The sequence below is a fragment of the Ostrea edulis genome, chromosome 3 (assembly GCF_947568905.1).
Source record: "Ostrea edulis chromosome 3, xbOstEdul1.1, whole genome shotgun sequence".
In the NCBI taxonomy this organism is placed as follows: domain Eukaryota; kingdom Metazoa; phylum Mollusca; class Bivalvia; order Ostreida; family Ostreidae; genus Ostrea; species Ostrea edulis.
In genome coordinates, this window is record NC_079166.1 from 300,442 (window position 1) to 444,620 (window position 144,179).

Sequence of the window (144,179 nt, forward strand, 5' to 3'; positions counted from 1 at the left end):
ACCTATGACTTTTCAACACTATACACAACCATTGCTCACGATAAATTAAAGACTAGACTTTTTGACATCATAGACAGTTGCTTCTTCAACAAAAATGGAAAACGGAAATATTCATATCTAGTGATCAGTCATTCAAAAACTTACTTTGTTAAACACCATTTTAATTCCACGCACAAGTACTCTGAAGTTGAAATAAAAAATATGCTAGAGTTCCTCATTGACAATATCTTCGTGGTCTTTGGTGATCAGGTCTTCCAACAGTCTGTTGGAATTCCCATGGGCACGAATTGTGCTCCTTTGTTAGCTGACCTGTTTTTATATTCATATGAAGCAGAATTTATTCAAAAACTTCTACGTGAGAAGAAAAAATCTCTCGCTGTGACCTTCAATTCGACTTTTAGATATATCGATGACGTTTTGTCTATTAACAATGATAGCTTTCATTCATATGTCGATTTGATATATCCCTATGAGCTGGAAATAAAGGACACCACAGAGTCGTCCACTTCTGTTTCATACTTAGATATTTTATTGAAAGTAGACATTAACGGCAAACTAACAACTCAACTGTATGACAAACGGGATGATTCCAGCTTCTCCATCGTCAACTTCCCACATTTATGTAGCAATATTCCATTATCACCTGCATATGGTGTTTATATCTCTCAACTTATTCGATATGCAAGAGCTTGTTCTGGGTATAATCAGTTTTTAAATCGAGGTAAGCTACTGACAAACAAGTTGATGGTACAGGGATTTCAACAGTCTCGATTGAAGTCAGCATTTCGCAAATTCTGTGGTCGTTATAACGATCTAGTTCGTCAATACAACCTCGCATTGGGTCAAATGCTGTCTGACGTGTTTCATACCGATTGTTAAGCCGTTCTTGGCACACTGATTTTGACTGCGGATAACTCCGTTTACCTGATCAGGATATGGGGCTCACGGCGGGTGTGACCGGTCAACAGGGGATGCTTACTCCTCCTAGGCACCTGATCTCACCTCTGGTGTGTTCAGGGGTCCGTGTTTGCCCAACTATCTATTTTGTATTGCTTGTAGGAGTTATGAGATTGATCACTGTTCGTTATCTTCACCTTGCATATATATATATATATATATGTATATATATATATTGTATATATCCACCAGGCTGCCAACGCCAGACCTTCGCTACAAATTCATGTAGCTTGTTACACCCTAAATCGTCGCCCCATGCGATTTGGGACAATATTGCACTATCATTAGTACTATAGTACACCCCAAATCGTCGCCCATCCTAAATCGTCGCCCGCCAATATTTCATTGACGTTTTTAGGATAGATTACACAGAAGATATTTCATTGTACCCCCTCTTATATGTGGGAGGGTGGTTTCACTTGGTTTCTTTATTTTGTCTGTCCGCACTCATATCTCTGGTGTTTGTCGACATATTGGGCTGAATTTTTTATGTAGACTACAAGTGACCCTCTGACATGCCTCCCCAAAAATGATATTTCTGGAATGAGAGTTTAAAGCGCCGCGAGTTGTGTACAATTTTCAGCAACTCTGCAATATATCTCGTGTTTGTGAACTGATATGATGGTTACATGTATTCCTGGCATGTGCTTCCCGTAAAATGAAATCTCTTGATCGCGAACTCAAAGCGCCAAGAGCTGTCAAAGCTATGGCATGTCAAACGTTGCAATATTTGATCTTTTCCATTTGTATTGTATAATTTTCCATTTGTATTTTATATTTTTCATTTGCATTGTATAATTTCCATTTGTATTGTATAATTTTCCATTTGTATTTCATATTTTCCATTTGTACTGTATAATTTTCCATTTGTATTGCATATTTTCCATTTGTATTATATATTTTTTTTGTTTGCATGGTATAATTTCCATTTGCATTACAAAATCTTTCATTTGCATTGCATACGAGGGATTGTTTATTTTGAATTGTTACGAAGGATTTCATTAGTTTAGGTCCCACTTATATTTAGCCGTCACCAGCTGCAGGTACCACAAATAGACTTACTATGCTACATGTACGCGCACAGTGGCGTAGCAGTGGGGGTTCTTTAACGTGCCAACGCCTGTCCCAACACGGAATGTCTGCTTTTAAGGTCACTTTATCCGAAAGATCTGTGATTCTCACTTTTAGATAGCAATGCGTATGGAAAAGTATTGACTGGTTTGATGCAGCCATGACACGAGTAGAACACGAACATGCCACCTCACGGTTACGAACCAAAGGGTATATCACTGAGCTACCGCGATCAGCTCCATATAAGGACTAGTTGAACATACATGTAGCTAGCAATGAGCAATCTTGCGCCGGGAGATTCCACCCCCCTTCCCTTCACAAATATGATATTTTATATATAGATGTCGAAAAAAGCATGCACGTACGTTTTATTTTGTCAGCACGCACTTGTTCCAAGGGACTTCCAGGGGCAGATCCAGGAATTGTGGTTACGGGGGCGCCACTTTATGAGGCAGGGGGTCTGGGGGCCGCCTTGAGGCGGCCCAAGTGGGTCCAGGGCGAAACTCTGGTAGGGGTCCAGAGGGCGAAGCCAAGGCTTGAAATATTTCATTTTTAATAAAGTGAAATTAGTAAAATGACGCAAATTTTAAGGGTTTCTGGAAAAATTAAGTTCTCTCAATAAAGTAATTCAAGAAATCAAAAGATTTTGTCATTTATTTCTCCGGGAATGGAAGAAATTATTGCTTCTTTTATCTTTTAATATATTTTTTTAAACAAGATACCAAGATTTACCTTAAATTTGAAAATTTGGGGGGAGGGGTCGCCGGCTGCGCCCCTCTTAAATCCGCCACTGACTTCGCCCTCCCCCTGCAACCCCCTCCACCAAGGCTTTGCACTGGACTCACTAGGAATCTTAACTCCAGCCATCCAGCAGTTTACTGCATCCTTTCGTTCAAAATTATCTAGATCAGCCCGTGGTTAAATAGGAGACTAGTTTGAATATGCTGATCACATTAGACGCATAAAAGCGATCAATTAATTGCGGGTGGGGGTGGGGGTGGGGTTACGCCATTACACTTAGCAAATATGGTACATTCCTGAGAAACATGGCTCCTGAACTTTACCTCTTCAACATCTCGCGCATTACCAAATTCGATAAACGATAACTTAAGATTAATCCATTGAATAGTTGTAACAAACCAAACTCGATGTTAACAATTGGTGGGGACCCAAGGGCCGAATTAAGTCCCCCGAATCTACTGAATTCTGCCAAAATAAAAATGTGCATGGTTTTCTGAACAGTTCTATTTTTTTTAAATTATCAGGGGGGCGGGGGGATTCGCCATTACTAGAGTTAGCTACGTATTTTCAAAAATAACTAGTCCTGCATGGACCTGATCGCGGTAGTTCAGTATTATATCGCTTGGTTTGTGGGCGAGAGGTCGTGAGTTCGAGAACCGTTACTGTCATTGCCGCATCAAACCTAAGACATAAACAAAGACAGTGATTGCTCCTTTGCCAAACACTCGGCATTTAAAAGTGAGAATCACGGGTCTTTCCGTAATGACCTTAAAACAGATATTCCGTATCGCTGCACAGGCGTTAGCACAATAAAGAACCGTCATTGCTACGACCCTGTGTGCTAAGCACGTCTACAGATGTTATGCTGTTTGGAAAACAGCTAGCATAACCAAGTACACAACAACATTTGGCTTAGTCCTTTATTGTAAGCTGTGGGTATGTGTGTGTGTAGTCGTGTGGTAAAGTGCTGAAACAAGTACAAATAACACATAAATATGACATGAAAGAAAATAGCATATATATATATAACAAACATAGATACCTGCAAACATGATGCATACATATATAATCAACACAAGAAAAATACTTGTAATGATATGACATGACAACATACCAAAAAATATGCACCCAGTCTGAAAACTGTAACCTGACAGAAATTAACGTGTCGGGTCTAAATAGGATAATAAACCAAACTAGAAATGTAGAATTTACAATTTAACTTAAGAGTTATGTATTAAAGTTAATCAAATAATAAAGTTATACAAAAATAGAGTAAACCATGTTTTGATTTATAAAATGGATAACACGAGAAAACATGGCGACTTACAACATTGTACAATCTAGATTATAAATGCTTGGGTGCATGAAATATAGCTTATAAACATGGCATAACTTAAATACCACATAGATAGAATATCCAATATATTATGTAAATACATAATAATACTTACAATTTGAGGGGACAGGGATGGAAACATGAGAAAGTCTACTGGCGTGTGTAGCATGCGATGGGGCACCACGCGCTGTAAACATGACTTAAAAATGAAGAGTTCCGCAAAGGAGAGAGAACTCTGAATTATCAAAATGAAAATAACAAGGGCAAAGAAAGATAACTCTAGGTTCCATCACACTCCCCGCCTGGCATCTATAAGATGCCACTCAATACCACAACGTTGGATACAAATAATAAAAACTGATAAATAATACATGTAGGCTCTCACTTGGTATATTAAGCATATAAGTATCAGAAAAATGCACATCATAGTCCATAAGTCACTGTTCCCTGTCAATCAACAACACAAGTTCATGAATGGGTCTGATGTAGAATGTTGGTTTGTCAGCTTGAATTGTTCGCACAACAACCTTTCTCACCATTCCGTCATCACTCGGAAATACACGATCGATAATACCCATTGGCCAGTTGATTCGGTTTTCAGCAGAATCTTTTAATAGTACCACATCGTTTACTTTAATGTTTCTTGTTCTCCATTTCCACTTGCGTCTGCTCTGTAGAATAGCAAGATACTGTTTACGCCACTGATTCCAAAAAATGTCTGCTAGTACTTGTACGCGTTTCCACTGTGCTCGAAAAACATCTTGTTGACTAAGTGAATCGGACACAACTGGAAGGAAATGAACGTTTCCAGTGAGAATCATAGATGGAGTAAGAATCATCGGTTCATCTGGATCTGAAGATATTGGTGCGATAGGACGAGAGTTTATGATGGCACAAACTTCACATAAGAACGTTGCTAGGGTCTCATGTGTTAGAGGTTTTCCACAGGATTCTAAGAGCATCGAGTTGAGGATTTTCCTTGTCATTCCAATAACTCGCTCCCAGACTCAACCCATATGGGAGGAATGTGGTACATTGAAAATCCAGGTGATGCAAGATTTGTCTAGGAACTGTTGAATTGGTCCTTCTTCCACTTTAATGGTGTTCACCTTCATCTCCTCAGCAGCTCCAATGAAATTGGTGCCGCAGTCAGATCGTATTATTTTCACAGGACCACGAAGTGACAGAAATCTACGCAGCGCATTTATAAATGAAGAGCTCGACATCTCTTCAATAACTTCAATGTGAGCTGCTCTAGATGTAAGACATGTAAACATCAGTCCCCATCGTTTGCTGTTTGCTGCTCCTCCTCTAGTTCTGCGAGTAGAAACTTCCCACGAGCCAAATACATCTACTCCAACCGATGTGAAAGGTGGGCCTGGTGTTATCCTGTCCTCTGGGACATCTGCCATCATCTGTGTTTCAAGGTTGCGACGAAGTTTTCGACAAGTTACGCAGTTATGTATAATGGATGATATCATACGTTTGCCTCCAAGGATCCAAAATCCAGCTGTGCGAAGTGCACCTTCTGTGAATAACCTCCCTTGATGCTTTACTCGCTCATGAAAATGAGGTATCAAAAGGATAGAGATGTGGTTGCGCTTTGGAAGAATAATTGGATTAATTTCCTTTGAAGAGAGATTTCCAGCAGCTTTGTTTATTCTTCCACCAACACGCAAAAGTTGGTTTTCATCCAAGAATGGCGAAAGTGTTGCGATACAACTGTCCTTGGCCAAAGGTCGTCCTGCCTTTAAACTGTTAATTTCCTTGTAGAAATTTTCTTGTTGAGTCTGTTTCAAGACAAATATCTCTGCTTCACGTATTTCATCACAATGGGTAGGTAGCATAGGATTCTTGTCATGGCGAGCTTTAAACTTGTGACAAAATTGGTTGAGATAGGCAATACCCATGATGAGTTTTCTCCAATCACCGAAATGATAAAATTTCTTGGTGATGAGGTTAGATGTCGTAATAGTAACATCAGTTTGTACACAGATGACAGGTCTATCAGTTGGTCGAATTTCTCGATCATTATCTGGTTCTACTATTGGAAACTGTGTAGAAGAATCTATCAGATTAACCACCTAATAAACGGAAGAAAAGGAAAGCTTCAACAGAAACGGGGCAAACCCTTGTTGCAAAAACAACAAAATTTACGAACCCCCCACACTTCCCAACCAAAGAACAGAGAGAATTCGGTGTCTTAACATACGATTAATTTAAATGAAAATAATTGAATAACAACAGACTACTTGCAGATGTAGAATAACGCTTCAATTTCGATGTGTTTCGTTCCGTTCTGCTAAATACTAATATCTACACGGATATTAGTATTTAGCGGAACGGAATCAGATGTTAGCTACTATTTCAACTTCATAATAACCTCACAAATTTCTAGTCCCTTTTAATGGGAGTTTTATTTACTACTATGATTTATTCAGAAAATTGTACACTGGCCCCGATTTCTTATTTAAATTAACAACTCCTCTTACTTTCAGATTAATCAACTAATAAACGGAGAGCTTTAACAGAAACAGGGGAAAACAATGTTGAAATAATTTGGAAAATTTAAGAAAAGCGTCCCCCAAAGAAGAGAGAGAATTCGGTGTCTAAAGATACGATGAAAATAAATGAGAATAATTGAATAACAACAGACTACTTGCAGGTGTAGAATAACGCTTCAAATTCGATGTTTCATTCCGTTCTGCTAAATACTAATATCCACACGGATATTGGTTTTAGCGGAACGGAACCAGATAATGCTTGCTGGCAAATTTCCAGTCCTGTTTTCGTGAGGTTTTTATTCGCCACTATCATTTTTGCAGAAAATTGTACATTGATCCCGGGTTTTTATGGCGTCGAGCTTTGCTCGAACGGCATCTAGTCAGCGTGTACGACTGAATCAGCTGAAAAGTTTACGCGACCGAAGGTGTTAGACTATCGATGCTTCCGCGGAAAAATCCCGCGCTTTTTGTAATGGCGTATGAATATCTGTACTGTTTAATGATTTACGACATTTTAAAGTTGTTAATGAGAAACAAATGAAAATTATCACATTGATTTACTTTAACATATAAAAACTTTCACAAAAAATAAAAACAAATCAAATAAAAATTCCAATTTCAATGCGAACTACATTTGCAAAGTCACGTGATGTCTGAAATGATAGCGTTTCTAGACGAAAGATATCGTGGGTTTTGTTTGTAAACATTGCGTACTGTTGGCGAAATTTAAACTGAGAAATAGTGTATCGCGGATTATTTATGGTCATTATATTTTAGGGTAGGTAATGTTTATTTGACTGTAGCATTCTCAGTAGGGTATTAACGCATCTGTAGGTTTGCAAATCATTGGTCAACTCGGTATATAAACAGTGGCACGTGTTAATGTTATTGTAAACAAACTAAGCGCGGAAGCATTCATTATTATAAGGCTTTCAAGTAAAAGTTACTGAATTAACAATTTTTTTTTTAAATCTGACTAGATTTTCATCTCTTGAGATGCTAGCAGTGATACTACAAATGGTCCATAGTTGTTTACATTGTTGCACATATTTCTTATTAAAATTTTGGTTTAAAACTTATTTCTTGTTTTTATTATGTTATCAACAAGTACATGTAATGCTGCCCTTTACAACTATTAAAAGGAGAGTTCTCACAACAGTTGACTTTTTCACTAAATATCTTAATGCACAAATTTTCAGTTCTTTGTGAATTACATCTGTGACAAGGATTGTAGAGTACTCCCTTGGCTAGCAAAGATGTGTGAATAATTGAGAGCAATGGTTGATCACAAAAATCGTCATTATTTAATAACATTAGATATTGTAAATAATCCTTTGAAAAATATTCTGAAGAAATGAATGGAATTGTAAAAAATATATCTGTAATTGAATTTTTTTGTGAAAAGAGCTACTGTACAGATGTATTAGAAGCATTATTCCTGTATGAAGGATAAATATTCTTGGTATTGCTTGAATTCAAAGCTGTATGTGTGTTTTTAATACATGTACAGCTAATCTTCGTTATCGGGAATATGTAAATAGAGTTGCCAGTCCAAACCACTTCTTTTTTGTGTGTGTGTTATCCTTGTTATCGCAAATCCTTGGATATCTCAAATTTAATTTCAGTCCTGTTGAATTTGCAATAACAAGGTGTGACTGTAGTCAATGACATCAAAATATTCACAAGGTAGAAGACTCTCCATTGAGATTTATATAAAGCTATATCTACTTTGTGTACATACAATAAGGGATGAAGCATTGATAAACTGGACAGTACATAGTTTCATTATAATCTTTGCTTTCTTAGCACGACGCCATTGTGGCCCTTCAAGCCTTTGATTTTCCCATTGACAACTCCAAGTACTTTCAGAGTGATCAACTAATAACCGACGAAAAAGAACGCTTCAACAGAAACGGAAAAGCAATGTGACATTAATTTAGAAGAGAGTAACCCAATCGGAACTCCTCGAATGTCTCGCGCACTCGACATAGATCTCGGATGTAATACGATGCCATCCATGAGCGAATTTGATGCATTGCTGTGACGTCACAATTGACAATGCATCAAATTCGCTCATGGATGCCATCGTAATTACATCCGAGATCTATGTCGAGTGCGCGAGACATTCGAGGAGTTCCGATTGGTGAGTAACCATAATAATATCAAAGAAACACAAGTATTCAAAATCTTACCTAACGCATGGATTTTTGTCTTTCAATTTGCGAGCAAATTTCATAGATATCGTGAGGCAGGGAATGATATAATTACCAAAGGTAAGAAAAATTCTATGATATATTATATGTGGAGAAATCTTGAGAGATTACTTGCATGTGTAGAACAACACTTCAATTTCGATGTGTTTCGTTCCGTTCCATTAAATACTAATATCCACACGGATATTGGTATTTTGCGGAACGGAACGAAACCAGCGCAGAAAATGTGCATTTTATATCAGTAATAAAGCCATATCAAAAATTAAACATAGTTTATACAGTAACTACAGATATTAACACTCACATGATTGGATACAATTGTATATAAAATCTACATGTATAATCTTAAAGCCCGGTATTTTATTTTACAACTTTCTACTTTTCATAGGCCCACATGAGTATACACAATTATGTATGTAACTAGAAATTTTAAGTCCGGTATTTCATTTTAAAACCCTCTACTTTTTAGAGTCGATTTCCCCTTAAGGTACCCCACAATCGGTTTCATTCCGTTCCGTAAAATACCAATAGCCTGGTTTGAATCCAGGTCTGGTCCATTGCATTTTCTCCCTTTGTGTTACACTAACGTATGTACTATACGAGAGTCTCGTTTTTCTGTGACAAAGACTTTGTATTTGAAGTTCCATTGCTGTAACTCACAACGTAATCGATATTTAGGATTAGAAACCACCTTCGGTTGTTATTGTTTGACTTTGTAACCAGAATCAAAATAGAAAACAGCCTTATGTCGGTGACGTTTTTACCTTGAAGGTTCGTAGCTATAGTTTAAATAGTTTATAGTGTGAAATCATCATTGTTCGTGGGGGGATTGATGTTCGTGAATTTCGCAAGTCACTCTTACCCACGAATTTACGTGTCCTCGAACATTCTTTAAACCAAACAGAGTTATCTCTCTTAGTGATATCGTATCGCTTACCCACGAAATTACGTCCCCAGGAACCAGCAAAATTTTGCTTACCCACGAACATTGGCCCCCACGAATTAAACTGATTTGATAGTATTCGAGATTTCATCAAAGGAGCATTTTTTGTGACCTTAGATCATAAAAATACCAACATTAATTAAGTCATAGATACTCTTAATTTGAGACTTACTTGCTAATTTCAAATAGCATCCATTGTTTGAACTTTCCATTATATATGTGTGTAATAAAGACGCTGTAGCTGCTAAAGACAAAGATAAATCGCTTTTATCTTCAGTTTTCACAGACAGCTCAATATTAAAACAAATATTCTCCTTTCAATATTGTTTTTAACAGGAAGAGAGAAACTGCTGTAACGTATTTACATTAACTTCCGGGATCGTACCTGGTCAATTCCAGGGTTTGGGGTATTCAACAATAGCTAATTTAAACTAATTGATATGATTTTAGTGGACTGCCAAAATATACAAATATGTCCTAACCTTATCTAGGTAAATTATAATCAAACAGAGAATCACTATATCAATCAGAGGCAAGCAACGATAACTGGTAGTGCTAACTTAACAAAATGCAGATCTAGAGCCCAGTCGCCCTCGGATTACCCCATATACTGTAGGACGCCTTATTCAGGACGGACAGTATATGTGGTAGCCCTTCAACCACTACACTCACTGTAGGATGCCTTATTCAGGACGGACAATGAGTATAGCGGCCTGGACGACGGTCTGTTCAGCCAATGCGGACGACACCAAAAACGAACTATGGCTAGCCTCTTTACTGGAGGTCAACCTATTCGTGGCAGGCCAGACTTCTCATGGCCTTCCAAATTCACTCTCTAACTGTAAGAACAGGCGAGGAATTGTTTACTATGAATACTTTATTAGTACACATAATTTCGTCCTCTCAACTTGGCTGGGTCTTCTATCTGAATGACACAGACGACTGCGGAGTCTCGGTATTTATACACAAATTAGATCACGTGATGGAAAGTGACTAATTGAGAACTCCGCATGGTCGTACCTCAAATATCCGGAATCATTACACTGCGATGGACCAAACTAAGACTCGAACCTGGGCGCCCTTAACCTCCACTCAGGTGATCTACCAACTGAGCTATGTGGTCACTGGCGATCGAACCCATCTGATCACTACTCTTCCCTCCTTGAATATCTTCACACCTTGGAGACATTAACCCAGGATCTTATCTTCGACAGGCATTTTCACCTGTCAATTCCATGAACTGATCTATATGAATTATGAAGCGCCAGATTAACACGAATGCAAACATTCGAACATATCATTTATTATTTGAAGATATAAATTCAATTATTGCATGCAATAATTCGATTGATGCGGGCATCAAATCAATATATACTCTCATCCATTGAATTAATGCGCGCATCAATTGAATTATTGCGCGGAATAATTGTTTTTTGTTTTATTTGTATCATGCTTAACGTCTCCCTGGAGAATTTTTCACTCATATGGAGACGCCACCAAGACTGATGAAGGGCTTCAAATTAAGGCCTATGCTCGGCGCTTACGACCATTGAGCAGTGAGGGTTCTTTAGCGTGCCACACCTCCTGTGACACGGGACATCCGTTTTTAAGCACAGGCAATTGCATCGCTTGGGGGTCGAATACTATATAAAGAGCACAGGCAATTGCATCGCTTGGGGGTCTAATTTACTAAAGAGTACTCTTTATATAGTAAATTCGACCCCCAAGCGATGTAATTGCCTGTGTTTTTAAGGTAATCTCCGAGGACCCGTGACATACACACCTGACGCCGAGCGTTTGGCGATGGAACTGTCACTACCTGTTTAAACGACTGAAATCTGTCGCGGCCAGGATTCGAACCCCGGCCTTCCGCATGCAAGGCGAACGCTCTAACCTCTAGAGCACCGCGGCGGTTCTCGCGGAATCAAGATTTAAGTGCGAAATAGATACAAAAGTAACGGTTGCCAATCCAGTCAATAATACTACCAGTGAGAGTGGGTGAGTGCAAACATTAAGCTTTTTAAAGCCTTGACTGTAATTGTAGCTGCCGGATTCATAGCGGAAAGTAGTTGTTACGTCGCTAATAAAGTAAGTGCATAATAATCTGATACGGAATAACCGTTTCCGTAAAAATTAAATTAAACATTAATTATTATCATTCTGATGAATAATGGCAACAGTACATGTATATTTTAAGTCATCTGAGTTTACTTAGGCGACATATTGCAATTGGTTGTCGTCAGTCGTCGTGGGTCAACATTGAACATTTTTAACTTCTTCATGATTGATTAAATATTGTTTAACGTCCCTCTCGAGAATATTTCACTCATATGGAGACGTCACCACTGCCGGTGAAGGGCTGCAAAAGTTAGGCCTATGCTCGGCGCTTATGGCCATTGAAAAGGGAGGGATCTTTATCGAGCCACACCTGCTGTGACACGGGACCTCGGTTTTTGCGGTCTCATCCGAAGGACCGCCCCATTTAGTCGCCTCTTCCGACAAGCAAGGGGGTACTGAAGACCTATTCCAACCCGGGTCCCCACAAGCCAACTTCTTCTTGATAACTACCGGTCCAATTCTATTCAAATTTGATATGAAACATCTTTGGGACAAGGGGGACATAAATTGTAAATTTCAGGGGCGGGGCAAAAACTGTCCAAAAATTGAGAAATTTTCAAAAATCTTCTCAAGAACCGCACACGTGTAAGAAAAACTAAATGCATAGTTATGTAGAACAGGAAGGCCTCTACAAAAAATTGTAAATTTCATGATCCACGGGGTAGGGGTGCTGACCCCAGGGCGGGGCAAAACTTGGTATATAGTGTTTATGTGTAACGTACTTGAATAACATCTTCTTTAGTGCTATTTATACTGGTTTGAAACTAAATAGATATTTAGAAAGATCGGGTACTCCTTTAATACCCGAATTGTAAATTTGATGATCCCAGGGGTAGGGATTTGGTATCAGCGTGGGTCCAACATGGTCAGTTAGTAAATGTGTGAACAATATACATTTTTAACTTCTTGATAATTATCATTCCGATTCTTTTCAGGATTCCTGCACACATGGGACCTTAGGGGCGGGGCAAAAACTGACCAAAATTGACATTGACTAATTTTCAAAAATCTTCTCTAGAACCACACATGTTGAAGAAAAACTAAATGCATAATGATGTAGAGCAGGAAGGCCTCTACCAAAATCCCCAGGGTAGGGTAGTGATTTTTTAAGGTCCATTTTGGGTCCGAATTTCGCCCTTTCCCCTCCTAAAAATTGCCATTTTTTCCCCAATTAGCTTGCATTTTTCCTCAATAGGCCTAATAAAACTATAAAAAGGAAAATGTATATGAAAAAATAAACATTCGATGTGAATTATATACATAAGACTTAACAAAGAGTTAAGGGAATGATTATTTGGATAGAATAGTTGAAAATTTCAGAAGGTTAAAGTAAATTAGATGTGTAAAATAAAGAAAATATAGATCTAAAGTTTGGTATAATTTTAAAACCTATTTACGATAAAATTGATTTTTCCCAATTTGACTGAAATGTCGACAATTTTCCCCAATTTCGAAAGTCACAGGACCCTTGTAAAAATGTAGAAAAATCACTGGGTACGGGTTCTTACTCCAGCGGGGCCAAACTTTCTGTATATTGTCTATGTGTAAAACACTTAAATAACATCTTCTTTAGTGTTATTGATACTAAATTGAAACTAAATGGATATTTAGAAAGAGCAGGTAGTCGTTTACCAAAATTGTAAATTTGATGATCCCCAGAGTAGGGGTCTGACCCCAGGGTGGGGCCAAACTTAGTATATAGTTTTGATGTGTAAGTTTGCTGATGCTGTATAAAATCTAAATGCATACTTAGGAATAGCAGAAAAGGATGTACAAAAAATGGTGAATTTTACAACCCAGGGTTTTGACTTTAGGATGGGTCCAAATTAGTCATATCTTTTCATGTTTTAATGTTAATACACCTATCATATTATGTAAAGCCTTTCATCAGTGTATGCACTTTTACAGGCAGTCAAGTTTTCAGAACACATCTTGTTTCATACTGTTGCTGAACAGTAGAATTTAGCTTAGCTATTCGGAACAGGAATTTATTTCTAGATTTCATAGCCCTTGGGAGTAGTGATACTTTTTCACTAGTACTCAGGTGACCCATAAGGACTGTGGGCCTCTTGTACTTTCAGGCTAGAAAAAAAAATCATAATGAAATTGGGCAAATGAACAAGGCAGTATTGGTATAGTTTCTCAGTGGTAGAGGCTACGTCAGACGCGCATATAACGGGGGCGTAGTGGACCGACAACCCTTGGCTACATGCACAGGGGCTAAACCCGTTTTGGGCCCGAACTCTGTGATATCATAAATATAGAAAGGGGTCTAATTCAGATAAAAAAATAACCACTCGCTTTAAATGCCTAAAAAATCTTAAACTAGGTACGCTATGCGTAATTTGTCGTTTTTCTTGCATAGATTAATGTTTTAAGTACTTGCATGACAAATTACAAGTCACAGGTTCTTATCACAATAAAGTTATACGTCATCGTTCTCTCGATTTCACTTGTTTATTTTTACTAGGACAATTACCTGTCCAGGTCACGGAGTCGTTTCTCGCCGATGACAGCAGCGAAATTCAGACTAGTGTGGAAGATTTCGGACCTGTGGCTACATGTAGCAAAGATGCTGGTTCCAGAAAACTTATACCATGTTAGCAATACTGGTATTTAAGCATCCCTATATGGATTCAAGTTCGGTTATAAGTCATGATCACTTGGGGCTAGGATGGGGTCATGACATAAGATGAACATTTTTTTCACGGGAATATGGAGGGTAGAAAAATCTTCTTTTTTTTTTTAATTTTCTGATGAATAGCAACAGGTGACTCGAGTGAGCGTTGCTGCCCGTGAGAATATTCATTAATACTCATCGATGGACATGGGTACAGGTGACTCTCGATGGCTCGAACTTCGATCTCTCGAAGTTCTTGATCTCTCGAAGTGAAATCATGGTCCCAATTTTTTTCTCTATATAACAAAGCAAATTTACTATCGATCTCTCGAACGTTCGATCTCTCGAAGTGAAGTTGGGTCCTGTAAAACACATTTCATAGTTTTTGACTCTCGATCTCTCGAAGTGGTGGTAGCGTATACCCACCGTTACCCAAGCGTGTAATAATTTCCGCTTGGGCCTTACCTGGATTTTGTTGAATGCTAGAGGTGTAATTCGGTGTTTACATAGTTGAAACATCGCCGGTGCTTCTTTGTGGAGGTGACACACTTGAGTATATAATTGGCTAATTGGTCAGTTTACACCTTGCACTGGGGTTTTGAGTCGTGATGATTAAAATTATATATAATCCGACTATGATGAAATCCAGAATTTGTTTTGACGTGACAACGAAAAAGTAAGTTTTATACATTATTTAGAGATCTAGAGACTTTTAAATCTCTCGAGTTTGTTCTTTGTGTAAAGCTACTCTAAAACATCGTTTTACTCATTCGTTAGAATTTTTGTTTTGGGTAAAACGACATCACATTGTGCTCTATTTGGTTTGCGATAGTAAAGCGTCATCTGAACGTGGTTTTCTATGCCCATCTAAGCATGATTAAAGAACAAATAAATAAATAAACTTTGAAATGTTTTTATTAATGCAAAGTACGTTTTTTTATTTTTATATCAAAGTACCTGACGAATATGAAGGAAAACATGTCAAAACGATATCATATGATCTTGTTAGTAAGTATTTCTGGATACTGTAAAATCTGAACCATACCGGCGGACCTTCAGTTTCCCAATTTCGATCTCTCGATCTCTCGAAGTTTTATCAAGGTCCCTTGAACTTCGAGTTATCGAGAGTCACCTGTATTTATTTTGAGTTGATGTATCCCGGTGTGTTTATAGATCTAGCATTAATGCGGAAAGAGAAAACAGCTGGGAACGGGGAACCCAATATGTCGAGGAGAGATGAGTTTTGAAAGCGATGCACTTGTCGTGGTACAGGGAAACACCATGTAACTAAGATCGTTTCATCACATCAAATCCTGGTGAAGTTTCCTGATTTGATCGGGAAGTGAGCATTGGTTATTTTTTGCAATAGTGATGGTGTAGAAATGAAGGTATTTTATTCCTTTTGTATTCTGGTATTGGTGATCTATTGTACACATCTCTCAGATATTCGCGCACAGAATTCCACGTGCGGCGTGTAAGTATCCTGTATCTCACCTATTTACTTAAATCATATTTTTGTTTTCATTGTAAATAGTTAACACATATGTACTTAATACTGTTTCATAAAATTTCCGTTTATTGAAATTACACGCTTATGTGTATTAAAAATTTCTATGAAGTCAAACTAAGATGTATTATCTAATTTGAATTTAATTGTGTGATAGAAACCATAAGCGTTGACATGTGGACAATATTATCTGACTGGTGTTTATACGTTTTGTAGACCCCCGGAATGTTGTCAGGGTTATAAATGGGACAACAATAGTGCACAGTGCAGTCGTAAGTGTTTAAACGTTTTGTAGACCCCCGGGATGTTGTCAGGGTTATAAATGGGACAACAATAGTGCACAGTGCAGTCATAAGTTCAAGAGTATCTGTGATTAAATTATTTAATGTACAGATGCACACAATCAAGATGATAAATCCAATCATTGAATAAACCTATTTAGAAAATATATAAGACGTAAGAGGAAGACATCTGCAGTTAACCTGGTTATAACGGATTAATTTAGATGTAATTAATTAATAGAATTGATGATTCTAAATGATATATGGTATTTGATGACTGTTCTGTACCTTTAGCTTGTGACTATCCTCAATTTGGAACCACGTGCGGATCTACCTGTCAGTGCCCACGAAAGAATTGCCATCATAAATATGGATGTCAAAACAACGGTAAAATCAATAGAAACAAAACGATGCAATTCAAGATAACTCAATTCTGTTGTAATACAATAAGTAAGGTTTCGTCCGATACAAAAGGATTTTTGCGAAGTTTTGGTGTAATGTGCCCATTGAACAGTACTCTGATAGTAGAGTAGCGGATCAAAGGGGGTGGCGGTGGTTGCACACTCCCTTTGGTTGAACATTTGCAAAAAAAAAATGTTACCATTACCGTTTTTGGGGTGTAGCAGTTAGAGCTATATGGACCATGGATATCGGCCTGGATAGCTCAGTGATTAGAGCACCTGACTAGTATTGCAGGGGTCCTCGATAGCTCAGTGATTAGAACACCTGTCTAGTATTGCAGGGGTCCTGGATACCTCAGTGATTAGAGCACCTGACTACCGGTAGTATTGCAGGGGTCCTGGATAGCTCAGTGATTAGAGCACCTGACTAGTAATGCAGGGGTCCTGGATAGCTCAGTGATTAGAGCACCTGACTAGTAATGCAGGGGTCCTGGATAGCTCAGTGATTAGAGCACCTGACTAGTATTGCAGGGGTCCTGGATAGCTCAGTTATTAGATCACCTGACTAATATTGCAGGGATCCTGAATAGCTCAGTAATTAGAGCACCTGACTAGTATTGCAGGGTCCTGGATAGCTCAGTGATTAGAGCACCTGACTAGTATTGCAGGGGTCCTGGATAGTTCAGTGATTAGAGCACCTGGCTAGTATTGCAGGGGTCCTGAATAGCTCAGTGATTAGAGCACCTGACTAGTAATACAGGGGTCCTGGATAGCTCAGTGAATCCGTTGATCAGTTTTTCCTATATACATACAAGTATGGTTTCTCTGTTGTGTGGTTAATTGTATATAAGCATGGTGACTCCGTTGAGCGGTTGAGCGGTGTTTACAATATAAACATGGTGACTCCGTTGAGCATTGTGGTATAAATAATAAATTTTTTGTTTCAGGATGTCCAGTAGGTTTTTATGGCACTTACTGTGAACGTCACTGTCGATATCCGAATTACGGAAGAGAATGCCAGCTGGGATGTTCATGTGACAAAGAACGGTGTAATCACGTGACGGGATGTACAGGTACAATTTAGAAATAATTAATGTTTCTCATTGACCTTTAAAGTACAATTGCTAATCTGCTGACATATTCCATGATGTTCGTTATCAACTTGTTTATATTAACGAAGAAAAAAATTGATGTCTAAATGTAATTTACCTTTAAACTTCATAGTTGTTTATACAGTGTATATACATGTAATTACTCAAATATTATATCAATTATCTGATTTAAAACCTTTAAATTCTTGGGAGTCAACATTTTGTGAATTGGCGGGATTTGACGGTTTGATTAATATATATTTTCGTGGATTGTGGAGATTTTACAGTTTCATTCGGAGGCAATTTTCGTTAATTGTGGAGATTTTACTGTTTCATGTGGATGTGTTTTGAAGGGTATGGTATCTATTGTGCATTTCGTTGTGGATTGAAAGTCTGATGATTCCATAATATTTGTACTAGTAAATGTCAGGATCGGGACGATGGAAGTAGATTTTAGTTTTAGATTGGTCTCCTTCGGTTTGACCACTATTGGGGCTGAGGACGGACTTGTTAAGGGAGGGTAGGGGTTACATCTCTGTTAACAGGGAGTCGAGACGTCTTATAATCACGTATAAACCGGGGGCAATAATCGGTTTGATATACGTGCAAATAGATGAAATCCATGACAACTCCATGGAATACCTGCAATAATCATTGACTGAGAACATGTGTACTTTCGTGGTACTTGATAAATCTAAGAAATAAGTTTCATTTTGAAAATACCAGGGTAAAATAAAATAAAAAAGATATGAGCTGCAATGCTCATGCCAGCATATATCACGAAGCACGTGAGGACATCACAGAGCACGTGAGGACATCATGAAATATATGCTGACGTGAAGGGTCGTATAGTTGATATTCTCTACGTATTTACAAAAAAACTCATGAAATTTCCCTGTTTTACATTTACGTTCTACTTGTATTTCTATCGAAATTCTCAGTCGTTATAACAGACGTATTTAACAAGATTTATACGCGCATTGTTCACAAAGCAACATATTCACAAGGAAATGGCCATACTTCAATTTTGTAAATATATCAAGGGCAAAAACATTGGAAATGTCATTATCATGTGACTACGGACACTGTCATTAATACTCACTTTGTCTTGTTTTGCTACAGATGATATCAGCGCCGCTGAGAACAGCACCGCTGTGTCCGAGCCATTCTCCCACAATAGAAGTATGCAAAATGAGACCGAAATGAACATTCTATATATTTCATCTGACGTCACACAAGGAGGTAAAGATACCTTTACTAGAGATAAAGACTCGTACTTTGAATTGAAACTTTCGGAACACGAACTGTTGCTATCTAATGCACTTTTGCTATCTGATTCATCAATAAAACACACAGGGTATGTGAAGATAATGTGTAGAGGATATTTATTTTATTTGATATCTTAAAGCATGGACACGATTTAAGGTGAAGATTTTCGAATTTGTTTTTCCATTTTTATTGTTTACAATTCTTAACAAGAGTATTTTTAATGGTCAGCCAAATTTGAATATCATTTGTTGAGTTATACATGAGATACAGCACTCAAAATTCTTTATGTAAACAAGGCTCGTACATACGAAATAAAACACACGCATCCTCAAATGAGATTTGCCAAACACTAGAAGCTATTTAATTGTGCTAAGACTGAAAAAGCTACTTCAAACTACACTTTTACGACTTTATTTAACATATGTAAACAAAAATATGGCACAAGACTTGTTTACATAACAAAGACTTGTGACCTTTGTATCTCCCATGTACCTTGACAACTGACATCCAAATTTTTGCTGATCATCAGTAATACCTTAGTAATCTGAAAAAAGAAAATTAAAAGCCCTGCTAGACTAAAACTCACGATCTACAGATCAGCAGTCGACACGTTAACCCAGCTATGCAATATACAAGTATTGTTGATATCTATATTTTATTCATGTTTCCTGAAGAAGTCAGAAGTGTTCTTCCTCCTAATGGACACGTACAAATAAATAAAACTTCTCCGTTTGCAAATATTTCTGTACAAAATGTTAAATTGTGGCGTCGGTGGCCTAGTGGTTAGGCCGTCAGACTCTCGACCGAAAGGTCGTGGGTTTGAGTCCTGGCCACGGCAGGGCTGACGTTGTGTCCTTGGGAAAGGCACTTTACATGAATTTCCTCACTCCACCCAAGTGTAAAAGGGGTACCTGGCTATAGACAGTGAAATACATTGTTAGAATGTTAGTGCTTTAGCGCTTGTAATGGCAGCTTGCTCTGTATGCTTCCTAGGAGGCTGAGAAAGTTCTAGATTGATATATGGTCTGCCGGGGTAATAATGTACATTGATTATTGTAAAACGCTTTGAGCAGCATACGCTGGAAAAGGCGCTATATAAAACCAATCATAATTATTATTATTAATATATTCCACCTCACCTGATATTTTATCCCTTTGGACTCGAATTAAAGTACATCACAGAGTCCTCCACATCTGCTTCGTACTTATATATTTTATTGAAAATAAATATTAACGGCAAACTAATAATTCAACTTTATACCAAACGGGATGATTTCAGCTTCTCAATAGTCAACTCCCCATATATATGTAGCGATATTCCATTATCACCTGTATATGGTGTTTATATCTCTCAACTGATTGGAGACGCAAGAGCTTGTTCTGCGTATGATCAGGTTTTGAATCGAGACAACCTACTGAAGACACGTTGATGTTACAGGGGTTTCAACAGTATCATTTAAAGTCGCCAATTTGCAAATTAGATAGTCGTTATAATGATTTAGTTTGACAATACAACCTATCATTGGATCTATTGCTGTCTGACACGTTTCATACGAAATTTTAGGCCGTTCTTGGCACACTGATTTTGACTACGGATTATTCCGTTTATATGATCAAGATATAGGGCTCACGGCGTGTGTGACCGTTCGAGAGGGGATGCTTCTTCCTCCTAGCCACCTGGTTCCACCTCTGGTAATTACAGGGGTACGTGTTTGTCCAACTTTTGATTTTGTATCGCCTATAGGAATTATGAGATTGATCACTGTTCGTCATGTTTACCGTTCATTCGCAAAACACGACAAATAGCAACATTAAATCAAGTTGATTAAAATATCAGTGTTTACTCGATATTTGAGTTTCTGGTTGAGGGACATTTTATAATCGCTGGAACTCTTTCTATGCACTAATTAAAAATATTCCTCTTAGTGCATCATGTTGGTTAAATAAGTATCAATAAATACTCTACAGTAAACAAATTTTCACAATTGACCCGATTTTGTTAAAAGAAACCTATCAATATGTAAAATTGGAAGTCTTCAAAAGGAGGTGGAAAACAAGTGTCTTTAACACACAGAAATTCAATTCAACTGGTAGAGAGAGTACACATATAAAAGTATGAATATATAAGTGTATAATAGTATCTCTCTGAACACTTGGTCTATATATGAATGAAGGGAAGTTTAGGCCGTTCTTGGCTCTCTGATTTTGACTACTGATTATTGCGTTTACCTGATAAAGATATAGGGCTCACGGCCTGTGTGACCGATCGATCGATACGCAAGAGCTTGTTCTGCATATGGTCAGTTCAAATCGAGACAAGCTACTGACAAACAGGTTGATGGTGCAGGGGTTCCAACAGTTTCGTTTAAAGTGAGCATTTCGCAAATTCTATAGTCGTTATAACGATCTTGTCTGCGAACACAATCTGTCTTCGAGTCAAATGCTGTCTGACGTGTTTAATATCGATTGTTTGGCCGTTCTTGACCCACTGATTTTGACTACAGATAACTCTATTTACCTGATCAAGATATAGGGCTCAAGGCGAATGTGACCTGTCAACAGGGGATATCTACTCCTGCTAGGGCACTTGATCCCACCTCTAGTATATTCAGGGGTCCGTGTTTGCCCAACTCTCTATTTTGTATTGCTTATAGGAGTTATGAGATTGATCACTGTTACCTATCTTCACCTTTCATGTTTATCATAGTGAATATTGCATCATCTCTATGCAATGACAACGAGCAATAGTAACACAAAATTTGTTCGTGCAGTATGAGAGACACTTGATTTCACCTCTGGTGTGTCCAGGGGTCCGTGTTTGTCTGATTTTACCTCTGGTATGTCCAGGTGTCCGTGTTTGCCCAACTCTTAATTTTGTACTCTCTACCTGTCTGTGATCTTAGTTTTGTAGTGTTCTATAAGAGTGTTTTATATCGACAGGAAGGATGCAGCCACTCATGTCAATGTGGGAAGAAATGAACATGAGACACAAAGTGATGCTCATTTCCATAGCTTTCATCGGAGTAATCCTCTTGATCATTTTAGGTGTTTATATCAAACTGATCGTCAGTAAGCATGCCAGTGTGCGCTATTATCAATTTAAGATTCGTCGTTCTCAAAAAGTGAAAACTTCAAATGAAACATCGTTCCTGTGACATCCTTTTCATAGACAATTTTGGAAAATGTAAATGGAGTGGAAACTAGGCATGTGACTGTGGTTATTATGTCAGTACTATGTCATTCTGTTTGTACTACGTAATTCTGTTAGTGCTATGTAATTCTGTTAGGAGTATGTCACTGTTAGTACTATGTAATTTTATTAGTACTATATAATTCTGTTAGTACTATGTCATTTTGTTAGTACTATGTCACTGTTAGTAGTATGTAATTCTGTTAGGACTATGTCACTGTTAGTACTATGTAATTCTATTAGGACTATGTCACTGTTAGTACTATGCAATTCTGTTAGGACTATGTAATTTTGTTAGTGCTTTGCAATTCTGTTAGGACTATGTCACTGTTAGTACTATGTCACTGTTAGTACTCTGTAATTATGTTAGGACTATGCCACTCTTAGTACTATGTAATTTTGTTAGTGCTATGTACTTTTGTTAGGAGCATGTCACTGTTAGTACTATGTAATTTTGTTAGTACTATGTAATTCTTTTAGTATTATGTAATTCTGTTAGTACAATGTAATTCTGTTAGGATTATGCCACTGTTGGTACTATGTAATTCTGTTAGTACAATGTCACTGTTAGTACTATGTAATTCCGTTAGGACTATGTAATTCTGTCAGTACTATATAATCATGTTAATACTATATAATTCTGTTAATACTATATAATTCTGTTAGTACTATGTAATTCTGGTAGTACTATATAATCATGTTAATACTATATAATTCTGTTAATACTATATAATTCTGTTAGTACTATATAATTATGTTAGAACTATGTAATTCTGTTATTATTATCTTTTATAAGCTTAATGAGACTTTGTAAGTCCGTTTAGGCTATTTAAGCTTGCTATCTAAGACTATACGTAAATGTTCATTGAATAAATCATTTCATAAGAAACGTTTGATTTTAGAATGATATACGGTGTACGTTTTATGCATGAAATTAAAACAATCAGCTAGTGTTTACTTACAATATTATTCGTGTGGGGTTTACATTCTGTGAATGGTGTATTGTATATAACTAAAAGTATCGAGACCGAGGAATTAGTATAGAGGAATGCTAAAATGTACTAAGAGTCAAAACTTATCAAAATCCAGCATGCATTATTGATAATATAGGAAGTGATGCCTTCCTTGAGAACATAGGAACTGAGTTCTTTACTGAGAGCATAGGAACTGATTCCTTTATTAATAAAAAAGGAACTGTTTCATCTATTGAAAACATAGGAAGCGAGTCCTTTATTGAGATCATGGAACTGAGTCCTTTATTGATATTTATAGTCCGAAATATTTGACGTTTTCCTGGCTTTTTTATGATTTTGATATTTACCGTGCCAGGAAAACTTCAGAACCGGCGTCATTACGTAAACTGGAAATTTTGCCGCTCCAGCTGGAGGCAGCATTCTCGGACCGATTTTGAACACTTGCGAGCTGAATTCAATGTTAAACTCGCAACTTATCAATAAAACGATGCTTCTTGCACTTTCTAATATCAATTCTATGGTTTCTTTCATCACATATACAGTCTCTTGAAAATATTTTAACAAGCTGTCGTGCTTTGATTTGAATCATTTAAAACTTATACGGTACCAATTTTGATGCACCAGATGCGCATTTCGACAAATAATGTCTCTTCAGTGATGCTCAACCGAAATGTTTGAAATCCGAAATAACAATGAAGTTTTAGAGCTATTTTAGGGAAAAACAGAGTGCCAAAAAAGTGGAGTCAAATTCGTCTAAGGATAAAAGATATGCGTGAGGGAGATAATGCTTAATTTTGAAATAAATTTCTAAGTTTTAGAACAACAATTAAATATGCATCCGTATTTTCAAGCTAGTAACGAAGTACTTAGCTACTGGGCTGTAAATACCCTCAGGGACTAACAGTCCACCAGGAGAGGCCTCGACCCAGGGGTCATAATGTAAAACTTATACGGTACCAATTTGGATGCACCATATGTGCATTTCGACAAATAATGACTCTTCAGTGATGCTCAACCGAAATGTTTGAAATCCGAAATACCAATGAAGTTTTAGTGCTATTTTAGGGAAAAACAGAGTGCCAAAAAAGTGGAGTCAAATTCGTCTAAGGATAAAAGCTATGCGTGAGGAAGATAATCCTTAATTTTGAAATGAGTTTCTAAATTTCATAACAGCAATTAAATATAAATCCGTATTTTCAAGCTAGTAACGAAGTACTTAGCTACTGGGCTGTAAATACCCTCGGGGACTAACAGTCCACCAGCAGGGGCCTCGATTCAGGGGTCATAATGCAAAACTTATACGATACCAATTTGGGTGCACCATATGTGCATTTCGACAAACAATGTCTCTTCAGTGATCGTTTGCTCAAAATACAGCGATAATTCGCTTAACTACAATTGTGTGCATCTGTTATCGAATTTTGGAGTGATATTTTCTTTTAATGAATATTAGTAAGTACAAGCAGAATCGTTTTATTGACAACATAGGAACTGAGTCTTTTATTGAGAACATGGAACTGATTTCTTTATTGAGAACATAGGAAGTGAGTCATTTATTTAGAATATAGGAATTGAATTCTTTATTAACAACATAGGAAGTGAGTTCTTTATTAACAACATAGGAAGTGAGTTCTTTATTAACAACATAGGAAGTGAGTCCTTATTAAAAACATAGAAAGTGAGTCCTTTATTGACAACATAGGAACTGATTCTTTTATTGAGAACACAGGAATTGGGTCCTTTACTGAGAACATAAGAACGGATTCCTTCAATAAAAACATGGTAAGTAATTCCTTAGTCTCTTTTAAAGCAATACTGACGGCAAAAAATTGAAAAATAAGAGAAAATATAACATATTTTTGATTGAATACATATATCTTCATCAAATCAAAGGAAATCTGAAGCAATAAACCCGTCAAATCAGCAGAAAATATCGATTCATGAATCATTGTCATCCTATCAGTAATTCATGCTCTTAATCTCCGATGTTCATTGACCTCGAAGGTCACCAGTTCGAAAAAAAAACAACGAAAGAGAGGCATCGAGCACATGTCAGATTTGTAAACAATTCAACATGCCAATTTCATAGAGAATTCACCATCAAAATTTGATTTGAGTGGCACATTTGTGTAATCTTTACTTTTTTACAGTTATAGTACTTCTTGTCATTCATGAAACGATGTAATATTTCAAAACAAACGACACGTGTAATTACTCACGTCAGTTTCCGTCGTTCTCAGAAACCCGGTTATGTTCGGCAATCATCGGTCCCATGTCCGTGTAGATGACACAATGACGGTTTATAGAAACGCTCATTATAGGTATGCTATCAAACAATATTCCTTTCTTTATTTTGCTGAATTTTTCTTCAGATGTTGGAGATTGCATTAGTTATACCGATGGGTGTTATTTGGTGCATAATTGGATAGTTGAAAAAACAAACAACCGTTAGTTATAGCTTGTATTGCTTTAAAGTTAGCATTTTGCAAATGCTATGGTTAAAATGATCTAGTTTGTCAATGCAATCTGTCACTGGGTCAAGTGCTGTATAACGTGAAATTACTGATGATATACCGTGTTAAAAGAAAACCCTAGCTATACCATCAAGGTATCTATTGTGTGTTCAGAATCGTGAGATTTCTTGTTAATATCCCAGTTAGGGTTAGACTGTCGGAAATTGTGTCTACAGCAAATCTTTCATCAATCAACCGCATATCATAGTCGTTATACCCTTATTCAAAAAAGAAATTGCACCTCTAAAAGCACACCAGTGCATGAACTGCGACAGTTTGCGCCAGCATTTGCTCTTCATAAAAGTATGCCGGCGTGAAGCTTCCAAGTTCATATCTTTTTCAAGAATGATTTTTTTAAAAATACAGTGTATTTGAATTCTGCTTTCATCTATGTCGGATACCAAGCCATCACTATGTATGTTCTATAATCATTAATATTACAAGGAAAATCGTCAAAGATTACGAAGAACTGATGAGCAGATATCAATATTATCAATCTAAAATGACAAAGGTTTTCAAATAAAGCATTCAGTAAATAATCTTGCTCTGATCTAATGGTTAAGTTACAATTTATTACAAAATGTGTATAATACTGCAAATATCAATGTGTTGTATTATTCACCAAAGAGTAAATACAGACTGTGGACAAAAGTATTCGTACGGGCGATGACGGCCATTTTGTTTATCGAAAACGTTTGACGGTAAACAAACATGTTTTTGGAGTGTCTGAACAGGACAAATAACTTGTAAATGCAAAAATATTGTAAATAAACAATTTGTTTCTATCAATAATCAATAAAAATAAATAAAAGAATTTTAAGTACTTTAATACTTTCGTGATATACCCTCGGGCCCTTTGAACTTGGCGCACTCGTTGTCGAAGCGTGCATGGAGATTTTGTATAATTTACTGTAAATGAAGTCCAGATTTCCAGAATTTTGTGATACAGTTCATCACCAGAATTTAATTTACAAATGCGATATTGAAGTTTTCTTTTAATTACCACCCAAATGTTTTCTACGGGGCATAAATCAGGTGATTGTGTGAGCCTCTTCAGTGCTTGAATTTGTCAGTTTTGTAATTGGTTGAAAGACAAGATCAATGAACAGGTGTATGGTCATCCATAAACATATAATTGTCATCTTGAAGGAGTTTTGCTATTCAGGCCACAAGTTATCTACGTATTTTTCAGTCATTCATGTTGCTATATGCCATGACACGTAATGCATCCCTAAATATTTTACCAGTTTCGGGGGGAAATACAGTCCGACAGTCAAAGATTTAAATCACTTCTTCTCCATATATATACTCGACAGTATTTTCCAAAGACAATCTGGCACTTATCAGAAGAAATTACCATTTCCATTCATTTTCCACGGTCTAGTTTATTTTACCCGCACCCCATTGCACACATTTTACACGATTGACAACTCGGACCGCATTTCCTGATACAAACACATATTTAGGATCCATTTCTGTCGTATACATCGCCAAATAATTTTCTTTGAAATATTTGCATTGCTATTTTAATTATATTTTTTGTAACGTCCGAAAGTGGTCTTTTTTCTATCCAACTATGTCTATCTAACAAGTCTCCGTTCTGCACGTGCACTCACTAATTTCTTTCGTCCACTTCTTTGTTGATTTTCTGTTGTACCTCGCTCTCGAAACTTATTCCAAGCTCTATACCCATTTGATATAGGAATTCTTAAGAATTTACCAACTTCCCCGGAACTTTTACAGCCCTGAACTAATGCTACGATGTTTTCTTAGCAGCCTATACCGAGTTCCGATGTTCACATGGTGGTATAATTTTATAGCGGTCGGTTATTTTAATGACTCGAGAAAATAAATATCATAAAGTAATCGAAATATCCACAGAAGTGCATATGGATGACGAAATAAACTTTTATGTCCGTTACGAAACATCAGAAATTTAATCCAACTCACATGTTGATACTTAGGCATTCTCTTGCAACATTCTGAATAATAAACTTCTAACGAAGCAAATATTTTTGTATCGGAAATGAGTCGTCTTAAAGAATCACTAATTTGTGTACAAGAGTTGCAAAAATGACGCATAATTTTCGTAACGTTTTTTTTTCAAAAGTTCCAAGAATTTCTAGTTCCGATATATCGTATTGGTTCGGTTTTGTAATCGATGTTTCTCTTCGTATTAGTGCATGTTGTACACAGAAAAAAATTGCATTTATGACAACACACAACTCATAAGATTACTGATAATAAATCTTTCACCAATGCCAAATAATAAGCATATAATTAAATTTCTTAATGTAATACGAACATAAATGCATGCAAGATGAAGATAACAAACAGTGATCAATCTCATAACATGTAACATTTATTCATTTGAGATTTTATGGATAAAACCATTTAAGATACTGACAAAAATATTTTTACAGTGTCTAAATAGATTTTGAAACAATGATGATGTGTCTCAGAAAATATAGGGAGGTTCGAGACCAACCCCCCCCCCCAATACAAGTATTTCAATTATTGTATGGTACCCGTATCTCAATGATACTACAGGAGACAACACGCGAAGCTATTGTATAGAGAGAAGTGATGCATCTCAATGACACACCACTGCTACATACACAATTCTTTTTAGAAATAGCAATGGCCCGTACACTTTACCTACAGTTTTATATTCATCTGTTCAATAATAACTTCGCGGGCCACCGTGGCCGAGTGGCTAGAGCATCGCGCTCAATATAGCACGGCCTATCACCTCTGTTGGCGCGGGTTCGTGAGAAAGTTTCCCAGTTTACTTTCGGAAGGTCGGTGGTCTCTTCCCTGGTACATTGTATCTGGGTTCTCTCTTCCACCAATAAAAACAGGACGCCAACAGATAACTGAAACATTGTTGAGTGTGGCGAAAAACAGCTAAATGTTTAGTCAATCAATTAACAATAACTTCACTCCTCAGGGATATCACAGTGACACAGAATATGGTGTCTTAACGAGATGAATCTTGCAAATTCTATTTCAGTATTATATGGATTCAAATTCAACCTTCTGAGTGAACATTCTTTTGAATGGCCATCATTCAGAAAACTTTGTATACTTATCATGTGTTCTTGTTTATATTAAATTATAATGGTGTCTAAGATACAGTATTCTGTTTATTCCTGATTAAGCAAGAACATTGTGTGTGAATTAAATGTACGAAATTCAGGAATACGTATGCTAAAAACTAGTCTTAGAATTATTTTTGGTAGTGATTAACATTCATACTACTAGAAAACTATCTGGGAATAATAAATTTGATTACATTTTAATAATAAAGTGTTTAAAATGATTTAATCTTTCCGTAACACTGCAAAATTTCTGTTTGAAAACATTAATTTGAATGTGATATACACATCATTGATAAATTCACCATGTGTGGTCCCAGGACTGAAACCAAATGCACCTTTGTGTGAAATTAACGGAATAGTTCCTATTTTCTTAATTTAATAACTCACATTCCGAAATGAATATTAGAAAGTTTAAAGTTTTAGGTATTTACTATATTCATACTCAATTCTGAGGAGCATGCATAATTTTGTTTAAAGTAATTCCACCCTCCTGTGATGTCATCCGATTTTGCAAAGTCAATGATTTATCTAGATTTATGTATGATGGTAACATACATTTTGTTGGAGTCTTTTCCGATAGTTATTGTAAAAAATCTTGTTAAAAATAAACTATTTTAAAGTCTAAGTTATAGATGAATAATCAATGATACGTTTCAAAATATTGAATCCAAGGGCAATAACTCTGTTTCTATTGATTTCTTTATCAAGTCTATAATGAGATAGATTTCCTTTATTTTTTACAGACATTTTATATATTTTTGTGAAGATACAGTTTCATGAAATTGTTATGAATGCTACTATATTGTCATAACCAGTTTGTATGAAATTTTGATAACGCTGTTTGAGGAAAATTGCAATTGTCTTATGGTGATATATGATTCTGTTTATGTTCATCTCACATCTTAAAAAGTGTGATGACCTATGTATTTTATTTGATAATTTGTTAGTTTTAACTCTAATGAATGGAAATAAATACATTTTTCAAACTTGTATCAGATAAAACTGTGAGTATGGAGTTACCTTAAATCAATGTTTACATTGATATCGAGTAAAAATATTTTGTGAAGAACATTATTTGCAGTACGAAAGATGCCCCTTTAGTACAGAAAGTGTAGGTGGCAGTGAAAGTCCAGATGACAACATCCACTGATCTATGCAAGAGTATTTTGATAGCCCCAGTGGAACCTAACACATATTTACAGCGGGAACAGCTCTAATTTATTTGAAAGATTATTCAAGAACAATTCTAGGTCATTTTAAGATCGTGCAATTTGAGTGAGAAGTTGGTGAATAGTGACTCTGAACTATTTACCATCAGTGTTGGTATTTTTAATTGATTTACATTAGACTTTACTTAGGAATCTATATACGTAAAATCAAAAGACCCTGATTAGTCATATTCAGGTAGTTCAAATAAAAGATTAAATATATCAATTCACAACAGCTGAACAACAATAAAGTCAAGGTGATTCGGGTAAACAATGTGACCCATGGCTCCTTGTTTATTTTTTGTGTTAATTAGGATTTTCGTAATTTCTTAGAGTGAATAAACAAGCCTAGAGTAAGGTATTTTCCCAAACATTTCTACTTCAACAGAAATTCTTGATAGAAGCAGCATTATGGTAGACCAATTATGCATATTGTACTTTTGTTTCAAAATGGGATATCAAGAGTAGTACTGAAGTATAATTTGAATGTGAAGCGTGAAAAATATAAGGGTGTGGTTTTTGGTTTCCGAATCTATCATATTTTTGATCCATGACCCTAATTCTTTTAAACTGTGGGATTGGGATCCAAATGCTCTTGGTTTATAGAATAGTATGTAAATTAGACATATCTAATGTTTGGTTGCAGATTGAGTTAGGAATTGTCTGTTATAAGATTTGAATGGAATTGTACAATGTAAAAAGAGGTGAAACATGTATTCATATCTTATGTTATGTCCGGTCAACAGGGATGTTTATTCCTCCTACACACCTCTGGTGTGTTCATAGATCCGTGGTTGTTCTACTCTAAAAAAACTTCATTTAAGGAAGTTAACTCCTGGGCTTTTGAGTACAAGTGCGCAGGATGCTACAACTAAGTATTTGCAGGTTCAATACTGATCCCATTGGTGCAGATATATTACACATCTATTGCTGAACCCTATCCAGTTGAAAATGTTTGTGTCAATTCAAATTTTGAAAGGGTTTGACAGGGACTATATTTCGTGGCGAAAGGATTCACTAATCAAAAAGTACTAATTCGGCATGATATTACAGTTTCTGTTTCATCCAATGCATCGTCTAATTTTATACCCCTATACGTGTATTTCAGTTTTATAATTTATGATACAGGTAGTTGAGACTTGGAACTAGTTCAAATGTTGTAATTTATTAACTTGGTTGATATATTTTTCCAAACAGAACACCGTTTCTTTAAAAAGTTTTAATTTACTCGAAATTTTGTATAAAAATTCAGTATTTTCGCGAATAATTCAAAAATTTGCTATCCAACCCTCACCTTTTAAAGTTGTATTTTATATATTGCTTATAGGAGTTATGAGATTGATCACTGTTCGTTATCTTCACCTTGCATATTGGAAGACCAGACCTTGAAAATGATGTTAAATTTTAGAAATTGACATTACTCCTAATATGTCCTTTTCAACTCTTAATGTTGATATCATGAAGTTTTTCGTATATCAAGTGCAAAAATGTCATTATTTATTTACTTTACTAGTGTGGTAGTACAAATCTATTCTTATTTATTTCTTATGTATTTATTCATATTTCGTTTGATTAAATTTTTGAAAACTTTAGTAAATTTCAGATTGAGTAGGATTTCTACTGCGCATCGGATTGAGTTGTTTTTCTTATGCGCATTGGATTGAGTTGATATTTTTGTAACGCTAAATTTCATTCGTCATTAATACCAGTTTTCCATAATAATCAAACAGTACAAGCATCACCTGGCCATGATGTCTCACCAAATTCAATGGCAATTGTTGTCTGTTGTCACTCCCCAACAACTTCCGTTTTGACAACAAGTTCAGTTTCAGGAAGTGAATGGTTCCTATGGAAACCATGCACTTCATTTTTCACTCATTTATCCTTCAAAATAAAGGCCAGAATTCCTATTTTTGCACTTTTTAGATAGGTCTCATTATTATTTATGCCGTTTGGAATCACACAATGTCTTAAGATAATAAATACAACACAATGTCTTCCGATTAACACAATCAGTATATCATTTCTTAAAGTTTAGGTAATTTGGCACTGTAATAAAAAAGGTGGTTGAAATGGCCCTTTTGATGCTCAAATTTTTTTTTTATCTTTCCACACTGATATTGAAATGTTGTGTTATGATAAAAGAAAGAAGATATCATGCGATATGTTATTGTCTGAAAACTTTTATGGGTAAATGAATATTTTTTGAACAGTTATTATTTGAAAATCAAAGTACTGAAAGTACCGGAAAGCACCAAGCTGACTTCATAAATTCTGTCTGTAATGTTAATGAGCAGGAAGAACTTGTTATTCTTTTTCACACAACTAATTAATGCATTTTCTATAAGGAAATAATGGATATGGATGGTAAACAATGTCCCGAAACTTTTCATCATGTTGAAATAAAAGTTATATGATGTTGTTAAACACAATGGTAACTATAATAATTTTGGTCCCACCCAGAAACAAAACCGTGTTCTTTGATCATCAAATTTACAATTTTGGTAAAACATATCTGCTCCTTTCAAATATAGATCTATTCAATCATAATTTAGTACCAATAGCACCAAAGATGAAATGTTTTACACATAAGCACTATATACACAGTTTAACCCCACCTGGAGTTAAAACCTCTGTCCTAAAAATCATGAATTTTACAATCTTGGTAAAGGCCTTTCTGCTTTAAATAAATATGCAATGATTTTTTCTTACAGATGAGATGTTGTAGAGAAGCCTGGGATATTTTTGGAAATTGGTCAAGATTTGGTGGTACATGTACTTGAGAATTTGAAAACAATTGTAATAGTACTTTTAGTGTTCAATTGTTATCACAACAGACGCTGATCAATTCCAGTAGAAATGAATGGAAACTTTCAAGCCTATCATCATTCACAACAACTAATATCTAATAAATAACTTACTACTGTACTCTAGTTTTATAGTGTATGAACATTTTTAGAATACAGCTAAAATGAAAGAAGTCAATGGTTTGATACATACTTGTATGTCAAACAAGAAAGAAAGGAACAAACAAATAACTGGAAAAAATACACATAACCACATATATATACCAATTGATAAGTGCCACAGATATTCATGTCAAAATACATCGACATAATAATGAAGGTCTATGAAACACTGCACCCCTTTCATCGTCTTTCTAGAAATCATTTAGATGCAAGGTGAAGATAACGAACAGTGATCAATCTCATAACTCCTACAAGCAATACAATATAGATAGTTGTGCAAACACGGACTTCTGGACACACCAGAGGTGGGATCAGATGCCTAGGAGGAGTAAGCATCCCCTGTTGACCGGTCACACCCGCCGTGAGCCCCATATCCTAATCAGGTAAACGGAGTTATCCGCAGTCAAAATCAGTGTGCCAAGAACGGCTTAACAATCGGTATGAAACACGTCAGACAGCATTTGACCCAATGCGAGGTTGTATTGACGAACTAGATCGTTATAACGACCATAAAATGTTGTGATATATGGTTTTCTTTTCTTCTTTATTCCTTTTGTTGTTGTTGTTGTTGTTCCAAGTGCATTATAATTCGCAATAAAATGTTTACCTAGGCGAATCATGACTATTGGGTAGAGAAAACTCGAACGTTTTCATATAATGATATAGGTGCAATAAGGTCAAACTTGCATGAAGTAATGAAAAGTGAAGGTAACGAAGTGATTAATCTCATATTTCCTATAAGCAATAAAAAAGAGAGAGTTGGGCAAACATGGACCAGCCTCCCCCGTATGCTGATCAGGAAGTAACCCATGGTCAAATTCAGTATGTAAAGAAAGGTGTAATACTTGGTATGAAAGGCGTTAGACAACATTCAGTCGAATGACCGTTTCTATTTTCAACTTAAATTACTATAACCACCATAGAGGTTCTGAAATTCTTACTTTAAGGATGGAGTCTTGTCAACTTCATTGTAATTAAAAAGTTTTCATTTTTTCACAGAATGTGCATGAAGACACACTTAATTCAAAAAGATGAAGAAAACATGGGATCATCAGCCTTAATTTTGCGTCAAAGTGAGCGGAAGTTCACTTTCTAAAAATAGCACTTTTTCCGGTTAAAATTGCAAAATTGAACCATACCTTACACAAGTGTTCATAGAAAAAATTCTTGATGTTGATTTTCAAATATTTTAGTATGAATATACAGTATTGTATAGCAATTGTATATTTTAGGGAATTTTTTTATTAATATATACCCAAAACTTGTTCCTATTCTAATTCGAATTTCCTCTGTCTAATTTTAAAATTTTACTTTTTTGAGCCAAAACAATAAAAGTTCTTATGAAAATTATACAATGACCATATATTTACAAATTCCTATAATTTTGCCTAAAGATAGGCAATTCCTTATAGTTTATTCCTCAAGGAAAAAAATTGCAGGTCATCACCCATTTAAGAAAGTAATTTTAATTAAAATAATGAGATTTATTTCAAATTCATTTAAAGCGACTACATTTACAATATTAAAACTTATTAGTGTTACAAGCAAATTATCAGTCATAATTTGATATGATGCTTTGAAAAATATGATTTTTTCTAAGCAACAATCACAAGCTAGCTGCTTTCGTGGACTAGAATTTTCAAGCAGTCTAATCCGAATTTTCTCCATCATTAGTTCTTAAAACTGAAATACAGTTCTTTTTAAACTTATTTTTAATTATAACTTAGTTTGATCACTGTTCGTTATCTTCACCTTGCATTTTAATAAATAAAAACACATTGTGTTGAAATTGACTCATTTTCATTTGAAATGGAAATTTAATAGGATAATTTCATTTGGTACATGTACATTAATTTATATCAAAATTCAGAGAACAATATCACCACCGTGTACATCATTACTGGTGCAGTTTGCGCATAATTTTTGCATTTACTTTCCAATTCTTGCAATAATCTCTCTCTCTCTCTCTCTTTCTCTCTCTCTCTCTCATAAACAGAACATGTTAAATTGAGTATAGTATACAATAAACATTCATATTTGTTAACATTCATACATTGCTATTGTAAATGCAGAATTACTTTAGTTTGAAATTTTGAAACAAAATCAAGAGGAGCATCCATTTTCCAAGGATTGACTTCTACAAGTCAAAGAATACAAGAGGAATATGTTGCTGGCTGGAGTGCTGTTTGACAGTTGGCTCTGGTGCATGTACTATTGTCATATCAATCTCCTCAAATGCAATCTCACACTTGAAATTTTCTCCTTCTTTCATCTCCATCAGTACTGCTGATTGCTTCCTAAAATTTTGATAGTCGTCATTATCTAGATTTAATGAAATGTTGTGATGAGAAGTCTACATTTTTAATAAAAGAAATGTATCAAGTTTTTTTTAAATTTGGAAATTAAATCTTCTGCCAGTTCTCCACTGTGAATTTACCCTAGGGTTTTCATATACCTTGTGAAAAAATTAGTTCAATAAATTAAACATGCATAGAATGTTTTCAATATTTTTTTTTTTGCAATTTCAATTTAATAAAACATTGAATACTTATGAGCATCTAAATTCCTATCGTCCTTTCTACAGCAATTTAGCCCATCCAAAACAGTGGGCATCTAAGTGACATTGGACACATCTGATCAGTTCACCATAGAAAGAATTGTTATTTCAATATAAAATGAAAAGCATTCTATCCCTTCATTTTCATGAATGCATTTTCACATCTCAAAAATATGTATAATAGTTAAAAATAATTAATTCTCAAAACAATCACTTATTTAAAAAAAATAAAAAAGACTTCTGTAATTTGTTCATGATCAAACCCATTCCATTCAATAAGAGCAATTCAGATTTAATTTTTTTGAAATCCACATCATACATTATAGTTTACTAATTTTAGACCTGACTGGGCCACCATACTTTTTCTCTTTAATTATAAACACATTTAATATAGTGGTTTTGTTGATAATGATCAACCCTATTACTTTTAATAAGAGCCAATTCTTAAAAAATCCACATCAGTTGATTTACTAATTTTATACCTGCCTGGCACACCATACCTTTTCTCTCTAATTATAAACACATGAGCACTGGAATGGGGTTTTGAGAAAATGTACATCTTTAATGCACGTAATTATCATTGTTTCATTGACGATGTTTAATTTGGTTGATACATAATTACGTCAGTGTACCCGAGTATTAAAAATTCATGTGAATGTGCGTGTATTTACACTGCACTGACTAGTAAAGAGTCCTGATGTATAAGCTACGTACATGTAGGTTATACATGTGTACACAAATATTTTGCAGGCCTACGATTTTATAGAGTATATACAGGAGTTGTATTGGCCTTACGGAAGATAATAATTAAAGATTTACTATTCCCAAAAGAAGAGATGGTGTACATTTCACTTACATTTTCTTCGTGTGTGACAGTATTATTGTCATTTGACATGTCGCGTCGTCTGTCGGTGCCAGGTGTGGAGCGATGCTGTTGATGTCTTTATCGGAGGAAAACTCAGGAAATTGCATAATCATGCTGTAAAAGAACAATGCTTTTCTCCCACGTTCGCAAGAGCTAAGGTGGTTGTCGTAAGTTTTTTCGTGCGTTTATCGAAGCATTGAAAATTCAATGAATTCTGCTAGGAAATACTACAAAATTGGTATTTCTATTTCAATAAAATCATTTATTGTTTATTCTCCAAAAACTAACAACAGAAATTTTACGTCACTCAAACTATGGAGACCCACTTACGTTAAAAAACGCTGACAAGTCTCCATCCTTAAACGGAACTATTGGAACCCTGAAATATCCGACGTCTTCCCTTACAGCCCGCCTCGAATTGAAATTTTATCATACGCAGATCACATACTCACAAATCGAATCAGTCCGAGACATAAACACAATAATATGCAAGTGATATTAGAATATTGCTACATAACTTTGAGATGTTGACGTAAGTATGTATATAAAGCACCGACATAGTCATGAACTCTTAAATAAACACAACTGCCCTAAGTGAAGAATAGTTAGTATAAAGCACAGGCAATTTCACTTTATTTTATTTGGATACCTAGTTCCGCCTCTAGCTGTAGCAATTATTTCTCCCGAATGTTGCTAATTAACATTAGGCGTGCTAGAATAATTGTATCTTTGGCGCATAGGACTGTTCGAGCTGAATTCCAGCTCCACGAGGTCACCAAACCGCTTTCGAAATGCTTTTCTATGAAGCTGCATATCTTCTTGTCCCCTAAGATATTACGACATAATTACTGCCATATATTCATGATATTCTAAGGAATTTAATTTTGTTCCTTAATAAATATTTTATTCATTTTATTTTGTGTCATGATAATATAATGTTCATCATCATTTATTACATTTTGATTTCAAAGTCCGAATTCATGTAACCATTGTTAGATACCAAGGTCTAGGGATCGTGAATGATAGAGTTGGACAAATCGTAAAGGTTACATTCATACAACAACTATTAAAATAAAAGTACCACCACATAACACCGTGCGTATCTTTGGTGTACTTAGAAACGTATCACAGAACTAAATATCAGTTGTCCGGAATGAACTTACTGTAGAATGTAGAATGTAGAATGTGAATGATAGTTGGACAAGTTGTAAAACATTTGTTCAACAAATATTGAAATGCAAGTAGCACCACATAGCATCGTGCGTATCTTTGGTGTACCGCAGAACAAGTATCAGTTGTCCGGACTAAAGTTACTGTATGTGAGAGTTGATTGCTCTTAAGCAAGCACCCAGCCACTACCATGTTGTTCAACATAAGCAAAATTGAGAAAAACTACATGCTTACACGTAGGACTCTTCAGCACAAAATTAAATATTTTTACCGAGTAGAAATCAAGTGAAATTCATTATTAACAATTGAAGTTATGTTGAGTCATTGAAGTTATTCTTTCCATTTACAAAGCGAGTATGCTGGACCTGCGTACACAACGTCAACTTGTCGTCAAGGATATCCTTGTGTAAATCTGGATCCTTATCGACAGTCGAGCGATTTGACTTTATTTTAATGTTGATTACATTTGGAAAAAAAAAAGATTATTAGGGTGACTTAGGTTTTCCTCATCGTCCCAAGTCACTTATAATGTTAACATCTGAAGATGTTATCCACGTTGAATATTCTGCATTGGATACTAGATCAAACTATGAATATTTCAATCAGTATGTTTTTGGAATCTGGATTTTTTTTAATACTTAGAATTCATTTTTGCTTTCGTTTTCAGATAAAACTTTTTCCGAGTGTTATGTAAATCCTACTTCATTTGTTGTGTCCAAAATCTCGTGTATCCTATGATCTTCATTAAATGGATATTCCTGTACATCAGAAGAATAAAGTACTAAGTTGAACATCGAGTATTTAAGGTAAGAAATTTCATTTAAGTTTTCCGAAGTGTAACGTGATGGGGGCACTTATTTGATCACAAATGAAACATCGAAATTTTTAAATTGAAGACTTCCTTTTAAGGTGAATGTGGACAGACGCACTGAATAATGTAAATTCAATCCAGGTCCTCTATGAATGTAGATGTGATGTATTTACATTAGTTATATGTCCTCACAAAAACTCACTGCAATTCACTGAGAGGGTCTCCGTGGCCGAGTGGTTAAAGCATCGCGCTCAAAATCACACGGCCTCTCACATCTGATCAGCGCGGATTCGAATCCCGCTCGCCCTGGTAAGTTAGAAAGTTTCCCAGTTTACTTTCGAAAGGTCGGTGGTTTCTCCCCAGGTACTGTATCTGGGTTCTCTCTTCTGCCAATAAAAACCGGCGCCACCAAATAATTCACAAACTGTTGAGTGTGGCGGAAAACATTTATCAATCCCCAAAACTCTCCTTCACCATCGTCTCAAGGCTCTTGTTATGTTAATATCTGAATATTGTATATATGGTAAAACATTCCGTGTTCAATTCTAGATCAATATATGAATGCTTGGATCAGGAAAAAGCAATCAATGTTTAGTTGATATTTACTTCGAATTTAACTAACATTAGTTACTATTCCCAACAGTGTTGTTAATCCAACTTCATTTAATGCATCCAAAATCTTAGGTATCCCATGACCTTGATTAAGTTTTCCCTATACATCAGAGGAACAAAGTATTTATTTTTTCCTCAATCTCTGACACTCATTGTCCATCACTTTCTGTTACCATGGCACGGTTATAATGTGACTTTTAATTAGTCGTTGATAAGTTAAACATTGAGTATTTGCGATCAGAATAATTTTATATAAGTTTTCCGAAGTGTAAAGGGATGGAACACTTGTTTGATCACAAATGAAATATCGATATGTTTAATTGAGGACTTCCCTTTAGGGGGGGATGTGGACAGACGCACTGAATAATGTAAATTCTATCCAGGTCTTCTGTGAATGTAGATAAATTACATTAGTTCACGAATATTATGACCTTAGAAGAAAAAACTGAGCGTAATGTAAGTTTACCTAATCATATTAATCATTAGGAGAAGTGATCAAAGAATTCGATAGGCTACACGAGGAAGATGTTTTAGTTCCAGCTGACAAAGCTTAAGCTTGTAACCAAATTGTCTTTGTGAGGCTTCTTATTACAACTGTATTTTAAACGAACTTATTAAATGTATTAATTCTACATTTGGTAAGCATTCTTATACTCCAATTGCCCTTTCAAAAGATGAATTTCTTCAAAGTCATGCTTCAGTTTTAAACACATGTAAAACTTATACTGTGCCAAATTTGATGCACCAGATGCACATTTCGACAAATAATGTCTTCAGTGATGCTCAACCGAAATGTTTGAAATCCGAAATAACGATAAACTTGCTAGAGCTATTTTACGGAAAAGCAGAGTGCCAAAAAAGTAAAGTCAAATTCGTCTAAGGATAAGAGCTATGCATGAAGGAGATAATCCTTAATTTTGAAATGATTTTCTAAATCAGACACCTGAATTCAGGTGTCTTAAGTGTAATTTAAAATCTTATATGTCCGAATGTTTTGATATAGTTAGTTTGTTTAATCACTCTCGATTGAAATTCAGCATGTTCAAATTGATTTCGAAAAATACACTTTTGAACTCTGTTTATGCCAAATCTAAATTTAAGGTTGATCGATTCTCATGTGATGTCATAGGGTTTTGCGAAAATCTTAATAATTTAAACTTTGCGCATGATAAAAATATATCTTTCTTAGGAATTTTATTCACTGGATATAATAAAAAATCTGGTAAACTATTAATACTGAAAAAGTTTATATTTTCCATAGATAATCAATTATTTATGATTTAAAAAAAAGTGTCATGGGCAATACCTTCTATGCTGGAATTTCCTCTACCGGATGTCTATTATACATTGGTTCCCCTAACATCCACAATTAATCTATACATATTTATAAATTAGCAGTTTTTTAAAAACTGTTGATATTTCAATTTTGTCATTTCAACAAGTTCTTATCTATGCAAGGTGAAGTTAACGAACAGTGATCAATCTCATAACTCCTACAAGCAATACAAAATAGATAGATGGGCAAACACGGACCCTTGGACACAGAAGAGGTGGGATCAGGTGCCTAGGAGGAGAAACATCCCCTGTTGGCCGGTTACACCCGCCGTGAGCCCTATATCCTGATCAGGTAAACGGAGTTATCCGCAGTCAAAATCAGTGTTATATATATATGTTACCATACCTATACCGGATTCCTAAACTACATGAAAAACCCTTACAAAGACATATTGCTGGGTCCAGTAACTGCTCTGCCAAGTCCCTATCTTTGCTTCTCACGAAAATATTCGAGGGTAGGTTACGGTTTCCCATAGAATTTGTGCCTTTACTTCTCCGATCTACCAATAGATGACATCATAATGGAAAATGACGTCAATTCACTGCATACTTGAGCTGTTATGACGGGAGAGTGTCAAAAACTTTAGACCTTATTTCAAACTGCCCGTAAGATTTGATTTGATGTTTTCCGCCACACTCAACAATTTTTCAGTTATATGGTGGCGCCCAGTTTTTGTTGGTGGATGTCACAACGATATTGCAAAATACAGGTGTCTGAATTGTATTTTAGAATCTTATATGTCCGAATGTTTTGATATAGTTCGTTTGTTTAATTTCTCTTGATTGAAATTCATCGTGTTCAAAATGATTTCGAAAAATACGCTTTTGAACTAATTACTCTTGATTGAAATTCATCGTGTTCAAAATGATTTCGAAAAATACGCTTTTGAACTCTGTTTTATACCAGTGATTAGAGGTAGAATTTATAATGTGTTTATAAAAGAGCCAAGCGCAGGTAATTGATGAGTATTCATTTATTATCTTTTACGGAAATTGTAAGAGGAATTTGTTCTCTACCTGAATCTTGCTTGGGAAACAAGTGTGATGAATTTGTTTGAATACACATTACCCTCAAATGTGTCGGTAAGTGTGTCGGTAAGTTGAACTCATGAAATACATGTATTTTGTACGCAAGTAATACTACTATTTCCCAGACACATTTCGGGCACACAAGGATACGGTGAGTTTATCTATAAAACAAAAAGCTAAAAATGATTGTTTAATCAACTGCGTTGAATCGATTTATCTGATAAACTTTAAACAATTATAAATGACCGTCACGTGATCAACAAAGTCATGTGATATCATAACAAATATGTTAATATATTGCTGAGAGAACCTTCTATATAAATTGTGTGTACTTAAGTGTATATATATATATATATATATATATATATATATATATATATTACAAGTTAAAATCAAAACCCACCTCGCAATGCAATGTATCTTTTGAACGCATTTCAAGGTTAGGGTTAGGGAAACCTTAACAAAGCTGCGTTAACAGCTGTGAAGGAGAAACATCAAACTTACTGTGCGACTATATATGCCAGAAGTGGTGTTAATCAAATGTGGATTCTAAAAAATTCTAAAAAACTTTTAGTAAACTTGAAATCGTAAAACTTTTTTGAAATCAATAACATCAAAATCTATGACATTTCAACACTTTACACGACCATTCATCACGATAAATTAAAGACTAGACTTTTTGACATCATATACAGTTGCTTCTTCATCAAAAATGGAAAACGGCAATATTTATATTTAGTGATCAGTCATCCAAAAACTTACTTTGTTAAACATTACTCTGATTCCACGCAAAAGAACTCTGAAGTTGAAATAAAATATATCCTAAAGTTCCTCATTGACAATGTCTTCGTGGTCTTTAGTGATCAGTCTTCCAACAGTCTAATGGAATTCCCATGGGCACAAATTGTGACCCTTTGTTAGCTGACCTGTTTTTATATTCATGTGAAGTAGAATTTATTCAAAGACAGGGGTGCTTACTCCTCCTAGGTACCTGATCCCACCTCTGGTTTGTCCAGGGGTCCGTGTTTGCCCAACTATCTATTTTCTATTCTTGATAGGAGCTATGAGAATGATCACGGTTCATTATCCTCATCTTTCATGTACCTTATTCATTTTCAGAAAATGGTTGGATATACATCCAATATGCACATACTTTTGAATAATGAAAAAAGGCGAAGATAACGAACAGCGAATCATCTCATAAATCCTATAGATTCGATATGCAAGAGCTTGTTCTGCGTATAGTCAGTTTTTAAATCGAAATAAGCTACTGACAAACAAGTTGATGGTACAAGGGTTTCAACAGTCTCCATTGAAGTCAGCATTGCGCAAATTCTATTGTCGTTATAACGATGTAGTTCGTCAATACAACCTCGCATTGGGTCAAATGTTGTCTGACGTGTTTCATACCGTTGTTAAGCCGTTCTTGGCACAGTGGGTTTGACTGCAGATAACTCCGTTTACCTGAACAGGATATAGGCTCATGGCGGGTGTGACCGGTCGACAGGGGGTGTTTACTCCTCCTAGGCACCTGATCCCACCTCTTGTGTGTCCAGAGGTCCGTGTTTGCCCAACTATCTATTTTCCATTGTTAATATGATTTATGAGATTGATCACTGTTCGTTATCTTCACCTTGCATAGGATATATCCTATATGTTCATAAATTGAACTTAAGAAGTATAGAGTTCTGAATGAGACAATTTCATCCATGATGAAAATTACATGCATCTCTTGTATGAGCAACTAAACATTAAACTAATTAAATACTGGTTGTAAACACGGTGACCTGATAACAATATTTTGTGTCACAGTTCAATGTCAAACAATATTAAATGTACATTTTCTCGGATACTAGATCCGTCATTTTATGGGGGCGCCGGTAGGGGATATGTATTGTTTATGCAATACTCTCCGAATTCTTGTACAAATTGATTCAATTCATCTAGACTACGTCTATGCCTTGGCACTGATCGGTCATGGTATCTTAATAGTAGAGCGTTTGTTACGTAGCCAGGAGATGGATGGGACGTTAAATAAGCCTCTTTCCCAGAAGTCGTGTTGTTGAGTTTGTTTTCGTCCACAGTAAGCAATATTTAACGTCATAATCTGAGACCATCGTCTAACATTTACAGTGTAAGTCACATACACCCAATATTTACATGAATATACCCAGAAGGTATTAATAGTATTGATCATAACTGCATAAAATCGCAACACTTCGTATCACTGGGATTCATTCGGACGTTCAAGATGAGAATGAAACTTTTTCTCAATCGAATGGGTTATCTTCCCTTTATTAAGCGTCATTCTTGTTATATTCCAATGTTCAAAATCCCAGATTCTGTACGCACCGTCAGGAAGATTTTGCACCGAAAATTTAACCTTTTAACGACAGGCAAGTTTTTGTGCAATTCTTATACCATTGAGAACTTACATTTAATTGTTCACTTCACAGAGCCAAAATAAGGTGTTGCCACTTTCTGCAAAGATATCAACAAAGAAATTCAGTCAATAAAGGTATGAGATAATGGACCTCTGACAAGTTCAAGTTACGATTGGGAACATAGGTGAAATCTGAAGCTGTATGTTATAAGCAGAGATATATTATACTCGCAGAAGAACAATACAAATTAAAAAGGTCAATCCAATGATATGTGCATTGGTGTACTCAGGAGTAAGATTGCAAAGATTGGTGGTTTCCCTCTCGAGAATATTTCACTCATATGGAGACGTCATCATTGCCGGTGAAGGGATGCAAAATTAAGGCCTATGCTCGGCGCTTATGGTCATTGAGCAGGGAGAGATCTTTATCGTACCACACTTGCTGTGACACGTGACCTCGGTTTTTGCGGTCTCATCCGAAGGACCGTCCCATTTAGTCGCCTCTTACGACAGGCAAGGGGGTAATGAAGACGTATTCTAACCCGCATCTCCACGGGAAGATAACGAACAGTACTAGTGATGAATCTCATAACTCCTATAAGCATTACAGAATAGATAGTTGGGCAAACACGGACCCCTGGACACACCAGAGGTGGGATCAGGTGCCTACGAGGAGTAAGCATCCCCTGTCGACCGATCACACCCGCCGTGAGCTCTATATCCTGATCATGACTACGGAGTTATCCGTAGTCAAAACTGTGCCATGAACTGCCTAACAATCGGTATGAAACAAATCAGCGTGTACTAAACGGCCTAGTAATTGGCAAGAAACATTTAACTCTAGAACAATTTAGGTCACAGGTGTCAACTGGGTGCAAGTATTACACAACAAAAAAATTAAGATATACGAAATTGTTCTCTTCGACTGAAATTCTTTTGTGTTTCAGTGTTATTTATATCTGCAGTAGCTCAAAACTGAGACTTGACTGCTTCTTGTAAATTTACTCCTTGTATCTTAATAAACTGTCTGGACAATGGACACAAGGACTGGCAAACGTTACGGATGTCTCTGCACACTGAAGGAGGGGAAATGGGAAAAAATACTCACTTATTAGAGAAAACACTTTGGTCGCCAGAAAAATGAGCGTTGCAAGAACCTGCAACAAGGAAGTGCGCTAAACCACGGCGGGTCTCACTCTCCAAATCTTGACTCAATAGTCCCGTCACCCACATTACTGTCTGCGGTCTAAAACGAAATCGCTGGAAGACACCCGGCTCATCGTTTCAAGCAGATTTTCTGTATCACAAACGATTGTGAACGTTGATCGCAAGAAGAGATTTAAGACCACTACGTTGGAACCTCAAGACTTTATCTCAGGTAATTTATAAATTCGTCTTAGAAACGTGGACATTTGAGGGGTTTTCGGATTTGAGGAAAAACTAAAAGAAATTGAATAACACCTCATATATAAAGATTTTGATAGGACTCACGATGGATGTGACCGGTCGACATGAAATATTTACTCCTCCTAGGCACCAGATCCCACCCCTGTTGTGTCCAGGGGTCCGTGTTTGCCCAACTATCTATTTTGTATTGCTTATAGGAGTTATGAGATTGATCACTGTTCGTTATCTTCGCCTTTCATAGTTTTTCATCATTTTCAGTTCCAAATACTGGACTTCCAGTTCCAACCCCTCACATGGTAATCATTTTGAAGGCTCTAGAGCTGGAGTAACTATTAGAGGAGTAGACCCGAATGTGGTGATCCGTATCAGGAGCTCCCTGAATCGCATGAATTCTCCTATGATGGAAAGGGAAATGCACTCTCCTTTCCGTATCCTTTATTGTTTCGTGGATTGAATTGAATAATTATGATCAATATTGTTTTTGTCTATTTTGATGTTTGCAATCATTGATGTAAAACTTATACAGTACCAATTTTGATGCACCAGATGCGCATTTCGACAAATAATGTCTCTTCAGTGATGCTCAACCGAAATTTTTGAATCCGAAATAACAGTTTATATAATAACATGAGGTTGTTTTCTAAAGGACTTTCATCATGCATTATACTGTATAGTAAATGATGTTACTCGTTAAGTTATTTGCACAAATACATCGTCAAGTACATCTAGTTTTACCAGGGAAATATAATTTCCTCCACTTAAACTCATCAAGCGATATTTGTTTGACCCAAGTACACAACAATAAATAACGGGAGACGATCGCCACCTACAAGAAGTGTTTTGTGTTAAAACATTGCTTCTACACATCCATTGCCTAACACTCATAGCGCAGATTTTCCTGTAGATCCCCCACCCTTTTGACTTTATTTGAGAGGTGAATAGGTGACTTAGCTTCCCTCTGAAGACGTCATTATATTTCTCAAAAAGAGGGCGAAGAAAGAGTCACTACTCCCATCTAACTTTATGTGTTTCTTTCTTTTGTGTTATGTGTATGTTTTCGTCTGCGAAAAGAGGCCAAAACAAAGATAAGCCACTTTTCGCCCCGAAATAATGAAAATACGACAAAATAAAAAAAAAGACGCGAACAGACGATAAAGAACAACCATACTTTAGCGGTCAATTTTGTTATCTTTTTGTTTTGTAGCTAATTGTCGTTTGGTCGTCTTTTTGTTTGTTGTCTTTTCGTCTCAAAATAACGAAAAGACGACGAATGGCATAAATCGGTTACCATAATAAAAAGTCTCTTATTTGTTAGGGAATTGTCAAGAGTTGCTATGGTGACCCCACTTTGGTTTTTTAATTACTAAGAACTATAATTAGCTGACCACACTCTTTAGGTAATTTCGTATTCTTTGCAGGGGTTATGGAATTTATCCCTGTTCTTTAACTAACCTTTTTGTCATCGACATACAGGGTATCTACATGTATCAAAATTAAAAAACTTTGACAATTGGGCCTGGTAAAAACATTGATCATATGAATAAAGACACCAAATACGCACGCTAGATGTATTAGTATTTAAAGAACCCATTTCAATATACATCCTGAAGCGTTTAACTGCATCCTGGGCATCTGAGTATAAGGAAGTACCGTATTAACCTATTTGTGCCTACTTAAACACAGCTCATTTGTCTCAAGTATTATCTGTAATAACACGAATGCCTCTGCCTTTCATGGAAGAATAAAAAATCAGAAAATATGAAAGTGTCGGTGATTGTAGCCTGTAGTTTTGTTTTAATCGGCAATAACGTGTTCAGTCAGTATATAACATGGGACAGTAACGATGAGAAAGATTTATCTGCGTGTCCGTATCAACTTGCCATTGCTCAAAAGGAATTACAGCGCGTGGATAAGAAGATTAAAGATCTCAGTGGTAAGTCCATATATATTATACTGTCCTGTATTTCAATATCTTCAACTGTATGCTTACTTTATCAGACTCTGAAAAATAAAACAAGAAAACATCTCAATATGGATGCATTCAAAACAATAAGGAAATAGTGTGCACGTGTAGGTGATGTATATTAACTTATTGATATCAAGATCTAGTGGGGACGAGACAAATTGGGGGACATGGAGGACTACGGGGGCTACCTGGTTTACCCGGAGTTCCGGGAGAAAGAGGACCACCTGGCTTTGATGGACTCCTAGGAAGACCTGGGGAACCCGGAGTCAGTGGGCTACCAGGACAACAAGGACCAAAGGGAGACAAAGGTGAACCTGGACGACCTGGACTCCCGGGACTAATCGGAAGGAAAGGAGAGCCTGGATTACCGGGAACATAGTGGGAACTGTACAGTATATGGGGCTCTTATCAGAACTTTAAGGGACTCACATTAAATATCTTTCTTAACGCTCAACTGTTATCGAACTGCTTTCAAAGGAAGGAGTATGTTTTTGTCATATACTCTCCTAAAATTTTTGAAATCTTCAAACGTTTTAGAAGAAATGGGTTCCTTAAAGAGGTTCGCACCTGACATTTGGAGTAATGTCAATGTTTTGGGAAGTATATTTTTGATTTCTACATTGAAGGAGAATTAGGAAATTACAAAGACAAACTGGGGTCGCAACGCTTGTAATTGAGCTACAGTGTTCTAAACATGACCTTTTTGCACTTAAAATTTATTCAATTAAACTTGATTTTTCTGTTAGTGTCAACACAACATAAGCAACACAAATCAACCAATACATTAAATAGATGCATAATTATGTCCTCTAACACTACAGATGAAAAAAGAAATTAATACTAGTGTAACCGAGCAGATAACCTACACATAGTCGTAAAGAGTTATCTTTCTTCCGAACGAGAACAATGGGTGAAGCGAAAGGACTTGCACTTTCACGAATGACACCATTAACAAGTAGTTTCAGAATGTGTTGCTTTACTTCTTCAAATTGGGATGGAGGGATGCGACGGTATTGTTGAGATATTGTCTTATGATCAACAAGTCGAATGCGATGTTGACTTGTGTTTGTACATCCAATATCACAAACTATTTAAACTGGGCTGATCGCTGATCGTGTTCGGATTACTTGCTAGCAGAGTAGCGGGTCTTTTGTCCGTAGTCTCCTCCTCTTCGCTAAAAGTATGATTTCATCTCGGAATCTGTGAAATTCTGTAGGGTTATTCCGCAATAGTCTCTTTGCTTCCTTCCTTAGAAACGGATCACGAAGACCATTAGCAAATTGTTCTCATAGGGTAATGTTTTTGTTCGGAAACACACTACTGTTCTTTCTGAGCACAATTTGGTAGAGATCCAGTAATTCGTATGAATAGTGTCTGATTGTTTCTGAATGTTCCTGGTTTCGTTCAAAAAACCTCTGCTGCAGAGTTGTAACGGATTCCGGAGTTCAAAATGCCGATTTCAAACAATCTAATATAGCGTATGGTGAATGACGAATTTCTGGACAAAACTTCACTTCTTCTTTGACCTGGCCCTCTAGATGTGAATAAATCAAGTCAACCTTCTGTGAATCTGTGTATTTTCTAGCTGAGAAAGTAATTTCAAGTTCATCAATCCAATCATCAATAGATAAGTCAGATTTTGATACGGGGTGTCCAGAAAATGTCTTAATTTTTCTAGTTTCGGGAAGAAAAACTTGTTTCTCAATTACAGTTTTTGAATTGTGTTTCGCCTCTAACAATTCCATTTCCAATTCGCGAACTCTTTGTTGTAGATCAGCTTTCTTCGTGTTGAAAACACAGGTAACAACGGTACAACAAGTACTCACTATGGAATCTATTCACTGTCACCGCACAAGCATCGGACTTTTAAATGCCATGTAACGTCGGTAGGAGAAATACTCACAGTGGCTTTACAGATTCCTAGGGTTGATGGTTCACAAAAGATATTAGCTCCATTTCCTGCTATCTTTGGAAATAAATTTCGGGGTATTCAATGCCCAGATATGATGGGTTTTTTTCTTCTCGCAGTGCCATATTGTAACCGAGCAGCAAGGGGAATCTTGATTCGGCTTTATGTTGTTTATTTTTGTAGAAATATACAAGTATAAGAATAAGACAATGACCACAAGATGCACCCGATGAAAGCTGGACAGCTAGATCTTCGGAGGAAAATGTACACTGCTTTGATTTACTCAGTCTTAACGGTAACTCTCAAGCAATCAGGTTCTTTCTGTGTATTTGATAAGGACAATGTTTACTTTATTCTTCTGATGTACATGAATATCCATTTAATGAAGATCATAGGATACACGAGATTTTGGACACAACAAATGAAGTAGGATTTACATAACACTCGGAAAAAGTTTTATCTGAAAACGAAAGCAAAAATGAATTCTAAGTATTAAAAAAAAATCCAGATTCCAAAAACATACTGATTGAAATATTCATAGCTTGATCTAGTATCCAATGCAGAATATTCAACGTGGATAACATCTTCAGATGTTAACATTACAAGTGACTTGGGACGATGAGGAAAACCTAAGTCACCCTAATAATCTTTTTTTTTCAAATGTAATCAACATTAAAATAAAGTCAAATCGCTCGACTGTCGATAAGGATCCAGATTTACACAAGGATATCCTTGACGACAAGTTGACGTTGTGTACGCAGGTCCAGCATACTCGCTTTGTAAATGGAAAGAATAACTTAAATGACTCAACATACCTTCAATTGTTAATAATGAATTTCACTTGATTTCTACTCGGTAAAAATATTTAATTTTGTGCTGAAGAGTCGTACGTGTAAGCATGTAGTTTTCCTCAATTTTGCTTATGTTGAACAACATGGTAGTGGCTGGGTACTTGCTTAAGAACAATCAACTCCATATACAGTAACTTTAGTCCGGACAACTGATACTTGTTCTGCGGTACACCAAAGATACGCACGATGCTATGTTGGTGCTACTTGCATTTCAATATTTGTTGAACAAATGTTTTACAACTTGTCCAAATATCATTCACATTCTACATTCGACAGTAAGTTCATTCCGGACAACTGATATTTTGTTCTGTGATACGTTTCTAAGTACACCAAAGATACGCACGATGTTATGTGGTGGTACTTTTATTTTAATATTTGTTGTATGAATGTAACCTTTACGATTTGTCCAACTCTATCATTCACGATCCCTAGACCTTGGTATCTAACAATGGTTACATGAATTCGGACTTTGAAATCAAAATGTAATAAATGATGATGAACATTATATTATCATGACACAAAATAAAATGAATAAAATATTTATTAATGAACAGAATTAAATTCCTTAGAATATCATGAATATATGGCAGTAATTATGTCGTAATATCTTAGGGGACAAGAAGATATGCAGCTTCATAGAAAAGTATTTCGAAAGCGGTTTGGTGACCTCGTGGAGCTGGAATTCATCTCGAACAGTCCTATGCGCCAAAGATACAATTATTCGAGCATGCCTAATGTTAATTAGCAAAATTCGGGAGAAATAATTGCTACAGCTAGAGGCGGAACTGGGTATCCAAATAAAATAAAGTGAAATTGTCTGTGCTTTATACTAACTATTCTTCACTTAGGGCAGTTGTGTTTATTTAAGAGTTCATGGCTATGTCGGTGCTTTATATACATACTTACGTCAACATCCCAAAGTTATGTAGCAATATTCTAATATCACTTGCATATTGTGTTTATGTCTCGGACTAATTCGATTTGTGAGTATGTGATCTGCGTATGATAAAATTTCAATTCGAGGCGGGCTGTAAGGGAAGACGTCGGATATTTCAGGGTTCCAATAGTTCCGTTTAAGGATGGAGACTTGTCAGCGTTTTTTAACGTAAGAGGGTCTCCATAGTTTGAGTGACGTAAAATTTCTGTTGTTAGTTTTTGGAGAATAAACAATAAATGATTTTATTGAAATAGAAATAGCAATTTTGTATTATTTCCTAGCAGAATTCATTGAATTTTCAATGCTTCGATAAACGCACGAAAAAACTTACGACAACCATCTTAGCTCTTGCGAACGTGGGAGAAAAGCATTGTTCTTTTACAGCATGATTATGCAATTTCCTGAGTTTTCCTCCGATAAAGACATCAACAGCATCGCTACACACCTGGCACCGACAGACGACGCGACATGTCAAATGACAATAATACTGTCACACACGAAGAAAATGTAAGTGAAATGTACACCATCTCTTCTTTTGGGAATAGTAAATCTTTAATTATTATCTTTCGTAAGGCCAATACAACTCCTGTGTATATACTCTATAAAATCGTAGGCCTGCAAAATATTTGTGTACACATGTATAACCTACATGTACGTAGTTTATACATCAGGACTCTTTACTAGTCAGTGCAGTGTAAATACACGCACATTCACATGAATTTTTAATACTCAGGTACTCTGACGTAATTATGTATCAACCAAATTAAACATCGTCAATGAAACAATGATAATTGCGTGCATTAAAGATGTACATTTTCTCAAAACCCCATTCCAGTGCTCATGTGTTTATAATTAGAGAGAAAAAGTATGGTGTCCCAGGCAGGTCTAAAATTAGTAAATCATCTGATGTGGATTTTTTAAGAATTGGCTCTTATTAAAAGTAATAGGGTTGATCATTATCAACAAAACCACTATATTAAATGTGTTTATAATTAAAGAGAAACAGTATGGTGTCCCAGTCAGGTCTAAAATTAGTAAATTATAATGTATGATGTGGATTTCAAAAACATTAAATCTTAATTGCTCTTATTGAATGGAATGGGTTTGATCATGAACAAATTACAGAAGTCTTTTTTATTTTTTTTAAATAAGTGATTGTTTTGAGAATCAATTATTTTTAACTATTATAAATATTTTTGAGATGTGAAAATGCATTCATGAAATGAAGGGATAGAATGCTTTTCATTTTATATTGAAATAACAATTCTTTCTATGGTGGACTGATCAGATGTGTCCAATGTCACTTAGATGCCCACTGTTTTGGATGGGCTAAATTGCTGTAGAAAGGACGATAGGAATTTAGATGCTCATAAGTATTCAATGTTTTATTAAATTGAAATTGCAAAAAAAAAAATATTGAAAACGTTCTATGCATGTTTAATTTATTGAACTAATTTTTTCACAAGGTATATGAAAACCCTAGGGTAAATTTACAGTGGAGAACTGGCGGAAGATTTAATTTCCAAATTAAAAAAAAAATTGATACATTTCTTTTATTAAAAATGTAGACTTCTCATCACAACATTTCATTAAATCTAGATAATGACGACTATCAAAATTTTAGGAAGCAATCAACAGTACTGATGGAGATGAAAGAAGGAGAACATTTCAAGTGTGAGATTGCATTTGAGGAGATTGATATGACAATAGTACATGCACCAGAGCCAACTGTCAAACAGCACTCCAGCCAGCAACATATTCCTCTTGTATTCTTTGACTTGGAATCAAAAGGACTGGGTTTGTTACTTTTTACTACCTGCCCAATATTCAAATTGATTGTTCAGTTGAGAAAAGAAGTTCTTAAATGAATACATGTATTATATTTTGGTGTTCATTCATTTTCCAGCTAGAAATTCTCATATTACACAGCTGCCATGTGTGGTGAAGAAAAGTTTCCCATCTATACCTTTCTAAAAATACCTATAACAGCAAAAGACTCAGAAATAACAGAAATCGAAAATGTTAATGGAAATATGTTTAGCAAAAATTAAAAATGTAGAAGTCAATCCTTGGAAAATGGATGCTCCTCTTGATTTTGTTTCAAAATTTCAAACTAAAGTAATTCTGCATTTATAATAGCAATGTATGAATGTTAACAAATATGAATGTTTATTGTATACTATACTCAATTTAACATGTTCTGTTTATGAGAGAGAGAGAGAGAGAGAGAGAGAGAGAGAGAGAGAGAGAGAGAGAGAGATTATTGCAAGAATTGGATAGTAACTGCAAAAATTATGTGCAAGCTGCACCAGTAATGATGTACACGGTGGTGATATTGTTCTCTGAATTTTGATATAAATTAATGTACATGTACCAAATGAAATTATTCTATTAAATTTCCATTTCAAATGAAAATGAGTCAATTTCAACACAATGTGTTTTTATTTATTAAAATGCAAGGTGAAGATAACGAACAGTGATCAAACTAAGTTATAATTAAAAATAAGTTTAAAAAGAACTGTATTTCAGTTTTAAGAACTAATGATGGAGAAAATTCGGATTAGACTGCTTGAAAATTCTAGTCCACGAAAGCAGCTAGCTTGTGATTGTTGCTTAGAAAAAAAATCATATTTTTCAAAGCATCATAGCAATTTATGACTGATAATTTGCTTGTAACACTAATAAATTTTGATATTGTAAATGTAGTCGCTTTAAATGAATTTAAAATTTGAATTTGAAATAAATCTCATTATTTTAATTAAAATTACTTTCTTAAATGGGTGATGACCTGCAATTTTTTTCCTTGAGGAATAAACTATAAGGAATTGCCTATCTTTAGGCAAAATTATAGGAATTTGTAAATATATGGTCATTGTATAATTTTCATAAGAACTTTTATTGTTTTGGCTCAAAAAAGTAAAATTTTAAAATTAGACAGAGGAAATTCGAATTAGAATAGGAACAAGTTTTGGGTATATATTAATAAAAAATTTCCCTAAAATATACAATTGCTACATCATACTGTATATTCATAATAAAATATTTGAAAATCAATATCAAGAATTTTTTCTATGAACACTTGTGTAAGGTATGGTTCAATTTTGCAAATTTAACCGGAAAAAGTGCTATTTTTAGAAAGTGAACTTCCGCTCACTTTGACGCAAAATTATGTGTATTTTAATGCACATTCTGTGAAAAAATGAAAACTTTTTAATTACAATGAAGTTGACAAGACTCCATCCTTAAAGACCCCCCCCCCCAAAAAAAAAAACACCGTACGGTTGCTCCACGGATCACTGAATGTGGGCGGAGCTTATCCATGGTCAATGTTATTTACCTGGAATTTACCTGGCCAAGAGATCGGTTGTTGTGTATATTTTTATGATATACACAGGAAATTTCTCAGGTTATTACAAATTATGCTTAGTGTCTTGATTTGTGCAACAACAAAAAAATTAAAATTTCTACCTACATGCATACCGCATTTCTATTTCCCGTAAACCTTCAAACTTGGTCATATTTATGTATTGCAAATGACAGGTTTAGCCCATTTCTAAACCTTTGCTTTTTAAAACTTCTAATTAAATTGTTGTATATCGTATATAAATAATTTCCTAAATATAATATTACCCGGCGTTTCCGGGCACTTCCTGGTGTCCTGTGAGTTCGCGGTGTCGTGGTTGTAGTAGGTAAAATATCCATGTTTCGAGAGAATGAATAAATCCAAGTAGATCTGTGTACATGTACAACCAAATGAAGAATGATCAAGATACCCCTCAATATGGGCCGTCTGTAGGGTGTCTGTAGCTGTAGTGTTTGCGTAATGGTGGTATCCCAAACAAAAGCTGACACGAAGTCTACCCCCCTCCTCTCTCTCTCTCTCTCTTTAGGGTTTCTGTGGATGTAGTGTTGATGTAACGATGGCATCCCAAACAGAAACTGACACGAAGTCTACACCCTCTCTCTCTCTCTCTCTCTCTCTCTCTCTCTCTCTCTTTAGGGTTTCTGTGGACGTAGTGTTTGTGTAACGATGGTATTCCAAACAGAAGCTGACACATAGCTAGTCTACCCCCCCCCCTTTTCTCTCTCTCCCTTACTCTCAATCATTGACTAAATGAGTAATTATTGCCATACGTATGCAACACTATTGCCATGCCATATTATTTCATCAGATATTCTATATTATTGCTACAGTATTACACATTTCTCTCTCTCTCTCTCTTTATAAATATAAAACCGTGATAAATTATAAATAGCTCAATAACTCTCTCTCTCTCTCCCCCCCCTCTCTCTCTTTATCTTTATAAATATAAAACCGGGATAAATTATAAATAGAAATATCTCAATAACTCTCTCTCTCTCTCTCTCTCTCTCTCTCTCTCTCTCTCTCTCTCTCTCTATATATATATATATATATATATATAAAGCCTGATAAATTATAAATAGAAATATCTCAGTAACTCTCTAAATATAAAGCCGTGATAAATTATAAATAGAAATGTCTCAATAACTTATTTATGCTTTTTTACTATTGTTTGATTTCTGATTGTGTAATTCATAATCCATGTGGTATCTCAAACAGAAGCATTTTTTTAAACTACTGTAACAGTTTTACGCATGGGCAATATAACCATTATACATGTTGATGTGCTGCACCAATAAAGAATTGTTCATGTTTTTATAAATATAAAGCCACAATAAATCATTAATAGAAAACATTCCAATAACTTAAGTTTTTTTTTAAATTATTATTATTGTTTGATTTCTGATTGTTTAATCTATAATAACATGTATAAAGATGGAGAGAGAAAATACGATGATAAATTGCATTGTGTAGGGGGCGTTAGAAATTAAAATATTCTAGGTGCGAGTCAATGCTATCAAAACTCAGGTATACCGGAGCTTTCCTCAAGATCTGAAGACTGCCGGTCATCATTAGCCATGATTGTTATCAAAACATCTTTCTCAGGTAGCTGTAGACCACCGTCTCTGCAAACGTCAATCAACCTAAGCTCTATTGTTAAAAGTTTGATTGACCAGCGGCTTATCATTGATCGCGACACAGGTAAAATTTGGGGGCGCTAACTTAAAGTTGGGTCTTTAAAGTAAGAATTTCAGAACCTTTATGGTGGTTATCGTAATTTAAGTTGAAAATAAAAACTGTCTTTCGACTGAATGTTGTCTAACGCCTTTCATACCAAGTATTACACCTTTCTTTACATACTGAATTTGACCATGGGTTACTTCCTGATCAGCATACGGGGGAGGCTGGTCCATGTTTGCCCAACTATCTCTTTTTTATTGCTTATAGGAGATATGAGATTAATCACATCGTTACCTTCACCTTTCATTACTTCATGCAAGTTTGACCTTATTGCACCTATATCATTACATGGAAACGTTCGAGTTTTCTCTAGACCCGAGAGTCCGTGAGAAGTAACAGAGAAAACGATAGATTGCTATATATCCGAAAAACTTCGATTAATCCTTTATCTTACTAAATTCTCCAGTGTAAGTTGATTATTGTCTTGTAAAACTAAGACCGATGTTTATATACCGTGATTGGCTTTCTAAATGAACAATAGTCTAATGATATACCGGAAGACACAAGTCAATATGTCACTATTTGTCCTTCTTTATCCAAACATGACAATATTACTATTAAGAACAGCCAATAACGCCCGTATTACAAACATCTATGTTCTCATGCCGTGATGATGAAGTATGCTTAATTTGTTAGTGATGATAAAGTTTGCAGATTAACAAGATGTAAATCAGGCATAGTTTGGCAGTCAGATAGTGTCACTATATCCTTCTTCTATTATGTAAGTATTGTAAATTCAAATGACCAATTCTGTTTCCCAGGAAACGACAAATTCTTCTACTTACTGCGTCAGGGAGCTTAGGAAATGAGGATGGATATGAATATGCAGATGCATATTTAATTGATATGATAAAATTTAGAAATTCATTTCAAAATTAAGGATTATTTCCATAATGCATTGTTCTGATCTTTAGACGAATTTGACTCCAGTTTTTGGCACTCTCTGTTTTCATTCTTACAAGTTTAATATTATTTCGGATTTCCGATATTGCAGCTTGAGCATCACCGAAGAGACATTATATTGTTATAACGACCATAGAATTTGCGGGATACCGGTATATCGAATCGACATATTTATGAAAATGTTTATTGTAAATAGATTCAATTTCGTCACTCTATGTAAATGTCGAGTTCAAGGACATATCAAGCGATTTTTCTTTTGATGTAGAAGCTTTTGAATGAATTCTGCCTCGTAAAAATATGAAAACAGGTGAGATAATGAAGGAACACAATCTGTGCCTATAGAAAATCCAAAAGACTTTGTTTTTAATTCAGGGGTTACATGGTTTTCAATTTTTTTGTTTTCGCTAATTCTATGGTTGTTATAACGATCTAGTTTGCAAATACAAGATACGACTAGTTTAAAGGCCGCTTAGCATGTTTCGTATCAATTCTTATGCAGTTCTTTACATACTGGATTTAACTAAGGATTACTTCATTTCCCTGATCAAGATATGACTAAACAATCGATCTTTGATGCTATTTCTGTTCCATTATTGTTCTTATTACTGAGAGATGAAGATAACGAACAGTGATAATCTCATAACTCCCATAAGCAATACAAAATAGACATTTGGGCAAACACGGCCCCATGGATATACCAGACGTTTAATCAGTTGCCTAGGAGGAGTAAACATCTCCTGTCGAACTGTCACACCTTCCATGAGCCATATATCTTGATCAGGTAAACGGGGGTATCTGTAGTCAAAATCAGTATGCCAAGAACGGCCTAACAATCGGTGTGAAATACGTCAGATTAAAATCGTTCGCACCGCAGTTAAATTGCGTTATTGAAATGAACTGCACTTACTATCATTTTATGCCATTTACTATCCACCATTGCGAATACGATTTATACTGAATGAACAAGTAATATAACAAATAGTAATCAATCAAGTGCAAAATTATGACTTTAATCGAGACTGTAGAAACCCCTGACTCATCAACATTTGTTAATAGCCTGTCTCGTTTTAAAATTTGATCACATGTAGAACATGTTCTCGCGTATCCAATCAGTTAATATACATAAAAACATATGCAGATGATAATGGAATATACATGTACCTACCCAAATGTGGGAAGTTAACGATGTAGTTTGCCTGATAAGTTTTGATTGCATTTTAGAGGTTTCCAATAGTCCGTTTTCGATTCTTCATTTTAAGGATTGATAACATTGGTTATTGTTTGTTAACTGGTTATTTTTCATTGTAATACTGCATATAATCTTATGGAATTATAAACCATACTGATATCAACAGTACAGCGTATGAGATCATTATTGTGATATGATGCGTGATAAGAATATTCAAGTAAACCTGATATCAACAGTACAGCGTATCAGATCATTATTGTGATATAATGCGTGATAAGAATATTCAAGTCAACCACATTCCACTTTTTTTTGGGCATACTGTTTTTCCCTATGATAACTCTAAAACTTCATAGTTATTTCGGATTTCAGACATTTCGGTTGAGCATCACTGAAGAGACATTATTTGTCGAAATCCGCATCTGGTGCATCAAAATTGGTACCGTATACGTTTTATATTTAGCTGAACCTGCGATTGATTTTTCTGCCCATTGAGAGAGCTCACATAACAAATGAATTTAAAGGTATATCAAGTAGGGTTGCAAATCATTATTGAGAAAAACGCCAGAGATGGTTAGAGTACCTAAGGACTGTCAGATAGCAAACTAGACGTACATCTATTCACCATGTACAGTGTAGGAACTCTCATATTGCGAAAAATTGGATTTTCATTATTATTTTATCAAAGTGTTGTCTCAACAAGTGATTTCAAAGAAAATAATATCACTTTCGTCGTGTACGGTGAAAGGTATTGCACTCCGATCGTTTTGGTAGTCGGTACAGTTGGACAGCAGCAATGTATGAAGGAGTGTCTATCCAGACCGGCCCTGTGTGGCGGGATCAACTACAAGAAGAAACACTTACTCTGTGAACTTGTGAACTCAACAGAAAAAACAGAAGGATCATTGGACTACATACGGATGCCATTTGATCAAGTGAGCACTACATATTTAGTTTACCGCAATTAAACATTCCGGATATAGACACACACACACATCTATCTTCCGCATTTTATACTTGTATGCATTTTCGAATGACTCACTACTTCAGGAATTAGCATTACTGGTAAAATTTATGTTATCTGATTTTTAGGCAAGTTTATTTAACATTCAATCAATGTAGAGGTGGAGATAGTAGTTAAAAATATGATTTAATTTTACTTGATTGGTTGAACACGCTGAAAAAGGTTCGTTTATATTTTATAAATTTAACTAGGTATAGGGATACACCCCATGACAACCAAGACGGTACTACTTTTTCCTTTCTAATTTTAAATTGCACCATGGAACACTATTACGTCGAACTATGAATTTGAAAATCAACAGAATTAAACGTGCATAACGAAATACTGTATTGACTGACACCTCCTTCATTATTTCTAAACAAACATGCAGTCTTTGTTTATTAGTAAAGTTGCATAAAACCTTAACGGTAAAAATTCTACATGTTATGTCATATTATAGTTTAAATATTTTAATAAATCAGAAATCTCTTTTTCTGATAAATGACGCAACGTGTACATGAAAGGTGAAGATAACGAACAGTGATCAATTTCATAATTCCTATAAGCAATATAAAATAGAGAGTTGGGTAAACACGGACCCCTGAATATATTAGACGTGGGATCAGGTACCTAGGAGGAGTAATCATCACATATCAACAGGTCACATCCGCTGTGAGCCCTATGTCTTGATCACGTAAACGGAGTTATCCATAGTCAAAATGATTGTGCCAAGAATGGCTTAACAACTGGTAAGAAACAAGTGAAACAGCATTCAACCCAATAAAAGGTTGTATTAACACACTAAATTGTTATAATGCCCATAGAATTTGCGAAATGCTGACTTTAAACGAGACTGTCAAACCCATGAGCCATCAACTTGTTTGTCAATAGCCTGCCTTGATTTAAAAGCTTGTACATGTACATGTATATATGTTATAGACAGGACCACAATGTAAACTAGTTTATACAACTAATTGTGGAATCCTGTATAAATAAAGGATATTAGTAAAAGCTGATCATACGCAAAACAAGCTCTTGTGTATCGAGCCATTTTAGAGATATAAACATCTTACGCAGGTGATAATGGAATATTGCTACTTAAATATGGTAAGTTGACAATGGAAAAGTTGAAATTATCCCATTTATCATAAAATTGAGTTGTTAGTTTGCCGTTAATATCTATTTCCAATAAAATATCTAAGTATGAAGCAGAAATGGATGATTCTTTGGTGTCTTTAATTTCGAGTTCACAGGGATAGATCGAATCGATATATGAATGAAAATTAGTGTTGCTAATAGATTAAATGTCGTTGATCTATCTAAATGTCGCATTTAAGCAAGATATTATATTCTTTTCATGTAGAAGTGTTTGAATAAATTCTACATCATATGAATATAAAAGCACGTCAGGTAGCAAAGTAGCAGAATTCGTGCGTATGGAAATTCCAACAAACTGTTGGAAGACCTGGTCGCCAAAGACTACGAAAATATTGTAAATGAGGTTGATTGATTGAATATTGTTTAACGTCCCTCTCGATAATATTTCACCCTGTTTACAAAGTGATTTTTAATGACTAATTGAATGACTAATTACATGTAGATTACAAAGTCTAGGCTATGAAACAAACAGGTGCCCTTGGTAGGAAGTACTTTAAAGTTGATCTTACATTGCGAAATAAGCATAACCTACACATATATGTAACCTACGCACATCTCTCATATCTACGTATGTAAGATATATATATTCTATGAAAGAAAGGTATGAAAGATATTTCTTTCTCTCATATCTACGTATGTAAGATACAGATATTCTATGAAAGAAAGGTATGTAAGCTATTTCTATCTTTCATATCACGTGACGTTTATCTTACATATCCCATGACGTCATAATCAATACACAACTAGCTTGCAACTTACCTCGCTTCGATTGACGAACACTAGCGTCTGCAAAGCTCTTGTACAAAAAATGACAGATTGTAATGTCCCTGATAATCTCCAGGTGTATGTGACCAGCCACAAAAATACACATTCCTGTTTTTATATTCATATGAAGCAGAATTTATTCAAAAACTTCTACGTGAGAAGAAAAAATCTCTCGCTGTGACCTTCAATTCGACTTTTAGATATATCGATGACGTTTTGTCTATTAACAATGATAGCTTTCATTCATATGTCGATTTGATATATCCCTGTGAGCTCGAAATAAAGGACACCACAGAGTCGTCCACTTCTGCTTCATACTTAGATATTTTAGTGAAAGTAGACATTGACGGCAAACTGACAACTCAACTGTATGACAAACGGGATATTTTCAGCTTCTCCATCGTCAACTTCCCACATTTATGTAGCAATATTCCCTTATCACTTGCATATGGTGTTTATATATCTCAACTAATTCGATATGCAAGAGCTTGTTCTGGGTATAGTCAGTTTTTAAATCGAGGTAAGCTACTGACAAACAAGTTGATGGTACAGGGATTTCAACAGTCTCGATTGAAGTCAGCATTTCGCAAATTCTATGGTCGTTATAACGATCTAGTTCGTCAATACAACCTTGCATTGGGTCAAATGCTGTCTGACGTGTTTCACACCGATTGTTAAGCCGTTCTTGGCACACTGATTTGACTGCGGATAACTCCGTTTACCTGATCAGGATATGGGGCTCACGGCGGGTGTGATCGGTCAACAGGGGATGCTTACTCCTCCTAGGTACCTGATCCCACCTCTGGTGTGTCCAGGGGTCCGTGTTTGCCCATCTATCTATTTTGTATTGCTTGCAGGAGGTATGAGATTGATCACTGTTCGTTATCTTCATCTTTCATTATACCAATTTGTGTTTTTGCCTTTGTACCTGATTTTCTTTATCACAGAACAGACACTTATGGGTGGGGAAATATGCTGATAGTGAACACAGGTTGGTTGAACGTCTTTTACAGCTCACTTGACTCGGCGCAACTTCCTCAAAGCTCACATTTTACTACTAGTAACAAATCTTTGTAAATTATGTTAGGCAACATTTAAAGTTTCTAGCTAGTAAATAACATATGTCTTTATCATTCGTGGGACTGTCTTCTAATTTTTGGAAAACTGTGCTCCATGAAAGATTTTGTCATTATCCTCTACTGTAGCATTTTTTCCATAATATAGGATACATATCTATTCTTGATGTTAATAGGGAGCTTGAAACGGATTCAAACTTTCCAAGCATAAGGTTTAAAGGTGTTTTTTCTTCTATGTGAGATATCTATAAGGTATCTGAAAATTAAAAAGTTGTTCAATTTTACGTATGACAATATATCTATTTTATTGTATATTGTGGAATACAATTCATTAACTAAATAATTCATAGATTAGTTCGTAATTTGTATTATGTCCGATTCTCAATAATCAAGCCATTATTCATCAGGGTTCCTCCCATTTTTGCACGTATATTCAAAAGTAACTGATGTGCCTTATTTTTACTTTCTTTTTATTGATTATATACATTAATGGGCTTCCATACATTGAATATATCGTGAAAAAACAGGAAAACGTGGACAGTGATTTTTATGTTGAAAGTTACTGACTCAATATTGTGTATATTATATAAACATAGGGTATATGAATTATAGTATCTACAAATGAACCGTTTATTATAATGTTTATTAATTATTAAACATGCTAATAGGTACATATGTATAATTTCATAAGACATGAACGAAATGTATTTATAAAAATTGTATTTTGCATGTGTTTAAAAATCATCGCTGTTCAGCCAGATGGGAAGCTTCTGAAGTGTCTCTAAATAACCATTGATTTAGATACAACATGGCATTATACATCAGGAAAATAATATTGACAGTCGCATATTTGATAAATGATGTTTTGATGTTTGTAATGGGTAATGTTACCTGTGAATACTATTTCAATAAAAGTCGGAGAGCATGACTAAAAGAAACGAATAAATTTGACATTGACATAATGTGTTTGGAATTTCAATCGATCTTGTTTTTGTTTCAGGCGAAGTTGATGGACGGTTGTCGTTCTTGTTTAGTCGACCAAAGATGTGTACTTTTGTCCAGCAATCGATCACACTGTGTGAAGGGTATGCTACATATGGAATTAAGATGTTTAAAAATCATTTTCAATCACTAAATGGTCAATTACTGGTTGTTAAGAATTAACTCTTGTCACCATTTACTCCAATTGATGATATTCGTCATACGATCATGGTTTTTTTTCGTCATGATTAGGTCATGAAAGTTTTCAAAACTTCGGGATTAATTGAAAAACATAACAAAGGATAGTAAATTTGCACAATTCGAAATTGCTACTCTCCTTGGGGCTATTTTTAATATCTTATCCCTATTCTATCTTTAGGAAAAATTTGAAAATTCTTTTCTATTTCGTATATGAGATGATACCTCTCCTTTATTTCTCGTCACGTGTGTTATCACGTGAAAACTGCTAGATACTCAAAAGAGTGGAAACATAAAGGACATAAGGATCAACGTTCAGTACAAGATTACTTACCTGACATTATCCAATAAGTGAACAAAAGAAACAGACCTCCACTCAAGACTGGTTATGCTGTCTGACTGTTCAAAAATAGCTTTAATCATTATTGTCTTTGTTAATGTGTTTACCTGAACCTGTCCATTCTTAGAACAAATGATGCAATATTTTTAAGTAGGATATAAGCCTCAAACTGTCTATTTTGTGAGAGAAAGAACTGATCTCGGCCCTAGGACAGTTTTTGGCTTATATCCTTTACATAACTAAGACTAATGAAATATTTCATGCTTTATAAGATTTTTCCAAGAACTATTGTAGAAGACTCCAACAAAATTTTATTTTCCTATCATCAATAAGTCTAAATAAATATTTTATTTTTATGACATCACAGGAGAGTGGAACTACTTTAAATCATTTTGATCTTACTGAAATGGATTTAAAAACTTAAAATCAACAGATTGCTTGTGAATTAATCTTTTCACAATTAAACTTCTTCGAGTCATTTTGCTGTATCAAGTCTCACGTAAAATAAGGAATATTTAGACATATCTTTATTTTTGATAAACGGGATCATATCAATATATACCTTAAGGAGAAAATATTATAATTATGAATCAGTTATGATATATTGGTTTATCAAAGTTGTAAAATTACTAAGGGTGCTTTAACAGTATTACTCTGAGAAAGATCCTGATGTTCATGGGTGGTAGGGTTATTTCATAGCATATCATTAACACATTTCTTTGAATATAGATGCAAATAAATAGCAACAGGAAATGCTTATGTTAGAGTCCACCTCTGGTATATCTCTTACTTCTGTATCAGACTGATTACAGTTCGTTGTATTCACCTTCTATGTTCTATATATCTAGCCAGCAAACGTATAAGGTATTATTGAAGAGATTAACAATTTCCATGTTAACATAGGTTAAAGGCCGAGGTTTGCAAACGGTCAAATTTCCTCAGGTAAGTTTAGTGCGGGGTGGAGCTAAATTAAGGCAGGTGTGAGGCCCCGACACCGGGGAAACCCTGCTAGCTTGTATATACCGTCCCAAATGCACAGGATGTTGTCTGTACTACCTGCATTACCTGTACGTTTTTGAAAGATTGAAAAATTCACGGTAGTCATTTTTCTTGTGCAAATTAATCGAAACGTTGATAATTAAATGTAAAACTTATACGGTACCAATTTTGATGCACCAGATGCGCATTTCGACAAATAATGTCTCTTCAGTGATGATCAACCGAAATGTTTGAAATCCAAAATAACTATGAAGTTTTGGAGCTAAATATAGCCAAAAATAGCGTGCCAAAAAAGTGGAGCCAAATTCTTCCAAGGATAAGAGCTATGCACGAGGGAGATAATCCTTAATTTTGAAATGAATTTCTAAATTTTATAACAGCAATTAAATATGCATCCGTATTTTCAAGCTAGTAACGAAGTACTAAGCTACTGGGCTGTAGAGACCCTCGGTGACTAACAGTCCACCAGCAGAGGCCTCAACCCAGGGGTCATAATGTAATAATTAAATCTAATGAATCAAAGATGTAAAAATTAAAGCTCGATAAATTTATCTTATATAAATGAGAATGTTAGCCATTGAAAACTTAGGCAGAATATTCTTTATTCTATGTTTTCTTGTATCCATTTGACTGTCTTCGTCAGATACCCGGTGTCCCACGATGGACTGCCAACCATACAGTTTCCGACAGGAGTTCACGCGTACTGGAGTTGATTTTCTGGCTATGTACAGCTGATGTACCAATCATTGTCCCACGCCCCGTGATGACTACATGCATATATTCCAAAACTGCTTAGAAAGTTTTATTTAGTTTGAATTATTTTTTCTGCACGGCACACCAGAATTCTCTAGTTACCAAAGTTGTCTTTGTGACTCGTCCATAACGTATGACCTACACAAACAGTCAGAGCATTCAGATTTTCCAACAGTTCCTTTGATAATTGATCCAGACAGTCTTCCTCTGGATCCCAATTTCAACCATTATACGCAAAAAGGAGCACCTATAGCGGCTAACTTTTCTTCCGATAAGTTGACAGTGACATCAATCTAGTAATTAAAATTAGATGTTAAATATGACAGTGACATCAATCTAGTAATTAAAATTAGATGTTAAATATGACAGTGACATCAATCTAGTAATTAAAATTAGATGTTAAATATGACAGTGACATCAATCTAGTAATTAAAATTAGATGTTAAATATGACAGTGACATCAATCTAGTAATTAAAATTAGATGTTAAATATGACAGTGACATCAATCTAGTAATTAAAATTAGATGTTAAATATGACAGTGACATCAATCTAGTAATTAAAATTAGATGTTAAATATGACAGTGACATCAATCTAGTAATTAAAATTAGATGTTAAATATGACAGTGACATCAATCTAGTAATTAAAATTAGATGTTAAATATGACAGTGACATCAATCTAGTAATTAAAATTAGATGTTAAATATGACAGTGACATCAATCTAGTAATTAAAATTAGATGTTAAATATGACAGTGACATCAATCTAGTAATTAAAATTAGATGTTAAATATGACAGTGACATCAATCTAGTAATTAAAATTAGATGTTAAATATGACAGTGACATCAATCTAGTAATTAAAATTAGATGTTAAATATGACAGTGACATCAATCTAGTAATTAAAATTAGATGTTAAATATGACAGTGACATCAATCTAGTAATTAAAATTAGATGTTAAATATGACAGTGACATCAATCTAGTAATTAAAATTAGATGTTAAATATGACAGTGACATCAATCTAGTAATTAAAATTAGATGTTAAATATGACAGTGACATCAATCTAGTAATTAAAATTAGATGTTAAATATGACAGTTACATCAATCTAGTAATTAAAATTAGATGTTAAATATGACAGTTACATCAATCTAGTAATTAAAATTAGATGTTAAATATGACAGTTACATCAATCTAGTAATTAAAATTAGATGTTAAATATGACAGTTACATCAATCTAGTAATTAAAATTAGATGTTAAATATGACAGTTACATCAATCTAGTAATTAAAATTAGATGTTAAATATGACAGTTACATCAATCTAGTAATTAAAATTAGATGTTAAATATGACAGTTACATCAATCTAGTAATTAAAATTAGATGTTAAATATGACAGTTACATCAATCTAGTAATTAAAATTAGATGTTAAATATGACAGTTACATCAATCTAGTAATTAAAATTAGATGTTAAATATGACAGTTACATCAATCTAGTAATTAAAATTAGATGTTAAATATTGATAAGTTGACAGTTACATCAATCTAGTAATTAAAATTAGATGTTAAATATGTTTGCGTATTTGCATATGTATTTTAATGATACTGCAGTTGCATGCACGATGTTTCGAGGAAAATTACGCTGATAAATCTTAAACTTGGTGTAAACAAAATTTCATTAACGTACAATGTATTTACTTATAATTAATCTGTTTAGCATCAAATCGATGTCCGTGTAAATTATATTCTAACAATCCATAATAATTATTATCAATCGTACCAATTCCTAAGCATAACCTACTATATTCTATTATAATTGATGTAATTATATGCAAAATTTACTTATATTATTGTATAACTATCTCTACATGAAAGTTCCCTCTCCAGTTGGATTACGCGGTAAGCATCAAAAGATTGCATGGGCGCCTCGATCGCCAGATAAGATAGATAGAGTATACACAAAGACTAGTAACTAAATATCCATCAATTTCTAGCATTCTATGTAAAGTTCAATTTCTCTTGATTGACAAGGGTTCACAGGCCAAGTAAATAGAAGGCGGTGCTCATTTTCTCCGTCTTTAAGTACTTAAGAAAGGAGCAGATGCTACTAAACCTATCTAAAGGTATAAATTCTAGCAAAGAGGATATGATAATAATTTTTGTTCATTAACTTCTGCTCCATCTGATTAGAAATGAAAACCTCATGTTTTAATCTACCAACAAAGTCGTCTTTTATTCATAAGCAATGTTTCTTGGAAGTAAAGAGTAATTGGCTTGGAGGAAATAATTAGAAAAAAGGGTCATTTAAAACGGTGGGGAATTTAACTGATACCGAATTATGTACTTTCAGATCAAGGCAATCTAAATGATTGTGCTTTCCTACATACGTCATCACCTCACGTGTCTAATGGAGTATATATAATGAACATTCCTGTGTTAGGCCGTGTGAGTGTATTCTGTGAAATGGAGATGGACGGGGGAGGTTGGACGGTACGCAATTAGTTAAACTATTTGCACTTGCTATATCGATTGTTTACAACTGCAATAGTAATGGGCTATTAGAAATAGCGGAGAGAATTGTTTATATCAATCGTTAAATGAGCTAGATCATATATACCGTTTTAAACGTTGATTGAAAATGACATCAAGCAAAAATGTGTACATCAACTTCAGCAATGTACCCTCACAATGTCGTGGTTACACTTGTTCATGGAGTTTTCACAAGTCCGCTAACATGGAAATATTCACACAAAGAAGATGTAAAGATATGAGTTTGCTTCTTTATAATGAGTTTTGATAAGCTTTATTCGTGATGTTCCCCTTCAAAATATTACAGCGCGATGGATATTCAGGTAACAACAGATTGAATTAAAGAAATCGTTAGTTCATATTAGTTCATACCGTTCTAACCCGATATTTGCACCCCCCCCCCACATGTCGAAATTATTAAAGCTACGATATATAACCTCTAATTATTAAGGAATTTATCCGATTCCTTTAAAGAACTCATTCCCTTTTCTACATTGCGCTGAATACATTCCACAGTCATTCAAGAATATCATGAAAATGCTGGTTTTAAACAAAATGGGATCATTGATACGCCCGTAAAACTTACCGACGCATTCTTGAATTTGAGAAGATGAGAAAATTCTTTCTTTCTTAACTTGGTGGTTTCGTATGTCTACCTTTTTACAAGTCGACAATTTGAAACCAGTCTCAGAACTTTTCGTCGAGATCCCTCGCTATAACACATTTCTTTACTACTGTCCATTTTCCTGTAATTCGGGATTGTTAGCTTATTTGCATTTTGAGCAAATCTATCAGTATTTTTAGATTTTCAAAAAAAAAACTCACCAAAAGTACAAGTAATTATATTCGACAAGCTATTAAAGTTATTTGAAAATATGGATATAAAATTAATGTAATGGTGAGTACCATTGAACTAAATTATTTGAATGTAAAACTTATATGGTACTAATTTTGATGCACCAGATGCGCATTTCGACAAATAATGTCTCTTCAGTGATGCTCAAGCCGAAATTTTGGAAATTCGAAATGACAAAAAACTTGTAAGAGCTAAAAGAAAACTTAGCCACCGGGCTGTAGAGACCCTCGGGGACTAACAGTCCACCAGCAGAGGCCTTGACCCAGGGGTCATAATGTAAAACTTATACGGTACCAATTTTGATGGACCAGATGCACATTTCGACAAATAATGTCTCTTCAGTAATGCTCAAGCCGAAAAAAGGAATCTATGTACCTGTAATTCTGATATTTGAAATTCTTTTCATTTAAGGTATTTCAGCGTCGACTGGATGGTTCAGAAAATTTTGATCGAACATGGACGGAATATAGGAATGGATTTGGAGACTTAAGATCTGAATTCTGGCTAGGTAATAGGCTCATAATTAAAGATTGATGTCCAACCAATTTTTCACGATAAAACGTAAAGATAACGAATGGAGATCAATCTCATATATCTTATCAAAATATGAAATTAAGAGAAGGGCAAACACGGAGCCCTGGACATACTAAATGCGGGTTAAGGTACATAGGAGGAGAAAACAACCTTGTTGACTGGTCACATCTGCCATAATATGTATCAGTTAAACGGAGTAATCCGTAGTCAAATGTAGTCTTATTGAACGGCCAAACATTTGGTATGAAATACGTAAGACAGCATTCAACCCAGTGATAGGTTGTATTTGCAAATTAGAACATTATAACGCTCATATGAATGGTGAAGATAACGAACAGTGATCAATCTCATAACTCATATAAGTTTCGAAAATGTCCCAGTAACATCAACTAATTTGTCAATCATACAAAGAACATGCCAATGTATCGAATCAGCTGACAGACATCCACATGGGAAGTTGACGATGAAAGTCATATCGTTTGTCATAAAGTTGTTGTTAGTTTGCCGTTAGTATATATTTTCATAAAATGCACAAATCTAATGCAGATATAGAAAACCCCGTGGTATTTTTTATTTCAAGCTCACTGGGATATATAGAATCGAAATATGAATGAAAATATTGTTAATATATATAAGACGGCGTTGATATATATAGATGTCGCGTTGATAGCCAAAATAAGAGAGTTCTTTTCATGTAGGAGCGTTGGAAAAATTGTATCTTATAAGAATACAATATAAGATGAACTTAGAATGGAACACAAGCGCATTCCAACAGATTATTGGAAGATCTGATCACGAAAGACTACGTAAATATTGTCAACGAGGAACTCCAGTACATTTTTCTTCTTCAAATAAACGTCAGAGTACTTGTGTGTAGATCTATAATAACAAATTAATTTTTACTTGATCCATTTTTATTTAAGAAGCAGTCGTCTAAGATGTACAAATGCTAGTCTTCAATTTATCACGAGGAATAGTGTATAGAACAAGACCGTGTATAAAAAACAGAAAAATGAAGATAATTAACACAGACAAATCTCATACATGTAACTCCTATAAGGAGGACCAACACAGACCCTGGATATACCAGAGGCGGGATCAGACAAACACAGACCCTGGATATACCAGAGGCGGGATCAGACAAACACAGACCCTGGATATACCAGAGGCGGGATCAGACAAACACAGACCCTGTATATACCAGAGATGGGATCAGACAAACATGGACCCCTGGATATACCAGAGGTGGGATCAGACAAACATAGACCCCTGGGTATACCAGAGGTGGGATCAAACAAACATAGACCCCTGGGTATACCAGAGGTGGGATCAGACAAACACGGACCCTGGATATACCAGAGGTGGGATCAGACAAACACGGACCCTGGATATACCAGAGATGGGATCAGACAAACATAGACCCCTGGATTTACCAGAGGTGGGATCAGACAAACACGGACTCTGGATATACCAGAGGTGGGATCAGACAAACACGGACCCTGGATATACCAGAGATGGGATCAGACAAACATGGACCCCTGGATATACCAGAGGTGGGATCAGACAAACACGGACCCCAGAACACACAAGAGGTGGGATCAGACAAACACGGACCCTGGATATACCAGAGGGAGATCAGACAAACACGGACCCCTGGGTATACCAGAGGCGGGATCAGACAAACATGGACCCCTGGATATACCAGAGGTGGGACCAGACGCCTAAGAGGAGCAAGCATCCCCTGTCTACCGGTCACAACCTCCATGAGCCTACATTTCGATAGGGTCAAGGAAATAATTTGTAGCCACACTCAGTGTGTAAAGAACGCCCCAACAATTGGTATGAAACACGTCATACATCATTTTACTCAATGACAGGTTGTATTGGTAAATTAGAACTACTATAACATTTGCAAAGTGCTGACTTTAAACGAGAATGTAGAAACCCATGTAACATCAACTTACTTGTCAGCAGCCTACATCAATTTAAAACGGATAATACGCAGAACAAGATGCTGCGTATCGGATCAGTTGAAAGACATAAACACAACTTGCAGGTGATTATAGAATATCACTACATAAAGGGAGTTCCTGTGGGTCAATTTTATTAAAAAAAACAAATGTTTATGGCCTCAAGAACCATGATCTTGCATTGATCGTGAGGAATGGTCGTCTAAAGTATTGAAATGCTGATGTGTTTATCAGGGGATGACTACTCCTCCTGATCAGGATATGGGGCTCACGGCGGGTGTGACCGGTCAACAGGGGATGCTTACTCCTCCTAGGCACCTGATCCCACCTCTGGTATGTCCAGGGTTCCATGTTTGCCCAACTATCTATTTTGTATTGTTTATAGGAGTTATGAGATTGATAACTGTTCGTTATCTTCACCTTGCATTTATCAGATATTTCAAAGTCTGATTTCAACGTAATGTCAAGAAACGTTTTTGGTTGGGTATTTCAAATAAGAAGTATATATGTACATGTAAAGGATACAGATAACTCAACTATTTTGTAAATAAACATACAATCTTAAGATATCTCACAAAAGCATTAAATAAAACCCACATATTCATATAGAAAAACAAAATATTGAATGGTTTCGTTTTCCATGCAATTCAATATGAACGTTCTAGATATTAATCGGTCAACAGGGGATGCTTACTCCTCCTAGGCACCTGATCCCACCTCTGGTGTGTCCAGGGGTCCGTGTTTGCCCAACTGTCTATTTTGTATTACTTGTAGGAGTTATGAGATTGATCACTGTTCGTTATCTTCACCTTGCATTAATCACAATTTGTACAATTTTTGTCCTTCGTTACTTATAAATACAAATCTATTACATATGATTATAAATACTTACCCTTGTTATTGTTTAAGGTAATGACAAACTTTACTACTTACTGAGCCAGGGAGCTTACGAAATGAGGATGGACATGAGTGACTTCGATAACGAGACACGATACGTCAAATATAGGAATATTGCTATTGGCAGTGAAACAACCAAATACGTCATGTCTATATTCGGATACTCTGGGGACACTGGTAAAATATTTCTTTTTGTAAAACTGTTAGATGTGAAATGCAAAGTTTGCATGTAATTATAACCTGTGTTTTACACGGAGGCAAACTATGCACAATGTATTTGACATTATCACACGTAATGTTTTTTAGGACTTTTCGATTTTCAAACTCGGTATTTTCTGCTAAATGCTTTTTCAGAATGCTAGTAAACATCGGTTTGAATCCTCTAACATGCTCTTGCACAGTGTTAGTCATATTAACTTCCATTGAATTAACTGATTATGAATAAAATGTAGGAAATAATGCTAGTTCCCGAAATGCTTAGAATGCTTATACCACTGTTATTGTTTGGGTGGCCCCATGCTGTAAATACGTCATTTGTAACTTTCTCTCAATTTCTGCAAGAGAGAGCTTGTTTGACACCGAACGTGAATACATCTCATGAAATACACAACGGACCACTATGTTACTACCAACCAGAATAGCAACTGCAGTACTAAATAACTTTAACAGCGTAAATTTTATTTGTAATTACTCTTTAATTTTTCTTGTAGATGATTGCTTTGCACAGGGATCACTCCCCATAAATGGAATGAAGTTCTCAACAAAGGACCAAGACAATGACCTCGATTCGAGGAACTGTGCAAAAACATTCCACTCTGGATGGTGGCATAGTACATGTCACTGTAGTAACCCTAACGGTTTATATCTAGGAGGTCCGACGCAGGTGCACGGAAAGGGCATCACGTACGCTCGTTTCAAAGGAAATAAATATTCCTTGAAGAGTATACAAATCATGGTTAGAAGGGTGGGATAGAATAACCAACATTGATAATTACGAGGTGGTCTTTCAAAGCTTAAAGCAACTCGTATCACTTGACTGTAAGACCTTTTGATTGATTGATCTTTTCCGCCACACTCAACAATTTATCAGTTATCTGGTGGCGCCCAGTTTTTATTGATGGAAGAGAGAACCAAGATACAATGTACTTGGGAAGAGACCACCGACCTTCCGAAAGTAAACTGGAAAACTTTCTCACTTACCGGCGCGAACGGGATTCGAACACGCATTCCTAATTTATTCAATAGAATGTGTTGAACAGACGATTTGCCATTTCCCAAATTTTCTTCAATCTTTCGTACGGTCCAAAGTCTGTCTTTCCGAATATTGTCATTCAGTAATTTTACCTTTTTGTCGATTTCCTCTTCTGATGTACTGTCCTCATATTCCTCAAACAATAATTTGTGACATTTGAGCACCAAGGAACGAGAAACATTTCTGTGTGATTCTGTCAATTCTAAGTTCTTGTGAGCAACCATTGGAGTCAAACCGAGTCACATGTAAAATTATATGCCCTCTTGGTGTGCCGCGTTAGACGCTGGCATCGCCATTTCGCTGGACATTTGAACCTCCTAATTGTAGCACTATTTGTCATAATTCATTTAAATATTAAGCCATAGTGATGAAATTTACCGAGTATATAAATCTGTATCTAAATAAAAACTCTATAGAATATACATGTACTCTCAGAAAATGAAGGTTATCCATTATCACAGAGGCTCATTTTAGAGAGTTTTTAATTTTTGTTTGTAAATATTTTTGTAAGGATTGCAGTATTTTATTGTTTATGAAGTTTTCAAAAGAAAACGATATTGATTTAAGTTTATTATCTCTATATCAGTTTAAATATTCTTTAGAAGAAATGTGTCATCTAAACGTTGAATTCGTGACCCTGCAAAATTAATGTGCTTTAAATTAAAAAAAAAAAACTTAACATTTTACTGCATTTTTTGTAAGCACAAAATGACTCGATGCTTTGTTTACATAACATACATTAAAGGCTAAACTATTGCTTTTATTGCTGCATTCAGAAGGTCACAATTTTGGCTGTCAATATTAAAAGAGTTATAAATTTAATGTTTAACATCAAAATCGAAAAAAATATTTTTGTCAAAAACTATAACTGAGTATCATGATTTACTTTTACCCATAAATATTTAGTAGGATATTGTAATGGTACCACACTGTAAGCATACCCTGATACATATTTCAAAGAAATCATGTGCACTATGTGGCGACATTGCATTGCTAGTGTAAGGTGAAGATAACGAACAGTGATCAATGTCATAACTCCTACAAGCAATACAAAATAGATAGTTGGGCAAACACGGACCCCTGGACACACCAGAGGTGGGATCAGGTGCCTAGGAGGAGTAGGCATCCCCTGTTGACCGGTCACACCCGCCGTGAGCCCCATATCCTGATCAGGTCATGTACATGTGTTTGATAAAGGGTTTATAAATGATGAATAATTAATTATTTTATACTTGTAAATTTTCTTTACTTTTTGGATTAAGTATTTACAAATCCATATCTGAAATCAATTGTTTTATTTCATGTTTAATCTCAAGGTGTTCACAATTCCCAACTTTGATACCTCTTTATTGTCTCACTACGTTAGTGGTAATTGGTTATTACAACCTATAAAATTTAAAGTAAGATGCAAGGTGAAGATAATGAACAGTGATCAAGCTCATAACTCCTACAAGCAATACAAAATAGATAGTTGGGCAAACACGGACCCCTGGACACACCAGAGGTGGGATCAGGTGCCTAGGAGGAGTAAGCATCCCCTGTTGACCGGTCACACCCGCCGTGAGCCCCATATCTCAGGATTGTATTTTCTTTGATTTGGTTATGTTTATCTTTAACCTATTTTACAGTTGTAAATGAATGTTATAAAACTTTCCCCTGATTTTCCAACTTTCGGTAGTTTATTTCACTGGTAAAGTTATACCCAAGTACGCGGATCTGTCAACGTTGCCACACGTGCGAGTTTGCATGTGAGTATTTCTACAAAATTCTTTATGAAATTAAGTTTAATGTTTTCCTTTGTGAACTTTTTCATTTTGGTCTTTGTTAAATTCAGATGTATCGAAACCTGATTTTTTCGAAATTCATGTTTGTAACATTTGTTGATATTTGGACTTTAATATATTTTGGAACTTTAAATAGCGGCTTTTTTTTCTACCTAGCGTTACACACATGCACTAGACCTGTATTACAGTGCGCTATTAGATGGATGGTGAGGATCTCCAGTACTGATCTAGTTCATAACTGAGAGTATCTTTTAGTTCTGTCTTTGTGAATAGTTATACGCAGTTCAATGTGTCCCCATTTTAACACTAGTTGAGATCTAGGGTCGCCATATGCATGCAAAATGAAAGCATGGAATTCATGTTAAAGTGTTTTACTCAAAATGTGTCATTCAATTATTGTGCAGTATGTCGGGATATCGTTGTTTCCGGTTATCGTTTGTAGAATGGCGTCGTCATCATATCTAAAACGAAAAATACAATGATAAAAAGTGAAAGATAACGAACAATGAGCAATCTCACAAATCGTATAAAGAATACAAGAGCGACCCCAGTATATATCGGGTGTGGGATCATGTGTTTAGGGAGAGTTTACATCGTCTGTTGACTGGTCACACTAGTCATGATCCCTTAATCTTGAACAAGTAAATGGAAAAATCAGCAGTAAAATTCAATAGTACGCATTCCAATGGATCTGAATAACGATGCAAGTACTATACTAGTGAAGGTTATAAACGCCACGTGATCAACGCATCAGCAGTACTGATGTATTATGCTGCTCATACCTCTCTATGATCACGAATAATGATTTCAGTAGTCATCCCACAACTCCAATTGAAATGGAATACTTGAAGAACCAGTAATTGAATTCAAAATGATAAATTTGTTATACTGGAGTCTTCAAAGGGTCTAGGTCTTCAAAAGCGTCATGAATCATGGGTGTCTACTTGTTTGCTTGGTTGTTAAATGTCATATAGTGTAATTTTGCTCATTTTCACCCAACTTCTCATCTTTATGCAGCAATATTCCGTTATCATATACATATAGTGTTTATTTCTCTCAACTGACTCGAAAAACAATAGTTAGTTATGTGTATGATGAGTTTTTAGATCTAGTCAGGCTACTGAAAAAATGAATTAATGTTACAGTGATTTCCAGTCTCGTTTAAATAAAACTTCAAAATGATGACAGGAGGCGTACGATCCACTTACGTCCAAGGCGTTTATTACCTTCATTATAAAAGAGCGTCGCAAGAACATGTTTGGAAAAAAGAGTTCATTGAGAAGTCCGAATGAATTTCAGTTGCAACCGAATTTCCTCGGTCACGCCGATTAAATAAATGACATCCACTACAATTGAACGTTTTTCAGTACAAACCAGATTAATGCTTAAACTTTAGTTTGGGTGAATATAGCAGATACTATACATCATGTATGCAATGCTTTATGATAAGTGGTTGAATTGCATAGGTTTGAAATAAATAAGATACAAACACCCTTCTCCACATTTGAATTAAGAATATCGATATTCAAATATATCCACAGGTTTCTGAATTTCCAAAAGGCTGTTGAAAGTGTAGTAAGAATGTATATGCATAACTTCTATATATAAAAAATACATGATAGAGAAAGTGTATACATATCACTCGTGACCCTTAACTTCACATTTAACAGTTGATTTACGTGAACCATTTCATACCACTTGTGTTGATGAATTGCTACGAGATACACGTCACTGTATATAAATAGGTGTTGCGCTTAACTGTTTTACTACAGCCCAACAGGGCAAGTGATAGGAGAAAACTGGCAGCTCAAATAAATTGTACTACCCCAAATACGGTACAGGAATGATTCAAAAGGAAATTTCAAGTTTCCTTATTTTATTGAAGGGTCCTTTCATGAATTTTCATGGCATACACAAGATGTGTCTTAAGCTTCACAATTACAAAATTAAGACAATATATAGGGTTCGAGGCGGGTTTGACCGGTTGGCAAGGGATGTTCACTCAGGGATCCGTGTTTGCACAACTCACGATGTTGTATTGCTGGTAGGAGTTCTGATATTGATCACTGATTGTTATCTTCACCTTACACAAGGGTTTAAACTCTCTTTCAACTTCTACTTCTAATTCATGTCTCCCTTAACTAACCTACATGTATTTTTGTGCCAACTTGCAGGAAACTGATGTACATATTTTGACCTACGATGTATCGTATGTACAAGAAAATATAATGCTTATATGTACCATGACAATTCATGAAATTAATTATTTAATACTAAAATGCAAGGTGAAGATAACGAACAGTGATCAATCTCATAACTCCTACAAACAATACAAAATAGATAGTTGGGCAAACACGGACCCCTGGACACACCAGAGGTGGGGTCAGGTGTCTAGGAGGAGTAAGCATCCCCTGTTGACCGGTCACACCCGCCGTGAGCCCCATATCCTGATCAGGTAAACGGAGTTATCCGCAGTCAAAATCAGTGTGCCAAGAACGGCTTAACAATCGGTATGAAACACGCCAGACAGCATTTAACCCAATGCGAGGTTGTATTGACGAACTAGATCGTTATAACGACCATAGAATTTGCGAAATGCTGACTTCAATCGAGACTGTTGAAATCCCTGTACCATCAACTTGTTTGTCAGTAGCTTACCTCGATTTAAAAACTGACTATACCCAGAACAAGCTCTTGCATATCGAATCAGTTGAGATATATAAACACCATATGCAGGTGATAATGGAATATTGCTACATAAATGTGGGAAGTTGACGATGGAGAAGCTGAAATCATCCCGTTTGTCATACAGTTGAGTTGTTAGCTTTCGGTACTCAACAAAGCTAGTATATTTGTCAATGTACATACTTCAGATTTAAGAATGACAATCACTTCGTTGAGTGAACAATGGTATACACTTCTTTGACGTATCGGACTGTCTTTTCATGGGTAGCTGATCAACATAACATAGCAACATAAGCATGATAATGCAAACTTTGGTTAAGTTATGAAACTGACAGTTTCATCGTATATTTTGATTAATGTCATATGTATTGAAGAATCGAGACTGTCATTTCCCTGAAGTTTAAATTAAACACAATATTTACAACATTGTGTTTGAATTTACATAATTAATAATGAAAGTAAAGTGTTGGAATTAATTTACAAGTTTCTAGGAATGTTCAATGCCTTACAGCCACAGTTACTAGAGCTGCTGATACTGTCAGACTACAGTCATCCCCAATCTTACAGTTGCATCGTAACAGTTGCACATGTACTTAGTGAGGACAGAGGGGGCATACTGCTGTTAGAAAAGGTGTTCTTTCGTTTATATATCTCACCTGATTCGATATGCAAGAGCTTGTTCTGCGTATAGTGAGTTTTTAAATCGAGGTAGTTACTGACAAACAAGTTGATGGAACAGATATTTCAACAGTCTCGATTGAAGTCAGCATTTCGCAAATTCTATGGTCGTTATAACGATCTAGTTCGTCAATACAACCTCGCATTGGGTTAAATGCTGTCTGACGTGTTTCATACCGATTGTTATGCCGTTCTTGGCACACTGATTTTGACTGCGGATAACTCCGTTTACCTGATCAGGATATGGGGCTCACGGCGGGTGTGACCGGTCAACAGGGGATGCTTACTCCTCCTAGGCACCCGATCCCACCTCTGGTGTGTACAGGGGTCCGTGTTTGCCCAACTATCTATTTTGTATTGCTTATAGGAGTTATGAGATTGATCATTGTTCGTTATCTTCACCTTGCATATAGAAAATGGAATCAGATGTAATATTTATAAAAATCGAATAAGATGCAAATATGTCGAAAATTGAGTGAGATGCAATACAGAAAATTAAATCAGATGTAATGTAAAAGATTAAAACATATGCAATATAGAAAATTGAATTAAATGTAATGTACTAGATCAATTTTCCAGCACATGAATAAAAATGCACATGCACATAACTCTTAGTGCGATCAGGTTGCGCTGTTCTGTAGTACTATAATCTAATAATTCAACTTGGTTTAAATTTTTGGGGAAATTATACAGACCGCCTTTCCGTTCATTTGACTGCAATTTGCATATCCTGTTTACGATCACCATGCTTGAAACCTCAGATTGATGCAGTCGATTACACAGATTGCAACAAAATCGCATTAATTAAATAAATTAATTAAAGGCAGAAAAACGTATAGCACAATTCAAAATCCAATGGGAATTCGTTATGCATTTAGAAACATTTTCTGTGCAAAAATGTTTAAAAACTTGCAATAGTCAAACACACCCGTTTGTTTTACAATTCTAAAGGGCTAATTCACTATAACGTATGATCTTCTAACTTGTTAGTGGGTATTAAAGAATGCACGGTTGCAGCGGGACATTATAGAGATAACAGACAGTACATTACTCATATGAACTGACTTCATGGATTTCTGAGGACGCACCTTAAATGATACGCTTCGTTGTATATTCAGAGGTCAATCTAATTAAAATTAGATCCTTTGATCCGCTCACGTATATCGCTACACAAGCCTTGTGTAGCGATATACGTGAGCGGATCAAAGGATCTAATCTTAATTAGATTGATTCAGAGGTATATCTATTTAAAAATTATAGGTCATTTAGCACGGGTTGTATTAAATATCGAATATCAATGATCCACCACTAAAGCTGCTATCTAATTAGTATATATGTATAAAGATAATGATTAAAGAAGGAACCAGCTACTATATTTCTCTAACGTTTGGACGGACAAAGAAAAGAAAAAACCAGCTTCTAGACTTCTGTAACGTTTGTATGGACAACGAATAGAAGGAATCATATCCTAGATCTCTGTAACGTTTGGACGGACAACGATTGCTGTCATCTATAGTCGCCATGTGCTCCAGATTTAATTGATTTAGAAATTGTTGAAAAAAGTGTTTCTTGATATCATCATATCGATCTTCATGAATGATTGATAAACAATTTTAAAGGGATTTTTGTTTCAATTTAATATCTCACGTCGGTTTTAATCTTGCAGTATTGAAAGTAGAATCTGAAGGTTACAAAAATGATTTTTCGAAGCTTTCTACTCGAGACAATCATTTGAATGTTATGCTCTGTTCCTCTCATGTCATCCATGTCGAGTTCATTTTATAGACCTCAATATAGAAAATTGAAGTACACACCATCAGCAGTGATTCGGAATATGGTGAAAGGTGACGATAACGAACAGAGATCAATCTCATAACTCCTATAAGCAATACAAAATAGATAGTTGGGTAAACACGGACCCATGGATACACCAGAGGTGGGATCAGGTACCTAGGAGGAGTAAGCACCCCCGGTCCACCAGTTACACCGACCATAAGCCCTAGCGATACTTATACAAGGTTTTTCATTTTCCAAACTGTACGTAGAATGCACATCTATATCCTTTCTCTATGATATAGTTGTTTCAACATATGCATGATCTAACAATACTAGGGCAGTGAGGTGCACAAAAAATGGTAGTGCATCGCGATTCATATCATTACAGTTCGGTTCTGCTTAGATTTTGCATACATTAAAAACATCAAATATGGTGTCCGAGTGATGTGTCAAACCTGTGGGTGTTAATACCCGTACAACAAATATTTCAATCATTATCATGTTGATATTTAGTATTTTCACCACTGGGATACCAACAAATATTTAAATCATTATTATGTTGAGATTTAGCATTTTCATCACTGAGATACCAACAGAATATGGTACGCCAGATCACCGCAGTTTATCTTCACATGAATTATAACATTTCTGTCAGTGCTTGGGTGAAATCAGCATCATAGATGACACAGATTAAATTTTTTTAAAAAGATAATATGAGAGAGAAGTTAACCAATAAAAGAGAAAGTTTCAGCGACTCTCAATTGACAGAACTGTTGAATTTTAATATACATCGGTCTTTTAATTGGCGACAGGACTTCATCTCTATTACGAGTTCTGTCGAAGATTATGCCAGACGATGGACTAAATATGAAAAAGAAGAACTTGATACATTGTCAGAATGGGTTAAAAGCATAAGAGGGATATTAAAATCCCGCATTAGACACATGAAAACAAAAGTACGTACCATCTATCCTTCTGTGTTTAGTAAACCAGAAGTGATAATAGAATTACATGAGGAATATGTTTCGGTTCCAGCTGACAAAACTTGTAACAACATTGTCTTTGTTTGTAAGTCTCATTATTACAACTGTATTTTAAACCAACTTGGCATTAATTCCACTTTTGGTAATCCTACTTATACTCCAACTGCCCTTTCAAAAGACGACATTCTTCAAAACCATGCTTCAGTTTTAGACACATTTAATATTCCAGTCAATGGGTCGAATGAATATGAGTTACCGTACCCATACTGGATTCCTAAACTACATAAAAACCCTTACAAACAAAGATACATTGCTGGATCTAGTAAGTGCTCTACCAAGCCCCTATCTTTGCTCCTCACGAAAATGTTAACAGCTGTGAAAGAGAAACTTCAAACTTACTGTGCGACTACATATGCCAGAAGTGGTGTTAATCAAATGTGGATTCTAAAAAATTCTAAAGAACTTTTAGTAAACTTGAAATCACAGAATTTTCCCCAAATCAATAGCATTAAAACCTATGACTTTTCAACACTATACACGACCATTCCTCACGATAAATTAAAGACTAGACTTTTTGACATCATAGACAGTTGCTTCTTCAACAAAAACGGAAAACGGAAATATTCATATCTAGTGATCAGTCATTCAAAAACTTACTTTGTTAAACACCACTCTGATTCCACCCACAAGTACTCTGAAGTTCAAATAAGAAATATGCTAGAGTTCCTCATTGACAATATCTTCGTGGTCTTTGGTGATCAGGTCTTCCAACAGTCTGTTGGAATTCCTAAGGGTACGAATTGTGCTCCTTTGTTAACTGACCTGTTTTTATATTCATATGAAGCAGAATTTATTCAAAAACTTCTACGTGAGAAGAAAAAATCTCTCGCTGTGACCTTCAATTCGACTTTTAGATATATCGATGACGTTTTGTCTATTAACAATAATAACTTTCATTCATATGTCGATTTGATATATCCCTGTGAGCTCGAAATAAAGGACACCACAGAGTCGTGCACGTCTGCTTCATACTTAGATATTTTATTGAAATTAGACATTAACGGCAAACTAACAACTCAACTGTACGACAAACGGGATGATTTCAGCTTCTCCATCGTCAACTTCCCACATTTATGCAGCAATATTCCATTATCAACTGCATAATTATGGTGTTTATATATCTCAAGTTATTCGATATGCAAGAGCTTGTTCTGCGTATAATCAGTTTTTAAATCGAGGTAAGCTACAGACAAACAAGTTGATGGTACAGGGATTTCAACAGTCTCGATTGAAGTCAGCATTTCGCAAATTCTATGGTCGTTATAACGATCTAGTTCGTCAATACCGATTGTTAAGCCGTTCTTGGCGCACCGATTTTGACTACGGATAACTTCGTTTACCTGATCAGGATATTGGGCTCACGGCGGATGTGCCAAGAACAGTGATAGTTTATATGGGCAAACCAGATCATTATAACTACCATAGTTAGAAATTATTTTAACATCAACGTGTCTGTCTGTAGCCTGCTTCGATTTAAAAACTGATAATATGTAGAACAAGCCTTTGTGCATCGATTCAGTTGAGATATATAAACACCATATACAGATGATAATAGAATATTGCTACATAAATATGGGAACATGACGATGGACAAGCTGAAATCACAACGTTTATTATAAAGCTGAGTCACCAGTCTGATGCCAACATCCATTTTCAATAAGAATATTCAGTGGAAAGCAGATGTGGAGGTGTCTCATCACTAGCTCACAGGGGTATAACGAATAAGCATATGAATGAAAATGATAATTATTGTTAATAGATAAAAGGTCGTCGATATATCTAAATGTCGAGGTGAAGGCCACAGCAAATTACCTTTTCCTCTCTTGTAGAAGCTCTGGAATAAACTCTGTTTCATAACAAAATAAAAACAGTTCAGTTAACAAATGAAACATAATATCTTACCCATACAAATTCCAACAGACTGTTGGAAGACCTGATTACCAAAGACAACGAAAATATTGTCAATGAGGAACACTAGCATATTTTTTGTCAATTTAAGAGTACGGTTTGGTGCTTAACAAAGTAATTTTTGAATGACTGATCACTAGATGTGAATATTTTCGTTGCCCATTTTTGTTGAGGAAACAACTGTCCATGATGTCACAAAGTCTATTCCTTAATTCATTATGAGGAACGGTCATGTAAAGTGTTGAAAGGTCATTGTATCAAACGCGAAAGCTTAGTGTTAGAATGTTCCCTTTGTAAACAAGCGGTCATGAGGTCGAGTTTCGCTTGTGAAATGTACCCATCAAACTGGTATTTAGAAATGATAAGCACATGCATATTAAGACCAGTTATAATCCTTTCCTCTGAAATAAGAATATAAGAAATTCAGGACCAACGTCTTTTTACTTCTAACGCATTAGGTTTATATAGTTTATACGGGCAACTCTTACGACTTGGAAAGGGATGAACAAAAATGCCAAATGACTTACTCTAAACAATCTTTAATTCGCGGATACTTTATTTCCCTATTTACTAGAGATGAACTGGTTCACTGCGAACAATAGTCACTACTGGGATTGTCTTAAATAGAAACAGGAGACATTAATGGAGTGGTTCGAGGCGAGAAATATTCACGATGATGAGGTTCTTCCTATCCTCGCGAAACTTTCTCGTTTTCCAACAAGTTGGTTCACATTAAGTGCACTAGATCACGTCATAGGATGATGTCACACGGACTGCGAATATCCAATCACACGGAATTGATCTAATGGAAGATTTGCCGTCTGATTTGTTATTGATTGTTTTCATTAAGTAATGTAGAATTAAATATGCATCAATGTTATTGCTGTCCTCATCCCGTCCATCGTCCTCATCTTAAGAGAATTATTTCACTTGAAAGATTTGAATCATTATTTATGTGATAAATTGTTTGTATTTGGGCAACAATAACGATATTGTTTAAGGATTATTTTTATTCCCAAACAGATGTTGTCTCCATATATATTCAGTGTATTTTCTTCGCCAAAGTCGTTTTGTTTAATTAGTTTGTTTTTTACCGTAGTAAGGAATACATAACTTTATGATGTGATGTCACAGTTTAACCTGCGCACTGTATGTCACATATACAGTACACGACACGAGTTTTATACACCCCACCGTGGAAAGAGCACGGTGGAAAATCCACGGAGATGCACCGTGTCCTCCGTGTTCCACGGTGTGTGTTATTTGAGAATACGCACACTGCTAAGAGGTTTGTTCTGGCCACGGGCGCCTTGCGGAAGATGTGAAAATGTGCCGCAGGCCAAACAATCAAGATAAGGCTGGAGTTTTAAGAAAAGAAAAAAATGTCAATATTTTCCTTCCTGATACTTATATTGTTTTTCAGCATTTTGAGCCAATTCCAACGATACCAAACACTATATGTTATGTTTTTAAGAAAATCTGGTTTTGAATTTTTTCTTTAATAGTTCTTTCTTCATTAAAATATTCTTAAATTCTATGTTTAAATAATGCGTACTTGCAGGCAATTCCTGTTTTGAATGCGAATTAGTATATTCAGTAAATGAAAAACATACATATACAACTTGTGATAGGGATATTTAATAATTACGGATATGCTCTCTCTCTCTTTCTCTCTCTCTCTCTCTCTCTCTCTCTCTCTCTCTCTCTCTCTCTCTCTCTGACAAATGCGCTGTTTAACATAATTACTTCCATCATATTGTGTTAATATGCATCTTGACAAATATAACTTCTTCCAATATAGAAATTAGAGCATTGTCGATGATTAACAAATTGGAATTAATTTATTACGTAATTAATAGAAGCAAAAATACAAACCATCGAATGATTTATTTTTAAATTCCCGAGTTAATTACATTTGACCGAGACTTATGTTCGATGTACTTTGATAGAGGTTTTCATTAAAAAAAAATGTTCATCGAGAGTGTCTGGATAATGCAATGATTTTTGTATAATAGGTATATACCATGCAAATTCCTAGGGTCTTTGTCACAATATAACTAAATTACGGTTAGCTAGTTTGGGTTTTGACCTCTTATGAAAAGTGTGAAATATATTGGGTCGGCGCGATATCAGATCTAGTCTAAGATCACGGGTATCTTGCGCCGACCCAATATATTTCACACTTTCCGCAAGAAGCTAAGCACTTCTGTTGATTTCAAATACACGGATTAGCTGACCCCTATTGTTCTACTGAGGCGAAAACCCCTTCGAATTTGCATGGAATGTACTACAAGTTATACACAGGCCATTGTTATAGTCATACATCATAGTACTGCTAACCCAAGAAACATTTTTTTTTATTTTGAATAAGTTATTGAATGACGAAGTATGACCAAACTGCAAATTGAACTTTATAGAGCCCCGTGCTAACATTACTTATATTTTTCAATATATCAGAAAGGGTATGTTGTCGGTTAAGTTGTGTAAATTTCTTGACAAGCAATCAAATAACAACAAAAATGGTGCTTAAATTGTCCGATTACGAAAACCTTAAATTGGGAGCATGTGTGTGTGTGTGAGGGGGGGGAGTAGTCTGAAACTGTCTCCATTCCCCCTTCTGACTTCAATTTCTTAAATCGTGCAGTGGGTAGGTCACTACAAGCTACAAGGCTAAATCCTTAACTTTCAAGTTTTCAATTTACACCCTCTCCGATTCTACGTGCTTGTAATCAATATTTAAGGATGTAAATCCTCGGTATCAAATGCAACTATTTGATGAAAAAAGACTAATATCAATATAAACAGAAATGACTTAACGATTATTTGCTTTTATTCATATACGCTATCGATTATTAAAATCTTTAATTAATCTTTAGATGCATTAGATAACGAAAGCAACAGAGAGAGAGAGAGAGAGAGAGAGAGAGAGAGAGAGAGAGAGAGAGAGAGAGAGAGCATTGGTAATCATTGATTATAATATTCATGAATGTATGCAGATACGGGAAGTTTAATACGTTCAATATAATTTTTTTCTGATTAATTATCCATCCCCTTTCATTCTGATATTGTTTTTATTTCCCATTTTGTTTTCTTTACACGTTAAATTTTTCGGCAGGTCCGGGTTAGGACTAATGAATGAGCCCCACCCCCTCCTTCTAAAACGATGTTACATGTACGTGCTTAGCTGTCTATCTCCCTCTCAGTCAAAAATAAAATAAATACATGCTATATATACGGCAACATTGGATTTACTGGATAATTCTTCGATTTCACCTTCATAATACATGTTAATGCAAGCGAACTCTCTAGGCTTTTTTTTCCATCTTCGCTAGCCGAGATTATTCGTTCACGAAGGCACAGTTGACTCAAAACCCATTGCTAGCGGAGATTAGATGAATTTTACCCCCGTATTATGTTATAACTGACCAAAACCTAGTACGTTTGTTTTACAACTTTCATTCAGAAGACGCGCAAGTTATTGAGTTACTGAATAAACGAGAAAACGTCTGCATTTTTATTTCAATGGTTGTCAACTCTATACTTTGTGATATTTCAAGACTACAAGTACTCAATTCAATTTATTGGATCTCATCACCATTATGAAATGGTATACAAAAATATAAAGACAAAAAAGCTGTTATATATACATTTAGTAAATAATACATTCGTGTAATAAAGTATTTATCAAGTTAAAAAAATATAAAAAAATAAAAACCGTGTTATTATTAATGTGAAGTATGGGCATTCTAGGTAGGGAAACACATTTTATTTGATTATTTTCTTAATGAAAGTACGGAGTTTTCTAAAGGTTTGTTTAAAAGGAAAGATATTCTTAATATTTATTTGTGTAGGTGGTAAAAATTTGATTCTTTGCTCACATTGCTTCACAGTTGAGTATATAATGAAATTCATATGCAATGTAAACATGTACAAGTATATAGCAGACCTTAATCACATATTCCTAATTACAATGAAATTTTTACGTAAAAATAAACCATTGCTTATCGTACACGTTTCTTTGAACTGCTACTTATCAAATTGAAATTACTGGCATGTGATTGTCGTTGTTCATGATCCTTCTTTTATCTGGTGAAATTGTGCTGCACGTGCCATGAAACAATGTACCGACGAGTGGTGGGAATAACACAGGTGTTTATATACAGGATGTCGAGAATTTGGGCGTTTCATAAAAAGGTATGAACGTCTGCAGGGAAGTCTACATACGGATATGTACCGAAAACACCAACGTATCATTAAACAACAATTACAAGAATTGAATGATTTATAGCTAATTTCTAAATAAATGGGGTGGGGGCATGCATGCTGGCTACACGAAAAGGTTTTTGGGGTGAATCATTTCGGAAATTATTTCTTTGTTTTATCACACGGAGGTACACGGTGGCATCGACGGAGGTACAGGTGACATCCACGGAGATGCGCGGTGGCATCCACAGAGATCCTCCGTGGACTTCAATGTCTAGCTCGCGCGGAAAAATAGGACTTCAAAGGTGTCGACAATTTTAAAGGTCCACCGTGTTTGGGGCAAATTTGTTCCACCGCGTTGCGTGGAACACGCATAAAACTCGTGTCGTGTACTGTAACCAAATGATTACATGAACATCCTCAATATATATGCAAGGGAAATTTTAATGGGTATTACACATTTGCAAAGAATTCCTATATTAGCTTTAACTGACATGTGGTTTCTCTACAGCCCAGAAGCTAAGTACTTCGTTACTAGCTTGAAAATACGGATGTATATTTAATTGCTGTTATAAAATTTAGAAATTCATTTCAAAATTAAGGATTATCTCCCTCATGCATAGCTCTTATCCTTGGACGAATTTGGCACCACTTTTTTGGCACGCTGTTTTTTGGCTATATTTAGCTCTATTACTTCAGAGTTATTTCGGATTTCAAACATTTCAGTTGAGCATCACTGAAGAGACATTATTTGTCGAAATGCGCATCTGGTGCATCAAAATTGGTACCGTATAAGTTTTACATATGGTGATAATGTTGGTAGCATTGGTTGATAATTTAATCATTTATGTTACTTTGAATTCTCCCACCCGTTATCAGCGGTCATAACATTTGATTTTAGGGTAGTTGTGAAAACATTTCATCAATGTTGGATGCTCCGAAACAGTTATGGATCCCGTGAACAATCACAGGAACGCGAAACTTGTAAAATCTTTGGATACGCATGAATTATGTCCAAATATCAAAAGCGTCAATAAATAATGCTCGATAGTTGATACTTTTTATGACTCCAAATTGGACCCCACCAGCTGTTGATACCGTGGCGGGTCTTCGATACTGGTCAGTGAACAGAATTCATGTTTTAAGATGTTGCTATGTTACTGTACAACTTTGAAAACAGAAAGCGGAATGGGTTACATGATAGGGTCAACACGTTTGAGATTCGAAAGCCAAATTCCAGCGTAGTGCATTCTGAACAATTGTTTAGAGGGGATACAATATTTTCATTGGGTCTTACAAAACCTGATCGTATATAGATGTTTTCAATACACATGCAGAACCATTATGTAAAGCAGTCCACAATGTAATGCTACTTAAATGGAAAACATTTTCTTTCATCAAAATACAATGCGTCTTTGAATATCTAATATAAATGTACAGTGTCCGCTAATGTAAAATGAAGGGTGAAGATAACGAACAGTAATCAATTTCATAAATCCCACAAGCAATACAAAATAGATAGTTGGGCAAACACGGACCCCTGGACAAACCAGAGGTGAGATCAGGTGCCTAGAAGGTGTAAACATCCACTGTAGATCGGTCACACCCGCCGTGAGCCCAATATCTTGATCAGGTAAATGAGCATTGTCTTAGGACCATCCAAATTCAGGAACACATCAGATCCCGTCAATAGTTCGTAGAAAAGATAAGGAGAAGAACTCGTAAGTTATTTGAACTTGTTTCTGATCCTTTTGTATATCATGTATGTACAATAAAATATGTTCAAATCAGAAAAGATATCTTCACGCAATACGGCAGTGGTGTGTTACTACCGATGTCCCATGTAAGTGAAGTAATCCGGAATATGCCACCAATAACAATGTTGATATTCATAAAAGTGGACTGAAGGTCTTGGTATGGCCTCTCCTGGTTTGACCTTAGATGTCTACATCTGCAATCGATACATGGATAATTAACACGAATAATATATCAAGCCAGGTACTTGGTGTTACTCTCCACAATGATACCAATTAAATTAATTCGTCTGAAGGTCTTATCAAATATTCATTCTGAAATACTAGAACTTCAATAATCAAACATTAGTCTATAACAGCGATATATTTAATATCCTACCAAAATTCTTCATTGGCTTTCAGGCTTTCTGATCAACATGAAACGCTTTTCAATACCTTCTTTCAAAAAAATGGAATGCGTATCTTTAATTTATCATGCAATTGCTCTGATTGTTCCAATGTGTAAGGGAACTTTGTCTTCAACTGACGTTGCGCACGGGGAGAGGTACAGCGACCCAATTGTTTTGGCAATTGATACAGTTGGACAGCAGCAATGTATGAAGGAGTGTCTATCAAGACCGGCCCTGTGTGGCGGGGTCAACTACAAGAAGGAAAACCTACTCTGTGAACTAGTGAACTCCATAGATAAAACAGAAGCAGATCTGGACTATATTAGGATAGGAGTTAATGATGTAAGTATTGTTGATTTACTTTAAATATTATATTTTACGTCAAATGTACTTATATAGCTTTGGACTTGAGATTTTCAATCAATGTCGTTCATCAGTCATATGTGCATGGCAAAGTTCTTGGGTAAAATTAAGTGGAGATAACGAACAGTGAACAACTCCATCAATTCTATAAAGAAAACAAAATTAAGAGGATGGCAAAGAGGGACCCGTGGAAACACCAGATATGTAGTCAAATGTATAGAAGGAATAAGATCCTCGATTGGCCTGTCACAACTACTACATACCCTCTATATTGACCAAGTAATTGTTATATGTAGTGAAATATTCATTCTAGCCGCTTGCTTCATTTTAAAACTTTCCAGAATGTTACTCAGTTGGAACTGCGTGCTCATGAATTTAAATATCTAACGACCACCGCCGGGTTATATATGAAAAGGTGAAGATAACAGTTCTCAATTTCACATCTCCTATAAAAAAAAAATACAGTATCAAGAATAGGACAAAAACGGATCCCTGAGCATACCAGAGGTTGGGTTCATAATTGTGTAATAAACAATACATGCATATTAAAGGGAAAACTATTACTAGAAAGTGCTATATCTATATATTTCTCTTAATTAGCATGCATATTCAAGCTAAACACCAACAGTAAACGATTTGTAATTTCACTACAATCTATCCGGTTCGGTTGATTAATATTGTCATTAGTTAGTATTCGGAGTGCTTATTTGGAGTAATTAGGAGATCCACAGTTTAGGCACTTATTTCATTTGAAAGCTTTCCCGATGATTACTCAATAGGAATGGTGTGGAAATACTATATTAACTACATTCCTCATGAATTTAAATATGATAATTAACGCTGGCTTATGTATCAACAGGAGAAAATAACAGTGATCAATTTTATATCTTCTAAAGGGCTCACGGCGGGTGTTATCGGTTGACAGGGGATGCTCTCTCCTCCTAGACACCTGATTCCACCTCTGGTGTGTACAGGGGCTCGTGTTTGCCTACGATCTATTTTGTATTGCTTGTAGGAGTTATGAGATTGATCACTGTTCGTTATCTTCACCTATAAAGAATACAAAATTCAGAGTAGGCCGAACACCAACAATTGGACATACTTGGGGTGGAATCGTGTGTATAGGAGGAGTAAGCATCCTTTGTAGACCGCCTAGACCTTTAAACCTTGATCGGGTAAACATAATCCCTTGAAAAATTAGTGTGTAGACAATGGCCTCACAATTAAAATCAATTACGTCAGATAGCATTTGACTCAATGACGGGTTCTGTTGGTACATGTTATAACAAATACAGGATTTGCAAAATGCTGATTTTAAATGAGACTGATAAAACCCTTGTTAGCAACGTATTTGTCAGTAGACTATCTTCACTTCAAAGCTAATCGAAGGCAAAACAACCTCTTGCGTAATGAATCAATGGGATCCATTGGTAATTTTTCTTATTGAATATAATTTAAAGCATATCTATGAGTATACAACAGGGCTGGTAACCAAATTCCCATGGTTTACATAATACAATAGCATTAAAACCTATGACTTTTCAACACTATACACGACCATTCCTCACGATAAATTAAAGACTAGACTTTTTGACATCATAGACAGTTGCTTCTTCAACAAAAACGGAAAACGGAAGTATTCATATCTAGTGATCAGTCATTCAAAAACTTACTTTGTTAAACACCACTCTGATTCCACACACAAGTACTCTGAAGTTCAAATAAAAAATATGCTAGAGTTCCTCATTGACAATATCTTCGTGGTCTTTGGTGATCAGGTCTTCCAACAGTCTGTTGGATTTCCCATGCGCACGAATTGTGCTCCTTTGTTAGCTGACCTGTTTTTATATTCATATGAAGTAGAATTTATTCAAAAACTTCTACGTGAGAAGAAAAAATCTCTCGCTGTGACCTTCAATTCGACATTTAGATATATCGATGACGTCTTGTCTATTAACAATGATAGCTTTCATTCATATGTCGATTTGATATATCCCTGTGAGCTCGAAATAAAGGACACCACAGAGTCGTCCACTTCTGCTTCATACTTATATATATTTTTTTGAAAGTAGACATTAACGGCAAACTGACAACTCAACTGTATGACAAACGGGATGATTTCAGCTTCTCCATCGTCAACTTCCCACATTTATGTAGCAATATTCCATTATCACCTGCATATGGTGTTTATATATGCAAGGTTAAGATAACGAACAGTGATCAATCTCATAACTCCTACAAGCAATACAAATTAGATAGTTGGGCAAAGACGGACCCCTGGACACACCAGAGGTGGGATCAGGTGTCTAGGAGGAGTAAGCATCCCCTGTTGACCGGTCACACCCGCCGTGAGCCCCATATCCTGATCAGGTAAACGGAGTTATCCGCAGTCAAAATCTCAACTGATTAGATATGCAAGAGCTTGTTCTGGGTATAGTCAGTTTTTTAATCGAGGTAAGCTACTGACAAACAAGTTGATGGTACATGAATTTCAACAGTCTCGATTGAAGTCAGCATTTCGCAAATTCTATGGTCGTTATAACGATCTAGTTCGTCAATATAACCTTGCATTAGGTCAAATGCTGTCTGACGTATTTCATACCGATTGTTAAGCCGTTCTTGGCACATTGATTTGACTGCGGATAACTCCGTTTACCTGATCAGGATATGGGGCTCACGGCGGGTGTGACCGGTCAACAGGGGATGCTTACTCCTCCTAGGCACCTGATCCCACCTCTGGTGTGTCCAGGAGTTTGTGTTTGCCCAACTATTTATTTTGTATTGCTTTTAGGAGTTATGAGATTGATCACTGTTCGTTATCTTCACCTTGCATAATACAGTAATGAAATATTTCTCTGACTTATGATGAATTATTCCAAATTGTAAGTTACAAAAATATACAGACATATGTGGTGCATGGATGGATATCAGTATAATGAACAATTTGTCATATGAATAGTATGCGATACTTAGTGATGTGAAATGAGTATTGACAGGGGATGCTACTTCTCCTAGGCATCTGATCCCACCTCTGGTACATTATATGTCCAGGTTTCCGGGTTTCCGTGTGCTTTATTTTTATTGAATTCATCAGATTATATTTAGGTCCAACACTTCATAGTTATTTTAGATTTCAAACATTTCGGTTGAGCATCACTGAAGAGACATTATTTGTCGAAATGCGCATCTGGTGCATCAAAATTGGTACTGTATAAGTTTTACATTATGACCCCTGGGTCGAGGCCTCTGCTGGTGGACTGTTAGTCCCCGAGGGTCTCTACAGCCCAGTAGCTTAGTACTTCGTTACTAGCTTGAAAATACGGATGCATATTTAATTGCTGTTATAAAATTTAGAAATTCATTTCAAAATTAAGGATTATCTCCCTCGTGCATAGCTCTTATCCTTGGACGAATTTGGCTCCACTTTTTGGCATGCTGTTTTTGACTATATTTAGCTCCAAAACTTCATAGTTATTTTGGATTTCAAACATTTCGGTTGAGCATCACTGAAGAGACATTATTTGTCGAAATGCGCATCTGGTGCATCAAAATTGGTACCGTATAAGTTTTACATTGATCACCGTTCGTTATCCTTACTTATTCATAGATTGGAATTCTTTAATTCTACCAAACTTAATTTCTTTCTGTTTCAGGCAATGGCGATTGACGGTTGTCGTTCTTGTGTTGTCGACCAAAGATGTGTAATATTGTCCAGCAATCGATCATACTGCGTCAAGGGTATGCTCAACATTGATCATTTGATAATATTCGAATAATGTTTAAAAGCATATTCATTGTTTTCTCGAATCGAACAGATTAACATTTTTCAAATTATTATCACAAGTCTTGTGTTTGTTAATATGAACCCCATCTTTATTCTGAAATCAAACAGGATATTTGTTTTTACAAATTTTGTTTCTCCAATAGTTTAGTCGGGCAAGGACACGATTTTGATCGATTGAAATTGGGAGTTCTTTGCTGTTGTACTATAAATAAGTTAATCAAAAATATTTTTACACAGGACACACTTTGTATTTCCATAAAATCCGACTCCAAAATTCGTGTGCGTGAAGACAGTATTTGGTGGTTCGTTGCATATTGTTTAACGTCCCGCTCGAGAATTTATCACTCAGATGGAGACGATGTTTAAATAGATCTATAATAATAATAGTAGCCTTTATTTATCCAGGATAACACAAATTAACATATAGCTAGTTTCCATTGTGGTCCTGCATTAAAACATATACACAAGCATAAAATTAACATCTAAAATTAGTACCTAAACATGAATACGATATAAAAGGGAAATGGGAAAAATATAGCATACGACGTACCTAATTAGTGATAAAATTATTACCTAAATATGAATACAAGACATAAAAGGAAAGAGGAACAAATAGCATAAGACACACGCACACACAGTGCCATAGCACAACTACATTTGGCACACCTAAACAAAAAGAGGAAAGCACGATGTTTAAGTGCTACTTCTATGAAAATATTCCATCAAATACATAGCTTTAAAAATGCAAACCGAACCAGAGCTTAGAACACTTTGAGACAGTTTGTTCCAAAGGAATGCAGAAGAGTAGCTGTATGAACGTTTAAAAGTGTCGGTTTTAGCTCTTGGTAAATATGATAAATTAGACATATAATCATTCGACCTGGTTTGGCGGCAAGTCACATCTCTTGTATATTTAAACACGTTTAGGTAATTTAGCATTTGACTATTCAAAACTTTGAACAGAAAGACAACCTTTCTAAACATAAAATAATCCTTAATTGGCATCCAGTCCAAACAAGAAAATAAAAAGCCAGAAGAGGTCCTGATATCTCAAGTATTTAAAAGTATTCTTGCTGCCCTCTTTTGCAGCTTGAAATTTTTTTTCTAAATATAGTTGATTGTGTACGTTGCACAAGACAGTACAGCAGTAAGTCAAATGTGAAAAAGCATTACTATTAAAAACCTTGATAAGTGCATTTGGTGGCATAAAATAACTCACTTTCTTAAGTATAGCAAGTTTTCTTAATGTTTGATTTGAAATAAACTCCACGTGTGCATTCCATGATAAAGTATTATCTATATAAACACCTAATATTTTAGCCTGCTTCACAAATTCAATTTGTACACCATTAAAATCTATATTTGACATTCAACATTTCCGTAACCTTTGAGACATGCCAATGAGCATACATTTTGTTTTTTGAAGATTTATACTGAGTTTATTTTTAAGCATCCATTCTGCACCCAACTTAAGATCCTCTTGCAATTTTGATTCAATTACATCAACATATTTATCACTCACATTTTGTGAAGTGTTGTCTGCATATATTGTAACTGAAGAGTGCTTAAGACATTTTGGATAATCGTTAATGTAGAAAATAAAATTTAATGGTCCTAAAATTGACCCCTGAGGAACTCCTAAGGATATACCTTTTTTCTCTAGATAACACACCTCTCCAACTGACACATTGCTTACGATTTGTAAGATATGATTGAAACCATTTAAAAGAATTGTGACAAATTCCAAAAGAAATAAATTTATGCAAAAGTACTTCATGGTTGACTGTATCAAAGACCTTACGCAAGTCAATAAACAGAACCCCTATAAGCCTTCCCTCGTCCATGTTTTTGAACCATTTATCAGTAAGACCATTCAACGCTGTCTCACATGACTGACTTGGCCTAAATCCAGATTGACTATCTGTAATTAATTTGTTTGTGGATGAATATTCATAAAAGGAATTGAAGACATGTAAAACTTATACGGTACCAATTTTGATGTACCAGATGCGCATTTCGACAAATAATGTCTCTTCAGTGATGCTCAACCGAAATATTTGAAATCCGAAATAACTATGAAGTTTTAGAGCTAAATATAGCCAAAAACAGCGTGCCAAAAAGTGGAGTCAAATTCGTCCAAGACATGCAGTTCAATAATCTTACTGACAATTGGTAAAATAGAAACTGGTCTGTAATTATTTACTAAATGCTCATCACCTGCTTTATACAATGGGACTACCCTATCTTTCTTCCAAGCATCCACAAATGTACATGGGGATGTGGATTTTTTAAAGATAAAATGTAGAATATCACCAATGCAAGGTGAAAATAACGAACAGTGATCAATCTCATAACTCCTATAAGCACTACAAAATAGATAGTTGGGCAATCACGGACCCCTGGACACACCAGAGGTGGGATCAGGTGCCTAGGAGGAGTAAGCATCCCCTTTTGACCGGACACACCCGCCGTGAGCCCTATATCCTGATCAGGTAAACGGAGTTATTTGCAGTCAAAATCAATGTGCCAAGAACTGCAATTCAATTTACGCTAATTGAAATATGGATTAAAGATATATGATATTTTCTTAAACTGTTAGAGCATGTACAAGAATTAACTGATTAAAAAAATCAGGTTGGGTATAATTAACTCAATACCTTATGTAACCTCAAACAAAATAATTATACATTATTGGATAAATACCTCATAGGCAACTGTATTGAAAAATATAAAAGGTACTAAAGAAATGTTATTAAAAGTAAATCGTTTATTTTCAACGGGTGGCTGACACGATACAAAAAGTGATACACTATCAATGTACGGTAATTTTGTTTAGATTGATATGAGGTCGGGTACGAACAATAAGAGATATAAATAGCAGACTGTAATTGGGATTAAAGCAAACCATTTGGACTTCATTTTGGAACATTTTCGATTGTAATTTTTGTTCATCATATTGACACTTTAAATCTCCGGTGAAGATCCACACCAAAAGTAGTGATATTGTCCAATCGTCTTGCACCTTTTGAACTTGAGTTATTCAGTGCTGAACAACCACAATTTGGTTGACTTGTTTGAACTTGGATGATAATAGTTGGTGTAAACGAGTCTGATTTGCCGAAACGGACGATCAATATTCATTCAACTATTGTGAGGTTGGTCGTAAGTAACTAATTTAAACGGTAATTCTAAGTTGAACTGCAACGGATGGCGGATGCATAAAATCCGATGTAATGAAGGACAAATGCATGGAGAAAATGGTGTAGGGTTAACTACAGTGACCTAATTCTCGGAAGTTGGACTTATGTTTTCAAAGTTTCTGTGAAGTCAGGTTAACGATTTATGTATTACAAAACATCACAATGTTCCGGCTTTCGACTGAGAAAACATTTAATGCATTATCACAATTTGTACCTACGTTTTGAGAGTTTGAGGCGAGCAACCGAGAATTGCAATGGCTGTTGTTAGCTCCCTCCACTCTATACACTATACATGTATATGCCAGTTTGCATATATTGTGTCAAAAGCCTGTGAGCTGGCTGTTTGTTTTAGTTAGTACGGTAGGGAGTTAGTTACATATAAATACGTAAACCATATAGAGTTTAGTCAATCGTGAATGTAAGCGAAAATAAGTATCACATTGCAAGTTGGTTACTTATATATGTACATCAGCGCTGATCATGAAGTTATCCATCTTATATATGTACATCAGCGCTGATCATGAAGTAGGTATCGTTATGACAATGTGGAAAAGATTAAAGCAATTTCTACCGTCTTAATCTGCAGGCGCATCAACATCCTATCTAGAAATTAATGGCGAAGTCATTACAGACACCTATAAAATTTCATATGCCTTCAATGATTTCTTTTGTGGTATAGGTCATAAATTTGCGACAAATTTGACGATTCGCTCCCGAAAATTGAACAACTAATGCCGAAAGGCTCATTTACAATTCCAAATGTATCTATAGAATTTTTGAAGAAAGAAATTAAAAGTGTCAAGTTCAAAAGCTGCAGGTATGGATGAAATTTCTGTAAAATTACTGAACGTGAGTATTGATGTTGTAGCTGACATATTGTGTTTCATCATGAATTTCTCTATACAGGAGGGTGACGTTGTAAATGAATGGAAAAAGCTAGAGTAACCCCGCTTTTCAAATCTGGGGATAATTTCCATGTTAATAATTATAGACTGGTATCTGTTTTACCTATCATAAGTAAATTATGGAAAGACATGTTTTTAACACTTTTTACGAGTATTTGAATGCAAATAATCTTTTAACAGAGCATCAATCAGGTTTCAGACCAAAACATTCTTGCGAAACTGCTTTACATAATATCATTGACAAATGGCTTGAGAACATTGATAAAGGGAAACTTACAGGTGTACTTTTTATTGATTTAAGCAAATCATTTGACACAGTTAATCATGATGTATTGATGCACAATCTTTTATCGTATGGTATCTGTGGAAAAAACAAACACTTTTAAATGGTTTCATTCTTATCTATATGAAAGATCGCAATGTGTCAAATGGAAAGGGACCATCTCAAAGGAAAAAGATGTTACCATCTGTTTTTTATTCTGTTTGTAAATGACTACCCAACATGTCTCAAGCACTCTACAGTCAATATATATGCAGCTGATACCACGCAAAATGTTTCTGATAAATATTTAGATGTAATTGAAAAAAAAAAATTAAAGGATGATCTTATAAATTCTATGGAATGGATGCATAAGAACAAATTGACAATAGATTTAAAGAAAACACAATGTATTTTAGTAGGAACGTCACAGAAATTATCGAAATGTAGAAACCTTTGTATTAATGTCCGTGAACTTTTTATAGAAAATGTCAAGTGTGCCAAACTTTTAGGTGTTTATAATTACATCGATGAATGTCTTACGTGGTCTTATCACACAGATGCCTTATGCAAAAAACTTAGTCAGAAACTAGGCGTTTTAAGGAGATTGAGTACGTTTATGTCAAAGGAAGCACTACTCAAAATTTACAATACTATTGTTTTTCCTCATTTTAATTATTGTTGTACAGTATGACAGGATACAAAGAACAAGACAAATATTGATAGGCTTTTTAAATTACAAAAGAGGGCAACAAGGATCATTTTACATAGCAAAGTACCTCATTCAGTGTCAACTTCTTGCACCCTATCAAATTTGAGATGGATGCCTTTGATTGACTATTTTATTTATCGAAAAATTATTCTTATGTTTAAAGTTTTACATCATATGACTCCAGAGTATTTACATCTTTTTAGATTTGTGAATGAGGTAAACACAGGAAATACAAGACAAAGCTCTACTAATTTTATTTATGTTACAAGAGCCAAAATAGAATACTTTAGAAGATCTTTTATCATTTCAGCAGTAATTTTATGGAACTCGTTACCAGATTTTATAAGAACTACCACATCTTTTAAATCAGCCTATCTAAAACATTATTTTGATCCTCAGTGATACTCGTGTGTTTATTGTCTCTTTTCATTTAGTTCTTATCTGTATGTATATAAATTGTGATATGTCCATGCTTTGTGATATTTGTTCTCGATATGCATATATGTTATAGACAGGACAACAATGTAAACTAGTTTATGCAACTAATTGTGCAATCCTGTATAAATAAAGGATATTATTATCATTATGCGTAGCCCAGATATATTTTTTATGAATTTCGTTGCAAACTTTACTTCAATAAAGTTCTACGTTTTGAAATTTGATAAATAATCCTAAATAACATGCTTCGTAGAACCAAAATGGCTACCATTACAGCTCGACGCTTTGTTTAAACGAAAACTTGTACTTTCGTCTTTTTGCATTAAATTCTTAATTGAATGAATTTAGCTTTTGGGCATAATGTAAACTGGTTTGGGTCTGTTTATGTTTTATTATCCGTGAAGCTTATAACTTAAAAACAACTGATGTAAAAATATTCTACTATACCAAATTGGCAAGTCTGTACGTCGACACCGACTGTATTGTGTACGATGACGTCAATAGGTAAAATAATAACAAGTATTACATGTGATGTATTGTACTAATAACAGTCTCAAATTCTTATAAAAAATCATGTCAAATTTCATTATATAGCGTGTTAAAATTTGCCCAAGGTATATTTTTCTTATTTGGTCAGCCATATGATTATAAGGTGCATCGTCTGATACACCCCATATGAATCCACCATCACAAATTGCGTAACAAAACTGAAAAGTACACTATCAGCGTCGGTCTTGAGCAAATGAAAGTTTGCTAACGTCGACTTTTTGTTCAACATACATGATTTATCAGAAATGAGTTTTTGTTTGCTTGAGGGCCGCAGACTGTCTTATTATATTTTTTTCTATTTCTATAGTAAAATTTGCCCCAAAATGTGAATTTCCGGTAAATGTGGGGAAAATAGTTATTGCCCATGTTCCTTAACAACGTGTTGCAAGGTTATGTTTCTATGTTTATTGTTCATTTTGCTTAGTACTTATTTCATCAAACGGAGGTACACGGTGGGATCATCAGAGGTACACGTTACATCTACGGAGATGCGTGGTGGCATCCACGGAGATCTTCCATGGACTTAAAAGTCTAGCTCGCTCAGAAAAATAAGACTTCAAAGATACCGACAATTTTAAAGGTCCACCGTGTTTTGGACATTTTTTCCCACCGCGTTACGTAGAACACGCATAAAACTCGTGTCATGTACTGTATTTGGCATTTATACTCGTATGTATTCCAGGTAAACAAGACGAAAAATGTAAGGAATTAAGGCTTTATTATAATTACAATAGTACCTCATTCCTTCAGTTCTATATGTGGGCACATTTTTAATTTCGAGAAGTAACATCATATCAAGAGAGAATGATCCTGGATTGATTATTGATTGTATTTCTTAGTATTCAAAACTATAGTCAGTGCTTTAACTGTATTCATCTGACAAAGGGTACCTATCTTATCATCAGATGAGTGATTTAGTCATTTCGTTTAACATTTGCTATAAATTCAGATAAATGTTCCGATAATGCAATGTACTGTCAAAGTATGAAAGGTGAAGATAACGAACAGTTATTAATCTCATTACTCCTATAAGCAATACATAATGCAAAATTGGGCAAACACGAACCCCTGGATATACCAGAGGTGGAATCAGGTGCCTAGGAGGAGTAAGCATCCCTGTTGACGGGTCACACCTGTCGTGGCCCTACATTTTGATCAGGTAAACGGAATTATCTGTAGTCAAAATCAGTGTGCCATGGAAGATACTTTCAGCTTTCATTTTCATGGAAGTTAAGTGCTTTGCCACGAATTGAATGCCACTACACCTTTTCATATAAGGTTCCCAAGACCAATGTTAGAACTCTTCACGTTTCTTTACAACCGAGCTCTCCTCCAACGCATTATAATTGAAACACGCGCGAAATAATGCCTGGACATACCTGGTTTTATTCCTACAAAAATGATACAGGAAAACATACGCAATAATCAAGTTCCTTGGTAAATACTGTGTAAAAACAGCATATTAAGCGGAATCCAATAAATACTACATTGTTTCATTTCAGATAACTATAATATGAATGATTGTGCATTACTACATAACTCGTCTTCAGATCTCCCCAGTGGATTGTATAGAATACACATTCCTGTGTTAGGTCACGTGAATGTATTTTGTGAAATGAAAGAGGATGGTGGAGGATGGACGGTATGTAATTAGTTTTACTGGGGTTACTTCCTATCTCGATTCATATTTTCAATTTCAACTAGTTCTAATTGTAACGGGGACCGTTACAGATGTTCCCCAAACCTCCCCCAATTAAAAAGTGATGTCCTTGTGAATCTATAGGAAAAAATCATTTTATTTTAGCCTTTAATTACATGTAGTACATTCAATATGGTCATTTCAGTACCAAAAAATGAAAGAAAGCGTTGCACGTGCATACACGCGCACGCGTGTATGATTCCGAATTTTTGTTGATGTCGTTCAACAGGCATTTGTATCATATACCCACAGTATGAATTTCATAACGTTTCCACCAAATATAAGGAAGTTATTGCGATTTTAAAATCGTCCAATCAGAAATCAGCACACGTGCATGCACGTGCTGAGCAGTCATTCTAACCACAGCAATTTGTAAGGAGTACCAAGATACATCTAAACCCCTAATATCAATAGAATTTGATGAAAAACAAAAACGTTATCGTCCTTTAAAAATTGAACATTTAAAAAACGTTGCACGCGCATGCGCGTGTGCGTTGGCATTTTTTGTTACACCAACATATAGATACACATATTGTCTACGTATGCTGTGAATATCATCTCATTCGCTTCATAAATAAGATAGTTACAAACGTTTTAGCATTATCCAATCAAAATGAAGCGCACGTGCATGCGCGTGCAAATTGGTAATTTTGACCATGTAAATCAGTTAAGGGTCTCAATATCTACCTATGATATGAATTTCAAGCCATTTCAATGAACAACAAAAAAGTTAGACTGATTCCAAAGTTAGCGTACAAATTTTGTAATGCGCATGCACGCGCATGCGTGCGCGTGCTGGCAAAATAACTATTATTTTTCATATGTACAAATGATATACTATCATCCTATTTAGGTTTTATATCGCTTCCTTCAATATTCTGATTTTCCATTTTTTGTACCAAAATTGCAATGCACGTGCGCGCGCGTGCATGCACGTGCAAACAAAATGACTATCACTATGCACATCTACAAACGCTATACTATCATCCTGGAAAGTTTCATATCGATCCCTTTTGTAGTTTCTGAGAACACTACCGGACAAAAAAGTACCGGAGAAAAAGAATAATAATAATAATAATAACTAGTTCTAATTGTAACGGGGACCGTTACATATGTTCCCCAAACCTCCCCCAAATAAAATGTGATGTCCTTGTGAATCTATAGCAAAAAATCATTTTATTTTAGCCTTTAATTACATGTAGTACGTTCAATATGGTCATTTCAGTACCAAGAAATGAAAGAAAGCATTGCACGTGCATACACGCGCATGCGTGTATGATTCCGAATTTTTGTTGATGTCGTTCAACAGGCATTTGTATCATATACCCACAGTATGAATTTCATAACGTTTCCACCAAATATAAGGAAGTTATAGCGATTTTAAAATCGTCCAATCAGAAATCAGCACACGTGCATGCACGTGCTGAGCAGTAATTCTAACCACAGCAATTTGTAAGGAGTACCAAGATACATCTAAACCCCTAATATGAATAGAATTTGATGAAAAACAAAAACGTTATCGTCCTTTAAAAATTGAACATTTAAAAAACGTTGCACGCGCATGCGCGTGTGCGTTGGCATTTTTTGTTACACCAACATATAGATACACATATTGTCTACGTATGCTGTGAATATCATCTCATTCGCTTCATAAATAAGATAGTTACAAACGTTTTAGCATTATCCAATCAAAATGAAGCGCACGTGCATGCGCGTGCAAATTGGTAATTTTGACCATGTAAATCAGTTAAGGGTCTCAATATCTACCTATGATATGAATTTCAAGCCATTTCAATGAACAACAAAAAAGTTAGACTGATTCCAAAGTTAGCGTACAAATTTTGTAATGCGCGTGCACGCGCATGCGTGCGCGTACTGGCAAAATAACTATTATTTTTCATATGTACAAATGATATACTATCATCCTATTTAGGTTTTATATCGCTTCCTTCAATATTCTGATTTTCCATTTTTTGTACCAAAATTGCAATGCACGTGCGCGCGCGTGCATGCACGTGCAAACAAAATGACTATCACTATGCACATCTACAAACGCTATACTATCATCCTGGAAAGTTTCATATCGATCCCTTTTGTAGTTTCTGAGAACACTACCGGACAAAAAAGTACCGGAGAAAAAGAATAATAATAATAATAATAATAATAATAATAAGAAACAGAGTAAAAACAATATGTTCCCAAACTTTGTTTGGGGAACATAATAATAATAAGAAACAGAGTAAAAACAATATGTTCCCAAACTTTGTTTGGGGAACATAATTATCTTAAAGGAACTGAACAGTAAACATTAATTTGTCGCAGAGTAAACTTAAAAGACCTACTGAAACTAAGCAGTGTTGCAATTAATTTTTGCGTGTTTCTTTTACGAAATTTGATCAATTTAACACTTTAAGTTCAAGATTTATGGAGGTCATCCATCATTTCCCAACATGCATCTATGCTCTGACGTAGATGAGACACATTACTATTGGTGACTGGTTCGTTGTTACAGCAGACGACATATCAGAATTAATGGAGATGAATTGATGTAGCAAAATGAATTGAAATCAAGTCAAATAACAATGCATTAAGAAAAAGAAGAATTACATCACTCTCACAAAATTTCTCCAGCTCGTCCAACTTCTGAACTTACTCAGTAGCACTGTATATTATAAGATTCAAAATCAATCAATTTCATTAGACATTGAAATATTTGGAGATAATGAAGGTGACTGTGTCATAAAAAAGAACTGCAATATTGACATGTAAAATATATATTGATCATAATTGATGTACATTATCCACAGATAATATTTTGAGATGCAATTTACAATTATATTATTTATTTACACCAAAACAGTATTACTGAGTGTTACTGTTCAAAATTCAAAAGGCTGGGGTTTAACGAAATCATTCATAATTGCAGTTCTTTAGGAAATGATCCCCTAATTTAGGTCACAACAAATGAGGGTAAAACTACTCTGATTTTCCCCCAAGAGACTGACTGTGTCTGACCTAGTTAATAAACTCTCTGTAACCCTTAAATCATGATAGCATGTCTAAAACAGAATTGTTACTGTATCCCATCATATTTGTGTAATTGGAAATGTTTAAACACAAATGGCATGTTATGTTAGATTTTCATACATGGGAATGCAGAAGGTACGAATATTACCCATTTTTTCTCTTCCTACTTGTAATTTTTAAGCCCTCTTGTGCTCTTCCTTTCCGGATACATAATTGTAAGCTGCATCAATCATAACAGGATACAGACACACAGTATCAAAATATAGGTGTAAAGAACTGTAATTTGTGTATATATATGTAATCTGACATAAAATGTCCAATCTCATGACAGCAAAGACACCCTTGAATGTTCATAGGTACAATTTCTACCAACACAATCATATCAATCAGAGAAACTAACCCTGTCATTAAAATAAACTGCTGATAACATCAGGTTCAAACTGATATCCCACATCTAATTCACTCTCTGCTGATGACATTTTAATGTTGATGATTATAATGTGCCAAATATACACAATATGTCCTACTGACGTCAGCACCAGTGCTGCCCTCTAGTGGATGCTAAGAGACAAACCAGCAGGGAGGTAATGACAGCCCCCAGGGAATGAACAGATTTGTTGATATTCATGAAATACCCTTCTACTTAAGAAAGCTACATTTTCATGATTGTCAGACTTCGTTATATCACAGGCTCTTTCAACCACCATGGGTCGTGGAGTTCTTGCCAGTTCCTTAAGCTCCAATTTACAATTGAAATAGATGCCGTCAACATAAGTAACATTCTTCGTCATAAAAAAAAGTTCAGTCGTGTATTCCAATTTATTTCAAGTTCAAGTCTTCACCCAGTATTTCCTACAATTGCATCCATACTTCTTGATTGTAACAAACTTTGCAGCGCCTAGATATTGATCATGTTATGCTTAACCATCTAGATGTTCTTGTTCTTCATCTTCTTTCAACTATAGTCCAACTGGACATGTCATTACCAGTGATGTTGATACAGTTGAAAATGAAGACCTCAAATCACTTATTTTAAAAGGTCCTAAATATAGAGAGCCTCGGTCTCTCAAGTAGAGACAAAACTTTATCTCTATTATGAATTCTGTCGATTACGCCAGATGATGGGCTAAATATGAAAAGGGAGAGATGAAGACAACGAACAGTGACCAATCTCATCAATCCCATAAGCACTACAAAATAGATAGTTTGGTAAACACGAACCCCTGGACACACCAGAGGTGGGATCAGGTGCCTAGGAGGAGTAAGCATCCCCTGTCGACCGATCACACCCGCCGTGAGTCTTATATCTTGATCAGATAAACGGGCTTATCCGTAGTCAAAATCAATGTGTCACGAACGGTCCAACAATCGGTATGAAACACGCCAGTCAGCATTTGACCTAATGATAGGTTGTATCGGCAAACTAGGTCGTTATAACGATCATAGAATTTGCGAAATGCTGACTTTAAAAGAGAAGTACCATCAACTTGTTAGTCAGTAGCTTGCTTCGATTTAAAAAAGAACAAGCTTGTGTGTATCGAAGCAGTTGAGAAGTATAAACACCATATGCAGTTTTAGACACATTTAATACCCCAGTCAATGGGTCGGATGAATATGAGTTACCGCACCTATACTAGATTCCTAGACTTCATAAAAACCCTTACAAGTAAAGATGCATTGCTGGATTTATTGATATTTGAATATCACGGATTGTAAAATTGTTTTTGCTTCTATTCAATATTTCAATATATTCAGTGTTTTAGACATTTCGATTTTAAATGTTCCCCCTTGTTTAAGGTAACGATAAACTTTACTACTTACTGAGCCAGGGAGCTTACGAAATGAGGATGGACATGAGTGACTTCGACAACGAGACACGATACGTCAAATATCGCAGCATTGCTATTGGTAATGAAACAACCAAATACGTCATGTCTATATCTGGATACTCCGGGGACATTGGTAACACATTTCTGCCTTTATATTACTCTTAGTTTCAATATTGAAATGTTCACTGAATTCTTCAGAAGTAATTTCTGAATTAATTTTGCCAAAACTATGTTCTACACGACATCCAACACCTTCTGTTTCAGTAATAACATGCATAGTTTGATATGAATGTATTCAAATCATTATTTTCTTACTTCTTCGAATGAATTTGTCATTAATATATGTATAGGTTTTGTAGTAAATTGCCAGATAAAGTGTATATGTAATTCCCTTTCTTATTTCTCTTGAAGGGGATTGCTTTACACAAACGAAACTTCCGATACATGGAATGAAGTTCACAACAAAGGACCAAGATAATGATGCTGACGGTTCTAGAAACTGTGCAATAGCATTCAACTCTGGGTGGTGGCATAGAAACTGCCACTGTGGTAATCCTAATGGACTCTACTTGAGAGGGCCCACGACATAATATGGAAAAGGCATCACGTACCATCCTTTTAAAGGCCACATATACTCCCTGAAAACTATGCAGCTCATGGTTAGAAGGGTAGGATAGTGATGAATCTCTATAACAAGTACATACATCTGAATGAGTCTTAAAGAGTCAACCATATAAACAAAAATGTGAGAAAACTTTAGAGGCTGATCTATTTAATGCGAAAAGGGTAAACATAACAGCAAGTGATATATCTCAGAATTCCTATACAATAGGACAAACACGAACATCACGACATTTCAGGTGCCTAAAAAGAGTAAGCAACTTTCTGGTGTTTCCAAGGGTCTGTGATTGTCATGTGAGAGGCATCCCCATCAACACGTTTTGCAATTTCACATTTACTAAAATTTCTTGTTGTAGAATTCACATTTGATATACATATAATGCGGCACAATACTGCTGACGTTTCTCGTGTTCGTTGGGAACAAAGATAGGGGCACATTTACTGGATCCAAAAATGTATTTCTACGAAGGTTTTTATGAATTTTTGGAATCCAGTATATGCACGGTAACTTCACAGGCACTCGAAGTTTTGCAGCAAACGATATCAATTCCGGCTCTAAAGTATTGTATGAAGTTTTTATTTGGTTTTAATGTTTGTATCAGTTTAATAAAAAGGTCCCTCTCCTCGACAAATATGCTTGCTTTCGGGGAACTGAAACATTGCTGACTCCCTCAATGATATACTTTAACTGAGTTTTATGAAAAACTTTTATCCATCAATTAGTGTGATATACTATGGTATTACTTTAAGCGCATAGCAATGCATATGTTGAAGCGAGTATGTGCACTCTGTGACAAACATTTCAGTGCTAGACCTTTCTTACGGTTCGTCATCCATTGGATGGTAATGGTTTTCAGCAGAAATATTGTTCATTCACAAAATAAGAGTATGCGTTTGACTTTATATTTCTGAATGATTATGTGTCATTAATTGATGACTAGGATAGATATATGCAGGCAAATGTGAACATAAATTTCATGCAGAAATTATTTACTCAAAATTTGTCATTCAATTATTGTGCAGTATGTCGGCATATCGTTGTTTCCGGTTATCGTTTGTAGTATGGCGTCTTCATCATACCTAAAAAGAAAAGAGATGATAAAAATAGAACGGTAACGAACATTGAGTAATCTCACAAATCGTATTTGTAATACAAGAATACAAAACTAAAAATAAGGCAAACACGGGCCCCTGGACACCTTGGAGGTGGGATCAGATGTATATGACGAATAGCCGTGAGTCTTTCGATTTAATGTAAAAAATATTACATTGATCACTGTGCTTTTCACGTTTTTTATGTTGTATGTTTAGAAGACGGGATCTCTCTAAGTTTATCAGTACTATTATCACTCTTCACAAATTATAAAACAACGTTTACGTGTTTCATTTATCTAAAAAATGCAGACGTACCATTTTGAATCATGGCTATGAAGTGTATGAAAATTGTTATTTGTCAGAGGTTATTGAACAGAATGTACATGTATCTAGTTTAAGAATTCTAATGTTAGTATCGACACACAACAACTGTTCATGGAATTACATGCACCTTATAAAAACAACATATGGTCCTTCGCATTTTGACAATGTCAGGGAACCAATTCAAAATATCATAAATTTGACAGCAAATTCCTACCTTAGACTTGTATAGGTCCCATCCATTTCAAAATACCTTGCTTGTAAACTATCGTAACCGACATGATCAATGTAAGAAACAACTGGTGGTTCGTTTGCAGATGCAGCTTTTGGCGCTCTGTGTATTTTCCGAAGGATTGTAAAACAAAGTGTATCAAGTAAAATGGTAAGAAGAATTATTTATTCTTAAGAAATAAAAACATGACAAAAATAAAATGTATTTTCTGTCTTTTTAAATAAGAAGGCTTTAAATCGACAATGATCCTTATAGCTGTGAGAGAAATGCTTCATATTACATAAGTTTACCTTACGATGCAACAAACCACGGTTCCGGTGATACTTGCGACAATACATCCTACGGATATAACAGTCAGAGTTGCGATGCATCCTGTAAAGTTATCGATACTCGTTATATCACCTGCGTGTAACATCAACAACATCTAACTCTGCTTCATTTCCCCATGTTGTTGCTGGGTTCATTCTTCCGACATTTTAGTTTTTAATTTGTCTTGGGGGTCTTTTGTTGATTAAAATAAATTCAATTGAATATAATGTACTTTTGATTTTGAATATTTGAAAAAAAAAACTTAACATGAAAAAAAGTGGTTAACATAATTCAATTGTCTTTTGAAACCCCAAAAATACCGTAGGGTTTCTTCGCATAACACTGGATGTAGGCAGAGCTCATCTATGGTCATCGTTATTTACCTGGAATTTACCTTGCTAAGAGATCAGGGTGTTGTGTACGAGTACTTTTGATATACACAGGACATGTCTCAAAGTCGTTTGTAGAGTTTATGTGGTTATAGTGATTGTACGAGTAAAATGGTTGTATTCCGAATGGTAGCTGACACAGTCTACAACCACCCCCTTTTTCTGTCTCTCTTACTCTCTGACTCAATGAATAATGTCTTTCATACATATAGAGGTATCATAAATTGATAATGTAATTATCAAATTTCAATAAGTTACAAATTTTAGAAATCAATGTGCAAATTATTGTTTGATTTTTGATTGTGTAATTTATAATGCATATATATATAGCGGGATATTTCAGGGTCTTTTTTAAATTTTGAATTACAAGAAAATGGGGTTGTGGACAGTTCAAAGCTATCAAAAATCGGGTATACTGGGCGTCATCAAGATCTAAAGAATGCCAGGAAGTATTGGCTGTTATTGTTATCAAAACATCCCTCTGGGGTAGCTCCAGGCCACAGTCTCAGCAGATGTCACTCCAACTGAGATCTATTGTTAAAAGTTTGATTGATAGGCGGTCTACCATTGATCACGATACAGGTAAAATTTTAGGGTGGTAACTTAGAATTGGGTCTTTAAATGAAACCCAATTCTTCTGACATTAGAACATTATTTTCATAACAAAATTACATTACATGTACCTAATCGACACGTTTCTTTCTTCTGTTCAGTAGAGGATGGGATGGCCGTTGTGTTGGGGTATCTAGCTGTCGGGGATGGTGTTTTTGATGTTACAGGATTGGTATAGAGCAGTGGGATAGTGGTTACTGTGTTTTTCGAGGTGTCAAGCCGAGGTCTAGTCCTTGGTATCGCTGTTGTTGTACATCTATTTGTACACTTTGAGGGGTAGATCTTACAGTTATCCCGCCCACAGGCTATAAAAAATTTCAAATTCACGTTTTAAAAAATGAGGACAGCAAACAGCGATCAATTCCACAACTCCCATAAGTAATACAAAACAAAAAGTTCGGCTAACGAAACCCCTGGATGCACCAGAGTAGGGTCCAAGTGCGATATCTAAAATGATGATGATGATGATGATGATGATGATGATGATGATGTTTACGATGACGACGACGAGAAGGAGGAGGATGATTATGATGATGATGATGTGAGAAAATAAGGTGGAAATGACCATCTATGAAGATTTGAAATTCGTTGTATCCAAATGTGCCACGAGGTAAAACTTAATAGCTTCAAAAACAATAATCGCTAGTTTAAATTTAATTTCGATGTCATGATAGCTGGATTAAAGCGTTGCTTTTGTCAGGGGCGGGGGAATCCAATTTCTAATCGAAATAGATAGCTACTCATTAAATTATCAGAGAAAGCGCTGGTAACGAGCTACGATGCATCCGTACGTGACAAAAAAGGTCAGAAATCTTATCTAGAAAATTGAATTATCAAAGTTCCACTATACTCGAAAGTGAGATATGTCATGGAGGTTAAAGTTTAGGTGAAATTTTTATATCTTCCCTATAGAAATAACCTGAGGTAGGATCATTTCATATAGAGCCATGTGCACCCAACTGAACCGTAACGTAACAGGAAACAATACCACTACTCTATAGAGATAGGACCAATTATCTACACTTGTTTAGCTTCACTTTTTCACTGATGGGAATAATATTTACTTTAGTTTGGTCAGTTTTAATAGTAGATCTGAGAGTTCGGAAGTAACTGACATCTCTTCGTTGGCTTTATAAGACAGCTCCGTGACAGAATTGTTTATAAATATTTTGTGACTGTGAGATTTAAATCTCAGCATGCGTGAGCAGTGCGTGGTTTTAAGAGGTAGTGGTGGTGTTTTTTCTTATATAGTGAGTACAATGTTCAATGTCATAAATCCTACAAAGAATACAAAACTCAGAGTAGAGCAAACATGGACCCTGGACACACCAGAGGTGGGATCAGGTGCCTAGGAGGAGTAAGCATCCCCTGTCGACCGGTCACACCCGCCATGAGCCCTATATCCTGATCAGGTAAATATATATTATTACTACAGTAACTTGATTCGAAGAGTCGGATCACGTCGAGTTGACAGGCGCGGATCATAAGATCACACGAGACGCGAAGCGTCGAGTTTGATCTGATGATCCGCGCCTGTCAACGAGACGTGATCCCACTCTTCGGTTCAAGTTACTGTAGTAATGATAAATTTATTATATATCCCCTATGCATTTTAAATCCACATTCAAATGATATTAAATGTAATCCAAATTATCAAAAATACAGACATAGTGTGAAATTATGTTTGGTGTATGCAGTTTTGTTTGTGATGCGGCCAATATTTTAAGCAAAAAACGTTGCTTTGATGCATTGTGACGTCATTGTGACGTTATCAGTTTCAGAGGATACTGATACGGAATCAGAAAACAACAGGGTGGTGATCCGGAAAACCGGATCACACACTGTGAAATCCACAGTATCAAAGAACCATACATTGATGGGTATATAATAAACAGAGTTATCCACAGCCTGGCCTAGAGGTTATAAAACTTTTTGAGCACGTTTTCATACTCAAACTTAAAAATCTGTGTTCCAAATCGTACTCATACTCAAAAGTGAAGGCTATAAACTTTTATTAGATCATCCTCACACTAAAATGGAGTACATGCTCAAGATTTTTCTAGTATGTTTCAAACTTTGCACAGAGCTGTACTTAAAACAAACATGGCTGAGTTTGAGTATGAGTACGGTAAAAGTTTTATAACCTCCAGACAGGTGCCTAAGAGGAGTAAGCATCGATCCTTGACCAGCCATACCCTCTGTGAGCCCTCGGTTGAGTACAAGATAGCATTTGAATACGACTTAGGGTTACTTATATATCAACATTATTTTGTAAATTGGGGGAACGCTAAATCGAATTTAGCATATCTAAAAATGAGATTAATCAAATTTACACTAACTGGTTGAAAAATCAATGTCATCAAAATGGCACATTTACTGTACGTTATAGGAAGACGGCGCTTTATCTTCTAAAGTGAACAGTATTATTTCATACACATGTGCTTCACATTTGTAAAGTACGTTGTTTAAGTAAACTGATAACGCATTATTTTACTAGCGATTGATTCATGTATTGTATTAGGCACTGTTCAGTATACAAGTAACTCATCAGGATTTCTCTATCTACTATTGGGTACTATCAAAGAGTATCAATAGCTCATCCTTACGTCTAGTGTTACATATAAGTTCATATCTTTTTACAAAACAACCCATTCAGATGAATGTTCCATTTACCGAATAGTGCCCTACTTACCGTTGATTTCAACAACTGAAATGATGAAAATTCCTCTGCAGAATATAGTTGCTAAGTTTATCATGATCTTTGAGATTAGGGATTTATCAACACATGCTGATAAGAAAAAGTCAATATTGAAAAGCTATCCTCGGATGTTGTCATTCCACTCCACGTAAGTACGTATGTCATCAGGATGTGTATTTTAAGACATAAAACAAGGAAAAGCAATACAGTATGTAAAACCAACGTCAAATAACATTGTGATAATGTTACCAGGTACTAAAGGTGAATTAACCCGCACAATCATGAATAACAAGAGGTACTGTGAGCAATGCTCACTAAGAATACCCACAGCTTACCCCAATCTCCCAAAGGGTGTTGGTAATAGGTATAAACTACCTCTTTTCTGAGTGTAAAAAAGAAATGGCATGACAAACCGAACCATATTGCTACTTCGATATCCAGTGCGCGTGACCTTTGACCGTTTGACCCCAAAATCAATAGGGAACATCTTCATCCCATGGGTAGTCCATATGTATGATATGGTGACTGTAGGTGGAAAGGATAACGCTTTAGAGCCCGGAAACCATATTGCTACTTCATTGTCCAGTGCACTTGACCTTTGACATTTTGACCCCAAAATCAATAGGGAACATCTTCATCCCATGGGTAGTCCATATATATGATATGGTGACGGTTGGTGGAAAGGATAATGCTTTAGAGCCCGGAAACCAATTATATTTCAAACTAAATTCTACGTTATGTTGTGAGTGTTTTAAAAATGTAATCTATTTTGCTTTTTTGTCTCAACAGACATGTGGTGTATTGAAATGAATAGAACACATTATTCCAATAAATATATAGTCAAACCTGTACTAAGCAGTTACCCGTGGGGTTCAGTAAAAGTGACCTTTATAGAGAGAGTACCGCTTATTAGAGGTTCAGGTCATCAAACAAAACATACACGTTCTTTGATTTACAATTCTTTAGGCTTATGAAATATAAAAGATATGGGTATACACTTAAATGCATGAAAGGCGAAGGTAACGAACAGTGATCAATCTCATAACTCCTATCCATTTAAATGCATATAGATTGCAACATAAGACACAACAATATTTAAAACATTTTTAATTTTTTGAAGAAAACCAATTGATATCGATTGTATATATGCTATTTACTGTTGGGAAATTTTGTTTTAGCAAGTGTGTTTTACATTACTTATTCCAGTTTTCACTTTTGGAATATTTGTAGTTTGAGTTTTCCTAATTTCAAACCAGCAGTACGGATACTTGATTCTGATATCATCGTTTTAATGCCTTCTTATAGTTCTTTCAGATATAGAGCTATATCCAACCACCTTTTCATGTCAATGTTTTTTATAAACACTCTTAGTTTACCGTATACAAACAACTCATTATGATATGCTTAGAGATAATTTTCTTTATTTATACATCCGTTCAAAATCAATAGACCGATTATTTTCCAGATCTCATCCTGCTTAATCAGTTTATTATGTGAGTAACGAAACATTCGGACACCATCTAGTAGCATTCCGAAGTTAAACACCCAATCTAAATCGTGTGACATTTCAAAATGGCCGCTATATACAGGGAAAATGGCGGTTTGTATGAAATTTGATGATCGCTGATCGCGTTACACAAGTGAGTTTTATCAACTAGAATTTTAATTGGTATGAAATAAAATAACTGCATTGGCAAGTGACCGCTTGATAGAGGTGACCGCTTTTGCGAGTTTGACTGTATGCAAGGTGAAGATAACGAACATTGATCAATCTCATAACTCCTACAAGCAATACAAAATAGATAGTTGGGCAAACACGGACCCCTGGACACACCAGAGGTGGGATCAGGTACCTAGGAGGAGTAAGCATCCCCTGTTGACCGGTCACACCCGCCGTGAGCCCCATATACTGATCAGGTAAACGGAGTTATCCGCAGTCAAAATCAGTGTGCCAAGAATGGCTTAACAATCGGTATGAAACACGTCAGACAGCATTTGACCCAATGCGAGGTTGTATTGACGAACTAGATCGTTATAATGTATATGATTCCATAATACATATGAAGCCTAAGATATTTTCGAAATCTAAAGAGAGAGGCAACAGATGATATACAAAATGATTTATTGAAATGTGTATTCTTTAAATTTCTCCTGTATTCCTTTCCTTAATATAGATTATAGATACATGTATATAGATTCTTATTGTGATAAAATTAGAATAATATGTTGGGGTTATTCTTTTTATATAGATAAAAATATTTCCTGAACCTGCACTGCTTTGATTGTCACAACGTTAAAATGTGGATAAATCCTGATGCCATATGATACGTGTATAATTTCAATTCGGAACACTTATTTTATTACTTTCTAAGGTACACCATGGTTGACGTTGACACAATCAAAAAGCAAATTCAGCACACTATCTTTATTTCACATGGAAATTTCATATCTTAATTAAATCAATGATCGATCAGTATTGATTGACTCTTGGTCACATGGAATAAGACTAACTTTTGTCAGTTTTAAATCAAATCCAAGAATGAATTTAATGCCCTCAAATTCAGAAATAATACTCTGGGACGTTTTATCGTAATCTACTTCCATTCTATCGGCTATTTCATTCAAGCAGGTTGGAGTTTTACAACCTACATTCATCATATTGGGGGGGGGGGGGGGGGGGGATCAGCACGTTTAAGATAATATGGCAAACCTTTCTCAGGGTGCAGTATGCAGTAAGAAATGTTTGATTTTTGATAACGAGAATTATTTTTTTCATTTCTCAGAATAGTTTAAAACAGATATACCATGAAATTCTGGCCGTTTATATTGTTGTGTAAATTATACAAAATGCCTTGTGAAATTAAAATTGGGGTAGTGACACCCAAACTGTGGAATAACTTACATTCTACCACAAAACAGTTCAAATTAAACACATCACTCCCGATTACCTCATCAAGTCAAAGGGCATACGATGGGTGTGACCGGTCGACAAGGAACGCTTGCTCTTCCTAAGCACATCTGATATGTCCGGGGGTCCATGTGCTCCCTACTCTTTATCGAAATTAAGAGATGGATCACTTTTTGTTCTCTACACCAGTTCGTGATACATTTAAATAAAGGACAGCACAAAGTCGTCCAGTTCTGCTTCATACTTAGATATTTTATTCAAAGTAGACATTAACGGCAAACTGACAACTCAACTGTATGACAAATGGGATGATTTCAGCTTCTCCATCGTCAACTTCCCATATTTATGTAGCAATATTCTATTATCACCTGCATATGGTGTTTATATACCTCAACTGATTCGATATGCAAGAGCTTGTTCTGCGTATAGTCAGTTTTTAAATCGAGGTAAGCTACTGACATACGCGTTGATGGTACAGGGGTTTCAACAGTCTCGATTGAAATCAGCATTTCGCAAATTCTATGGTCGTTATAACGATCTAGTTTACCAATACAACCTCGCATTGGGTCAAATGCTGTCTGACGTGTTTCATACCGATTGTTAAGCCGTTCTTGGTACACTGATTTTAACTGCAGATAACTCCGTTTACCTGAACAGGATATAGGGCTCACGGCGGGTGTGACCGGTCAACAGGGGATGCTTACTCCTCCTAGGTACCTGATCCCACCTCTGGTGTGTCCAGGGGTCCGTGTTTGCCCAACTTTCTATTTTGTATTACTTGTGGGAGTTATGAGATTGATCACTGTTCGTTATCTTCACCTTTCATTTATTACCTAGATTGAGATATCCATGTCTTCTTGTTTTCCTTGTCATTACGTTTCGGTACTCTATTCATTTCACGTTTATGTTGTTATTGTCCTTTTCCCTGTTTGCACTTTTTATCTTTATTCCAAATCGGCTTTTTTTTATGCTGATGTGATGAGCATTACTGTAAGACAATTGTAACAGGGAAGGAGGAAAATATTTGCTGGACCGGGAATCGAACCCAGGACCCCAGCATTAATAGCTAGTCATGAACGATATAGCCAGTGATTTCTATTTATTGATTGATAGCTTTCTGATGTCACTACACTTGATGTACCCTTGCAGCGAGTGAGTCATTTCATTACTCCAGTGGCAGCTTGGTTAATAAGCCATGGAAATTCAGATAACATACATGTAGAATCAAGGCAGGTGAGGGAGCTGGCCCTCAACTTGATTTTGCAATGATCATTATCTGTTATTTCCATATGTAAATAAAATCATGTTAGACGATTGACCACCCCATTGTCTTATTATATTAGGAATTCATGTATGATATATGTATTGGGTGACAGCCCCCTATCCCACTATTTTTGATAGTAGTAGTGGATGAGAAAATTTAACCTTAGCATTAATGAATCGAATCCATGTAACACATGATGGGCGCCCCCATCCCCTACAAATTTGTTCAAAATGGTCGTTACAATGATCTAATTTGCTAATGCAATCTGTCATTTGGGTAAAATAATGTCTGATGTGTTTCTTACCAATTGTTAGGTCGTTCTTTATACACTGATTTTGACTACAGGTTCTTCCGTTTACCTGATCAGAATGTGGGGCTCACGGCAGATGTGACTGGTCGACAGGGATGTTCCGAAGCACCTGCTCCCATCTCTGGTATATCAAGGGGTCCGTGTTTACCCAACTCTAAATTTTGTGTTCATATAGTAGTTAAGAGATTGATCACTGTTCGCTATCTACAGCATTTCATAGGAGAAAAACTTTTCTTAATGACAAGAGTTTTAGACAAGTCTACTTCCAACTTCTTCTCTCCTCCCCGTAAACAATACTACGTGCCTGAATAGTCATACCTGCTGTAATGAGCTAAACCTCTTCAGTGTCGATTGAATAAATCATACATACAAATCCATTGTTAGTATCTTTTTATTCAAAGTCATGATTGCTAAAACAGCAAATAAAGTCCACTAAAGTGTGAGAAGTAAATTGTTTGACAAGTGGATGTGTTGTCCAATGAGATACTGTGGAATCATTAGAATTCGCGATGGCTCAATGTTTGTGGAATTCGTGGGTACCCCTCACCCACAAATTTACAACCTCAACGAATAAAGACAACTATATATCCCAGAGTTATCTTTCTTACAAATATATAAATCCACGAAATTACGTCCCCACGAACCCGTAAAAATTCAGCAATCCACGAAGATTGTCCCCCACGATTTTAGATGATTCTACAGTAGATAAGTTAGTGTCAGACCATAGGCGGCCATACTGCCTCCAGAAATAGCTTTTTTGTCTCGGGGAACCATAATTTTGCCATTTTCCTTTTTTTCCCATTTCATAACTTTATAATGTGTCAATCTTAAAGGTGGGTTGATGTAAATGTATCGAGTAATCGGAAGAGATAATCCCAAATGATCAGACTGGGATAAATATGATGATAGGCATAATGAGAATATGTTGATAAACTTTTCTCGAGTATTAAGCGATTTGGTGCCCGTGCTAAACAGAGGACAACATCAAGTGAAGAGAGAAAACAAAACAATTACTATATTTTCCACGCAAGAAATTAAACTCATTGTGGTTTCTACCCAACGTATTGTGTGTGTTTTTCCTTTCATTTATTTTGATAACGATCACGATACAAGCTACAAACTTTCGTTTTCCTGTACTAATCATAATCGTCATGACAGGAATATCACGTGATATCAATTTCCGAATATGGTTGGTTGATGTTGTATCAAATGATTGGCTTCTTCATAATCACGTGTTGAGGATACTCAAAATAAGGAGGGAAACCGTTGTTTAAATGTGAAAGGGATGGTTTGTTGGACATTTTACATTCTTTGCGGGTAAGTTATATACTTTTTTCTATAGTCAAGACGAGCTTAGATATGATGTAGTGGTACTGGTAAATCTGAATTATTTCAATAATTTCGATCAAATGACTTTCCTCTGGTCTGTGGTGGCAAAGTACATTTAACGTCTTTTTGAATGTGAATTTACATGTAAAAAGAAGCAAAAGTAAATATGTAGTTAGATATCAATGAATTCAATCTACACACAAAGCCAGCACTAGTCTGTGTAAATGTGGTATAATTTTGCGCAAATATTTTATTTTACATAATTTGTGTACAAATTGAAATATATATTTAAAAAGGTGAAGAAAACGGACAGTGGTGAATCTCCAAAATCTTATGAAGAAAATTCATCTTCATGATCAGTTTTAGTTAGGAACACTTCTACGAAAAAAAAGTGAATACAAATGAATAATATATATACATGTAAAACTTATACGGTACCAATTTTGATGCATCAGATGCGCAATTCGACAAATAATGTCTCTTCAGTGATGCTCAACCGCAACGTTTGAAATCCGAAATAACTATGAAGTTATAGAGCTAAACATAGCCAAAAACAGCGTGCCAAAAACGTGGAGCCAAATTCGTCCAAGGATAAGAGCTATATCTATCTATCTATCTATCTATCTATCTATCTATCTATCTATCTATATATATATATATATATATATATATATATATGTTTAGATACATTGTTTGATTACCGTTCAATATATTCACATTTTTCATATAAAACATCTTGGAACAAAGCTTTATCAAAATAGCCACTTCATCTAACGTATTACTAGCACCTCAAAAATCAAGATTCCAGCAGGATGCTGACTCTGCACTAACAGTCCACAATTTAATTTTGCTCAGTTCATTTCGTAGTATAATCAGTCATTCTTTTGTAGCATGCGCAATTTATTTTCCACTGCAACTACAGATGACACTTTCAGAAAAATTCAACACGTCAAACGACAACAGACGGTTAGGGAACAATCGCTGGATAACCTGAGGTACAGAGGTCAAATGAAAGTCTAATGAACCATGCTGACGCTTTACAACGGAAGAGGGCCCTAAATAACAAGCAAATTAAAGTCAACCCAAAACGGATGTCCATCAAATGCATGTAGCTGCTAAATACGTTGTCCGAGTTCATTCAATCCAGACATTCAGATATGAGTGCCTTATTTCATACCGATTTTTTTTTATATTTCTTATCCTTTTCATACTTACCTTGGTCCCTCACTTCAGGTTTTTACTATTTAACTACAGCGATAGAAGAGTGAATCTTTCTTGATATTTGTAATAATTTTAGAACGTAAGAACAGTCTTGAGAAGTAATTATAATTAAATTTTGATTGTGTACAATTTGAGTAAGATGATTGGATTTGTTACGATTTGAGTAAGCGGACGCTTGCATAAACCTCATTTTAATCATATTGAGAAGAAATATCCAGTAGAAAAGGGGCTAACATGGATTTATACTGCAACCCAATTCCAAACGGTGTGAATAAAATATTGTTTGAATAAAAGAAGGAAATCGAATTATAGATGAACTTCATGTGTCCATCACGTGATATAGTTCCCACTTGATGTCATTGGCTGTAAATAGGACGATATATAGTTTTCAGCTAATATGATTGGCTGTTTCAAATATATGACATGTGATTTTTCCTTCGACACATTTTTGGATTCTTTATTTTTATCCTGCACAATGGAAATGAAAATCCACATTGATTTCCAAATAGTTTATGAAACGTTTTCAAATTTTGAAACCCGTTTTTATTGTCTTTTAATTCTAAAGAATAGCAATAGATGCAACAAGGAGTAATCAATCTATTCATTTTTAAACAACAAAATAAATTGTATGAAATTATATTTTAATATAGATTCAGCGAAAACTTAATACTGTGTGGTTGTTGTTGTTTTTTCAGCAGCACAGTTTGATCAAATACGCACACGAAATGTTGTAAGCTGTTGAATAAGAATTATGCTTTATAGTTGAGTATCACACTTAATATGGTTAGGAAATGATACGTTGAATCATAAAGTGTTCTTGTTTTTAAAGGTTTATTATCCATTCCCACAATTTTCCATTGTTACAAATAACAACACCTGTGATGTGTCCAGAGGTCCGTGTTGGCCCTACTCTTAATGTTGCATTCTTTATGGTTTTTTATGAGATTGGTCAATGTTTGTTGTCAGAACGTCCCATCCCATAAAGACAAAACTCTATTTTAAAAATGTTTTCAGCGTAACCTAAGAACGATCCATTCATGCCAAATCCATATATTTGTTTACTACATATTCATGTCACGGTAAAATAAGTCCTGAAATATTTTGTTATGTATAATCTAAACGTAAACCGGATAAAGTAAGAAATCTATCAGCAAATCAACAGATAATGTTCCAAAGTTACGCTGAAATTTCAGGGAGATAGATACTGCTGCGTGTCGGTTATCATAGACAGGTTTGTTACTCAGTCCTCTGCGTGCGAGTGAGAGTTTCGCATACATATACCATTTGCACTATTTCATTTATTTTGTAGGCATAGATACCCAAAATACATACATATACAGATAAATAGGAAACATTGAAAGTCCTGGGTAGTGAGAGGTTCAAGGTCGTTTTTGAATTTGTTTGAAAAATTCAATGGTATCCTTCACCATATCTGCAAGTATAAAATATGTAGGTTACTAATTTCATGTCACATGCTTTCATAAAATAATTGATTTTTATACTTGTTTCAATACTTCGCCGCAAACCTATTGTCCTCGTGGTGCATGGGCAATCATATATTGTAGTAGTGGTATGATCACAGCCCAAAATAACTCATTGCCGTCGTCATTGTCACGTAGATTTTGCGCTGTTTGCAGCAGTTGTTGTAACTGTTGTCGTGACAACCCTCGCTGTTGTTGTTGGTGCCCCTTACCATGGCCATGACCTGGGGAAATGGATTTACAGTAAAACATGTACCCTAGACTAATAGATACAGTACATCCAAATAAACAATTCATAGAAACAAGATGCTGATTCTTCTTTTAATTCTACTGGTACCTTTAGGAGGAGGATGCGACATTGTACAGTTTCTTACGATAGCAAGAAATATCAGAAATTACTATAGGTATATAACAATACCCCCAAAATAAGTACAGATCCCAAGAATAGGCTTCACTTATATACAATACCAAACCACAAACTGTACAGTTATATCCGGGTGTTTTTGTTTTTTGAGAGTTGGGTTTCCTTTGTCAAGAAAAACATCTCTGACGTCAGTTACTCATGGCCATGATAAAAGCTGTCCGTTTTCATTGTCCTGTACAGTGTTCCGTGCAGTGCGGGACCTGTCACTTCTCTGAGCTGTGTAGTTGTCTGGTTTATGTTAGCAAGCTGGCTTGTAGTTGCTGTTTTCTGGTTTTTTAGTTTTAATGTGTTGTTTGTCTAAGTTTAGTTCAGAGTAGCTCTTTCGGGTTGTTTTTTTCTTTCTGATTCTTCGGTTGTTGTTTAATTAGTCTGGTGGTGAGAGGGTGTTGTAGTTTTTCTGATTCTAAAATTGGATTTTTGTTAGGTTTTTTATGCTATAGTCTGGTGCTGGTGGTGTAGTCTAACATAAATGTTGAACTTATCTAGATTTTATTTCCGGTAGATTTCGTGCGTTTGCTTGTTATATCTCGTTACATGCGAGAATTGTCCACTCCTATGGAGACATCGGCATCTTTAGGTGAAGCATCACATTTTTAACCTTCGCTTGACGCTTACGTCCGTCGCAATGACAGCTTTTGTAATCACGCCAACGCCTATCGTAATACAGGAGGTCTGTTTTAAAGGTTTCAACTGGCTCCCAATCCTTATGCCGGGCGATGACGAAGGAACAATCGCTACATATGTTAAACGTCTTAGGCTTGACTTGGAGCCTTAGTCGAGAGTCTAACTCAGGAATTTTCACTTGCGAAGATAGAACTGTTACCACCGTGATAGTGTAAATGGTCATACTATTGCTTATATTCGCTTTCATCAGTTGCTTTACTTAAATATGTTACCTTGTATGCATGCCTGTGATACTTTCATGACATTATTCTAATCTCTTCTTTTACAGAGCAATTTTTTTTAAAATGTTTATTAACAATTACTCATTTTCTACCAGTCTGTCTATGGCAAACACATTTCTCAAAAAATGGGTGAAACTTTGGTTTATGCTTTTCACAATCTAGGTTTTACAAATCGCAATTCACTCCTTTGTATAGCGAGGTGAGAAAACCGTAATATAAATACGGTTAATATGCGTTTCATATACCACAACTTTAGTTTACGCTTTGGTCTGTGTTTTACAAGTTAAAACTGTGTAGGATATGTGTTCACAGATGCTGGACAATTTTTCCCTGTTAGATTGGTCTCAGCAAATTAGCTTACTAGTCTCAAAGAAGTATAGTTTACCACTTAAATGTTACTGCTCTGATAGAACATATAGTTTAAGGTTCTGATAGAATATATAGTTGATAAAATAGATAGTTAACGGTTGATAGAATATATAGTTTACGGGTTTTTTTTGATAGAATATATAGTTTACGGGTTTAATAGGGTATACAGTTTACGGGTTTTTTGTTTGTTTTTTGATAGAATATGTATAGTTTACGGTTTTTATAGAATAAATAGTTAACGATCATCGATGAAATATATATAGTTTACGACTTTGATAAAATATATATTTTACGTTTTAGATAGAATCTATAGTTGACGGTTGATAAAATATATAGTTAACGGTTGATAAGATATATAGTTTACGGTTTTGATAGAATATACAGTTTACGGCACTGGTAAAATATAAATAGTTTACGGCTTTGATAGAATAAATAGTCTCCGGTTTTATAGAATATATCGTTTACGGCTTTGATAGAATATATAGTTTATGGTTATGATAGAATATACAGTTTACGACACTGGTAAAATATAAATAGTTTACCGTTTTTGGTAAAACATATAGTTTACGACCTTGATAGAAAACACATTTTACAGTGCAAAATGCAATGTATAATTTCTCAGTAGAACAATGTGCTTTACAGGTCGTCATTACACTTCCAATGGGTAATGTGTCACATTTGTTTCATCGTTGAGAAATTGGAGCACGTAAACTTCGCTATTGGGTTGGCATTGGAGTAGTAGTGGAGGACACGTATACCTCTGTATTATAACAGTACTAAACCCTATTATAATACGTTAGTACTATATAAACAGTACTAACCCCCACTACGATAAGTCAGTACTATAAACAGTACTAACCCCGATACAAAATGCCAGTACTACGAACAGTATTAGAACATCCACTACGAGAAGGCAGTACTACAAACAGTACTAACTCCCACTACAAAAGGCAGTACTATAAACAGTACTAACCCCAATACAAAAAGCCAGTACTATAACCAGTATTAGAACATCCACTATGAGAAGACAGTACTATATTTATATTTGCGCAAGGAACCCGTTGTCAAATGATGTTTGAGCTTTCAAGACTTGGTGTCAAACAAAGGTGTTTTTTTTTAGATTACAAAACCTCAGATATTCACGCATAGGTTATGCATTGAGTCCGCTTCCAATAAAAAAAGACTGCTACATGTACTATTGTCCTAAAATCCCATAGGAAGACTCCGTGTAATCCTATCCTTACACAAAACTTTGATACTGCTGTTTGGAGTTTTTAAAATCACCTCTAAACTAGTCTTTTCTTATTTTTCAAAACATGAAATTTCCCGATGTCACCCAAGTAAAGCAATTAGCCATAACTTGTATTCTCTGTTATGTGAGAAATAAGTTGAAAATGCTATTTTGGAGCACCAAAGACGCGTCCAAAAGGAAGCTAAGAAACTAAGAAATCTGTCGACATTTTTCTTTCTTTACTGCAGTAAATACTCTGATTTCACCATAATGTACGTCTTTAACTTTTTCTACAGTAGTATGATCAGCGAACATATTGGACATTCTCGGTCTTTTTCATAGCATCTACTCAGCTTAAGAGAATACGAATTAATGAATAAAATGGAATAAAGTAAAAGTCAGTTATACACAAACAGTAAATACATGTGTCGTGTTTCCTGATCTTGTACCTCCATCAAGCCATGTACTGCTTGTCTAGAAATCATCACGTGACAGTTATCAAAATCATACTTACAGCACAGTAGATTCAAGTTGATGCTAAAAATAAACTTTTTATTCTAACGATATTATACATAGGATTTTGTTTTTTACTACCTGACACAAAATGTTTAAAACGAAAAGAAAAGTTGATGCTAAAAATAAATGTTTTTACTTTAACGGTATTAGAATACTAAACACAACTATAATACGTCAGTACTATACACAGTAATAGAACAACCATTACGAGAAGCCAGTACTATATTTATATTTGTGCAGGGAACATGATGTTTGAGCTTTCAAGACTTGGTTTCAAACAAAGTTTTTTTTTTTTTTAAATTGCGAAACCTCCGATATTTACGTGTAGGTTATGTATTGAGTATTTTTGTTTACTACAGTAAATACTCTGACTTTACCATTGTGTACTTCTTAACTTTTTCTACAGTAGTATGTTTAGCGAACATGCAAGATATCCTTGCTCTTTTTCATAGCATCTACTCAACCTAAGAAAATATAAATTAATGATTAAAATGGAATAAAGTGAAATGTTGATACATTGTATGTGTTTTCTTCACCAACGAATAACTTAATGATAGCAGGAACAAGTAAAGACAGTCATTTACTGTGTTCTTGTGCGCAGGTGTTTTTTCTTGTCTGTGTGTGTTTTCTTTTCTTTTCTTTTTGTTTTGTTTGCTATCGATAAAAATGCACATGCCGCCTATAAAACAAAACTTGAATTTTCGTAAAAAATGTCTAATATTTTACATTAACAATGAAAAATAACGATAGCAATCGTTTTAACGGATACCTAATTGTAGAAGATGGAGGAAGTGGTAGACATCCTACATGTTGACGATATGAAAGTCAGCTATACACAAACAGTAAATACATGTGTCATGTTTCCTGATCCTGTTCCTCCAGCAAGCCATGAACTGTTTGTCTAGAAATCATCACGTGACAGTTATCAAAACCATATCTACAACACAGTAAATTCAAGTTTATGCTAAGAATAAATATTTTACTCTAACGGTATTAGAGTACTAACCCCATTCTAATACGTCAGTACAAATAAACAGTACTAACTCCCACTACGAAAAGGCAGTACAATATTTATATCTGTGCAGGGAACCCGTTGCCACATGATGTTTGAGCCTTCAAGACTTGGTGTCAAAGAAATGGGTTTTTTTCAAATTGCGAAACTCGATATTTACGTATAGCTTATGTATTTTAAGTTTCGTATACAACTGGTTTTATTTTTATAAAATCACCTCTGAACTAATCTTTTCTTATTTCATAAAAGACGAAATTTCCCGATGTCACCCAAGTAAAGCAATTAGCCACAACTTGTATTCTCTGTTATGTGAGAAATAAGTTCAAAATGTAAATTTTGGAGCACCAAAGACGCGTCCAAAATGAAGCTAAGAAATCTCTCGACATCTTTTTTTCTTTACTGCAGTAAATACTCTGATTTCACCATAATGTCCGTATTTAACTTTTTCTACAGAGTATGATCAGCGAACATGCGGAATATCATCGGTCTTTTTAATAGCATCTACCTCAGCCTGAGAGAATATGAGCTAATGAATAAAATGGAATAAAGTGAAATGTTGATATGCGATTTCTTCTTCAATTAATAACTTAATGATAGCAGGGACAAGTAAAGACATTCATTTACTGTGTTCTTGTGCCCAGATTTTGTTTGCTTGGTTTTTTTTTTTTTTCGATTTTGCTATCGATAAAAATACACATTTCGATAAAAATACACATACCATTTAAAAAACTTGAATTTTCATGAAAAATGTCTAAAGATTGAGCAATTATTCTTTTTACATTTTTAAAGAATAACGACGATAGCAATCATTTTAACGGATACCTAATTGTAGAAGATGGAGGAAGTGGTAGACATCCTACATGTTGACGATGTGAACGTCAGTTATACACAAACAGTAAATACATGTGTCATGTTTCCTTATCTTGTACCTCCAGCAAGCCATGTACTGTTTGTCTAGAAATCATCACGTGACAGTTATCAGAATCATACTTACAGCACAGTAAATTCAAGTTTATGCTAAAAATAAACTTTTTATTCTAACGGTATTAAACACAGGATTTTGTTTTTTATTATCTGTTTAAAACGAAAAGATGCTTTCTAAAAACAAGCCAATTTTATTTCAATGATCACGTGGCAGTTATCAAAACCGTACTTACAACACATTAAATTCAAATTCATGCTATCAATAAAATATTTACTTTAACAGTCTAGAATGTAAAGACTGGAATTTTTACCACCTGACATGAAATGTTTAAATGGTGCTTTTAAAAAAGCCACGAGTTTTATATCACAAAAGGGGTATTTCAGAACAGCAAAACAAAATGTATTACTACTAACTAGATGCATATCTGTATGTTTCTATAATATTCGTGTTTATCAAATGTTACATGTATTATATACATATTCAAAACTAATTCGTGCTACAATAATGTGTAAGTAGAGCTGTTTCACCCTCCTTAATTCCCATGTTTTGTAAATCAATGAATTAATATTTCATCACCTTCTTCAGATCTGAACCCCATAAGAAAATAGCCTTCGTGATTTTATTGGTTTTCCAGTTATCATGGTATTTCATTACATATGTTATAAAATATCTTTCAAACATGTCTTTCAAGCCATAAAAAATTGCGATATTGTAATAAATGTATATTATGTACATGTATGATGTCATGATAATTCCAACTAAATATGTACGGTTAAATGATTATAAAGGGTGATAAAATGAGTATAAATGGTAATAAATAATTACTGAATGACGACCACTGGCATTAAAAAAAACATGAAAACTATATATATTTACGCCTTCTTTTTGATCTGGAAATAAAAAGTTTATTGAATATCTCAGATCTTTAACTAGATGGAATGTTCAATGTATACATCTAGGTATTTTCTCTAATTCTTCCAAGTTATGTTTACCTATGATATATAAATGTTTTTGAAAACGAAATATTACTTGATATGTATATGACTGTGTTTCAAGTTGTTAAAGACCGACATGTCATGAGAAAATAACGTATAATGTAGTGAAATCCGACATGTTTCATATTGTATCAAAAGCTGGGTAAGACGACTGTCATTTAAATTTGTATAGGTGTTTCAGCATTTGACATCCGGCCTCAAGACCATAAACTGAGGATAGAGCAAACATTTTGATTACGTATATCTGGAAATTTATTTCGCACAGATGTTTAAAAAGACCTGTCAGTTTATAGATAAAATTAAATGCAAATATTTTGAAAACGAAACTTTTATTTGTTGATGAAAAGTATCTTAATAGTTAGATTCATAATTCTATTCTCAGTTTATGGTGTTCAAGCCAGATGTCACTCAAAACCATTTGGTATACAATCCAGTGCATTACTTCAGCATTGTATAGATTTCACGTCTTGTGTACGATGCTTGAATGGCCAAGCGAATTTTGTTTGCAGAATGTGTAAATACATCGATATATTTATATAAAACCTTTAACCATTGTTTCCGTCTAAAAATATCGAACATGCATAATGCATACCATGTATGGAATATTCACTTATATATATATATATATATATATATATATATATATATATATATATATATATGAAGAATCAGAGTGAAATATTTTTTTCATTGAAATCTCCAGCATTTTAGCCAGTCACGTCACGTAGAAATTACGGTTATAAATACACGACAAAAAAAGAGATGAACTCAACTGATACCGTACATGTTGTGGCATCAAATAAACATGTCCTGTTTCTAGGAGATTTGGACAGCATATTAGTTTTACTGAGCTAATTATAAGCTGACATTAGCTTAAACATAGCATCTAAATGAAATAATTTACAGTAGCCACTGCAATGTAACACAAGCGCAATTTCCCATCGAAAGCAGTACCCTGCCGGAGTAGGGATGGGAGATGGGGGGGGGGGGTAGTTGTCATTGTTTAATCTTGTGTATATGTCAACATGACTGGTGTCAAGAAACAAAATCATTTATTTTTTTTCTTTTAAGGTATTGATAAAGAATTTGAGTTTTAAAAAAAAATATCACATTTTATTTTACACTGTATATGCCAAATTGAAACAACAATTTTTTTTTATTGTCGAGATTAGGCCTGAAATAAAAACAGGAAATGTAATACTTGCAAATTGTCGATGGACTTTTCCTAGAGGAAAGTGTTCTCAGGTTTATCACTTACATATTAAGTATATACAAGTGCAGTCATCGCCTTGTCGTTTTCAAAATAATTCAAAATCTCTCAGACTACATCGGATTTAAAACATAACAATACACAATCAAATTATTTTTTTAAGCACATAAATAAAATACAAATATTATTTTTAATGCGCTTTAATGACTATCTCTCTTTAACATGATGTGTTCCTTTAAAATGGGCGCGGCTTTGAAATTTCCAACTATTCAGAAATCCTAAACAATGTGGAAGAATCTTAATTTAACATCAATATTCCTCAGTTAAAATAAAACATCCAGACCCCCCCCCCACCACCACCACCACAAATACACATAGAAAGTCACTATATTTTTATTCCTACATGTACCCAGGCTTGAGCTTACGACCCTATACTAGCACAGTGTGACCAGCGCGCTAGACCTCTAGACTACTATCGCAGCACAGAATAGAATTGTCTCTGAGAACATTATGTACTAAATTAGAATAAAGTGTCCTCTTTATCCGTTTAGTCGGTATTTTGACTTTCAAAAATTTTGATTCTAAATTTATGTAACAATATTTTGTATTAATAGTGATAAACGTGCATCATATTGTATCTTTCAAATTTATAAATGTTTAAAATCCCCTTTTTATACATCTTTCTACATTTCCTCCAGTATATTAATATGTTTTGTTTTGTTTTTTACAGGAAAAGATAGACAACTGTTTCATTTTCAACAAGTTTCTAACTTTCCTGTAGTTTGGTATGTATACATGTATGTACTGCACAGGAAATAACAGACAGCTGTTTACAATGTTCCTGTTATTTTTTCCAGCAGAAACAGAATATGAGTACAAAAGTGTAATATCAAATCGACATGTAAAATCATTCGAATGTATGTTTCCGATCTTTTTTAATTAACATTTTACGAACATTCAAGTTAAAGAAATGATTTCCATTGTGTAATCCCTTAAACTCGTGCTAGATATTCAGTAGACCACACGATGAGTGTGAATTGTTTGAGCCTAGCGATTTCATTTGTTTCTTTTATCATAGATTTTATTTTCTTCTATTTGGATATATTTTTCTCTTCCTCTATTTCATTTCATGAGGGTATTTTTTCCCATTACATTCGATATCAATTTTCACTCAGTCGTTGTACATATAATGCAAAACTACAAAAATACAATACCCCTTCATGCTAACATCACTACACAGTCTAACGTCAATTAAAACCTTCATATTTGACCTATAGCTAGTTTCCTATATTTCAGCAGAGATGGGTGCAGACAACTTTCAAAAGATAAAGGGGTTACAGTCCAGATGGGTACCTTTACCCCACCACACCCCTTCCCAAAAACACAAAATATCATTATCAAAGTTCGACCGGAAGTGCAACCCTCGTAACCCCCTGTCAGATCCGTCACTGTGTAAACAATCTTAAGGAAATTGTCCTGAACATCCGGAATATCAGCCCCACATTGATCAAAAATACAATAATATTTCTATCAATTATTTCATACTTCTATAGGACGTTTTAGTGATGCTTAAATTTACAACGGTTACGCTAATTCGAAAGAGCGTATTGGACAGTCTTTTATAGTTGTCCCAATAAGTTATATCTAAAATAGCACTTTGTTGTCTTTAAAATACGCTTAAACATTGAGAGAGTCTAACCAATGGTCACATACATGTAATTGTTATTTTGTCGTTGCTCATGCTAATATTAATGATCTTTTTATGTAGAAAAAAAGGGGAAAGAGAAAAATATTTAGTATAAATATTTTGTGATTTAAATACTGTATCATCGCTACACAGACCCTGCACACATATATATCTATTCATAAAGCAATATATGATTGGCAACATGCATGTACAGAACTCCCTTATTTCCAGCTGAAACAGCCGGGGATAAACATGTACAGATGTACATACTCGTATATTCCACAGGAAATAACAGCTTATTCAGGAAAGAAATGAAATACTAGAACCTCAAAAATCATCATTTATGACTGTATACTACTTGACAGGACCATATATTATATATATAAAGCACACAAAATTCACTTAATCTTATTGAAATACCCACTTCCGCCCCTACCTGGGGTTGTACTCACGACTTGCTGCACTAAATATTCTAGCAGCATGTAACCAGCGCTATTATAAGTTAAAATATATTTTATGTGTGCAGGCAAAGGGTATAAGTTAGTATCTGGGAATATGCCAACAATCAAAATGCCACGGAAGTCAGTAAATACTCCAAAACTCTCAACAAGGAAACCACCAGTCAGCTCTGTATAGAATATGACAATTATCTTAATTCTTATGGTTTACATCTTCGTCTTTAGGTTTACATGTATTGATAAAATGAGTTGCTCTGTTTTCGTTGATTTCTGTTTTACTTTGACTAGCATAATATTTCCCTAATGCTTGACATCTCATTTTCTATATAGCTGATAAATAATTCTTAAAAGAAATGATTTTTTTTAGTTTAGTGGAAGATGCCAATTCATTTTGTAAAAATGTACGTCTTAACAATTTTAAATTACATTAAAAACCCATCCCAATTACTTTATATTCAAGATTTGAAAGTAGCATACTTTGCACATTTCAAGTACATATATATCTAAGTTTTATTCTTTACTGTACAATATGAATTTGCATTTTCATATTAATTCAGAATCAATGTCCCTTTCCAACTTTGCCGAAAATATTTCATATATCCCACCTCTGGTGTGTCCAGGGGTCCGTGTTTGCCCAATTATCTATTTTGTATTGCTTATAGGAGTTATGAGATTGATCACTGTTCGTTATCTTCACAATATATTTAAACTTGGAAGAAGTAAAGAGGGACTTCATGAAGTGCGAAGAGTGGTTAAAGTTAAAATCCGACCATTCAGTTCTGGGTCTGGGCCAGGATGAGTACACGACTGGTAGTCTCTCAAAACGGGTGGTCATCAGTGCAGATTTATCTATGAAGGTGTTTTTGAAAGGTATGTTCAACATTTGAGATTGATTTTATTGCACGTGTATTCATATTTGTTGGCATTGTGCATAAGAGCATCTTTACATTTCCGTAGATCGGAACAATGCTGGGTCACCTAAAACGCCTCCATACCTTGAATCATTCTCAAAATATTATTCAATTGTCAAACTCTTACTATTACAAAGTTTGCAATTGTAAAATTCTATTTTGAATGATTTAAATATCAACAAAGTGCGAGTTCGCTGGTCGTCCTTCACTTGGTAAAAGTTGCTGAATCAACAATTTCACGACAGGTATTTCATGTGTTTATTTCAATGCAATACAAATATCAAGTAATGTACACTGTTTAATATAATTTATGCATTTTATCACTTTGTTTATTTCTTAGCACATTGATATACATATTTATGACAGTGATCAATCTCATAACTCCTATAAGCAATACAAATAGATAGTTGGGCAAACACGGACCCCTGGACACACCAGAGGTGGGATCAGGTGCCTAGGAGGAGTAAGCATCCCCTGTTGACCAGTCACACCCGCCGTGAGCCCCATATCCTGATCAGGTAAACGGAATTATCCGTAGTCAAAATCAGTGTGCCAAGAACGGCTTAACAATCGGTATGAAACACGTCAGACAGCATTTGACCCAATGCGAGGTTGTATTGACGAACTAGATCGTTATAACAACCATAGAATTTGCGAAATGCTGCTTCAATCGAGACTGTTGAAACCTCTGAATCATCAACTTGTTTGTCAGTAGCGTACCTCGATTTCAAAACCGACTATACGCAGAACAAGCTCTTGCATATTGAATCAGTTGAGATATATAAACACCATATGTAGGTAATATTGGAATATTCTACATAAATATGGGAAGTTGACGATGGAGAAGTTGAAATCATCCCGTTTGTCATACACGTGAGTTGTCACACTAAATGTTTAGTTCTTGTCAATCTGAAACAACAAAACAGCAGGTAATCTCACTTGTTACATGCAGGGGTGTGTGTTACAGGATTGACAAGCTATATCGAGAAAATGCCCATAGCAAAATGTTTGCAGAAAGTTACCATCTTAAGTAAATGTACTGGAGTGGAGGATTTCACAGATGGACTACTTCATGATGAAGGTTACAGGTTTGTTTCAACCTCCATAATCAATGGTAAACACATTACGAAAACTCCCATCAGATCACATTTATGTCCTGGTGGAAAAAAGCAAGGCGAAACAAGCAGATGTGAAGGTCATGGAAATATAGATAAACAGTCGCAGTACTGTGCATCCCAAAACCCCATTACCTTCCCTGTCCCAAAGATCATTAATTCAGGAGGTGAAAGCTTCATAAGGACAAGGAAATAAGAAAGCCCAAATTATTTTGAATGCTTTAAAGGGATATTATTGTTAGCGAGAGCCTCTTCAAATTTGTAGAAAATAAAAAGCCAGACAAAATTTTGATTGATTTCTTCTGGGAAAAGCAAAGAAGGTATTTTCAACTAGCACAACAGGTAAGTTATATTTGTATAGCGATACTGGTCACACCCGCTGTGAGCCCTATATCCTGATCAGGAAAACGGAGTTATTCGTAATCAAAATCAGTGTGCCAAGAACGGCATATCAATCGATATGAAACACTTCAGATAGCATTTGACCCAATGATAGGTTGTATTGACGAACTAGATCGTTATAACGGCCAAAGAATTTCCGAAATGCAATCAATATACCTGTATGTAACTGAAATATAATGAATATCATACATGTATTTTCATTTGATTATAATATAATACCGTATGTAACTCTTCGATTCAGCCCATGCTTTCGTAGAGGCTGTAAGGAATCGCCTTAGACAGGGCTGTCATATGTACTTAGTCAGGATTTCTGCTAAAATCCTCTGGAGGAACATTCTGGACGTCATGGAGGACTTCAGGCTGGACAAGACAACCCGAGGCTGCATCAGCTTAGGTATGTTTATTTTGCAATTTTCATTTGGTATTTTTCTGCTATGCACAACATTTGGAGATGCTTTGTGTTAACAGTTAATATGAATATGAAATTATTTGTTCAGCTATCAGGAAAATCTATTGAGGTTGCAGAGAGACTTTGCCTTTGTAATAACAACGAAAGCAATATCGCTGGAAGATATGGGAGAAAGTGGCCCATTGCTGTCTCTAGGAGTCCTCTTAAACGAATCAGGTGACATTAATAATAAACATGAAAGGTGTTAGGTAGCTCCATCCCATGTGATTTCATAGGATTTTGCAATATCTTTATTTATCGTAGCTCCACATTAAGATACATCGATGACGTTTTATCTATTCACAATAATCATTTTCATATGTAGATTCGATATATTTTTGTGAACTCGAAATAAAAGACACCACAGGGTCCTCTACATCTACTTCGTACAGAGTGTCCCAAAGTATCTGATGTAAAACTTATACAGTACCAATTTTGATGCACCAGATGCACATTTCGACAAATAATGTCTCTTCAGTGATGCTCAACCGAAATGTTTGAAATCCGAAATTACAATGAAGTTTTAGAGCTATTATAGAGGAAAACAGTGTGCCAAAAAAGTGGAGTCAAATTCGTCTAAGGATAAGAGCTATGCGTGAGGGAGATAATCCTTAATTTTGAAATGAATTTTCAAATTTGTAATTAAATATACATCCGTATTTTCAAGCTAGTAACGAAGTACTTTGCTACTGGGCTGTAGAGACCCTAGAGGACTAACAGTTCACCAGCAGAGGCCTCGACACAGGGGTCATAATGTAAAACTGATACTATTTAGTCTTTAATTAATTTTTGATTATGTTACCCTAACTACATACCAAATGAGTTATGAATTTATATAATGTAAATTCCAAACATAAAAAAAAAAAAAACTTAAAAAACATACATAGGCTAATTGCAGTGTAAGTGTTATCAAAAACACCACAACAAATGCAACAAAAAACAATGTCTACTGTCTGTGTGAAATTCCTGAAAACAGCTGAAATCTTCCGCATTTCTTTCCATATTGAGAATTTGAATTCTGCTTAAACGTCTTGGCTGTGGATGGTATATCCGATCTTTCAGATACTCTCATGATGAGAAATCGAGAGGGTTCAGGTCAGAGAAATGAAGGGGTCATACATTTGGGGATTTTAAAGAAATAACAATTCCATCAAATGTTTCATGCAACCAATCTCTAACAACCCGGGTAGTGTGGGGTCGCCGCATCCTGTTAAGACCAGATTTTCTTTGGATTTATGCCTTTTCTGATTAAAATCGGAAGGATATTTTTCTTTAGAATTTCAAGGTAAGGAATGTTGTTCACTGACTGTGTATCGCCACCTTTGTCCTTCAGATGAGACCTCAATAACCGAGGCCCGTGTCAAAGCAGGCATGGCACGATCAATCGTAGGCCTAAATTTTGCAACCCTTCACCGGCAATGGTGATATCTCCATATGAGTGAAAAATTCTCGAGCGGGACGTTAAACAATATGTAACTTACCAGAAAATAAGAAGTCTATTTGTGGAAGGTCTTGACCAAAGCCTGCAAAGAGTGTTCAATGTTGGCGGTAAATCCAATTACCACATCAATAACACCAACCAAAAGCACCTTCATAAAACGCACAACCAATGAAGTTCAAGAACACTATGAGACGTTTGACATATGCATTAAGATTATTACTAGTTATGTGTTCAACTGTATATGCATGTACATACAGCTAAGGGCTACAGAAATAAAGGAGTGGATCTAGAGGTTTTCTAAAATAAAATACGTGTAGCTCGTACAAGTTTATTGTTATTTCGGGTTTCAAACATTTTGGTTGAGCATCACGGAAGAGACATTATTTGTTGAAATGCGCATCTGGTGCATCAAAATTGGTACCGTATAAGTTTTACATTATGACCCCTGGGTCAAGGCCTCTGCTGGTGGACTGTTAGTCACCGAGGGTCTCTACAGCCCAGTAATCTAGTACTTCGTTACTAGCTTGAAAATACCGATGTATATTGAATTACTGTGGTAAAATTTAGAAATTCATTTCAAAATTAAGGATTATCTCCCTCATGCCTAGCTCTTATCCTTAGATGACTTTGACTCCATTTTTCTTTTTTGACACTGTTTTCTCTAATAGCTCTTACAAGTTTATTGTAATTTCGGATTTCAAACATTTCGGTTGAGCAACACTGAAGAGACATTATTTGTCGAAATGTGAATCTGGTGCATCAAAATTGTCACCGTATACGTTTTACATGTAAACATATTTTGTCAAGCATTAATGTAAGACAAAACTGATTTCTTAATTAACCCAAGATCACCATACTCACAGACCTCGATGCCATTCAATCCTTCTTCTCACAGACCTCGATGCCATTCAGTCCTTCTTCTCACAGACCTCGATGCCATTCAATCCTTCTTCTCACAGACCTTGATGCCATTCAATCCTTCTTCTACAAACTCAATTCTTACTTTCTTTCATTTCAAATTATATTCATTCCTTGTTTAAATGAACTTTATTATTTGCAACATCAATAAAAACAAATGTCAAGGCCTAAAACACATTTCGCAAATTCTACGGTCGTTATAACGATGTAGAAAGCTGTCTGACGTGTAACATGCATTGAAAGGACAAAGAGCAACCATCCTTGCCATGCCTGATTTTATTCCAAGAACAATACTCATTCATTCTGCGTTACTCACTGGGAAAAAGTATCCCATAGAAGAATAGCTGTGTATTATACCTGCATGTACTACGAATCCATGTACACCATGCTTCAGTGACATGTTTTATTGTATCCAGAAACAAAGGTCTTGTAAAATGTAAAACTTATACGGTACCAATTTTGATGCTCCAGATGCGCATTTCGACAAATAATATCTCTTCAGTGATGCTCAACCGAAATGTTTGAAATCCGAAATAACTATGAAGTTTTAGAGCTAAATATAGCCAAAAACAGCGTGCCAAAAAAGTGGAGCCAAATTCGTCCAAGGATAAGAGTTATGCACGAGGGAGATAATCCTTAATTTTGAAATGAATTTCTAAATTTTATAACAGCAATTAAATATACATCCGTATTTTCAAGCTAGTAACGAAGCACTAAGCTACTGGGCTGTAGAGACCCTCGGGGACTAACAGTCCACTAGCAGAGGCCTCGACCCAGGGGTCATAATGTAAAACTTATACGGTACCAATTTTGATGCACCAGATGCGCATTTCGACAAATAATGTCTCTCCAGTGATGCTCAACCGAAATGTTTGAAATCCAAAATAATTATGAAGTTTTACAGCTAAATATAGCCAAAAATGAATGTGTATCAAGTAGGGAGTTAGCTCAAAGTTAATAAAGACCAGATGCATACTATTACAAAAATATCAAATATAGCTCAAAGTGCGTGAACAAAACATGCTAGCACATCGCTGTAGGAGGTCAATTGAAAGTTTGTTAGGTTTCAAATATATTTACTCGACCTTTGGTGACAATCTAAAACAATTATGGGTAAGCGTTTTTCAAAGACTAAACCAGACCCGGACTGATCGGTTTTTCTTTTTGTTACCTGAACTGATCCTTTGTCACGTGTGAAGTCCAAACCTTGAGTGAGTCTTTTAAAAAGAAATCAAAGTATAATCAACTGCAGAATCAAAGTGTACATATTTATTTCATAAGCTCAAAAAGCTTCACGTGATGTAAATAAAGCTACTCTTAAAACAGCCCACACTTAAAATGTATTCATACATGACAATTTGAATTGGCTATTAAACATGGAATGAAACAAGAGTACTACAAACAGTATAATGTACTCGGACCTGTAAGCACATTATGCACTCTGAATTGATATCACACATATTGCAAATAGAAAGCTCTTAAATTAGGTCATGGTGCACCAATCTATCTGACATGTCAACTGATTATGCATTTCTCTGAGAGAGAGGTTATGACAAAATGTCATTACAGTATCTGTATCCATGATGAGAAAGAATCCAGAAAACGTTTTGATTTCTGTCCTAAAGTAGATCAAGAAGCACCAATCAAATTTAAATGTGAACTGATCATGTATTGCTCTAAGAGGGAAGTTGTGACAAAATTTCTAGGCAATAACTGTATCCATAACGAAAATAGTCTGGGAAACTATTTCACCTACTTTTACCCATATAGTAGTTCATGGTGCACCAATACAACTGAAAAGCAAACTGAACTCCTATTGCTCCTAAAGGAAGCTTGTGACTAAATTTCAAACCAATATCTGTATCCGTAACGAAAACAAAGTTTTCCCACTAAGTGATGCTACGACTTTGACCTTTGACCTTGAGAAACAATATACACTGTACATTGTTTGCTTGGCATAAGGTGTATGTGTACCACATTTTACGGTCCTAGCCCCAACGGTTCGGTCTGTATCCTGCCTATAAGGTTTTCCTACTAAGTGGGACTACGACCTTGACCTTTGACCTTGGAGAACAAAGGGCATCCTCCACTTGACATGAGGAGTATGTGTACCAAGTTTGACGGCTCTAGCTCCAATAGTTCAGTCTGTATACTGCCTACAAGGTTTTCCTATTAACTGATTCTATGGCCTGGAAAAACAATAGGCATCTTCCTCTCATCACGGTGAAATGTCTATTTAGTTGTAAGATCCTGGATTTTACCGTTCATTTTGTATTTTGCCTATAAGCTCTGTACAAACAGACGACGCCATACCATAATACGCCCCATCTTTGATGGGCATATAAAAAAATTACAAGGGGGGTGTCAATTACATCATAGTCTATTGGTATATGGGTGGGTTTTTTTCAAAATTTGTCATAAACCTTCAGTAAACTAACAATGGTTAATCAATATAAAATTAGAACTGTCCTAATAGGACACTTCCCCTGGGGGGAAATTACGAAAAATGATTATTCTCAAATAGCTTAAAAGCAAAATATTGTGGAAATCAAACTGGTTGAAGGGTGTATCACATCTGGTAGTGAGCTTTGTGTTGAGTACAGAAAAAGTTACCCTCCCAAATCCAAGCACTAAAATGTCACAGTCTAAAGAACATTTAACTTCTGGGCCATGTGACCTTGACTCTCAACAAACAACTTGGACATAGAATTATGACATACCCCTTGGCCATAAGCTGCCTCTGTGTCAAGTATGACCTCTTGATGCACCTCCAATAGAGTCTGCCATGGAATTTTATATTTCTGAGACTTTCAATATTTGTGACCTTAAACTTGTCTCAATGATTTGAGTTCAAAGGCATGGCATATTATTCTATCATAGTCAATGTTGAGGGTATATATAATCTTCTTCAGTTCTTTCATAGTAAAATGACATTATGGACAAGAATCGTGCACTTCCTACTAGAGATCTTCACCTTGTCAAAATATCATCATGTCAGGTTGTTACACATTTTCTAGTCACAAGCAACCTTTGCACCAGCGTATTCTTATCGTGTTTTCTCCTCTTGAAAATTATGACAAGGGCAAAAATTTACATATTTCTTATATCGGTGACCTTGTCCAAATTATCCTCTGTTAAGGTCAGGACATACTCTCAAGTCACGATCAAACTTCTAACTCAAATGCAAGCTTTCAGTTTTTTCTAAATTCAAAGTAAAAATCAAATTCATCAAGTCCATGGAGTGAAAAAAACTGTTAGATAAGTCAAAAATATTGTCCATTGATTATGAAAATACTAGGTACAGGTCTTTATAAGAGGAATAGAGAAATGTATGTGCCAGTCTCTTAGAATGAATCAGGCCAAAACAATGCCGACAGACAACCTCGCATTGGGTCAAATGTTGTCTGACGTGTTTCATACCGATTGTTAAGCCGTTCTTGTCACACTGATTTTGACTGCGGATAACTCCGTTTACCTGATCAGGATATAGGGCTCACGGCGGGTGTGATCGGTCAACAGGGGATGCTTACTCCTCCTAGGCACCTGACCCCACATCTTGTGTGTCCAGGGGTCTGTGTTTGCCCAACTATCTATTTTATATTGCTTATAGGAGTTATGAGATTGATCATTGTTCGTTATCTTCACTTTGCACAGACGGACCAACAGACAGATATGGTGATTCCAATATACCCTCCTAAACTTCATTTGCTTGGGAATAACAAAATATAATACAAATTATGACATATAAATACACTGTACTTAGCTTTCTTCCTCCCGACTTCCTAGATGAGCTAGATCTCTGCATCTGCATTCTTTCTGCAATATTGGAGACATTCAATAAAATTATTGCACTTCTTTAAGTTTCCACACATGTACGATGTATAAACGTTTTATGCCATGCGGTGTCGGAATATACAGGTGTATGTCAAAAATTTATGCAATAGGAAATTTCCACTGGATAAAGGGGTAAATATGTGTTAAATTAATTAATCAAAACAAAGTTTGAGGCATCCTTGCAGTCCTTTCTTTACCCATGTCTCTAGAATTACAGGGCTCTGTAATATCAATTTGGCACAAATCAAGTCTGAGTAGAAAGTATGCTATATCATAAGTAGTACTGTAATTAAGTAATACATTTGTAATTGGGTATTCTCGAAGGTAGTACATGTACCAGATATCTGAGAAGGTTGTCATGAAATAAAGAATCATCAGGCAGAGTTTTCAAGTGAAGCACTATGCACTACAAAACCAAAGTCTATGTGTTAAGGAGAATGGACTAGTCAATAATTGGACTATAAAAATACTTCTGTTTGAAATATATGTGACAATGAATGGTATATAGACCTGCCTGGGCCATGAAATAGACTACACAAAAGGCATCATCAAAATAATTTTTGAACACTCTGGGATACTCATATGAAAAGAATTAAAATAATTAGAAGATCTGAAATTGGTCAATATATATACCTTCCATAAGAGATCCGTGGTCGGAATCATCATCACGGTCATCATCCACTTCACTCTCTGTTTCACTGTCAAGTGTTTCTAAGTTGAAGAAAAGATGCATCAACTATCAGAATCAGTTTTAGATAGCTTGAGATGAAACTTAGGAAGAAAATTAAAAAAAAAAAAATGACGATGATACACACACAAATCTTTGTCAGCAAAGGACCCACCATGACCACCCAATTTAGCTGCCTGTCGCGGTCTTACGACGTATCGACATAGAAATTAGAAAAGTCAATTTCTTTACATCTATCTATGGTCCTATTATTAATGCCATGAAGTAGTTTTTAAACTGTTGCTACTTGCAAAGTGCTTTCAGGCAGTCTATGGAATTCTCTATGGACTTTTATGTTATGGCCCTGAAAATTGGCAAGAATATCTTGTGACGTTTCTCTGAGGTTTAGGACATGAGCTAAGGTAGCAAGTTTTCTAGGTTTTGTAGAATTAATGACACTGGGATTTCGAAGCTCAGCTAAGTTACAAACTTTCCTCATGCAATCTGTGCATCTGTAGGGCTTTATGGTTATTCCAGGCCTGGCAAAGAGATATGGCTGTGTGACACACGCTTCTTATCTGGTTTTCAGGAGAATGTCAATAAATTTCTTCATATCAGCTGTATACAGTACAGACAGTTTTCTCCCCCTCTTCCCCTTGATCTCCACTCTAATATGGGACTTATGCACATCATTATCTCGAATTCGTTGAGGATAGTCATTATTACTATGTCTGGTTTTCTACTGTCTTTCAGTGCATCACAGTAGGCCGACACAGTCATTCTCCCACAGTAGGCCGACACAGTCATTCTCCCACAGTAGGCCGACACAGTCATTCTCCCACAGTAGGCCGACACAGTCATTCTCCCACAGTAGGCCGACACAGCCATTCTCCCACAGTAGGCCGACACAGTCATTCTCTCACTGTAGGCCGACACAGTCATTCTCTCTGCCTCTCCACTGCGACGCCGATTAAAATGAATGACTTGTGCCAAACATATCTGTGCAATGTAATTAATACAGAATCTCTACAAAATGTCTGTTCAAATTACAAAAATATATGATTTCTCCAAAAATAAAAAGACTTGTGCACAAACATTATATCTAGTAAATGAAAAGGCAAAAATTGTATACATAAACAAAAGGCCCATTGGCCACATCGCTAACCTGAGCTACCTTGACCCATATTTATAGATTTTTTCCTATATATTCGCATGTAAAACTTTGATCCCTAATGTGACACCAACATACCCCAGGGGGCCATAATTTTTACAAACTTGAACCTACACTATTTCCGGAAGCTTTCATGTAAATGTAAAATTCTTTGGCCCAATGGTTCTTTAGAAGAAGATTTTTAAAGATTTTTCTCATATATTTGTATGTAAAACTTTGATCCCTTGTTATGGTCCCATCATTTTCCTGGGTCACAGTTTTAACAAATTTGAATCTGCAGTGTCAGGAAGATTTCATGTAAAGGTAAACCTTTCTTGCCCAGTGATTTTTCAGAAGGTCCAAATCTAAGGACGATAACTCTTTCTTACCATTTCTTATTTAAGCTTTATTAGTTGATGTCGTTAGGAAAACAATGCATTGATACGTAGATCTATATATTGCGAAAAGAAATAAAGCACAATATACCATAATTTCTAATTGATACTTACATTAAGGTAACTCCATACTCACAGTTTTATCAGATACAAGTTTAAAATGTGTATTTATTTCCATTCATTAGAGTTAAAAGTAGCAAATTAGCAAATTATATAGGTCATCACACTTTTTAAGATGCGAGACATACATAAACAGAATAATATATCACCGTCAGAAAATTGCAATTTTCCTTAAAAAGCGTTATCAAAATTCCATACAAAACTGTTTATGACGATATAGTAGCATTCATAGCAATTTCATGAAACTGTATCTTCACAAAAATATACAAAATGTCTGTAAAAATTAAAGGAAATATATCACATAATAGACTTGATAAAGAAATCAATAGAAACAGAGTTATTGCCCTTGGATTCAATATTTTGAAACGTATCATTGATTATTCATCTATAACTTAGAATTTTGAAATATTTTATTTTTAACAAGAGTTTTTACAATAACTATCGGAAAAGATTCCAACAATATTTATGCTCCTATCATGCATAAATCTAAATAAATCATTGATTTTGCAAAATCTGATGACATCACAGGAGGGTGGAATTACTTTAACACAGGAATTCCTTATAGCACATCGATCTCGGGTAGATAATTCACCGGGTCTCAGTTAGTTCGAGTTGGAGTCTCGGGAGAAGTGAGATTAGATTTCATCCGATAGTCTCTGATTTTACGAACACCGATAAAGGATATGTTCTGAACACGTTAGTAGGGGGTTATTTGTATGTAAAACTTTGATCCCCTATTGTGGGCCCAACCCTACCCCTGGGACTATGATTTTAAGAAACTTGAATCTGCACTATGTCAGGAAACCAGGCGTCCAGACCTGGCTTCATCTTCTAAAGACGTTGTACCGAGTCTGAATTCCCCTACCCAGAATTTAACCTGAGCATAAGATGGTGCAGAAGACCCATAAACATCGCCTAACTCGCCGTGTGTTTCCTTGCCTGTTTTAACAAAATTACAATTCCTAATATGTTTTAATCTGGTTACGTTTCATATGAATGATAGATTTACTTATAATATGACAATGTTGGACTGCCTCCCTTAGGCATTACCAGAGAAATAATCCTTAATAAAATTTACAAGGGGGTCATTATTCTACGAGGGTCATTTTTCTAAACGTGAAATGGACTGATTTTTTGAAAAAGACATTTTTTCTACAGGCAAAAGGGTCATTATTCTACGTCGAATAATGACCGGGTCATTATTCTATGGGAGTCAAAATTTGCCTTTACACCGGCAGTCTTTAGATCTCAAGGAAAGCCCCGGTATACCCGAGTTTTGATAGCATTGACTCGTACCTAGAATATTTTAATGGCTAACGTCCCCTACACAATGCAATTTATCATTCTATTTTCTCTCTCCATTATATACATGTATTATAGATTAAACAATAAAAAATCAAACAATAAAAATTAAAAAGAAACCAAACAAACATAAGTTATTGAAATATTTTCTATTAATGATTTATTATGACTTTATATTTATAAAAAAGGAACAATTCTTTATTGGCGCAGCACATCAACATGTAATTGTTATATTGCCCATGCGTAAAACTGTTACAGTAGTAAAAAAAAAATGCTTCTGTTTGGGATACCACATGGATTATAAATTACACAATCAGAAATCAAACAATAGTAAAATAGCATAAACAAGTTATTGAGATATTTCTAATTCATCACGGCTTTATATTTATAAAGAGAGAGAGAGAGAGAGAGAGAGAGAGAGAGAGAGAGAGAGAGAGAGAGAGAGAGAGAGAGAGATGTAAAACTGTAGCCATGATAAAGATAGATGAAATAATATGGCATGACAATAGTGTTGCATACATATGACAATAATTACTAATTTAGTCAATGATTGAGAGTAAGGGAGAGAGAGAGGGGGGGGGGTAGACTAGCTATGTGTCAGCTTCTGTTTGGGATACCATCG

The 144,179-nt window shown here is 35.3% G+C and overlaps 5 protein-coding genes and 2 long non-coding RNA genes across 12 annotated transcripts; 3 read left to right on the forward strand and 4 right to left on the reverse strand.

Annotated features, from left to right (window-relative positions):
* Window positions 1-4,542: 4,542 nt before the first annotated feature.
* LOC130052845 (uncharacterized) lies at window positions 4,543-5,091 on the reverse strand. Its single transcript, XM_056158964.1, has one exon. It carries the CDS (start codon window positions 5,089-5,091, stop codon window positions 4,543-4,545), a length of 549 nt encoding a protein of 182 aa, XP_056014939.1.
* Window positions 5,092-5,112: 21 nt separating this feature from the next.
* LOC125676004 (uncharacterized) lies at window positions 5,113-6,015 on the reverse strand. The gene has a single exon (XM_048913876.2). It carries the CDS (start codon window positions 6,013-6,015, stop codon window positions 5,113-5,115), a length of 903 nt encoding a protein of 300 aa, XP_048769833.2.
* Window positions 6,016-15,851: 9,836 nt separating this feature from the next.
* LOC125674958 (scavenger receptor class F member 1-like) lies at window positions 15,852-23,184 on the forward strand. Its single transcript, XM_048912357.2, has 6 exons — window positions 15,852-15,977; window positions 16,227-16,282; window positions 16,586-16,678; window positions 17,640-17,765; window positions 18,906-19,025; window positions 21,993-23,184. The coding sequence occupies exons 1-6, from the start codon at window positions 15,886-15,888 to the stop codon at window positions 22,205-22,207; spliced, it is 702 nt and encodes a 233-aa protein (XP_048768314.2). The 5' UTR covers window positions 15,852-15,885; the 3' UTR covers window positions 22,208-23,184.
* A 23,617-nt stretch (window positions 23,185-46,801) lies between these two features.
* On the forward strand, window positions 46,802-53,268 carry LOC125677013 (uncharacterized). The gene is made up of 4 exons (XR_008801541.1): window positions 46,802-47,109; window positions 47,280-51,346; window positions 52,464-52,636; window positions 52,746-53,268. It is a non-coding gene; the product is annotated as an uncharacterized LOC125677013 (long non-coding RNA).
* Window positions 53,269-58,649: 5,381 nt separating this feature from the next.
* On the forward strand, window positions 58,650-74,538 carry LOC125676788 (ficolin-2-like). Its single transcript, XM_048914609.2, has 6 exons — window positions 58,650-58,967; window positions 63,035-63,119; window positions 67,660-67,799; window positions 69,106-69,202; window positions 72,108-72,272; window positions 72,806-74,538. The coding sequence occupies exons 1-6, from the start codon at window positions 58,659-58,661 to the stop codon at window positions 73,066-73,068; spliced, it is 1,059 nt and encodes a 352-aa protein (XP_048770566.2). The 5' UTR covers window positions 58,650-58,658; the 3' UTR covers window positions 73,069-74,538.
* A 1,035-nt stretch (window positions 74,539-75,573) lies between these two features.
* On the reverse strand, window positions 75,574-112,774 carry LOC125673405 (uncharacterized). 6 transcript variants are annotated; one of them, XM_048909985.2, is made up of 6 exons: window positions 112,604-112,774; window positions 109,983-110,216; window positions 108,892-108,973; window positions 108,587-108,703; window positions 107,948-108,033; window positions 75,574-75,592 (listed from the first exon to the last, which is right to left on the reverse strand). In XM_048909985.2, exons 1-5 carry the CDS (start codon window positions 112,665-112,667, stop codon window positions 107,958-107,960), a joined length of 573 nt encoding a protein of 190 aa, XP_048765942.2. In that variant the 5' UTR covers window positions 112,668-112,774; the 3' UTR covers window positions 75,574-75,592; window positions 107,948-107,957. The 6 variants fall into 6 exon arrangements, with proteins under 6 accessions (XP_048765942.2, XP_048765940.2, XP_056015650.1 ...); XM_048909983.2 differs by lacking the exon at window positions 75,574-75,592 and adding an exon at window positions 86,787-89,375; XM_056159675.1 differs by lacking the exon at window positions 75,574-75,592 and adding an exon at window positions 101,150-101,168.
* An 8,150-nt stretch (window positions 112,775-120,924) lies between these two features.
* On the reverse strand, window positions 120,925-121,560 carry LOC125673418 (uncharacterized). Its single transcript, XR_007369529.2, has 3 exons — window positions 121,460-121,560; window positions 121,168-121,346; window positions 120,925-121,073 (listed from the first exon to the last, which is right to left on the reverse strand). It is a non-coding gene; the product is annotated as an uncharacterized LOC125673418 (long non-coding RNA).
* Window positions 121,561-144,179: the final 22,619 nt, after the last annotated feature.

What these genes read in the sequence shown, in the direction of transcription:
- LOC125673405 (XM_048909985.2), bottom strand. Translation starts at nt 112,667, where the DNA reads ATGATAAACTTAGCAACTATATTCTGCAGAGGAATTTTCATCATTTCA. An exon ending in GAAAGAAACGTGTCGATTAG is followed by an intron (nt 108,974 to 109,982) that starts GTACATGTAATG and finishes ATAACTTTACAG; the next exon opens with GATGCATCGCAACTCTGACT. An exon ending in GTGGTTTGTTGCATCGTAAG is followed by an intron (nt 108,704 to 108,891) that starts GTAAACTTATGT and finishes GAAAATACACAG; the next exon opens with AGCGCCAAAAGCTGCATCTG.
- LOC125676788 (XM_048914609.2), top strand. Translation starts at nt 58,659, where the DNA reads ATGTACAGTGTAGGAACTCTCATATTGCGAAAAATTGGATTTTCATTA. An exon ending in TCGATCACACTGTGTGAAGG is followed by an intron (nt 63,120 to 67,659) that starts GTATGCTACATA and finishes ATGTACTTTCAG; the next exon opens with ATCAAGGCAATCTAAATGAT. An exon ending in CGGATACTCTGGGGACACTG is followed by an intron (nt 72,273 to 72,805) that starts GTAAAATATTTC and finishes TTTTTCTTGTAG; the next exon opens with ATGATTGCTTTGCACAGGGA.
- LOC130052845 (XM_056158964.1), bottom strand. Translation starts at nt 5,091, where the DNA reads ATGACAAGGAAAATCCTCAACTCGATGCTCTTAGAATCCTGTGGAAAA.
- LOC125676004 (XM_048913876.2), bottom strand. Translation starts at nt 6,015, where the DNA reads ATGGGTATTGCCTATCTCAACCAATTTTGTCACAAGTTTAAAGCTCGC.
- LOC125674958 (XM_048912357.2), top strand. Translation starts at nt 15,886, where the DNA reads ATGAAGGTATTTTATTCCTTTTGTATTCTGGTATTGGTGATCTATTGT. An exon ending in CAGAATTCCACGTGCGGCGT is followed by an intron (nt 15,978 to 16,226) that starts GTAAGTATCCTG and finishes TACGTTTTGTAG; the next exon opens with ACCCCCGGAATGTTGTCAGG. An exon ending in ATCTGACGTCACACAAGGAG is followed by an intron (nt 19,026 to 21,992) that starts GTAAAGATACCT and finishes TTATATCGACAG; the next exon opens with GAAGGATGCAGCCACTCATG.